The sequence below is a fragment of the Chelonia mydas genome, chromosome 1 (assembly GCF_015237465.2).
Source record: "Chelonia mydas isolate rCheMyd1 chromosome 1, rCheMyd1.pri.v2, whole genome shotgun sequence".
Classification (NCBI taxonomy): Eukaryota; Metazoa; Chordata; order Testudines; family Cheloniidae; genus Chelonia; species Chelonia mydas.
The window spans coordinates 301,272,740-301,416,918 of record NC_057849.1 but is presented as its reverse complement, the minus strand read 5'-3'; the positions used below and the strand labels follow the sequence as shown (position 1 = coordinate 301,416,918).

General features: G+C 42.7%; 1 protein-coding gene and 1 long non-coding RNA gene across 4 annotated transcripts; one reads left to right on the top strand and one right to left on the bottom strand.

The window, feature by feature from the left end:
* Positions 1-26,416: 26,416 nt before the first annotated feature.
* Positions 26,417-143,126, bottom strand: MET (MET proto-oncogene, receptor tyrosine kinase). Of its 3 annotated transcripts, none has more exons than XM_037888911.2 (21): positions 142,921-143,126; positions 112,579-113,793; positions 93,618-93,809; positions 77,990-78,124; positions 76,543-76,716; positions 69,546-69,706; positions 65,853-65,955; positions 65,486-65,622; positions 63,196-63,360; positions 62,672-62,771; positions 52,822-53,040; positions 45,621-45,767; positions 42,554-42,710; positions 41,883-42,023; positions 39,293-39,523; positions 36,707-36,787; positions 35,414-35,595; positions 32,493-32,602; positions 29,969-30,134; positions 28,989-29,125; positions 26,417-28,877 (listed from the first exon to the last, which is right to left on the bottom strand). In XM_037888911.2, exons 2-21 carry the CDS (start codon positions 113,776-113,778, stop codon positions 28,667-28,669), a joined length of 4,149 nt encoding a protein of 1,382 aa, XP_037744839.2. In that variant the 5' UTR covers positions 113,779-113,793; positions 142,921-143,126; the 3' UTR covers positions 26,417-28,666. The 3 variants fall into 3 exon arrangements, with proteins under 3 accessions (XP_037744839.2, XP_037744838.1, XP_043405804.1); XM_037888910.2 differs by lacking the exon at positions 142,921-143,126 and adding an exon at positions 142,123-142,629; XM_043549869.1 differs by lacking the exon at positions 41,883-42,023 and having other exon boundaries at positions 142,921-143,111.
* On the top strand, positions 40,505-42,685 carry LOC122466414. Its single transcript, XR_006291866.1, has 2 exons — positions 40,505-40,799; positions 42,585-42,685. It is a non-coding gene; the product is annotated as an uncharacterized LOC122466414 (long non-coding RNA).
* Positions 143,127-144,179: the final 1,053 nt, after the last annotated feature.

The window sequence follows — 144,179 nt, the reverse complement described above, 5'->3', positions numbered from 1 at the left end:
CCTGACATGCCACTTGAGCCAGCTGTATGACATCCAACTGGTCTGCTTTTGAACTGCGCCCAGAAAACATCGGTACGTGCTCGTGCTTCATACCATCCACTTCCTCACCCTTGTGTCCTGCTCTGACACCAAGTGATGGGACCTCCTGCCACCAGAGGTGGGTAAAGAACCCTGGTGAGCCAGCCTGTATTCCACTCTGGTTCCATGCCCTGGTGGGGATATGAGTTGGCAGTTCTTCCACGGAGCTGTGAGCATGTGTGTGTACCTGGTGCAGTTCATGAAGTCCCCTGACTCATGCCCCTTCTGAGGCAAGAGGGATACCCTGGTACACATCTATGTGGGGTGCATCAGGCGGCAGCCCCTCCTCCCACTCTTCTTCCCTGCATCTCCTGATCTATGCATGCCCCATCCATGGCCCCATATAGTTGCAAGACCTCTTGTCAGCCTCCTCCTGGTGCTGGCCAAGATGGCCATCCACCATACCAGGAGGAAGATGAATGAGAGGCTGCTCTGTTACTGTGGGGCCTATTTCCATTCCCTTGTTTGATCATGTCTCCCCTGGGCCATGTCCACTGACTCCTTAGATACCTTAAGAGGACTGGTGGGCACTGTCTGGGGTTCTCTGCTTGTTGTCCTCTTCTGATTCCCTGATTTTCAATCTTTGACCTCACTCCCATTCCTGTTTTTTCATTTGTTGACTCATGTATTCACTTGTGGCCTGGGCTTAGTAGTTCCTCCCCCTGAGCTAACTGGGTAGGCCTTTAGTTTTGGGCAGGCCTAGACCCGTCCCAGACCCGCAAATAAAAAAGAAAAGGCCAGCTGCAAGAATTGTCCACTCCACAGATGTACCTCAATGGTGCTTCACTTTGATTTGTTTTATAGATTTCATATTGACAGCTCTTTACTGTTTTACTTTAGCAGCTCTAAAAGTATTTCTAGTGATGATTATTTATATCGGGACAGAGTTTTCATTAAGGTTATAATTCATCCTATTGCCAATGGAACAATTAAAAAGAAAAGAAAAGTGATGTTCTTTTTGTTCTGGTAAACTGTGGTGTTGGGATTGTAATCTAAATTTCTCCCTAGCTTCTAAAAGGAATGTAGGGCAATTGACAAAGGTCTCATGCAAACCAAGGGGAAATAAATCTCATTACAGTTCTGCCAAGAACATAGACTTTTGTTAAGGAGGACAGCTCAGAGCAAAAACAACACTAGATTAAAGGTCAAATTGTGTTGGTTTTGCTTCTTTCTCCCTGCTACAAGAATGCACACAGGAACAAGCCTTAAAGCTAGTTCTAGCAGGAATCATTGCAATTTTCCTCTTTGTAACCCTATAATAGCATCTTGTTTGGGCTGACTGAGATAAGAATCCAGGTGCCAAGATTTTCTATTTTGGTGGTATGAGTAGTCGCACCAGAGACTTTCAACAACTCATTGGACTATCAGTCAATATTTTTTTAACTTAAATGTCTTACAAATCTTGAAAAGGAATGATGTTGTAATCCACAATTACTATAAATTAGTTCCTCAATTCTTTATAACCTTTTGATTTGTTTTTTCCTTCTTCTGTGTACTTGTGCTCATCTGAATGCCTGCAGATGATGATGTAGTGACATTCCGAGCTTCAGCACTGAATAAACCTTGTTAAGAGTGATCATTAATCCAGAGTGTATCTCTCTCTCCAACAGAAGTTGGTCCAATAAAAGCTACAGAGCCATAAACAAGCATTTTAGCACCCGGGGTGAGCAAGCATATTTGTGCCCCTTGCAGATGATGCATGGGGGTCATGTAGGGTCATGTGCCCCCCCCACCCTTTCTATTTAGCACAGAGGTTTTCAGACTCTGGGGTGAACCTCCCTAGGGTTATGCACCCCACAGTTTGAAAACCATCGCCTACTCCTGAGGCCATTCTGTGCCAAAAAATTAAAAATTCTGTGCACAATATTTTAAAATTCTGCAATTGTTATTTGTCAAAATTATGTGGAGGCTCCAGCATGGTATTGGGAGAGCACAACCCACTGGCTGCACAGAGATGGGAGATGACTGTGCAACTCCAGCTTGGGACACAGACTCAGCAGTGAGGCGGCACCCAACCCTGACACAGTGCAAGGACTGGGCCTGCCCCGAAACACCCCAGTGCCTTGTCCCTCCATGCCAGGTGCACCAGGTGTGGGCAGGCAGGATCCAAGTGTGGAGGGGCTTAGTGTGGAGGGAACCAGGGGTGGGTTGTGAGGGTTCTGTGTGGGGCAATCTGGGTGTGGGTGGCTCAGAGGGGGGTCTGGATGCACAAGGGCTTGTTGGAGGGTTCTGGGTGCAACAGTAATGGGATTCTACATGGGGGTCCAGGTGAAGGTGCTTGAGGCTCAGTGTGGGGGGGATAGAGCTTGGCAGGGGGTGTCTGGGTGTGGGGGGCTCAGTGAGGGGTCCAGATGTTGGGGGAGTGGGGCTCAGTGGAGGTGGGGATCCAGGTGTGGGTGACTCATTGGGGTAGTCCAGGTACAGGGGGAGTGGGGCTCATTCGGGGGGGGTTCTGAGTGTGTATGGGGGGGTGAGGCTCAGTGGGAGGGTCTTGGTAGGAGGGAGTCTGGATGCATGGGGGTTGGGTGGATGGGGGAGCAGCTCCCTGTACAGGGATCCCTCCCTCTGCAGCTGAGGAGCGATGGGTGCAGGAAGCAGGGGTGGGTAAATTTTCAGAGCTTCCTGCAGCCCGGGGAGAAATCTGGGCGTGGGTCTAACCTGGCCCAGGATGCTGTGCAGAGGAAGAGGAAGTCCCGTCCTCCCCAGCCCAGCCGGGACTAGCAGCTGAGCCCAGCACAGGGAGGAGCCACCAGCCAGGTCTTCTCCAGTCCTGCCTCCTGCCCCACAGTAATTTACCTCTCTGCCAGCTGCCCAGAGCACCCAAAACATACTGCTGGGGAGGGTGCATGGCTGCTCTTGTGGCTTCCCTTTGCTTCCCATCAGAAAGTAATTTTATTATGGGGAAGCAAAGAAATCTGCGGGGGTCATAAATTCTGCACATGCGCAGCAGTGCAGAATTCCCCCAGGAGTAATCACCTGCTGTCAGGAGTCAGGATGTAATGTCAAAACCTACCACTGACCGATTTTGCTACCAGTAGTTACTGACATCCATGGGTGTTCTCTTTTGCTGCCCTGTCACAATTTGTTACCTCTCACCTTTGTCATCCTCTAGTCCAGGAGTAGCCAATTGGTAGCAGATAAGGTAAATTTGTGAACTGCTAGGAGACTTTATGCAAACATATAAGGGGTTCATTTAAACACTCAAAATGTGACACACATATTTTTACATACGCCCCCCAAAACTATTTCACTGAATCAAGTCTCCTGTAGCACCTCGTTACGTTATATCAGATAGAGAGGAGCTGCTGTGTCTAGGCCTTGGGAAGCGCTGTGCCTTTGAGGACACAGCCCAGGGAAGCGCATGCTAAGATGTACTGTCCTGTGGGAGGGGAAATAAAAGAAGCCCCTCTGCTTCCCCACACCCTGTTTTTGCAAGCATCTGGGGTAACTGTTACCCCTTCTGCCCCTCCCTGTGCTGGGGTTTTGCCTTCTGCCACTGTCTGGCAGCACCTCACCCTTGGGGGGGATGTGGGACACTGAGCATCCTGGGCTCCAACCAATGCTGCTGGGCCTGATCCTGCACCACCCCATTTTGGCGCCCTGGCTGGATTTGCGCCCTGGGTGGCTGTCCCTCTCACCCCGTCCGGTTGGAGTCAGTCTGCGGATCTGGGGCTATGAAGGTGGGTGCAGGGCTGGAGCGGGTCTGTAACAGACCTGGAGCAAGGTCAGAGTAGAGCACAGACAAGGCTGGAGAGGGCTGGAACAAGACTCAGGAAAGGCTGGGGCAGGAACAGAACCCAGATCAAGGGCAGGCCGAAAGCCTAGGGCATGTGTGACACTGTGAGGCAGCAGCAGCAGGAGTCCTGGCCAGGTAGTTCTGTTGCACACACTAACTTGCAGCTCAGTGAAATACCTGTGCCTGGGGCTCATCTGACCTGGGCCCTACTCAGGGATAGGCTGTTGCCACATGCCTGAGGGCAGAGTCACTTCAGGCTTTGTTGGTTGAGGTGAGTCACAGCAGCTGAGTGAGCAGCCCTGGGCTGGCTGTGGGTTTGCCTCACGCTTCCTGAAATTACAGTAGTAACCTACGGTGAACATATAGTTCCTGTCCTCAAAAGTGAACAGGTCTGTTCCAACCTTTTCCCAGGGTCAGGCTGGGATTTCATGAGGCTGTACACTCGTCCTTCTGTCCTTGACCACTATTCTCGTTACACACCTCCTGCAGATCCATGTGCACTCTTAATTGGGCATTCGTGCCTGATACAGGCATGCTTGACATGAACCAGGGAGTGAAGAGTGTATCTGTATCATCATGTCATCTCTTAAATCTGCTGGGGTTACTGCCTGGTCCCCTTTAAACAAAACCCCATTTTGCACATACAGTTCATCCCTTACCTGGCAGTAGGGGTAACCTCCAGTTGCACTTGCTCCTTGCGATCTAGCCGTATGAATTGTGTTACTGTCTGTAGCACATCATCCTGTTCAGTATTTTGTTGGATTGCCTGGAGCTTGCCATTGGAGGTGCAAAGGCACTGCAGTATGTTGACAGACTATCTTCTGTTCCACAGAGCCATCTGTGTTTCACTCTGGAAGGGAGGCCCTGCTTGGTGTATCTGCCACCAGTAATGACTTTCCTTGGCAGTGCCACATCCTCACATCAAATCGCTGGAGTCTCAACGATATGCATTGTAGTCAGTTGGGTGCACTCAGCAGTGGCTTCTTCTTGATGCTTTCTAATGATTTGTGATCAGACTGCACGTCCAGCTGGTGCCCAAAGGTGAACAGCTGGAATTGTTCCATCCCAAAGAGCACAAACAGGAGCTCCTTTGTATCTGACCATATCCTCTTCTGTGTCTGCCAGGGCTCTCCTAGCAAATGCTATGGGCAGCAGGCTTTGCATCAGTGCTGCTCCTAGGCCTCCTTCCAAGGCTTCTCCACAGGGTTTCAGTACTTTAGGACTGGTGCCTTCCTGTGATTTTCTTTACTCTTTTAAATACCTGCTCGTGGGTCTATGGCCATTTGCATAGCACATCACTGTGTGTTAACTATCTCAAGGGTTCACAGGCTTCTGATAGGTGTATGGAGAATCTGAAAAGATTGTTGGTCTTCCCTCTAAATTACTGGACTTCCTTCACATCCTTTGGGCTGAACATTTCCTTAATGGCTCTGTGATGGTCCTCACTCAGGGGCTGGTTGGTTGGATAGTGTCATCTAGTGATCATGGATAAGGCCCGTGACCTGCAGGGAGGTTGTTGGTAGGGGAGCTGGGGCCTTCCCACTCCACCGGGCTCCGACCTAGGGCCCTTTGAGGGCTATCAGTGATCTGACAGCCAAGGCTGCTTATGGCTGCCATCCCTGGGCCACTTCCTATCTTCCCTCCTTCCCATCTCTGACGCAATTGTCCCAAAGTCACCATCCAGGTTCAGGCAGTGTGAAGGGTGCCTGCTCACCACAGGACACCTTCTGGTGGCGGCATGCAGCGTGGTAACTCTCTTTCTCAGGTGGCAAGTGCCTCCTTCTGTGGTATGGCCCACGCTCCTGTGCCAGATCAGTCCAAACTGATGGGGTAGTCCAAACAAAAAGTAAAGGGCATTACCACAGTCCAGAGTTCATATGAGGGGGAGAGGGGAATGCTTCCCTCTCTGGCTGTCTCTGTGGTAGGTCCTTCCTTCCCTCAGGGAGGGACCTTTGGGCAGTTGTCTTAGGAAGAAATTCTGCCTTCCCTCCACTCTCCTCTGCTGAAGCTGCAGGTTGCAGGTCTGCTCTCTTCCCTGGTCTATCACCAAATGAGCTGTTCCCCTGCCTTTTAACTCCTGCCCTAGTTGGAGCATATCCTACAGGTATGGCGGGGCGGGGCTGGGCTAGATGGGGCCAAAATAGTTCCTTAGCCCCTTGGTGCCCAATGTGGGATTTGTACACCCCATCACAGGCTCTCAGTTTCTCAGAGTCCATCTGGAGTCTCTCAGAAGCTAACAGATATCCAGTGTAGGGGACTTCAGTTCTCAGCTTCAGCCTGTCTGCATTCAGCCTATTATTTCGCTCCTGGCACCTGCTTAGGAATTGTCACAGCTTGGTGTCATGTTCCTGGATTGCCTCTCCTTTGTCATCTCCTTCTCCTACAATAAGAATGTCATCAGCTACATCAGCCTGAGAGTCCCTCTAGTGCCTGGTTCAGATTACACTGGAACACCTCTGCAGCTGGGTTGATGCCCATAGGCATTCGTACCAGCAGTACCTGCTCATTAAGTTCAATATGCCAGAGCCCATTTTTGACATCACAAACAGTGAATACTTGTGCCCTGGTTAGATCAGGCAGTATGTCCTCAAACTTTGGGAGCAGGTAGTGACTTCTTTTCAGTGCTCTGTTAAATGGATTTGGATCAATGCAGTGTGAAAACAGCAGTGTAGATGAGGAAGGCACTGCTTGGGCACATAGAGAGCCATGTAGGATATATACCAGGGGTGGCCAAACCACAGCTCGTGAGCCGCATGTGGCTCTTTTAGTTACAATGGGGCTTGTGGAGCACCCTCATGTTCCCCCCTGTTCTCCACCTACCAGATTGGGAGGATGGGGGGATAAGCACAGGGCTTCTGCCCTGAGGCAGAGTGGTGAGGCTAGGGGCTTCTGCCAGAGATGATTGGGGCCTGCTGAGCATGGGGGGAACACAATTTAAAGGTTTGGGCCCTCCCAACAGCTTTAGTCAGGCCCCCCCCGGCATGACCCCCTCTTACCCTCAGTGGCCCCACCTCCCTACAACTCCCAGGTGATAGCTCTGCAGGGAGTGGCAGCAGCAAAAGCAGGAGCTCTCCCTGCAGCTCTCAGCTGTTTGTCGCTGCCTCTCCCCATGGCCACAGCTCCCAGCTTGCCAGGTCCAGCAGCTGCCATGCAGGCAGTGGTGAGCTGGAGCCGGTTCGCACCGGTTCGCTAGAACTGGCTGTTAAATTTAGAAGCCCTTTTAGAATCAGTTGTTCCGCAAGGGACAACTGGTTCTAAAAGGGCTTCTAAATTTAACCGGCTCAAAGTGGTACCTTAGGCGCCGACTCCACGGGTGCTCCAGCCCTGGAGCACCCAAGGGGGAAATTTTGTGGGTGCAGAGCACCCACTGGCAGCTCCCTACCCCACCCCCGGCCCCAGCTCACCTCCGCTCCGCCTCCACCTGCTCCCCTGAACGCGCCGCCCTGCTCTGCTTCTCCGCCCCCACAGGCTTCCCACGAATCAGCTGTTCGCGCGGGAAGCCGGGGCAGGCTGAGAAGCAAGCGGCGGCTTCCCACTCAGGCCCAGGGAGGCGGAGGTGAGCTCGGGCGGTGGGGGGGGGGGGTGCGAGGAGGGCTGTCCACGCTGCAGCAGGTAACCCGGGGAGGGAGCGGTGCAGGGGAACCGCTCCCCACCCCAGCTCACCTCCACCACCCTCGGCCTGAGTGTGAAGCCACGGCCTGCTTCTGAGCCCTCCACGGCTTCCCGCCGAACAACTGATTCACAGGAAGCTGGGGGGTGAGGGGGGCGTGGAGAAGCAGAGCGGGGCGGTGCATTCAGGGGAGGAGGCGGAGGCGGAGAGGAGGTGAGCTGGGGCCGGGCGTGGGGTGGGGAGCTGCCGGTGGGTGCTCTGCACCCACCAATTTTCCCCGTGGATGCTCCAGCCCCAGAGCACCCAGGGAGTCGGTGCCTAAGGCACCACTTTTGATGTGATCAGTGGGGGAGCGGCTGCTCCCCCTGACCCCCCCCAGCTATGCTCCCCCGCCCCTAGGAGCCAGAGGGACCTGCTGGATGCTTCCTGGGAGCTGCCCCAGGTAAGCACCTCTGGGACTCCCCACCTCAGCCCCCGGCAGGTGCCTCTGGCTCTTAGGGGTGGGGTGGGCACCTACTACAGTGGCCCACGAGACCCTCCTCCCCGGTTTTGGGGGCAGTCAGGGGACAGGGGAGGGGGGTGGATGGGGCAGGGGTCCTGGGGGGGGCATCAAGGAATGCAGGGGGGGGTTGGATGGGGCAGGAGTCCCGGGGGGTGGGAGTGGGCAACAACCCCCTCGTGGGGTGAGGAGGGAACCCTTTGTTAAGATTTTGGCAGCTCATCACTGCATGCAGGGAGGGGGACTCAGAGGCACCATGTGACCGAGCAGAGCAAGCAAACCCTGTAAAAAATCTGGGGTGGCACGTGACCCCATGTGCCCCCCCACGCATCGCCTCTGGCTTCTGCCTAGCTGGGAAGTGGGTCTCAGGGCTTCAGTTCTGTGGGAAGCACCTGCCGGGGCTCAGGACTTTAGCCCCACTTCTGCTGAAACTCCAAGCCCTGGCAAGTATGCCCCACTCTCGAACTTCTGAAGATTATCGTATGCAGCTCAGAGGGTCAGTAAGTTTGGCCACCCCTGATATATACCTTAAGGTTCTGGAATATCTTTACTCTGCTTGCCTAAACAGTGCTCACCGTCTACATTGCTCGGCGGGTGTGGAGTGTCTGTATTCTATATGCTACCATAAGTGTAGACATAGCCTTAGAGACATAAGGCTTGAGAGACTTGAATTGCAATCTTGCCTAGAGAATAAAATATGAAACCTAAATAATGCACAATTGACTCTTCTTTTTGTCATTTGCTATATACAGCAACATGTTTGTCATTTGAGTCTTACCCTACACTATTGCCTATGGGCGTAAGATTAGTAAAGTCAAGAAGGATTATAAAAAACACTGAAATTTGAATCCTCACAGTAGAAAGGAATCCGAGGCAATTGGCATCAAGATTATAATCTTTCTCTTCCTGTTATAGGATTTACAACCTTTATCTTGGGCTCCTTTTTATGGTACAGTCACTCTAAGTTAACAATAGACAATAAATACATATCTTAGGCTAGTGTGAGGTGCCAAATATAATCTCCATGTTATGCTTCATGAAAACTGCAGAACATCGGGTAAGGGAAGCAAAACTAGTGTCCAGTGTTCTTGAAAGGCAGCATTCTTATAATAGGAGATACCTTGAATTAGTCATTCGAACAATACAGCTTAGATAAAGTATAAAACAAAACAACAACAAAAGACAAGACTGCAGTCCTGAAAACCTGTTATTCATCCATGTAGCCCTTCACATGAGTCAGTCAATGGAACTATGCACATGACTAAATGCAGGATCGGCCCTAACATTTTTATCAACACTCTTTTGGTTTAACCAAAGTTATTGAGCTCAAATTTAGGAGTATCTGGGTGAAATTTAATGGCCTGAGATATACTGGAGTTCAGATTAGATGATCTAATGGTCCCTTTTGACCTTAAACTCTATGAAATCTATAACATTTACTTTATATAAAATAAAATCATTTTATTTAATTACTTAATTTTGTCTAATATAGAATTGGTACATAAAACCCCTATGATACTAGCTAGAGAATAGGATCAAAAGGCAAATCTGTCTAACAGATCCCATTATCCACTGAACCACTAATTAGGAAATGTTGCCTTCCTTTTTCCCTTCCTATTTTTATTCCCCGGGATAGCCTCTCAAAAAAACACAACTCCGTATCATAAGAATCTTAGTGGGACCCCAGTCATAAAACTCTAACTGATAGTACTGCAGTGCAGAATGAATAGTTCCATGTAATATAATTATACTATCTAACATAGACAACAAGGAGTAGTTCAATTTCAGTTTTATGTAAAGATGTAATCCAATTGGCTGAAAAGTTATTGTTAATGTAGAGTTGTTAACTATAGCAGTTAATTCACAGCTGCCGTAATAATCAAATAGACCAGTCGTTATATTCTTATAACAGCTATTAATAATACAAAACCAAAGATTTTGTCAGTCTAGAAGCCATTTATTTTATGTTGGAAGGACTTTGGGACGGGGGGGACTTTAAGGCCACTGAGTCATTTTCGTTTATGTCATTAGCCATTTCTATTTAGTAGTAGGAGCACCATCTGAAATGTAGAATCTCATACACAGAGCTTTGTTTGTTATTATTTAAGAACACGTTGAGGCACTAGATGGCACTGTTGGTTTTAGTGTACCTACTACTTTCTCTGCTAGAAAGAACTAGCCTTTGAAACTTTAATTAGCTTCCTTTGGAAAATAAACATGGTGTTTCAACAGAAGGTCAGTGTACATTGTTCTGGGCTGCTGCTTTTATGTTTATAGTCATGTAATCAATATGTCGGAAGAATAATTAATTTTTAACTTCAGTCCAATTGTAGATCAAATGCCAGTGGAGTCACTGGGTGTAGAAGGTTTAATTTCTTTTGAAGCAAAGACACTGATTAGCTGAAAAAGGAGTTTGCAGTTAGTTGTTAGGGTTACACGAGACCTTGTGCTTTGAAATAGTGGAGCTAACCTTAAACTAACATTATTAAAACAGATTCAGATTAATGATTGGGTGCTGCAAAACTGATAAAGTTACTGTAATACATCTGCTGTAAGTCTCCTTCTCTAATCATATTTTCTGGAACTTTTAAATAGCTTCAGTTCCTTTGACTATCGCGGTCATTATAGTCATAGATGCGGACTCCATGGGTGCTCTGGGGCGGGAAAAATATAGTGGGTGCTCAGCACTCATCAGATACCCACCGATCAGCTGTTTGTCGGGCCCCGCTCATAAGCTGTTGGGCGACACCTGCCAATCTGCTGCTTGGTGGGCCCTGCCAATCAGCTTTTTGGCAGTGGTGAGGAGGTGCTGGGGAAGGGGGTGGAGCGGGGGCAGGAAGAGGCGGAGCGAGGGCAGAGCATGCTTGGGGAAGGGGGTGGGGCCTCAGGGGAGGGGATGGGGCAGGAAGAGGTGGAACAAGGGTGGGGTCTTGGGGGAAGTGGCGGAGTGGGGGCAGGGCCTCAGGGGAGAGTGGGGGCGAGGGGGAGCATCCACCCAGAAAGAAAGTCGGCACTTGTGACTATAGTGATGGAATACCACTAAAATACTATGTCACCCTAACTTAATCAAGCCCCCCCCTTCTCCTTTTTAACCATTCTTTCCCAATACTCTGTCATTCCAGTCCCTATTTTGAGGTATCCTGATTATTCCCTGCTTCCTTCTGTCCCATCTGGCCTCTTGACTTTGTCTTGTCCTTTCTGTTGATCTCCCTTGCTCCTGTTCTCATTCCCATCTCTTGTGTTAAACCCTAACCTCTTCCAGTCCCCTGGCTCCTTTTCTTCAGCATTCAGGCATGCTCTAGCATTTCTCACCATCAAACAAACAAAACTCCAGTAATCCGCAACTCCACTTGTTTATCAAATGACCTTTTCTCCCTTTTCCCCTTCATCGCTAAGATCAATGAAGGGGCCTATGATGGGGTAAAACCCACTGTGGGCTCAAAAAGGGTTAATAGTTAGTTAATGATGGCATAGGTGCAAGAGGTGTACCTAATTAGCCACAGGGCTAAGGAAAAATCAAGTGGTATCTTAACAAACACCTGGGCCAAATAAAAGGGGAGAGAATTCAGTCTGAAGGGAGAAGCCACAGGGAGCAGGCAGACAGGCTGGCTCCTGTGAAGGGCTAAAGAGCCAGAGCCAGTTGGAGGCCTCAGGAAGACTTTGGTTGGGCAGGACAGCGCTTGATGATACCAGAGCCAGGGAAAGGCAGTGGAACGCCAGGAAAGTGCTGAACTCAGACCCCAGAGGACAGGATGATTCCTTGGGACTTTGGACTAAACCTGGACATTGGTTACCCAGGAAAGCATTTGGTTTAGCTGCTTCTCAGCCCAAGGGCTGATTGGCATGAAAAGGTAGACAGCCTGCAACAGTGCCAGCGACAAAAACCCTGCAACATCACACCCTGATGCAACGGGGTGCCCTGGTGGTGAGTAGCTATGTAATACATTATACCAAAAGTGGGATTAACCACTCTCCCCTCTGGGAAAGGAGGAAAGAGAGACAGAGTAAGGGTTTTATTATTATTATTATTGTCAGAGGTAGCCAGCCAAATGGAGAAAAACATCCTCATGTTGGCCGCACAACAGGAGCAGACTCACGTGTTATTATGACTTTCACCAGGACAGCAGAAGCAGCAAGAGGCCCAACGGTTACAGCAAGAACATTTTCTCCCGTGCCTTGAGATATGGGGACCTGACAGATGGGTAGCTCCATGGGAAGAGGACCCTAGTAGGCCAGTCCTGATCCCATCAAAAGTAGGCCCTGGAGATGACATGGAGACATTTTTATATGCTTTCAAATGAGTGGCAGTAGTGTCAGATGGCAGTGGCAGCCCGGGAGGCCCTGTTCCTCTCAGGGGAGGCACAAGCCACTTCCTGTGCTCTTTCAGATGAACAAGCAAAATCATATGTTATCAGAAAGGTGACTAACTGTGTATGGCTACAAACTCTTCTTGAGAGTAGAGCCTTTGCCACGGGGAGGATGTCCCCACATGGTGGCTCAGCACTTACAGAACCTGGCAAAACAGTGGTTGCGTCCATAAATGAACTCATTGGATAAAGTGCTGGATTTTGTAGTCTTAGAACAGTTTTTACAAGTTCTGCCAGTTGCAGACTAAAGTTGGGTCTGAAAGTTTCAACCACAATCCATCAAAGAGGCTGTAGAGAGGACAAAGGCCTATCTAGAAGCCAATGGCATAAAACAGCCTGAGCAATGGCCTAAATTAAGGATATTTTACCAAGGGAGGTAGGATGGAAGAGAACCCCAAACTCCAGATGGTAAGGGAGATGGATGAGGAAAGACACTTCTTCATTTCTAAGTATCAGGGACAAGAGGTGCTAAAAACACCCCAACAGTTCCCACAGACCTGCAAGAGACCATCAGAGGGCAATCAGGAACACTATGTGGTCTGTTTCTGCTGTGGTCAACCTTATCTGCTGCCTTATGGAATACAGCTCTCTGGGGTGCTATTATAGCCAAGTTTGTGGATGGGGAGGCTCCCATAATAGGGGTCAAACCCCACCATATGTAGTACCCACTAGACTATGGGACCGAGTAGCCATGGGCTTGGTGTGACCTAGGAACCTCTCTGTGCCAAGGGGGGCATAAAGTCTTACAGGGATCCCCTGGCCAAGTATATGCACAACAATTCACCAAAGGGTGGCATGTAAGCTCTCTGCCAAGAGCCCATTGGTCATCATAATCATTGCCAAGTGAATGTACGGATACATAATTTCTTACATTTTATCCATATTGAAAGCTATGTTCTTCGTACCTTGAATTTAAAGGTTCTGTTCTGACAGGGGGCAGTAGGCACTTATCTCTCTGTCTGGTCATTGTGTGTCTCACAACCGTATGCCTATTTGCACATGGAACCAGATGCTGATTAAAGTTGCAAAGTCAACAAGAGACAGGGGCCACAGGGGAAAAAAATAGCAGCAGGGTTGACCTGTTTACGAAAAAGAACTGTTCTTATATATCTAAAGGTACCAAAAGATACCCTGGATCTTTCACCTAGGAAGCAAGCTGACAGCATGACTTGTCTCATGAATGTAAATCATAGCCAAGCCTGGCTGAAAAACGCTGGATGGATTTTGAGTGAGCTTTTTTCATTAAGACATGAAAATATCTAGCAAAATGAGTTGAGAGTCTAGAATGCGTGTTATGATTTTACTTTATAAATAATCATTTGTTTCTAGGTTTCAGAGTAGCAGCCATGTTAGTCTGTATCTTCAAAAAGAAAAGGAGTACTTGTGGCACCTCAGAGACTAACAAATTTATTTGAGCATAAGCTTTCGTGAGCTACAGCATGCATCTGATGAAGTGAGCTGTAGCTCACGAAAGCTTATGCTCAAATAAATTTGTAAGTCTCTAAGGTGCCACAAGTACTCCTTTTCTTTTTGCATTTGTTTCTAATATTTCTACTTGGGTCACTTGAATCTCTATACTTGATTGAATAAACTTTCACTTGTTTTCACTATAAACATATTAAATGCTGTGGGTTAAGCAGGGCTGTGATCTGAGGTGTAACAAGTAGGGAACAGCCAGTCTGAGTTGTAACTTTGGGAACAGCCAGTCTGAATACTGTAAGTGTCCAATGGAACAGGGGCTGGACACTGCAGGGAGGGGTCAGGGGTTGGAGTGTGCCTATTGCTAACCTGCAAAGGAACAGCAGAACCTGCATGGGCTGAGATGGGACTGGTTGTGTGGCTCATGGCTGGTGGAGTCAGGGAACTGACGCAGGGCAGCCACAGACAACGCTTCCTCATGCTAAGGGCGTGTGGTAGTGACGTGCCTCACTGCCCTCGGAATCCTGGAGAAGGGTCACACCTGGTCGACTTGGGCTCTGGACAGACATTGGTCTGGGGGCAACAGCCTTCTGTTAATAAAGATGGACAGACACTTGCTGGTACACATTTCTTGTGTGCATGGGAAGAACCATGTTAACCGGAGAGCAGAGACAGATATTGAAGTATGAGGTCAGTGGTGCTGGCTGTGGGTTAGGGTGGCAAGGTAGCTTCTCCGCCCATGATTGTGGGATGAGACGGTTGGAAAACCCCATCTCTGAGGCAACACTCAGTATTTCCTGCATTGCTAGGTGACATGTCAGCCCTGGCCCAGGAACCAGGCACCAGGCTTGGGTTCACTTAGCCCTGCTGAACAGAAGGGAAGTGATCAGAGAGACCTGACTGTCCATGTAGGAGATGTTGAAAGGGCTGAAGAGAAAGCTTTAAAGTATCTTCAAAGCCTGGGGGTGAAACGACAAGAGGTGAGGGCCAGAGATGAGGTAAGTGAAAGCCTCCCAGCAGATTATGTTCGGACCAGAGAAATGGGAACAGAGGTTGCTACAAACCAAGGTGGAATGGGATCATAGAAGTTTATCCATCAACGGAAGCACCAAGACTCAGGAAGTCAGGAACAAGCCTTCATGGGCACTGAAGGGGAAGAAAATTGGGCAGACTTTTGGGAAAAGGATGTTTTCTGTGAGAGGGCAGAGGAGTCTGCACTAACCATAGAACGTGATTCTCAACCTCGGGAGAAATCAGAGAAGGCTGAGGGAAAGGCTCAGGGAACATAGACTGAGAAACTGCAGAAAAGATTGGTGTCTGCCAGTCAGGCCCTACAAAAGATCACACAAGAAAAAGAATGGCTGGAGGAATATAGCAAGACATCCTGGAGGAAAAAGACTTGTGGTTTATGTGGGTGGATGAACTGGAAGCTGGAACTGTGGTTTGGACCACCTGATGAGGTACCTGAAGAGTACCCAGTTGGCAGGGCCAATCAGAAGGAGAGCCAGGAGGGCCATTTGGCCTGGGCCTCAAGCTCAAAGGGGGCCTCAAATTTAGACACTTGTTAATTTTTTGGCATTTGATAAGTTTCGCAGCTTGTTTTTATGCGCATCCCCATCTGACCAAAATGTGACACACTCTCTCAGCTTAGAGCTGCACATTTAAGAAATAAGAGATGTGATTTTGTAAAAGACATTTTTTTGTTAACTGATATAGATTTTGTCATATTAAAGAGTTACAAATATTCATAAATATTAATAAAAATATATCGGTTCTGATGGCACAAGGTTAGACCATGTGTTGTGATTTTTAATTTTTATTATAGCTAGGGGCCTCAAAAGCTGGAAATGGCCTGGGCCTCTCTGCACCCCTGAGAGGGCCTGCCAGTTGGGTACTGTCTGGAGATGGGGGAGTGGGGGAGAGATGTGTGATGGGGTGACGTGCATCATGGGCTAAAAAAGGGTTGAAAGTTAATTATGGAACAGGTGCAATAGGTGTACTAAAATTAGCCACAGGAATTAAGGAAAGATCAGGTGATAATTTAATGGATGCTTGGGCTCTATCAAAGCACTGGAATGCGTTATCTAGGGAGGTGGTGGAATCTCCTTCCTTAGAGGTTTCTAAGGTCAGGCCCGACAAAGCCCTGGCTGGGACGATTTAGTTGGGATTGGTCCTGGTTTGAGCAGGGGGTTGGACTAGATGACCTCCTGAGGTCCCTTCCAACCCTGATATTCTATGAAAGGGGAGAGAATTTAGTTTGAAGGGAGAAACCACAGGGAGGAGACAGGCTTACTTGCTTCTGTGAAAGGCTGAAGAGCCAGAGACTGTTGGAGGCTGTAGATCGCAGGAAGACTTTGGGCATGACAATTCTTGATACCTGAGCTGGGGAAAGGCAGGGGAAGCCCAGGAAAGTGTTCAGCACAGTGCTCAGAGGACAGGATGATTCCTTGGGACTTTGGACTATACCTGGACATTTGTTAGCCTGAAAGGGGTTTCAACTAGCTGCTTCTCAGCTAAAGGGTTGAGTGGTGCACAAAGACAGATGGCCTGCACCACATATGAAAACCCCTGCAACATCACACCCTGACACTGGTGGTGAGTTAACTATGTAACAACGAATGGCCTACTGACTTCTCTTCTAGTTGTCTCAAGATCTTCTCTCCAGTATATTGAAACTACTCATGCTATGGGCTCCAACAATCTATTTACCAAGAATGTATACAAAGTCCTGTTTCCTTGACACAGTAGGAACAAACAATGGGATGCAGTTTCCTTGCTAAGTAATTCAAACCTGTTTCCAACCAGCATTCTATCTAAAAGAATCTCTCTCTCTCTCAAGTTGTTTTCAGTGCCCAATTACCAGTGTTTCTCTCACTGTCTCCTGGCTTTCTCTAGTTGTTTTTCTGCTTCTTTCACACACAGGCACACACAGCTGCTCTGCTTGCAATCAGTTCCCAGGGAAACCCCTCTGATCACATAGCTGAGCTTCTGATCAGCCTTGTACGCAGCCAGTTTCTTGGGCAGTGATGTCTATTGTTTCTGTTATCTTATTCCATAAAGGAGTTTAATTACTTTGTAGAGTTTAAGGCCAGCAGGACCACCAGATCACCTAGTTTGACATTCTGTATTTCACAGGCCATCAACACAACCCAGCACCCACACTCTAAACCCCACAACAGAAATTAGGTCTTTCGTGAGTCAGACAGGCTGGATACCACACCTTGGTTCCCCAAGAACACAGAGCTGATAAGAAATTAGACCAAAGTATTACAGCTCACATGGTATTAGACTTATATGCCATAGGAAGAGAATAGGAGGGACTGAAGCGCACCAGTGCCTAAGCAATGGTGGATTAACCACTGGGCCACCAGCGCCTGTGCCCAGGGACCCCGACCAATTGGAAAAATGGGTGATCCCACGCCCTGACCCCGCTCCCTCTGGCTGCCCAGCACTCCTGCTGGGGAGCAGGATAGGGGTGTGGGGGCTTGCCCCACTCACCCATCTGGCACTCCTGCCAGGGAGTGAGGGAAGCTCCCGTGCCCCGACCCCACTCCCCGGCAGGAGCGCCAGGTGGGCAGGTGGAGCAGGCAAGCCCCCGCAAGGACGGGTGAGCATCCTCTGGTGTGTGTATGGGGGAACAGAGCAGGCTCCAGGAGGGAGCCCACTGCACCTGCTTGCCCAGGCGGTACCCAACTGCCGTAGGAACCCCTTGGTCCAGGTGCAGGACTCAGGCCCATCAGGGGGCTGGCGCGCTGCCCCCCCCCACAGTGTTCTGGTGGAGCTGCAGCAGCCAGTGCATCCTTTCCCGCCCCCACCCCCCCACTCCTAGCCAGGCACAGGTATGGTAACCCCTCTCCAGTGTCAGCCCATTGCATCTTTGTGCTTTGCAGCTGATCCCCCACCACACCAGGCATGGAGGCCGCCTGTCCCTGCTGGGGATCTGCTCCTATTCCGTCCCCTCTCCGCTGAGGGTACGTCCATCACCAGCTGCCCGTGTCACTGCAGGTTCAGCAGGGAGTGGTCCCTGTCAGAGCCTGGCTCCAGCCCTCGTCCGATTGCCAGCCCCAGCAGCTGTGCCCTTAGTAGAAGCTTGGGGAGGACAGTGACCCCCACTCCGCTGGAAAGCCGGGAAGTCAGCACGAGGGGACAAGTTTGGTGATGCAGTCCCTCCCAGGGGGCCAGGCCAGAGCAGGGCTGCTCCCTTCCCTCCCTGCTGGAGAGGCCATCCTTCTCTCTCTCTGCTCACAGGGTTACAAGGCCCCTTCGAGCAGAGCAGTAGCCCCCTGAAACTGAGACACCCCCTCCCCGACACAGCACAGGCTCTGGGCTTGGAAGGGATTCCTTATCCTAAAGACCTCTCCACCTACAAGCTGCGTGCAGGCCATGCTAATATTGTTATGGCTCATGCTCTGACTCTGCTCCCTGGCAGGAGCCCCAGGTGGGTGGAGTGGAGACCCCGCTCCCAGGTAGGAGCGTCAGGCAGGCCGGGGAAGCCCCCACACCCTGACCCCATTTCCCTGGCAGGAGTCTGGGGTGTGTGTGTGTGGGGGGGGTGGTTGAGGGGTGGGAGGGGGACTGTAGGCAGAAGGACTGGGGAGACGCCCCCACTTGCTGTGGTCCAGGGCCCCACAAAACCTTAATCTGCCTCTGTGCCCAAGGCCCCTGCAATGATCAAGTGAGATATACCCATTTAGTTTTTGGGCCGTACCTAGATTATCTTTAATCTCCTTCCCATGCACATTGCACAGTGGCCCAGCCTCATCCTTTCTGAGTCTCTTTTTATTTATATACTATACCTCTTATTTATTTTAATTTCCTTGGCAAGAGCTAATTCTGCTTGACTTTTAGCAATCCTCACTTTATTCCTACATTTTCTAACCTTCGCAGCATTCTTTGCTGATCGGTCCCTTTTTCCATTCTCTGGGGGCTCGCTACTTACTCCTAGTAAGCTTTCTCAGGTGGTTATTTATCCAGGTTGGTCTGGAGCCTTTCCCTACATGGTTTTTTCCCCCTTGCTTGGATGCAAATTTCAGATAGTTTTAGTATAGCTGATTTGAAGAAATTCAAAGCTTCCTCTGCTTTTAAGTCCTTGAGCTTTTCAGTCCAGTTGACTTCTTTAACTAATTTACTTAATTTTCCAAAGTCTGCCATTTTGAACTAATAGACCATAGCTGACAACCTGGTTTTGGTTATCCTTCCATTTAATTTAAACTGGATGAACTTGATCCAAGGTTATTTCCTACTACTGGCTCGTCTATGATGTCCTCACTACTTATCAAAACCAATTCTAAAATTTCATCACCTCTTGCTGGGTTGGTGACAATCTGATGAAGAAAACTGTCATCTGTCACAGCCAGGAATAACTGGGCCCTATCGGTATTAGTAGCATATAGTCTCAAATCTATAGATGGGAAGTTAAAGTCTCCAATTATGACACAATTCCCAGTGGTACTTCTCTCTCTAACAACATTAAAGAAATCTCTATTCATAGCTGGGTCTGATCCTGGGGTGGGGGCCTATAGCAGACTCCTAACGTTAGTGAAATAGAACATCTTTTACCATCCTTCGCTACAGTGATTTTGACCCAAACAGATACTGTTTTGTCCATACTATTGCTTATTTCTTAACAGTTTATTGTATCATTGATGTACATTGTTACTCAACCACCATTTTCTTTCTTTCTTTCTTTCTTTCTTTCTTTTTCTTTCTTTCTTTCTTTCTTTCTTTCTTTCTTTCTTTCTTTCTTTCTTTCTTTCTTTCTTTCTTTCTTTCTTTCTTTCTTTCTTTCTTTCTTTCTTTCTTTCTTAAACAGCACATACCATTCAGTACTTGTATTCCAGTGTGAATGCTATTCCACCATGTTTCTGTAATCCCTATAATATCTGGTTTGACTTCCTGCACCAGTAGTTCCACGTCCTCCGTTTTATTGCCCAGACTCTGCATTCATGTACATTGTTTCCCTTGGACCTCATCCAGTTTTCTAGCTGGGTTAGATGTAGTCCAATCACTAACTGTGACTACTTGTCCAATCAATATTTGTATTTTCTTTCTCCATGCTGTCCATGCTATTACTTCTGAGGTGTTCAATTGTCTCTTACTATAGCTTCATTTAGTTGATTTTACTCCTCCTGTGTATTGATGGCAGGAGTGGAGAGTTCATGAGTCTCTCCCAACCTTCTCCCTTCATCTCCTAGTTTAAAGACCTGATCAATCATGCCAGACTTGATCCCAAAAGATTAGTAGCCCAGGTACTCAAGTGGAGTCTATCAGTTGAGAATGCTTCCCAATGATCGATCATCCCAAACTTTCCTCATGGCACCAATCCTTGAGCCATCCATTGATCTTCATTATCTTATCATGCCTTCACCCTCCTTCTCTAGGGACTGGAAGCATTCTGCTGAAAATCACCCGAGCTTCCACTTCCTTAAGTGCCCACGCACCCAAGCGTAGTCCTCCTTGATCCATTATCTTGACTGAATGGTGGCTAGAATTCCCATCAGCTTCAGAGTGGTCTGTGATTGGCTATATATCAAAGACACACCTGCACATAGCCTGATGCTCTGCTCCTCAAGAAGTTTTATTTGTTTAGATATTGATGGGAATGCTAAAAGCCACTTTACATGCGTTTTGCACCCCTCCTCTGAGTGCCTTTGATGTACATTTAAAAACACCATCACATAGGCATTACAAAACATAATCATCCAATGCAACAGTGCTTCTCCTTCCTACCACCCATCATTTACTTACCATTCATGTGACCAATACGTCTTAAATCAGCATTGCACTTTCCTACCCTCAACCTCCTATGTCCATCACTTCGTGCTCCGACATGTGGAATTTACAATGTATCCAGAAGGTCAAAAGATTGGGGCTAGGAGGGGGAATGGGGAGAGGGGACAAGCATTATTCAGATCTCAGGGAAGCGGAGCATTCCAAAGGAAAGGATCCTTACAGAGAATGTTCCTCCAGCAGATTTTATAGCTGCTGCCATTACTATGGCAGTATGGGACCACTGAGACCTAAACATTAGTGATGGTAAATAAATACATAACAGAAAAAAGCAATAATATTAAACTACAAAAGACGATATCGGGCATCTCAAGCAGTGAAAACCTCTTATCTCATCTTCTTCTGTAATTTCCTGATTGTGGCTGAATGTGTGAACAATGAACAAAGATTCTGTGTCATCATTCAGGCATTTAAAAAAAAGGGGGGCGAGGGGGACTAGTTTTCACTCAGATGAAACAGCTCTACAAACTGAATTCATGCTGAAAAATATCACAGCGATTACACTGCCAGCAAATGCCACATTTTATGAATGAGTCTATTTTATAATATCTCCTTGGCAGAACAAGCACATAAATATTACAGATATTATCTACACTAAGCATTGCATAAAGCATGGACATTTCCTAGTGTATTTTTAACATGGGCCATTAACCCCTAATGGACATTCATTTTTTTTCATGGCATGAAGGTAGTATTATTATTATTTTAATCTCCTTGGGGTTTTATTCTGCAAAATATAGGACCAAATAATCCTCTGCAGAGAGGGATAAAATCCTGTGGATCCCAGCAGGAGAGCCATGGATGGAGAGAGCTGCTTTGGCACAATAACTCCTATGCAGGAGATCTGAGGGATCTGAGCTTATGGAGGGGCAGGACAGGATTAATAATTAATAATTGTGATCCAGAAACCTCCTGGTGCCAACTGGCAGAGGGCACGGGGTAAAGGATCCCCTGGGTGCACCCAGGGTCTCTATGTAAGGTTTCTATTTAAAGCGTGTGTCACACTGGTCATCATGATTAGAGCTCCGTGTCTGATACGGAGATCACCGTTCTGTGACCTCCATGACTTCTGCAGTGGCCCCTGGGACAGTCACACCAGCTGCTGCTCCGGCGGCCCTGGGCAGCGGCCCCCAGCCGGCCAGAGCAGCCCCTGGCAGCTGGTGCTGCTGGCCCCAAGTGCCCCCCCTCAGCAGCACCCCCATTGCCCTCCCCCGGAGCAGCACCAACCCACCGCCTCCAAGATTTAGTCGCAGGTATTTTTAGTAAAAGTCATGGACAGGTCACAGGCCATGAATTTTTGTGTATTGCCTGTGACCTGTCCATGACTTTTACTAAAAGTACCTGTGACTAAATTGTAGCCTTACTCATGATCCTTGTGAAGCGGACGTGCAGATAATGTGTAAGGAGTTACGTATGTCTACCGAAAATTATGTTCTTAAAGTAGGCAAATTAAGACAGGTAACTAGATGAGAAACAGATTCTAGGCAGGAAGGGGTTAGTAAACACTTATCTGCCTGGCAGACCTTCATGTATTGTGTACCTCCGGGCCAACTCAAGCAGCGTAAAAACAATGGCTGTTCTTGGAAAAAGGCTATGTTTGCTGTCTGGGTCAGGTACAGACCTGAGGATTTACAAAGGCAAACGAACCCCAATATCAGTCTCTGAAGCAGGAACCTCCTGGGGTAAGGGACCATGTTCTGTAACTGCATAAGAGAAGTGGAAAGGGGACGAGATTTCATCCTTTGGTGTGGGAAGAGAAGCTGTCACCAGGCTTGATCTTATCAAAGGAGTGTCTCAGCCATCCTGGTTGAGAATGCTAGGAAAAAGACTTGGGATAAGCTAGCCTAACAGAGGAAAGTCTTGTGTGTTACATTTAGGCTATAGAATGAGTGTCATGAGTTTGTTTTATATGTAACTCCTTGTTTTCAGTAGTCTGAGTTAGTATCATTTGCTTTCATAAACTTTATTCTTGTTTTCACTATATCTAAGTGCTGCGTGTTAAGTGCAGTGGTGAGTCTGAGGTGAAACTAGTAAGATGATGAGTGTTATTCCTTTGGGAGTAGAGAAGCTGAGAGTTCTGTGAGCACTCAGTCCAAGAGGGATGCTTGGAGGACTTGGGAGTTGGTGTATGCCTACTGCTAAGTTGGACACAGAGAGAGGCATGGAAGGTAGGGCTTGTGCTGCCAGAGGCTGGTGGAGTCTGGAAGCTGACCCACAGACTTCCTCACGCTAAGGGCAAGTGGTAGTGAGGTGCCTCACAACCCTAGATACCCCTGGGAAGCATCACAATAATGTCCCAGGCTTTGGAAAACCATCTACCAGTTTGCTGGAACTTGATGTGACTTCCATTATGACCAGTTTTGCTGTCAGTGGCTATAGGTTTATAATAACGTACACGTCTATTTACCATTAAGTTCATACAGTCTCCATACTAATATTACAAACTTCCACTCAGCTTTCTTATTTAAATTGTGCTTCAGTTTTAGAGCCATAAGTGCAATGAGCAAGTAGAGACCTCCCTAGCCTGAAGTACTTTTTTGTGGCTTAATAAGCCAGTAAGCCCCCCTGTCAATATGTACAAAGCATTCCTTTTGGCACACGCCCTGCATCCTAAAGTTTTTGGCAGTAGCACTTACTACACCGTAGGGGAGCGTTTTCAAGTCTCATTTATTCTGAGGAGGGGTTCAAATGTACTTGGTAATTAAAACGGGCAAATCTGAATCTCTTGTCAAATTGCCATAATCAGACACGTTAGCTCTACTCTTGGTCTCAAGGAGGCAGAGATTTAGGGTCAAATCTTCCCTATCTAGGTTATGCCACTCATGGAGTTTCCTGTGTATCATTCTGTTGGGAGCTGCCTCCCATCCTGGAATTGATAGGGTGTTCAGACCAAAGAAGACACAGATCCCTCACACATCACTGAAGCCAGATCATGGCACAGTAGCCCAGTGTGCAACAATTTTCCCTGATTCCACATGACCTTTTAGTCCCACAGAGTTTCCCTGAAAGGCTGTGGCAGGGTCAAGGTTTATGCCGCTAAAGAGAAACTTCACAAAACTCCTTCTCTGAGGGTTCACATTTATTTTTATGTTATGTTACATACAAGACCACACAAAGTCCAAATTCCATTCCAGTCTCTTGCCACATTCTCCTCATATAGTTTACATCTTTGAACACCTATGATTTTATCTTTTCCTGATTTACAGAGCTGGGGCCAAATTTCACCCTGAGTTACTCATATGATTTCTGAGGGTAGAATTTGTCATATAGATTAAATCCTTTTGAAGCAGTTTAAAGAGATTCCTCAGCCTTACTAATCCAGGAAACTATAAAAGAAATGCTGGCATACATTCTTACATAAATTAAGTTGTATATGGCAATTAGAGTGATATTATCAGATTAATATTTCAACAATAACAAACCTGCAAGAATACCAGTGGGAGGGAGGGAAATACTAGCGTGCAACACCTACCCAGCTCAGTGTGGTAGTAAAGTATCACTGGTTCCCTTGTTTTAGTAGAAACTTTATTCTATTTTATTAAGTGTCTACTGTAAAATATAAAAGCCGTGTAAAAGGGCTGAGTAAACATTACATTAAAAACATGGGTGAAATCCTGGCACCATTTAAGTCAATGGCAAAACTTCAGTGTGGTCAGGATTTCTCCCCTTGATTTCTAACCTCTTGGCTTTTGTGGGCTTGATTTCTCAAATCTTAGTGTTTTGCTTTCTTGTTAGCTTTTGCACTAATGTACCAGAACAATAGATAGTATTAACTTTAATGGAGCGATGCCAATTTAGGCCAGCTGAAGATCTGCCCCACCATGTTATATGCATTATATAAAGAAAGTTACTAGAGCACATAACCAAGTGTTAGTCTTGTGATTCTGGTGTCCTTTCAGCAGCGCAGCAAACTTCAAGTCTTAACAAATCATGGGAAGGAAGCAGAGGAATGCATTACAAATCTGGTATTTCAGCTACGTACGTCATTCGGCTATACGTTGTAATGCAACAGACTGATGACACTGCAAGTGATTTTTGACTGCAGTAAAATCACCAGGTTCATTGAGAAGTTTTAGATGACTTTTTCTAGCGCAATCCTCAATCCCAACATGTAAGATGTACTAATGGAGAATAATTCACGGATATTAAAAATGGCAACACTATTAGTGTATTGGGCTTATGACACAACAAAAGTGCACTTTCATTCTAAGCCCTTATTTTCAGTAACTTTTTTTTCAAAATTACCTTTGGGGTTGAAGTTGCTCATTCTTGTCCTCAGTCAACAAGTCAGATTTTCTCCAAACAAACTCTTCAGCTATTCCTGAGTTAGAGCACAAAAATGCTGTTTTCAACCAATTAGACATTGATTTTTAACCCCACTTAGTTAACTAAAAAATGGTTTGGATTTCAAACTTAGGCAAATCATCTAGGCCAGGTCTACACTACATAGTTTTGCCAGCATAACTATGCTGGTAAAGGGTGTGGCAAATAAGAGAAACAGCTATGTGGCAAACCCCCATGTAGACACAGCTTATACAGGCAAAAGAGTCTAATATAGCATATGTCCTTTGGAAAGGTGGTTTATGGTTTAACTATACTGGCCAAAGCACTCCTTTGGCCAGTATATGCTGCATCTCCACCAGGGGCTTTGCCAGTGTAGAAATAACAGTATATAGCTGTATCAGCAAAACCTTTGCAGCTGTGATACTCAGAGCTCAGTGGTTCAGGGGCCAAATTAGTGATCAACATTATCACACAACATTATCGTGTGAATTCATTGTTTCATTTACTATTTTATTTATATCTATATATATAGATATATAAAATCTCACAGCAAAATGACTGACCAAGTATTCTACAATTGGTTAACAGTAAAAGCAGCCTAATTAGTTAATAATTAAATCACAGTGTTTTAATATCATGTGCGCAATATAGAATAGACAGGCCAAGGGACCACAGGCACCTCAGACGCTGTTGCGTCTGGTCTACACAACAGAGTGGTTAGAACGCTGGCAGCCACTGGTGCTTTATCCGTACTAGCACTTTCACCACTGCATACGTGAGATCAGATTCAGAATCAATGCCACCGAATTAGTGACTATGGCACTTCCCTGAATATTTGCTGAATATTGCATTCCTGCCCATGCTCCCAGTCACCCTGGAGATTGCTGTAACTGGGAGAAATCTAAGAGGAAAAACACTTTGTTTCTCTGCTTTGTGCATCTGACAACACTTCAGCTGATTCCATCCATCTTAGAGAAGAATTAACTCCCACTCAAATAGCCACCTGGCTTAGAGAGGAGCATGCTAGAAAGTGTAGTGTTAATGTGGCCCTCCCTCTGTTGACACCCTCCTCCCACAGCTCTCATTGACTTGGGATGGAGCGTTTCTGTGGGGAGGAGGAGAAATGCAGCAGGAGAAATCCTCCACCCCCGACCTACAATCATGCCTAATTACCTATGGCACTCCCTGACACCAATTGTCATTGAGACCTGGAGCTTAGAAGGATTCAGGACTAGAGAAATCTAGTTCCATTAAATAGAACAAAAATGTAAAAATGATACAAACCTTGCTCCAGAATGGAAGCTGAGCACCAAATTCCTGCTGTCTGGAAGAGACTAATGGACAGGCTGTGCCACAATTGTCCATTATAGGGAATCTTGTGCCTTACTTTAAAACATCTAGTACTGGCCATTGCCAGGGACCGGATACTGGACTACACGGACCATTGTCTGATCCACTGTGGCAATCCCTATGTTTTTGTGTGTCTAAACTGTTCCCTCCCATCTGCTCCCTCAGTCCAGTTCCACAAGTTTCCGATCCCCCTGCTCATGTTAGTGGAAGGGAATATAAAGGCCTATGTCAGCTTAACAGTCAAATACAAATAGTAGTAACATGAATTATCAGCACACAGAATGTTATGATACTTCATTTTAATAACTTTTATTAGGTCACACCAACAACTATCTCCATAAGTACCATTCAGCTCATTTGCAAATGCATGAATTGACAAACATCAAATCCTTACCAGAATCATATACTCTTACAGGTGTCCCAGACACAACATTAACTATATTAAGCAAAATTCATAAATAGTAAAAATGTTTTTTTTTTTTCACATTGCAGCCTTCCTCAAGCATGGATGTACGGCTTTGGAGTATCCTCCCCAAATCTTTGTGTCAAACTTTCTTAGCCATTGTAATGACCGTAGAGATGATTCTTTTTCCTGCAGTAAAATCTTTTGTCCTTTAGCAGTTTACAGTTAGTAGTGCTCTTAGCACACATGAAATGTTTGCATCTGAAATGAAAGTGGTGGTGTAATACAATACAGTATTATCAGCTTGTAGTTTGCCCACACACTCCACCCTCATTAGAAACCTTTCCGTTGTAACACTCTTCCTCAAGAACAATGAATCTCCCTCATAATCAGGTCCTTTCTAAACACTACCTCACCTTGCACATATTAAAGTGTTTGACTTCCAGCAATGGTTATATTATAGTTAGGGTGGAGTATCAATCAGTCCTTTTCCTCCTTAATATTTACATAGTCATTTTTAACCTCACTACAATGTATGACTCCAACGTTGACATACATTTTCTGAAACATTCACAGTGCAGTATTTTGTGGCCTGACCAAACCTGGTATATGTCATTAAAAATAAACATTTTTTATAAAAATAGAATACTTTAAGTGTTCACACTAACAACCAGTTATATCCTACACCAAACAAGCTATACAGTAATACGCACAGAATTCCACAGGAACAGAAATGACACATGATGCTTGCCCTAAAGCTACAGTACTCTTCCCTACATAACAAAAACTTTAATTAGTATCTCTTTTGAAAATCACTTCTGGTCATGATTTAGGAATATACTGTGTATCATAACTCACTGGGCTGGATTAACTCAAGGAGCAACTATGGGTGATAAAAAATGTTTGTTCTTTTGTTCAATTTTCTTAATCCTTCAGTACTGGCATGCAAAGGATGGCAGCAATCCCACCACACTGCAGCCTTGTTGGCTTTCCTCAGCTGGCTTGTTGGCTTTCCTCAGCTGGCTCAGCATCTCTTCTCAACCCCTTACACACACTATGCTGCAGCTCCTTTGCGTGGCTGGCTGGCAGAGTTGCAGCTACTAAACATGTGGTCATACCAGCTCCTCAGGGTCACTTGGCTCCTCGCACTGTTACTGGTCCACTGTTTACTTGACTCCCTCTCCAAATGGTGCTTCCAAAACTGCTGCATCATAGGCTTTAGCCTACTGGTTAATATGGACTCCTTAAATTTTTACTCTCATGGAACAATTAAAGCACTTTATTGACAGAAGAGAAGCCTCACAATTTTCAGTAAGAAATCTGTACATACAAATTATTTCTCAAAGGAGCGATTGAGTTTTGGAATGATAATGACATTAACATTGAGATAGCTTTTTTCCGGGTGTGTTCCCTTACATTTTGTGTGCAGCATAAATATACTGCTCCTCAAAAGCTGACATACTCATTTTATTTCATGGCATTTTGGAATGTTGACTATCATTTTAGAAACTTGCCATGAGACTGGCTCTAAGGAACCTTATTGATATAATGGGCAAACAAAGAACAAAGGTAGAGTCTACTTTATACAACAGGAGACATTGTACAGTCTTGGAATTCTCATTATCTGGCCTGGTCTTTGTGTGAAAACCGTTACTGCACTGCCCATTGCCCAATAGCACATGCAACAGGAATGGTACATCAAGCTTGAGCGATTGGTACTCTAGCTTTTCCCTTCTTTGCATTAATCATGAGTCTCTGTACATCCCTGCTGCTCACCCCTCATTCTGCTGTACATGCTCTAAACTACAATAAAACCCAGGCTGCAAATGGTGAGCACATTCATTTCACAAATGAATGAGAGCTGGTGGGTATTAGCACTAGATGGTGGTAGATGTAGTCTGGTAAATAGATACAGCCGCCCCAAATATTTGGGATTTACCACTGTAGTGTGTAGAATCCCATAGCTATAAACAACATATCTCATCAACAGTGCAGTTTGGACAACATCAAACATGTGCAACAGTGTTTTCACAAAAACTGGGCAGTGAAAAAGTAGTGGACAAAACATTTACTTTTGTTCATACTACTACTAATGGATTTCTCTCTGGCATTGTATTGTAGACAGACCTGGTCATGTATCCACATCCCTGTCTCTGTTATCTTGTGATGACAAAAGAGAAGGATAGGGAGCAACGCATTTCACATTGACATATGTAGCACTGACATGAACATAATGCTCGCCGATAAAAGTGGAGAAGATTGTTGATATATTAGAAACCAGTTCAGAAAATGCTGGGCGCATTTCAGGTTTTGGATGCCAACACTTTAGCATGACTTCATACCTGCCATTGAAATAAAAAGACAGTAAGTGCTCATCTATGAAATATGTAAAATAAACCCAACAACCCAGAATCAATAACATTTGCAGGATATGTTGCAATCTATTTACTTACAGTGGATCAGGGCAGTATTCCGGTTGCAGTAGCCTTCTTCCTTGTAACAAGTAAACAGTTATATCAAAAGAATTCACGTCTGGGTAGGGCGGTGCTCCTCTTGTCATAAGTTCCCACAACAACACACCAAAGGACCACTAATAAAACAAACCAATAGTAAATCACAGGGGAGAGAAGGTTTTGAACTCCACTTGCAGAATATGGTCTGACAGATTTGATCATATCCAATTTCCCTGTGAAACAAGCTATTTTACTGCATGCAGCCTATAATGCTGCAAAGAACTGAGGAACCACTTAAACTAGAACGAGAGAAACTGAACTAAGTAAGGTGAAATTGGCAGAGCTCCTTTGAGGTCAATTTACAGCAGCTGAGGACTGGGCTAATGCCATATAAATACATACTGGAGAATACAAATGGCTGAAATTCTATACATCAGACTAATCTGAATCTGAATTGAATTTAGGCTAAAATACAAAGTGATGCAGCCAACTAGTGACTTCAGCTACTAACTTTTTTTCTTCATATGTAGCCAGGTAACATTTGGTCGCAATGGTCAAAGTATTTATAAAGCAAATAAAGCCTCTTCAAGAGGTGTTATCTGTTAAGAATGTGAAAGCTAACTTTGTGTTTTCTATAGTTGCAGACCTAGGAACTAATCCTGCTCTCAGTAAATTCAGTGACAGATTTATCCTCCGTTTTACTGGGAGTGTGATTAGGCCTCCATTTCTTTCCTGAGCAGCAACTGACAAAACATGCCAAACTGCTGTCGCTTTGTGATGAGCACAGATATCTCCTGTGCACTTGGATACCACCAATTTCATATTCTTTTGTGAGCTAGAGTAGGATTCCACCCTAGTCTTGGCTTGGACATATAGTCTTAGTGCATTAATCAAATGCCATAAAGATGCCTTTGGTGGTATTTCTAGGGGTGTTTTTAAATGAGGTACATATAAATATACATAAATAGTCTGTACATTACCACATCTGATTTTGTAGTGAACTTCTGAGTTTGCAAACTTTCTAAAGCCATCCATTTCACTGGCAGTTTAGCTCCTGTTTTATTGTGCACACTGTAGTATTCTTTATCATAGACATCTCTAGCAAGACCAAAATCAGCCACCTTGACAGTGAACTTTTCATCCAGCCTATGAAAATGACAAAAATTATTATCTGTAGCTGAGCAGACAGGATTTACAATGACTGTGAATATTCTCTAAATTATAATAAGTGACTTGTGTGTTTGAGACCGTAACTTCTGAAGCCAGCACTCTATCTTGCATCTATTAACTCATGCTAAATTGAAACAAAAGACATGTGATATCCATTTAACAAATTGAATGAACTCAGAAATATTACTGCTATTGCCCTGATCATTCAAATTACAATTCTTTAAAAACAGTTGTATCATAAAAAAGGTCTCTAATACTGCCCTGTACATCCAGACAGTGAATGCTGAATCATTTCTTATATAGTTGCTTCTTCTTCCATCTACCTGGAAATCTACTAGTTTTCATATTGCGATACCACCTTTCCCATTCACTGATAGTTTAGACAAGACAACTCCTCTTTATCACACTAATTGTTCAGATTTGATGATAGTCCATAGCAAAGGCGGTATTAGGTGTACATATTGAAATACACAGAGCTGATCCATTGGTTGGTGTATTTTTGTTATTTAATAGATAAGTAATACTAGATGGAAAAAGGCCCGTAGGGCAAATCCTTCCACCTTCCTTCCTGGCTTTGGAGGGTCCCAGACACAGTATTATTGGTGTGGTTTTATTGGGTGGGAAGGCAGCATTTGGGAGCCCACACAGGAGGTTAATGTTTCCTGTGTGCTGTGAAACCCAGCTCTATGTGGGCTCCCAGGTTATCCATAAAGCAGGGTTTGGGGAAGGATTTGGGGTGAAGGTGGACCCACCAGCTGCTGAGAAGAGTCACTGGCCATTACCCTGTATGAAATGGAGGTGGATGAGTGGCAGTAACTAGTGCAACCTCAAGGCTACAGTAACAGCCATGTTGCATCCGAGGAAGAAGGATGTTTCCACCCAAGCCCCAATAGGACAATCCTGTACCACACCCAGCCACCTGGATGAAGGGAGACATTTTAGCCCTTACACTGTAACTAAAATAAATTTTTGGAGTAAACTTGAGATTGTTTGCCTAAGAAGGAGTCCTATAAGAGGTAACAAAATAGAAGTATGTAAACTAATGCATGTAACAGAGGAAGTTCTGTTCTTTCTTCCTCATAAAGAACAAGGTAAAACTGAACCATGGCAAATTAAAAACTGATCAAAAGAAATTATTTTTCACACAACACATGATTACTTAGACAGTGGAACTCATTGCCACATGATATCATTGAGGGATCTTGCTAGTAAGATTCGAAGAGGGATTGAACATTTATAAGGATAACAAAAACATCCAAAGAATTCTAATAGATAATGCTAAAGAAGGAGTATTGGAAGAGACATTAAACCCCATGCTCAGTGCTTGAACCAATCTCTAATTATTAGTGATTGGGATGAGACCTTCATCGGGCAAATTATCCCATATCTGCCGAAAGTGGGGTTTCTTGCATATTCCTCTGAAGTATCTGGCACCAGAGAGAGAACACTGTACTAGATGGACCACTGGGTCTGATCCAGTCTGGCAATTCCTTTGTTCATAAAAAGCCTGAAAAATATGTAACCCCTCACTCTTCATTACAAATCCCTGGATCTGCAGAGTAACTGAATTAGGAGATGCTTTCCACAGCAGGCACATTTAAAAATATTATATAGCAAGGGTGAATAACCTTTTTGCTACCAGGGCTCCACTTCCTCACATGTACAAAAAGTAAATTCCAATGATTAATACTGTAGCACATTAATTCCTACTGTAGGTGATGAATCAGCATAACATGGGCAAGTACTATATCAGTCATTGTGCGAACTAAGCTGTCTGGTCACCCAGACACTAATAAGATTCTTTGCATAATTTTGTTTCATGCCCTTTTGTGCAGAATCAAGCCAAAATGATGTCAAGTCCGTGCAATGAAAGACCCACTGTCAAGCAGTCTCATTGTTACTGTTTCTTTGTTTTCCCCATTTTGTGTTCCACAAAGTTTCACCACATTTACCTCCTTACTGCCAGGTGAGGCAGCACAGAAAGGCAGTTTATGAGTAGCCTGGGTGAAAGCACAGCGTTAAAAAAGGCAAGCTGAGACAACGCAGTTTAAATTCCCTCAAAGGAGTCCTTTTTAATTCTCTGGCAGCTCAACCTTGAGAGCTGCCATCCTCCCTTTCCTTTTCCTTCTGCCTGCACAAAACGTGCATATGTGTAACTGTAAATCTTTAGCAGGCTAAAGCAGCTCATTTTTATGTGAGCTTAATAGTATCAGTATAACATAAAAAATACATTTCTGCTGCAATATATAGTCCAGGAAGCTTTACATTTACCACAGGGTTACTCTCCCTACAATAATGTGATAATGTGGCATGGAATTAGATTATTGTACTTACATACAATTTCTTGCAGCCAAATCTCTATGGACAAACTTTTTGCTTGCAAGGTATTTCATACCTTTTGCTACTTGAAGGCCAAATCCAATCAAATCTTTAACTGTTGGGTTCTGTAAAACATGGACATTTACAATCGTTAAAAGGATATAGTAAATTATGGGGAGTACTGATTGGGAATGCAGTTGGCCATCTTTTGCTATGACCATAATGTTTTGGGGCTTTGTATCCTGCCTTCAATTTGTATTAAAAACTCCCAGTGAGAGGCAGAAGTTGGCAATGAAACCAGGTACAAGCTTAGATCAGGCTCCAGCTAACAGAAGCTAAACATAACTTTTGTCTTGATAGGAAGACAACATAAGAAGCAGCAAGTAAAACCAACAAAACTTCCAGTCTGTGGATTCATGGAATATATAATATAATGGACCAGAACCCCTGGCCTAGTCAAGCTCAGTGCAGTACCAAGGGGATAGCTTAGGCAAAGGCTGGCAGGGGGCCAGTTTGACCCCCAGTATAATTTCAAGCAGCCTGTAGGCTGTACTAAATTACACCTGGCTGCCATTGTCCCAAGGGATCATCCCAGCAAGTGGAGGTCACCAGAGTGCAGAGGAGTCACACTTGGCCTTACCAGCCTCAATGCTGGGGCTGGGGTCACATGTAGTTACTATGCCAACTCTACACCAGGAATCTCCAGGTAGCAGATTAAATTTGAAGTTCACATCTGTAAGAGAACAGCATTTGGCCCATTCTCTTTACATACTCACTTCCAATTTCACCCGCACAGTCACTACAATCTTTTGTTCCCTGTCACAGTGACTGTATCAATTTACGAATTCTTTTCTGTTTTCTGAACAACAATTATGATTGCAACCTTCAGTGTGGATTAGAACCTCTGTTTTGGGGGCAGGAACCGACTAAGGCTGGGAGACTGAAACAGGTCCATCGACAACTGAATAGGTCAGCCCTGGCAGAACAATGGGGTTGCTCTGACACAACCACTGACTTTTAATGACTCTGCCTCAGCAGTTCCAGTGGGGGTTGAAGCATGGAAAATTCCCACTGGAAGGGCAGAAAGAGAAAAGGCTTCACATGCAGCTTTTAAAATGACATGCTCTCCAAGCAAGGAGAGTCATTCCAACCTGAGAAACATGACATAGCTGAAGGAGTGGGGGCAGTAGGATCTGGCATTTCCCCAATGCCAATGCCAACTGACCAAATCCCAACACCACTCAGGAATGACAAGGACTTGGGATGGAGGGGTGTCTTCAAGATGTTGTTTTGCCTACATTTGCCTACAGGAGTATTGCTTCTGTGCTGAGAGTAAAGTGTGTGTGTTAAAGAAGTTCCTGTGCAAAGCCTGTGTTCCCTACTTTACCTGCCATGTGTTCACAAGGAGTTAAACTATACACCAGCGTGCCCATGGGGGTAGAGCTCTGGGCGGAGTCTGAATAAATGACTGGGAAGGCTTGGGGGTTCAGCACTGGTTTCAGGGCCTAGGGCAGTTGAACTGCAGGGTCCCACATCTCAAGGAGGGTGTCAGATGGGGAGTATGCACTCTGGGAGTGTGCCTTGAAGACCAGGCCTAGCAACAGTGTCTGGACACTGCCCAGACCCTGCAGGCCTCAAAGTATGTGGGATCCAAAGGTTGGGACTGATGCAGCAGACTGGTGACCATCCACTAGGGGGGCTCAGCCAGGACTGTCACAGTTGTTATTTTGAGTCCAGTCTGAACATATTGCCTAGGCAGACCTGATGCCCAAGGCCAGCAATCCAATTTATTCAATCAGAAATTACATAGACTCAGAAGTTTAATACCAATGTGTAAATTCTGTATCTGGCTGCATGACTATTTGTTATACAACTATAACACCCTCCAGGTTTCTATGAGGTTAAGCTTGCTCTGGACAGTTCTTTCTGTGAAACAACACTGTTCCACTGGCTTTTGTTTCTTTATTATAGAAACAGAGCAACCAGACAGTCTCTGCCCCAAAGAGCTTACCATTCTAGGACATCATTTGTTTAACTGAATATGTACTAAGTGAACTGACTATTTACTAACTGTATCTTGCTACACATATACAGCCTCAGTTACCCAAAGGCTCCTTTACACTGCTATAAGTGAGCAAAAATGCGCCAGAGCCGTGTAAAGGAGCCTTAACAGAACGGAGAATCAGGTCCATTATCTTATACTCGGTAAAAGCGCTAAAACACATTCTACTAACTTGTACTCTTAGTGCAAATTTGAGAGACTTGAACTGGTACCAACCATTGCTCTGTTTTCTCATTTCTTAAAAAAAAAATCACAAAGACTTTGTTGTGAGTAAAAAGAAAAGGAGGACTTGTGATACCTTAGAGACTAACAAATTTATTTGAGCATAAGCTTTCATGAGCTACAGCTCTCCGATGAAGTGAGCTGTAGCTCATGAAAGCTTATGCTCAAATAAATTTGTCAGTCTCTAAGGTGCCACAAGTACTCCTTTTCTTTTTGCGGATACAGACTAACATGGCTGCTACTCTGAAATTTGTTGTGAGTGTGGCACTGACAATAGCAGCCAGATACGATTGTCCCTTTACATCAAACACACAGGGCCAGATCTGCAGTGGGTGTAAACTGGCACAGCTCCCTTGAAGTTAATGGAACTGTGCCAATTTACACCACTGGATGGTCTCGCACACCAACTTTAATCTCAGAAACCAAATTTGTTTATAACAAGGGGCTTATGGATGGCAATGGTAAATCTTTATTGTCAATGAGTTTTGGGACTATATTCTGAAAAAGAATATAGCACTCTCAGAACAGTGGTTAATATACAAAAATAATGCCATTTTATAAACAGAATGTAGTGGTCAGATCTGGTAACCTATAATACTGTTATAGGGAGTGCTCAAACGTCACCGTTTAACAGATCTGATAATGTACTTACATGAGTCTCATTCCTAATGAAGTTTCGAAGATCTCCATGTTTCATATACGGAAGCACCACCAAAGGAGACCCCTCACTGGGCAAGCAAATTCCCAGTAGCGACAGGACATTGGAATGAGTGAAATCTTTCATGATGATCCCTTCTTTGAGAAACTGAGCTACTTCTTCCAGGTCTGTAATTCCTGAGAGATACGGCAGTGGGAGTTGGGGTGGGAGGGAGAGAGATCAATTTGCAATACATCTAAGGTGCAATAAATTCTAACTTACCAGAAACTAGAGGGGATAGATATAATTTTGAAAACGGGCCATTTTCTTCCCCTTCCCAAGCAGGGAGGTATAGTTGAAACTATGATCCAAATCTGGTTGTGGAGTTTGACACATGGTTCACATTGAAGTCAGTGGACCTGATTCCATAAAGCAGGGGTTCTCAAACTGGGGGTCGTAACCCCTCCGGGGGTCACGAGGTTATTTCGTGGGGGTCATGAGTTGTCAGCCTCCACCCCCAAACTCTGCTTCGCCTCCAGCATTTATAAGAGTGTTAAATATTTACAAACGTGTTTTTAATTAATAAAGTTGGTCAGGTTTGAGAACCACTGCCATAAAGCATGACTTTACTCATGAACCTGCTCATGAACTACTCATGTGAATAGCTTCACTGAGGTCAAAGTTACCAGCATGTATTGAGTGTTTTCAGGCTTGGGCTCAGTTTGAACTGCATACTAATATTTATATTTAGAGTATAGTCCAATAAGTTTTCAACACTGTCAGGTTCAAAGCAAGCTGTGTTATAGAACATATTCAATAATCCATCATCTGGATATATCGGTCTCTCTCAAATACTTTATTATTTTTTATTCCCCCCTTTTTATAGCCATTTTTTAAAAAAGTAATGCCTGAAGATAAAGCCAGGAATGAATCATTACTATACTATGTACGAACTTCCTTCTGCTGGTTTTCAATTTCATTTATAAAAACCAAACCTAAGCCAAGTTAATGGTGTGCAAAATGCTATTTGCCCTCCCCTAGCTCTTCCCCCTATGTCCGTGTTTGTATTTGGAGAAGATGTGAACGTTCTCCTTGACAAACAAATTTACAGAGCCAAATTTATCCCTTCTGTAGCTGAACTGAAAGCAGTGGAATTACCCCAGGGATGAATTAGGCTAATAGTAGTTGCAGCTGAAGTCAGTCTTTTATAGGTGAAAGTGGAACTCTACAGAGCAATTTGCTATTTTGGGTTACTCTGGCTGCCTTACGAGCTATGATGATATCTCACTATTAAAAAATGTAACTCACTGTTCAAGGACTTCACAGCACAATGAATTTTCCTGCCATCATTATCCAACAATGTCCCATGGTACACACACCCAAAATGCCCTGTGTGAAGAATGAGTAAGGTTAACCTCAATCTCAATAAGTAAGATTAGCTTTATATTACATTTTACTTTACTGACTAGCAATTATGCTATAACATAGTCATAATAGACTCTAATTTCAGACTGTTGCAATGTATACTTTATAACACATTAAGCTGCAAGTACATAAAGCTAAAGCTCTATTTCCAGCATAATTGATATTTCTTGATTTAGATGGAAAGAATAAATAAATGACAAAAGGCTAGCTCCACAACTGCCTAATATTCTTGCAATGACTATTTTAAAAAACCAACATTCCTTCTTTCCCCCCATACTCTGCTATTTGATGTATTCTGGAGGAGGGGACTAAATGGCTCAAGGGAATGATAAAGGGGAACTGAGCATTTCACCTGCAGTTCATGAGTTAAAAATCCAGTCAGTAGGGCACGATCAGAGGTTTCTGTGAAATAAGCTGGGCATCTTGCATCAGGTCAGATTCAAAGCTCTCCAAAGTCAATTGGAGTCTTCCCATTGACATCAATGGGCTTTGGAACATGACCCTAGTTTCCACATGGTGTGTCACCGAAAAATGATAATCACAATTTGCCTTCTTGCTGGCAGTCTCAACAGAGAAATGAATAGGTGTGTAGAGGAGATTGAAATCCTCTCTCATCCCTGGAGAGGGGCCTTTGGGTTAAGGAAGGGGCAGTGTGGAGAAGCACCCCCAGTCACAGCCCATGCTAACCTGCTCTGTGGATCAACAGAGAACTTAGAGCTTCAGGGCTGTGCATTTTCTGAGAACACTTACTTATCACAATTAATAAAAACAGATATTCTGGAGGATCCCAGTCAATGAGGTTGCATGTTCTTAAACAGATCTAACGATAGGGTTTGCCTGCCAACATCATGAATGCACATTCATTGGGCACAAGAGGTAAAAGATCATTTAAAGTTAATATTAACATTTGCAGTCACAGAGCTGAAGCAGTTTTTCAAGCATTAGCACTGCAGAAAATAAGGCTGAGGAATTCTACTTAGGATCCAGAGTCACAAGTTCTGGGCAAATCCAAAGGCGGCTTTAGTCCTGCAAACTGGAATTGGCCAGGAGTCTGTTTTCAAAAGCAACCAAAATTTCCCAATCTTGGAAACTGGGCGCATTTTATGCAAACCCTCAAGTATGGGTCAGTTAAATTTTTCTGGTTTGGGCCCTTTTCTGGTTTTGGCCCCCTTAAAAAAGGGGATGATGGGACATAGTAAATGAAATCAATGACATTTTCTGGCAGTTTTCCAATATTTAAAAAAATGAAGGGAATCTTTTATGTTTGTTTGGGGAAAAATAATGCCCTGCTCTTGCTATAGGAAACATAATCTATAACTAGGGTTGGCAGAATTCAATTTTTTAAAATAATTTCAACAGATATCAATATTTTATTTTTAAGCTTTCTTATTTTTATCAATTTTAATTTTCAGTTGTGGGAAATTATGGGGGCATCAGACAACAATTATTTAATGACAGACCTTGAGATTCAAAAAGTTAAAGCTACACAACCATTAAAACTCACATTGCCAATATCACATGTCAAAATATACAACATAAACATCCATAAATCAAACTCTGTTAAGTTCTCAAGCAGCATTTTTCTTACTTTGCTCATCTGTAAATGTTGATTATTATCAATAGAAATATTGTGAGGTACGGTGAAATCAACATTTACAAATTCAGAACCCAATCCTTCCCACTCTAACTATAATGCACTGAGGGGGATACAGTGCCTGTTTATTTGATTTGTGACTATTTTCCTGCACCATAGAAATTGGACAAATGGTTTACTGCCAAGTTTCCATCATTGTTCACTGGTTTTCTACCCCTCACTTTTTGTGTGTGCAACTGGAGACATTTTATGCCTAATTTTGAGAGGTACTGAAAACCCCAAACTTTCACTTAAGTCACTCAGGTATATTGAAGTGCACAAAATTAGTGAACACCTCTAAATATATTGACCTTGGCATGGGGGTCAGGAAGAATGGGGGACCCTGGTGTGTGGGGGAAAGGAGGAGATGGGGTGGGTCAGGCACACAAAATCTCGGGCATTAAAGGGAAGAACTGGGGCATTGTTATAGGGGGAAGGGAGAATGAGGGGCACACAGAGCCCCTGGCATGGGGGGAAAGGGAGCAATGACGGGAGAGGGACATGGTAAACACAGAGCCCATGCCATGTGGCAGATGGTGGAATGGGGGAGGATGAGACAGAGGCCCTGGCATGGGGGATAATGCAAGGAGTCCATGAAATAGAGGGGGATGGTGGGTAGCACACAGGGAGGTTGGGGTTGGGGTGCATATGGAGGGATGCAAGATGTCCCTGGTACGAGCAATGTGGTCAACCTATAAAAACAACAAAGTGTGCAAGTCTCTAGTTAAATGATTGCAGTATCTTTCAGTGATATGTAAGATGCTGCCTTCAGAAAGGAATATGATGAATGGCTGTGCAAAAATGTTATTTAGCAAGATAAGAGTTGAAATACTTACCTCTTCCTATTATCTCACTAAAATGCACAATCAGGCTGTCAGCACCAATGACTACATGCTGAACTTCTTTGACCAGGTCTGGATTTAAGGCACTGATGTCAATGTGGACATTAGTTTGCAGCAGTGGACTGGCTAAATCCGAGTCCCCACTAGACAGATTGGATGATAGCTCTGTGTGAGGATACTGTACTCGTCTGCATGAGCCATTCTGAGACAAATTTGGAAACTGATCTGCAAGATGAACAGAAATTATTTTAATTCTTTTACGCTTCCTGCTGTGCTCAATGGAAGATCAAGAGGTGTATTTAACTGGTACTTGTACAAAGTCAGTTATAGTCAATCAGTCTAGAAGTTAGCCTGCTTTACAACACACTCCGTCACAAAAGGGAAAAGAAAAATATACATAGCTGCCTTGCCAAAGCTCATGTAAACTTCATCAGCGAAGACAGAAATTCACTCTGGGCCCAACCCAGCTTCTTTTGAAGTTAATGGCAAAACTGCCACTCATGTCAGAGGGAACAGTACCAGGCCCTTTCACTTCTATCCAATGTAAAAAAAAAGAAGTGTGTAGTATATTTAGACTATGTAGCCATAGGAGTACAACTGAAAAAGAACACAGATGCAAGTAGGAAGTAGTAAAGGATGCAAAATACAAAACTTTGGGTTATTGTCAGATTGTAATTTGGTAGGCAACTTTAAATTGCATGACATTTCATTAAATTCCCAAATTGCCAGTGACAAGCTATATTTATCTAATGGTCAATATTCAACCAGGGAAATGCCTAAAGGTGAGTCATATCCTGTAGCTTCCAAAGATAATACAGTTGGTGTAACATGAAAAAAACCAATAATTTGTCAACAGATTTTAAATTACAGCAATTGCAATGTTTCAGTTAAGCATAGTAAACGATTTGGGAATAGGTTAAATCAATATAACATTCACTTTTTTGGTATTGTTTCTTAAACATTTGTATAATAGAATCAAAGAGCCAAATTTTGCTTTCAGTTACATATGAAATGACTCCAGCAGAGTCAATGAGCAGAATTTAGCCCACGGTCAGAGAAAACCCCTAACAGATGAGGCTATTTTATCAGAGAGAAAAAAGGAATTGGACATAGATATGTTACATGAAATTATAAAATGCAGATAGTGCTAAAATTATTCATTAGATTCCAGATACTAACTTCATGCTGTTATGTTTAGAAACACAAATCCCTTGCATTTATGCTGCACAAGGAGGGAATATATCCAATTATCACTACGTAACTGAGGCGAGTCTTTCCAGTTTTGTAAAATAATGTTAATTGCTATTACCAATGTACCTCAAAGTTTTCCAGTGTTCTTTTCATTTTATTCCTTACAGTAACTGATATGCATATCAAAGGCATATTCAATATTAATTTAGTTCTTGTGATTTTCTTGGAATAAGCTGTAGCTTTCTTTTACGTCAAGAAGATGAAGAAGCCTTGTAGGAGAGTATGGCAAACATGTCCTGCACAGAGCGAGGTGAATAACTTATTTTTCAGTTTGCTGATAGTTCAAAAAAAAATTGGGGGAGGGGAAAAATCAGTTTGACGCGAACCAAATTAGAAAATTCTGAAAAATTTCAGAAGTCAAAAAAGTCCACAAAAAATTATTTTCTAGTTGAACAAAGCATTTACTTTGACCCATGATGAACTGTTTGGTGCCATTTCTGGACATTTTTTTAACATAAAAGCAAAGAAAATTAAGGGCTAGCTTCACCAAACAGCTGGAGGTGGAGGTGGTGGTACCTTTAGCCCAGTGGTTAGGGCACTCACCAAGGATGTGGGAGACCCACATTCAGTTCTCCACTCTGCCTGATGTAGACCAGCAATCTGAACTTAGGTCTCCCACATCACAGGAGAGTGCCCTAGTTATTGTGGTCTGGCTTTCTCGATTTCTCCTATATATCTCGCCTGGTGAATGCCCTAACCATCAGGCTAGCCTCCAGCCCAGTGACTTATTCAAGTATTTTGTACAAAGAGGAACAGCTTTGACAGGAGAGACTGAGAAAGACCCACATAAGCAGACTTAATCATACAGCTTGATTTTTGAACCATCAGTTGAGTTGCAGTGTTGGGCAGTTAGAATATACGTCATTTCATTTTTAAGTGAGCATAACTGATGTAGGAGTCATTGAGACACACTTAATGTTACCCTTGCAGGCTCTTTCTGGAGTAGAATTGCACCTTTACCTGGTAGACCTACATAAACATATAAGAGTGAAAAAATCGTAAATCCGCAGCTCCTCATTAAGGTTTGGAATATGGTATTTTTTTCTTTAATTTTTTTACACTGATTTTACAATGTGTTCACTAATCTCATCTCTTTTTGCCACTCAGACTATAGTAAAAATTAAAAAAAACCCCTCAGTTTAACATGGTGAAATACCCCTGAAGTCTACTTTCTATAAAAAACCAGGTGAAGGTCCCTAACAAAAGACAGACAGGTCTGATGAAAAATTGAGCAATAAGATATAGTTCAAAACAGGTGGTCATATGAAGATAGCTGAAAAACAAGAAAGTTAAAATATGACAATGTCTGCTCAGATTAACAACAGAGACGCACCTTCTAGCAACGTTGATCTGTAGTCTACAGAGTCACTAGAAACCATTTCTGTAGTTGGACTTACGCTCCTTGCGCTCACAAGCCTATCCAAATGAGGAGTGTGCACTCTTCCATCATAACGAACTAAATCACTACCCAGATCTGAAAGGGGGTTTGAAAGAAACAGTGTCAAACATTCATGTTTTTGGCTGTGCTGAGAAGGGGGGCCACCAGGGAAATTCAGGGAAATGTGCTGTCCTGAGCCTCAACAAAAGTTAGGGCCGCTTGGGGGCTGCTTTAATTTATACCAGCTGGTTTTCGTCTCCCACAAGGGGACCCCACAACAGTTGAGTATAGATGAAGTACAGTTCACTCCAGCCATGCCCTCTTCCTGCCCCTTATGCCAAGACTGACTTGGGGAGAGGAATGGCTAGGGTTCTGCCCTACTTGAGAGCTCCCCGACCTCAGGGGAATTGTCAGCTGGCCAGATCTGCTCTCTGGCCCTTCACACAACCCTGGCACCAAAAAGGCGTTGAAATGCAACCGAAGATTGGGCCTATATTTTGCAATTTCTACTGGCAGGGTATATGAGAAGGATATTACATTACATGTAGGCAGTGCATAAAATAGTTTAAGCTTTAATAGAACCCACATATTTTTTAAATTACTTCATGAAGTTAGCAATGATGCACCTTTAATTTGTTTTTTCTTCTTCATCCATAGAACACCCCCCAACAACAATAAAAATAACACTGATGTTGAGACAACTCCAGCAATCAGTCCTGTGAAATTCTGATCTTGCAGAATCATCACTTTCCCAATAAGCGTTGAAAAAACTTCTTGCTTCCACTAACAGAAATAAAGAAAAAGATATTGTAATACTGTGAAGATTTAAAATAAAAAATCCACCAAAAATATATAATACATATTAGCACTGAAATAGTGAGTCTGAAATACCCTTTATGGGCTAAATCCTGGCCTGAAAGGCTCCACCATGGAGAGAAGTTTGGAGTAATAAATTTACCCTGGTGGAAATGAAATTGGAATCTGGTCCTCTGTGGTTCATCACATCCTTTCAAGAAGCCAAGTAGCCATCACACCCACAAAATGATATTATACACATGAAACTCAGCATTTGCACACACAGACAATTACTTTGTTCTTTGCATTATGTAGCACATAGGAGCTGCATGCCTGGACCAGAACCCCTTTGTGATAGGCATAGGCGGCAGGTGAATGTCCCCTTTGGGGAGTCTAGCCCCCAGCCCCACCCCTTCTGCCCGAGACCCTGCCCTTGCCTGCTAGAGCCCCAAGCCTCCCCCCTGCAGCTGGAGGAGCCCCGACCCCGCCCTGTGGCTGGAGGAGCCCCAGCCCATCTGTCTCAGCCATGCCGGTGGGCCCAAGCACTGGGCCACCGGTGGGCCTGAGCACTAGGCTGCTGGCTTGTCCGAGCACTGGGCCACTGGCCGGAAAGATCTGCCCTGGGCCGCTGGCCATAGCAGAGCCAGCAGTGGCTTCAGGGGAGAGGGGGAGTGACGGCAGGGCCTTGGGGCAGAGCATAGGTGGAGCCAGAGGCCTGGGTTAGGGGAGACTTAGCCTTCGCTGGCCTACGATACCTGCCGCCCATGGTGATAGGCGCTGCACAAACACAGAACAAAGACGACAGTCCCAGCTCTGAAGTGCTTACAATCTAAATGGCCACTTTGTGTTAATCACCTTTTACTCAAATTGCACTGGCAAAAGTGGGGGTTTATAGGAAAAAACACTGTAACTGATTTTAAAACAGCCCTAGTACATGTCCTTCTGGCTGAAATATGCTGCAGTTCCTGTAGTACAGTTCCCAACGTCATGTGATTCTATCCTTGACAATTTTTAGCTAGTCAACAAGTTTTAAAAAACCAAGCAAACAAACACTGACCAACTACCAGGGCAAAATTATTTTAGGACACATGGCACTATCTCAGTCAACTGGAATGCATTTGGCAATCCTTCGTCTTTCTTGTGTGGAAGTCAGTCCTTTGGGTACTGTAATGAAGGATTAGTCCATCAAAAGTGCAAAATGTCTTCTTTGCTGGGCAGACAGCAATTTCCAAGACTTTTTGCCAGTAAACAAGAACACAACATGATTAACCCCTTCACTACTGACCTCTTTGCTTCCACATGTAGAATGTGCCACACCTGTGGTTGTTAGGAGTCAAAGGGTTAAGGAAATAGGACATAATAGAACTGATTAAATAAGTTACATAACCAACGACATAAATGTAAAAGTGCGTGTGTACTTAATATCATATATACATAGATAAAATATGAGAGACATGGCATTTTCAATCTTCTATGAAAATGTATTTGCCAAAGGGAAAGCATAAGGAGAACATTTGATGTCATAGTTTGCCAGCTCTATATCCAAGAATTAGTGCCTGTGCTTTTACAAAAATTGTCTAATATAATTATTTTATTTGTACTGAGGTAGAGCTTAAGAGGCAAGTCATGGACCAGGACCACATTGTGAAAGGTGCTGTACGAACACACGACAAACAAACAATCCTTACCCCAAAGAGCTTACCATCTAAATCAGTGGTCCCCAAACTGCAGGGCGCACCAAGGAACATTAAGAGGGGTGTGACAGGGCTCGGGCCAGCCCCCACAGAAAGTGTGGAGGGAGCCTCCCAGCTCCACTCCGGCTCCAGCCCCAGCCTCGCCCCCAGCAGAGGCCCTGGTTTGGCTCCTGGCATTGACCGAAGCTTGGTTCTGGCCTTGACCCCTGACTGCGGCCCCCAGCCCTGGCCCCACTCCCGCCTGTGGCTCTCGCTCCCAGCTGTGGCTCTGGGTGTGGTCTCAGCCCTGCTCCTGGCAGGGCACGGACAAATTACATTATGGGTAAGTGGGGACCATGACATAAAAAGTTTGGGGACCACCAAACTAAATGAAAGTCATACTGTAGGTTTCGATCCTATTCACTCTAAAGTCATTGTTGATTTCAGTGGAGCAGGACAAGGCCCATAATGTATAAGCTGCATAGTTTAAAGGAACATCATTTGTGATTTTTGTCTTTTCTCAACAATTTTATCAACAATTTTGAAAGATGCTTGTAATGCCATATGAATCAACACAGGGTCAAATCCTGGCCTTATTTTAATCAATGGCAACACTATCAGTAACTCAGTGGGACCAGGTTTTGGTTCATAGAGGGTGAAGGACCTGGGTTCAAGTACTTGTCCTAAATATCTGGATTTTATCAAACTAATAAAACTGAATTGTTGTAGGTGGAGAACAGGTTATTTCATGCTTTTTCTACACAAAGTGCCTGATCCCATTGACTCCAAGGAAGGCCTGCAGGATCAGGACCAAAACTGTTGCCTCATGGTTTCCACCTGCTTCCCTGTCTATTTGTCCACATCCACCTGTTGTCTCTTGTCTTACAATTTGATTATAAACTCTTTGGCGGCAAGGACCGTTTTTTGTTGTTTGTCTGTACAGCACCTAATACAATGGAGTCCTGGTCCATGACCGGGGCTCCTAAGTGCTACCACAATACAGATAATAATCATGTTTCTCATAAAAGAATTCACATTTTTCTGAAGAAAGCTGGAACTTAGAAATAATAAGACCTACACACACACACACACACACAAAAGGGAAAGTTCATGAACTGAAACCACTACCAACATAAGGATTAGATTTGCATTTTAAGTTTGCAGGCACCATAATTCCAGTGGGATCGTTATTAGCTACATCATATATGGAGCGAGGGTATCCTACCTCTATATTTAGCTCACTGTGCAATTTCAGCAGATCTCTGGGAATCATACAGAAAACTGATTCAGACTGTAAGTAGATGTTCTCACAACTTCTATTTCCAACTTTTAGCACTTCGCCTTTAATAGCTTCTGAATCAATGTAATTTCCCTACAAAAAAATTTTAAAAATATTACATTAACAATCATTTAATATAATTCTTAAGGAGATGCTCTACTATTGACTCAGAAAATGTTATTTTATGGTGGCAAAAGCAACAATTATGAAATCAAACAAAATACTACACAATTGGTCTTCTATGGCCCAGCCAATGTACATGTTTAATTTCTGTTAATGTAAATGGCAATTTGGCAGAAAAACAAAAAGGGAAGTAAAATGTTTAAGGTCAAACTCTGTTCTCAGTTACACTCATGCAACCCACATGATTTCTAAAAATGTAAACATCCAAGGAACATATTCTGCTGTGTTTTTTTACTGTCTCACATTTTTGCATAATTCACATGAGAAAGGAAGCATTATATAGCCCTGTTTACACAAAACTGGCATTCTGTTATCCACTACACTGTAGGCATCTCAAACATTTTGTTTTGCAAATGGCGAGGGGAGATACATTATATTTACAAAGGGAATGAAACTTGAGAGCGAATTGCTCTCATAGAATTGGGCAAATAGTAGGACCATCCTATTTTGGCTGGGACAGACCCCTTTTTAAGTCCTGTCCCGGATGTCCCGACTTTTTTTGGCAAAACTAGGCATTTGCTGATGATCAGTTGGCAAGAGCAAATGGGACAAATGCCTGGTTTTGCCAAAAAAGTAGAGCGCACCTCCCTAGGGAGAGTGCAGAGGAACAGTCGGGGGGTGTGTGGTGACACCAGCGGGCAGGGCTCAGGCTATCAGCCCCAGCCCCAGGTGGCAGGGCTTGGGCGAGCAGTGACGTTCTGGCAGTTCAGGCCAGCCCCATGCAGGGGGAGAGGGCTTGGGCCAGCTCCATGCAGGATGGGTGAGGGCTCGGGCCAGCCTCTTGTGGTATCCTGTTTTCACTTTAGGAAATATGGTCACCCCAGTAAATTGGATAAAAAGAAACATGTTCTACAAGCAAAAGATGAGCATTTACCAGTAAAAATGACAGCATTAAAAGGACCCCATTCTGCACTCCTTAGCCAGGAAAACTGCCCTTGACTATATCCAGACTAAGATGAATAATCATTATTATTGCTACTGGTATCATGTTAGTGCCCAAAGGCCCTGCTCAGGATTAAGGAGGGTGGCCACTCATGCATCCCCAGAATACTGAACATTCGGTACTTCCGGGAATAGCATGGACCTGCCCCCGGCTGTGAGACTCCACCCCGCCAGTGTGACCTTGCACGCACAGTGCGTACATTTAAACTGCCCTGGAGTGAAAACATGGGGCAAAGCTGTGCCCAGTTGATAGATTGGGGATGGGCAGGAGAGTGCTGCAAGGCTAATTAGCCCAGAAGGTAGAAGGGCACAGGAAGAAAGACTGGTAGCATTTTCAGGATCAGAGCCAAGAGAGATCTCTCAGATGGAAGATACCTTGTAAGGAGCTAAGGAGTGTAAGCTATTGTAAATACGGAGTTGTGCAAATTTGTAAGGGTGGTGGGGAGAACACTAAATAAATTGCAAAGGTGTTTGACCAGAAGAAAGCCTCTGAGTGGTTTGTGGCTAGAAAAGAGACAGGATCAGGACTCCGTCCTGTCATAGTCCCCCAGCCATGATAGCAAACATAACCACTGCTGTTTTTGTCTCTGTATCGACAGGGACAAACCATTTAAAAACAGGGCTGTCCAACTTAAACCCTGTCTAGGATTAGTGCCCCCTTGGTGGTGGGCAGCATACAATATTTAAGAAGATACAACTCCTGCCATGAAGACCTTTCAATCTAATTTGAGACAAAACACAAAGAGTAATTTTAACAAACAATCGGAGGGAAGTGGGGCAGGCAGGCTGAGGGTAACAGTAATAAGAACACACTTTCCATTGGCTAGCTATGAATTTATTATTAATTATTATTATTTTTCCCTAAGAAAGGAGCGCTGCAATGAGTTCCATTGCAATGAGTTCCATGGGAGCAGATCCCTGTACCCATGCATAGCAGACCATAATAAATATACGATAGATTTGTAGGATTAAATTCTAAGATCCTTAATCAAGCCTCTTATTCAATGGCAATTCTGCTTAGTTAAGGACCACAGAATGTGTCACATATTTAGGGATAGAAGGGAGTGCCTACTGATTACTACTGGGGTAGGAGAATAAGATTCCCTTTCATATTAGTTCTTTTGTTTTTTTGTTACCCATCCCCACCCTGTTTTTAATAGTTGATGCCTCTTTAAGCCAGACGGGGCAGTTAGTTACTACTTGGAGTAGCCATCACAGACCAACTACATATACCATTTGCTCCCACATCTATGAGTATCTGAAGCATGTTGAAGAGTACTGAAGGATTAGAATGGTCCTACAGATCATAAGTAGGAATAATGGAATGCAATTTAAGAATGGGAGATGCAGGCTTAATGTCAGAATAATTCCGAATGGGAAGATTCTAGACTGTAACAATCTGCTAAAGGACATAGAAGGAGATAGATCAATAGAGTCATTTAAAAATGGACTGGACAAGCTTCTTAATGTAATGGGGACTACAAACTCCATACTACGCATAGACAGAGGCGGGAGGAGAGTCTCTCTGGTTTACAAACAAGCGGCTTGATCACACCCTGACATAGCTGCCAGAACTACCAATCCTGGAGGCAGGCACCCACAACTACAACCAATAGAGAAAACAACACCTACTATAAAGGGGAGAGCACAGAGGAGGAAAGGGGAGGCAGAAAGGCCTGAGCTTGCAAAGGGGTGACAGCTCTACACCAGGCTGCCTCCAAGAAAACAGTCAGGAGACTGAAGGAGACTGCAAGCCCTAAAATTGAAGGGCTGATTGACTTAATTGGATGTGAAGATCCAGGAACTGACCTGATTGAGACCAAGCTCAGAAGGGTCAGTCAGAAGAAGCTGAGACCCCTAAAAAGACCACACCAAGAGGCAGTGACACTTAAGATTACCCCACAGGGAACATCCTACACTGGACTGGGAATGGACAAAGAGGCTTAATAGATCACTTCCATCTTTGATTTCGTGTCAAGTTTGATTGTTTGACATAAAATTGTGATGGTCCCAATATTTTCCATGGCCAGAATGAGTTCTGTTTAAAAATCAAGTCCTGCTATATATAAGTAATACTTGTAGTCTGTCTCTGGTTTGGTATGTGTGTATGAGCTCTGATCAGGCAAAGCCTTGGGCCTGTTGCTCAGTCCCTGCTTAGAAATTGAAGGGAAATGGGGATTGAAGTTGATATAAAACTGCAGTAAGAGCATGAGAGGAATCCGTGTTGGTGGTGAGGACAGTGGACTCAGACAATACTCTGGAATCTGGGGGACTGGCCCTACAGAGATACAACCGGAGTCAATTGAAACTACCTTTGGCCCAGTTCTCTGTCCCATTTACACTGTTAATTGAATTGTCTAGTTCTTTAAGCTGATGGACTCCTGTAGAACAGCTGCTCCAGACAGCGTAGTGCACTTGTGCACAATCTTGTAGGGGCTCAGATGCAGCAGCACTTAATTAAATAGCCTGCCTCTGACTCAGGACAGCACTGATGGGCATTTTCAAGAGAATCTTAAGTAATGATCACATGCAGAGCTAAGACAAGTTAAAGTGTCTCACTGATAATTCTGACCTAGAGCTGCTATGGAGTCGGTTGCAGCTGTTTCTTCTACTTCTGTGTATTTGCCTGTCACTTCCTACATGCTGGGACAAGCTGCTGACCTGATCTGATAGGCTGTTAAAATTCCTTGTTGCCCTGCTTGCCCGGCATGTCCAACCGAGGCTTAAAACAAACATTGGTCTGTACCTATGGCTTCCTTGTGAATGCCACTGGACTGCAGTTATGTACTATGATAATGGATGACAGAAATACCCAAGAATAGACAGACAGATATTGCATTTGGGAGGTTGGAAGATGAAAACATGTATAATTAGCCTATACGTATGATACAGGGCAATTGGTTGAGTAGTGCCATAGAAGGAATTCAACAAAAGGAGCCGGCCATATGGACAAATCATCCATTCCTTGTGCAGTCTGGTGATGTTCACAAGCAAACTTGGACAGGAGGTCATTTTTCATTTACAGCTAGGATGCACTGGGCAGTCAGCAGGCCCAAAGTTCATAAGAACGGGTCACTGACTTCTTTTGGCTGGCAATAAGTAATTACATTTTCTTATCCAGACTGAGTTTTTGGTTGTCCTAGATTGACAGACAATAAGATTTATCCTAACTTGTGTGCTTTGCAAGTTGGCAGGAGATGGGAGCATTTCAGAAGCAGTGTGCTCAGCTCATTGGGTGGGAACTGACCAAGAGAGTGCCTCATGTCACTCTACCATGACCCCTATGAGTAGCACTGATAGACTTCAAAGAGTCATATACCTGGCAGGTTTCAGAGTAACAGCCGTGTTAGTCTGTATTCGCAAAAAGAAAAGGAGTACTTGTGGCACCTTAGAGACTAACCAATTTATCTGAGCATGAGCACGATGTGAGCTGTAGCTCACGAAAGCTCATGCTCAAATAAATTGGTTAGTCTCTAAGGTGCCACAAGTACTCCTTTTCTTTTTGCATATACCTGGCAAAGGAAGATGGCTGTGATGAGGGACCTTGACACAGAGTGTAATATGGAGTTTTGGAAGCCCTCCACTGAAGACAAAAAACATCTGGCACTCCAGGAATACAATGCCCAGATGGACAAAGTCCTAGATAAAGCAATTGAATAAGTATAGTTTTTCTGAGCAATATTTTCTTATAAAACATCTTGTGTTCATCAAGGGAAACCAGAGAGAACCTTTCAGTCAGTATCCAGTCATTTGTTGGAAGCTAAATGTGTCACACTAGATTAATCCGACTGAAAAACTCGTGATAAAAGCTCTCCCCACTTCTAAAACTAATTAAGAAAAAGATAAAAGAACTTTGGTTTGGTAGAACAGTTTGCTCACTGAAGCAAGCTGCCATTTAATTTCATGCTGTGGTTGCTTAATTATTGCTCAAAATAAGACCATGAGGCATGTAAACTTACGTGTGTGTGATTTTATCTGTGTGTCAGGGGCGAGGGGTAAGTGTTGCCAGTACGGCTTATAATGGTCTTTTGGCTCCTGAACATAAATTCTAAAGTCACCTCAGTGTTTAGATGGAAGCATCCCACTATAACTAATTTTATTTGGAGGAAGACGTTAAATTGCCTCCTGCTCATGCTGTATTCTAGGAGACCAGCTTCGACTAACATCATTCTCTAGTTGGTTGCCAGGAAATCATCCGGGCATTGGGCTTCAGAAGGCAGCTGCCTAGGGCACCATGACAAGGTAAACCAACAGAGCTGAAGTGTCATTGCGGTCACCCTCCAATAAGTCAGTCCTAAACCAAACTCCTCAACCATCATGACTGCTTCCAACGAAGCATAAACAGGACACCCTCTTGGAGGAGGAAATGGTAAATATAGTTGTTGGGACTAAGCTAGGTGGGCAGAAGAAAGCATGGAGTGAATGGGGAAGCACCAAATCCCAAATCTTCACCTACAGGAGCAGCCTGTCCCCCACGCAGTGAGTGTGCAAGACCAGGAGTGCAATGGCAATGCTATGTTGCCACTGCATGAAGAAGCTGGATAGAGAGAGAGATTCCATGTTCTCTCTGTACGCTGCATAGCTGAATGCTGTAGAGGGTCTCTCCAGCTGAAGGAGAGAGGATTGTGTGGGCAGGGGTTCCAGGTGAGGCTGATTGGGAAAATGGCAATGAAATGCTCTTTTGTCAGAATTTGCTGATTAGTCAAAATCGAAATGTTTTGTGGACATGGTTGAATTTTGTTGAAGTTCCAATGGAACCCAAGCATGGGTCTGACAGAACCCTGCCTGATTTCCTGGCAGCTTGCTCACCTGATTCCTTGGCAGCCTACTTGCTGGACTGTCGCGGAGTCAGGGACCCCAGGTCTTCCAGGGTTCATGGCACCAGGACAGTCTGGCAGGTGGGCTGCCTCACAGCTCAGCCCAACCTCCCTTTTGTGGAGAATTTTGAAATTTTTGGTTTTCATTCTGAATCACAATGAAACCAGATTTTGCTCTATCGAAATCCTCTGCACAGTGGAATTACCTTTCTTTGCCCAGCTCTAGTTCCAAGCACGCAGCCTGGGCTGTGTCTGCTAGTACACCCACATCCTGCATTAACCCTATATGCTGGGTTGGGACTAAGAATGCCATGCCTCAGTGCACACAGCCTGATTACTCAGAACATGCACTCATTATCAAGTTTGCACCCTTCATAAATTCATAAATTTTAAGGCCATAAGGGACCATTAAGATCATCCTGTTAGACCTCCTGCATCACAGAGGCCATAGAATTTCACCCAGTAATTCCTGCATCCAAGATCTAGAATGCCAGTGCTGCTAAGGCAGTTCCATTTTCCTCCAGAGGAAAGGACACAAAACCATAGAGGAGAAATAGATGAGTCTACAGACCAACCATTTCAAATTCTGAGCTAGACCTTTACTCCTGCTAATTCTTAAGTGTGCAGCTGAAGATTCCCCAAGTGTTCCTGAGCTCATGGTGGGAAGGAGATATTGCTGGAGCATGCTGTGCTCTGGATTATCCATTCTGTTATAACAGCTTGTAGTAGGCTGTTAAAAGCTGGTGCAATTTAGAACAGTCCCGAGGCTGCTCTAACTTGCACTGGGGCTGAATTAGCCCCTGGGTCCCTGGAGGACCAAGAAAGTCACCTTTGCATTCCCACCCGGTGTGCCAAGTGTTCCCCTGGCATATTTGTGAAATCAGCTCTTTATAGTTCATGACAACTGGGACTTCAGAAGAATGTGGTACAAGGAGAAAACAATGCTCTCAAGATATTCCCTGCTGAAAAATTCCCTACATTTTTCTGCAGAGATCCTTTAGATCTTTTCTCCAAACTTTCATTAAACATCAGCCCCCTACTACACATAAGTATTATGACAGATAGTTTGTGTTTTAGTACCTATTTGCTGGTGTAAGCTGCAATATTATTACAGAATATTGTTTATTGAATAGTGTTTCAGTTTATCTGCATAAAGTCTAGTAGATCAAAGCCAATGATTTAAAAGACCATTAAACATTTCTTACCTTAATTTCCAGTATATTATGATTGCCCCTTGAGATCACCACTGGCTTTTCAAAAGGTTTAAATACAGGATTATTCACATAATCAAAATCAAAGTATTGGTTGCTGACTCCATCAAAAATGAAAAACACTTTTGTTGCAAAAGGTAGTTGCGGATTAAAGGATTTCAGTGAAGGAGTTGTGCAACAGATTATCTCTGTGGTAGAACGATGGTTACATGTCTGTAATAAGAAAGGGGTACAGAATAGAGAGATGCATTTAATATACTGGAGGTGCATAAACATTTTCAAATACCATACAAATACTTACATTAAAATATATTCTTCAATTGCCAACTCTTTTCAAATAAAGTTTATAAAAGCTGCAGAGCAGTAGGTATCTTGCTATAAAAAAATCAAATCATGCATCTTATGCAGCATTTTTCTTAGATCTGAGTGATCAGTGCAAAAACTTCACTTTGATAGCATTTGCACACTTTTGAGGAAGTATATTAGCAAACATATTTCCTAGCATCAGTGTGCACATTTTAGGCGAATATTTTGCAGATAATTAATGGAAAGTAAATCTCAAAGCCAAGGATCATCAGTATATTATGTTCTGGCTGCTTTGTTACTGCTCCAGTGACACAACTCAGCCAAAACCCAAAATAACCAGTCTCTGTCAGAGGGCCTCCCATGTGGAGATCTGCTGGAGTGCCTTTATACTGCCAAAGTGACATGAAGTGACCAGCACATGGCTGCCAAAAATGCTATGAGAATCTGTGCCAAAAATTCTCTAATTTTCTTTTAAAATTATATAGTTAAGGCTCCAGTCCTGCAACATACAATGCTCAGGTGGACTAATGTGCCCATGCAGAGCACCACTGCAGTCTGCCCGTGTGTTGTATGCTACAGGATCCGTTTCAACCTGTATTTCCTGACAGCAGCTGAGACAAAATGATCCCAGGATGAGCTTTTGAAGGGCTGTGTCTTTGGTTATACCTTTTAACAAAAATGGCTAGAGAGGATGGTAGAGCTGCAACTGGAGATGGTCAGGAATATTTGACAAAAGCTTTTTTCATCGGAACACGTTGATTCATTGGGAAGGTTTCTCAGGTCTAGGATGGAATTTTCTAGTCAGAAAGAGAAAGAGAGAGCTCCCACCCCATGATAGCTTGCAGGTTCAGAGCAGACTTGATCCTGGGTCTGGATGAGTGCCCTAACAATTGACTTAGTGGCTATTCTGGGGTGGGTCTTTCTCTCAAATATTTTTTGAAAGGTCGCAATTTCTTTCCAATGAGGGATGAAAACAAATTCTGAAATCTCATTTTCCACCCCCACCAATGTCTCTCTTCATCTCCATTCCTCTACTGTGCACCTCAGTTGGGTGTAAACAGGAGTCAGCTAAGCCAAGGGTAGGAAATACATGAATACCAAAAGCACAGCACTTAATATTTATTTCAATATTCACCTTAACAAAATACTTGGTATTTTGCAGTGGCAGTTGCTGCCAAAATAGGTGGCGCTTCCTCTGACACGTTAACCAGATTTTCAAACAAGGACACTGGTGGTGGATGTCACAGGAGGGGGTTTGGTGGAGGATGAAGGAGGTTGATTGGAAAATAGAAAGAAAGGAGCCCTCTCTTCCCCTACTTTGCATCCTCCTCATTTCAGAATGAAAACATAGGGCACATTACAGTATAGGGCAGGGCACAGAGAAAGGAGTATTTGTCTCCGCGGGACTGCTTGCACTCTTGCCTTCCTGCTCCCTACTGTATACCACTGGCTCATCTACATTCACCTTCATTCACCAGTTCCCTCATTCCCAACCCCTACTCCTTCCATTCTCCCACCTCAGCTCTGCCAAACCTTCCCCCTCAATTCCCTCCCAGCAACTGAACTCACTTCTTAGAAATCTTCTCCTTCTCCTTCCCCTAAACGCTCATCCTGGGCAATGCCCGGCTATGCACACAAAACCCCTCCCATCTGATCATGACTCAAAACAACCCCCCATCAGAAAATCCCCTCTATCCCATAGGGTTGCCAACTTTCTAATCCCTGAAAACTGAACACCCTGACCTCCCCTTCCACCGAGGCCCTGTCCCCCCCCCCCCCCATCCCCTGGGACTCACCTGCCACCTGCAGAGCCAGGCTGGGAGGAGCTGATACAGAGCCTGCCCACCTGCCCAATCAGGGCACAACAGAGCACGGCAGGCATCAATCCCCAGAGCGAGGGGCTTGGGTGGGGAAATCAGGGCACAGCAGGGTGGGGGGCTCTGTCCCTGGAACGAGGGGCTGGGCAAATTGGGGCGCAGCAGAGCAGAAGGATCCCCGGAGCAAGGGGCTGGGGAAATTGGGGCACATTGGGGTGGGGGGCAGACAGGTCACCCCCCTCGATGGCACTGGTACCTACTTTGGAGCCCAGTCTGGGAGACAGCCAGTACTCTCCATCAGGCTGGGGGGTGGGAAAAGCAGCACCTGCTAAGCAAAGCCACTTCTCCAGGCTCCAGCAGCCGCTGCTGCTCTTCCCACCCCCACCCCTCAGTAGCCGAGGCCAGTTACTGCAGGTAACTGAACTTTTAGTGTCTGGTCAGATGTGCTAACCAGATCTTGCCAGTTTTCCTTTTTGACCGGACATTCTGGTCGAAAACTGGACACCTGGAAACCCTACTGTCTCACATAGCACCCCCTCAGTTCAGAGCCCTCAGTTTTTGCTTGGCCTAGTCAAGAGGCAGAGGAAGCAAGGAAGGCCTATATCTACAGTAAACATATCTAGGGGGCATAGTGACTATCCCTGAGGCTCTAATATGAGTCTATCCTACAGAAGCCTGTATTCTCTACTTTGAGTCCATTCCCTCTGCTGCCTGCAGCTCATATGCAGATGGGGTTACTTCAGCTCCGCAAGAAGTCCCCCAAAGGTAAGCAAGTGCACTGCACCCTCCAGCACAACAGCCACTTCTTACAGACTATACTTGTCTGTCGCATGGCTGACAGTTGGGACATTAATGATGGTTCTTAGCACTACCAGCTAGGGTGACCAGATGTTCTGATTTTATAGGGAGAGTCCTGTTATTCATGGCTTTGTCTTATATAGGTGCCTATTACCCCCCTACTCCAACTTTTCACACTTGCTATCTGGTCACCCTACAGCTGCCCCTAGTGTTCTGTACTCTAACACCCCCACCCAAATCCTTAGAAAACCAATATACTGTTGAATAACTCTGCATACATAAATAGAGCCAAAATACTCCTTTTTAGTTATATTGGTTCTCATTATAAAATCCAGTCTGAATGTTGCCTTGAAATAATTTCCATTTGTTTCTTTCATACCAAGTTAATGCAGTACAATTTAGCTCTGTATCAAATTAGTATAATAATGGTTAAAGCTATTTACTCACATTAGCTTGGGATTAAATTATTTGTCTCTAGATCAGCACTTTTTCTTATCACCACAGTAATTCATGTTTTCATACCTAAAAGTGTGAAATCTTAGCTCTGCCAACATTTTTCCAAGAATCTGCAAAGGAACACTGGAGTTTTAAATCTGTACTACAAGTTTTACTTAGCTACGGACTATGGGCCCAGTTCTGCTCTCAGTTAAATGGTTGCAGCTCTCACTGAAGATAATGGGAATTGCACCCATGTAACTAAGAGCTATTTGGTTTTATGGACCATACTCTGCCTTCAGATATACCTACACATTCCTGTTGACACCAGCGTGATCTCTGGGGTGCAACAGAAGGTGTAGAATCAGGCACCATAATTTTATAGTACAACTAAACTATGTTCTTTTCTATATTTCAGTTGCATTTGTTACTTGGCTCCCTGGTCACAAGGTGATCTACTGCTGTTGGCATGAAAACTGTATTTTAACCGACAGTATAACACTTATTGAACTTCAGTTCTGCAGTGAAAAGCCCCAATTTCTCTAGTAGTTACAGGTTTCTTTGATTTTTTTAAAGAACTATCCTGGTGTCCTTCTGAAAAACCAACAGGTGGCAGAAATGTCCCAACGAGAGCTGCTCAGAATTTACCAGGATACATTTTAAATTCCCCCTTTTTTTTGACCAGCGTTGGTCCCAGTGTTACTATATTGCCAATTTTCCTGTGCATGGAGATCTGAGTTTTAAATCCTGCTCAGACCCCCTTCTTTCTGGTTTATGGATCAGTCTAAGGCAGAGCAGAATTTCAAAACTAAATTTGTGCCCATGCTGTAGGGAGAAAGGAGATAGCTTTTCTTACTGTTAAGACAATCTGGGATGCTGAAGATTAATGTGAACACACGTAACAGGAACATATTCTAAATGGGTGCTTCTCTCTCTCGTTTATTGCTCTCGTGGGCCTCCCTTCAGATATTTAGGTGTGGGCCTTTCGCCCTGCCATGTCAAGCTCTAACTGAAGGGCCTGCAAAACTCTCATCAACTTCAATGGGAGCAGGAACAGGCCCAAAAGTCAACACCCTGGACTTAACTACATGCAGGTGCCTTCCTCCCTGTTATGTCTTTTCAAATTCAGCTGGCTCGGACCATACAGAGAGTTAATAATTCATAGATTCCAAGGCCAGGAGGGACCATCGTGATCATCTAGTCTGACCTCCTGTATAACACAGGCTGTAGAAGAATTCATAGAGCACATCTTTTAGAAAAACTTCCAATCTTAATTTAAAAATTGTCAGTGATAAAGAATCCACCATGACCCTTGGTAAATTGTTCCGGCGGTTACCATCTCTGTCTGGTCCCCAACAAGTTCAGCTCACTTGTCTTGTGCAATATAACCAAGTTCCTTTGGCCCAATGGAACGTTGTTGTAGGATTCTCTTTTTGACTCAAGTCTATGAACTCAGGTCTAACACACCCTAATATATTAAACTGACTAGTCTAGTATAAATGAATGGTTAAAAATAACTATTAAACAAGGTGGGGTCAAATCCTGAGCTGATGTAAATCGTCACAGCAATTTACTCCAGCTGAGGATGTGCTCTGGTATGTTTACTTCTGAATGCTGAGTGATGGGCCATGTACTGTAGTTCAAGTTTTACTGTGTCTAATGGACCTAGAAGATAATTTGAGTCAATGTGTTAATAACAAATGTATGATGAAAATATAGAATCAAGCTATTTTTTCCTTATTTATGACTATCCTTTTTAAAGATTCCTATAGCATTGTGCTGGTCAGCAAGTCATCACTAAAATACATATGTTTAAACAACCAAATACATCTTAGGTAATCATTATACTTATTTGATTAATGTGAATTCATTACACATCTTATCTACTGTACAGTAGTGATGTCTTTTAAATCAATAGCAGTGGTATTCATAACTTTGTTTGTGGCTATCTGTTGGAATTGGTTCTGAAGCCATCTACTTTATCAGGCCGGTCTCTGAAGGGGATGCTCTCAGAGAATGATAAAAATCTAATAATACTCTTTAGAGGTGATGCAATGTGACTGATTGGTAAGGTCAAGATAAATCTTATTTGCAATGCCCTTTTTGTTACGTGATTTGACATGACATTTTTACCTTGAAATTGGTTTTAGCAATTGAAAAATATGATGGTTTAGTTTTCAAGAAATATTGGATTGAGAATCTATAAGGAAAGAATTATAATTCAATCAATTGCCTACTCAATTAAGATACTGCCTATCAGGCAGCACCTTTAACTTTTATTTAATTAGGTTTTAAAATACATTTACTTTAAAAGCTGAACCTGTGTTCTGCTTATGACTATAATCTGCATCAGAAGAAAATGAGGAAGAAAAGATGCCAAAAATGTGGAGTGTTTCACAAGCATAGAGCAAATAAGTTTACCCAGGGGAGAATAATGACCCTTTGCTTAATGTATTTGACTCACCACTTAAAGATATGTATTTTTGCTTTCATAAAATGTGACTCTTGAGGCAATTAATGAAAGCTTGATTTACAGAATCTAAACTTCAATCCACAGTTTGATTTTTTTCAACAGGATAAAGAGCAGAAATATTTCTCCACATTTAAGGGATCACCCAGCAGCTGACCCAGATACCATGTGATTTGAAACTGTCAGAAGGGGCAGAGAGGAGAACTTCACCTTTGACACAGAGTCTAAAATTTTGGAGTTTTCCAATGATGAATGAAAGATGGATGAGATCTACAGCAATTTGGGAGACTTTTATATTGTCTCTGCTCCCCTAAATATCTGTATCTCAGAGTCCAAAGGGTGATTTCTCAGTAATCTGGTAGACGACAAAATGAGAGGTAGGGATAGGAATTCAATGGCCGGCTTGGGGAGTATAGTCTCCCATCTCAACAGGATTTTCTCTCTTGGTGAGAATGTCAGAGGTAACCTTACTTGGCCTGTTGATCATGAAGATCTGTCACAGAATGCACCAGCCTTTGCAAAGACAGATGCTGCTGTTTAGGCTGCTGCACAAGTGGGTATTAATGATTCAGTGGCATCTGCCCCTATTTCTCTTCTAGTCATCTTATTGGATGAAAATACAGAAAAAGAGTGTCTGTTCCAGACGGTACAAACTCCAAGCTGTCAGATCTCTGTGCCAAACAGTAGACAGAGCTACAGCCTCACCTGATTTTGGGTTCCTGATTCTGAAGGCCAGACCTGGCCTCAATAGAAATTTCAGCTGCTACCAGTTCTACCACTGGCTTAGGGTCTTTAATGGACTCTACATCACTGGAGGATTGGTGTATCTTCAGCACTCCTCCCTTTTGCCCCTCTTGCACAGTCCATATACCAGGAGAGATGCAGGGCCCATGAACATCTGCAGGGAGTTCCCCTCCAACAAGGGAATTCTCTGCTGGGCATTTGTAGCAGGCTTACAGCTGCTGTGTATGACTGAGGTAATCCAGCTAGAGAATCTGACCCTCAATATCTGTTAGAGGCAGGCAAAAGTTCTTCAAGAGAGGAAAAGATGAGCTTCTGTGATTTCCATGGAATAGAATAAACCAGCAAAGTTACCTCCAACATTATCTCATAAAGCTACCCCAGACTCGCATGATCCCAGGCTTTAGGGTTTGATGGGTACTACAAACAGGGATAGATTCAGGATATCCCAAATCTGAGAAAGCTTTTATACTATTCCTTTAATCTCATGGGAGGTGACTGGGAATAGACGAGAGAGAGCAGCATCACAGGGGAGCAATTAAAAGGTTCTCAAGGCTATCCAATGGAAGGGGCTAGATATTGTGGACCCAGTTTTGTAAATGCTTGAAATGAAAAAATAATAATGAGAAAAGAGATGATCTTATGCTGTTACAATGCAAAAGCCACAAAATACCTGGCCTGATAGCAGGACAAATCCATATTGGATCATAGATGTGACAACTGACTATATTTTACAGGCTGTGGAGGTAGAGGAGGTTTTGTCTAAAAATCTAAGTACTTCCTAATTTTGCACCTCAGACACCCTTTATAGAAGAAGTTAAGAGTATGAATATACTGTCCAAATCAATGGATGGGGATGAGGATGGGCCATTCCTCTACAGTAAAAGATTCCCAAATGACCACTTGTTTGCTATTAGGGAATCAATGCAAAGTATAGGCTTTCAAAGAGAAAATATTGACCTCAAATGCTTAGGGGACAGAAGAGATCCATTAACAAGACTTACAGCAGAGGTTAGAGGGACTTCATTTTGCAGGCAGGCACATGAGCTCAAAATTTGTTTCCAGATGGTAAGGCCAGATTATACAAAGCCTTTATATAACCGCACAAGAAAGAAGGAGCCTCTCTCCTCCTTCTATCCTCAGCCTGGGATGGGACGTATGAGAGTTCTTCATCAGGGAATGCAAGGCCTCTGCAGAGCTAGTGCTATTCTTGAAACTAACTAGGGCTGGTCAGAAAATGGAATTTCCATTTGGAAGGAAATTCCAACTTCTCAAAATCTGATTTCCATCTGACTTGGAAGGAAGGGTCAAAATTTCAACATCATAGAACAGAAATGCAGAAAAAATTCAATTTGGAAACATCAGAATGTTTCTTTTCAATAATGCAGAATCATTTTATTACAATAAGGGGAAATGTTTTGTTTTGAAAATGTCAAAGTGTTATAATATTTAATATAAAACAGTAAACACAATATATATATATATAATATTAAAATTAACACTTGAATATAGGAAAGTCTAAGTGAAATAAATCAAAATGATAAAGTTGAAATGAAACACTTTCATGCTATTGAAACAAAATATTCTGACATAAAGAAATGAGAAAACCTAAATGATTCCTGTCAAAAATTTTGTTGTGAAACATTCTGATTTTGAGAAAACTGCATTTTCTGTTGGAAAACTATTCCGCTAATTCTTTTTGACCAGCTCAAACACTGACTTCTTCAAAGGGCTGAGGAGAACAGGCAGAGCAGAGCAAACTCTCTCCAAAGCTGGCTAATTGCTGTGTTCCCTAAAGCTTCAGGCTACCCAGCACCTCTTGCAGCTCCCACTGGGGAAGTCAACTTCTGTGCACACATATTGCCCATCATGGAGCTGTGGCCCTATGTCATATACATGCAGGGCACTTGGATGCTTTGGATCCTAGCTGAGGGAAATGGAAGGAAGAGTAATATCTCCTCCTTCTCTTGACACCATGTTGCTCCTCTGTGAGCGTTCCTCATGGTTAAGGGCAGCAGCCAAGCCCACTTTGCACCACCAACCCCTGCAGGGTCTGAGTGCTGAGTCTGTCAATATTAACTCTCTCTCCCCCCGCACTTCTTCCTTTGCAATGCGGAACCTGCCTTGAGGAATAAATCTGGGGGCAGAGACTGGTGGAGGAATGACTGGCAGTGAAACTCAACAGGAGGTAGGCTGGCAGAGAAGCACAAATACCCAAGGAGCATAGCAACAGGCTCCAATGTTTTATTCTTCTTCAATGACTTAATTTAAAATGTAAAAAAAAAAGTGTGATGTGATTTCTTATTTGTGCTTATCTTTATGTTTGCTTTTTTGAACTGCGCTTTGCAATGTAACTTGCAATTTAATTTGGGTTGAATCATCACTCATGTCTCAAGCACAGATCCAGTCCCACACCATTAAAGTCAAAGGCAGTCTGGCAGTTGGCTTCAACTGGAGCATAATCTGTCCCTATAATTTCTTTAATTATTTACTTTGCACTATTTTATTGCTCTCAAATTGCAAAACTCCTCTATAGCATCCTTTATAAGATATTATTATTATTAGTGCTAAATAGATTTTAAAAATCTAGTTTTCAAATGATCATTGAGCTTTGTTGCATGTAGCAGAATCAATCAGAATTATGTGGATAATGAAATCTGGGTCTGATCCTGTTCCCAACGGAGTCAATGGAAAACCTCCCTGTAACAAGGAGGGGCTTCTCCCGAGCTTCCAAACACTCACTATTATGCTCAGTCTCCTTTCGGAAGGCTCATTTTCTGACCCCAACCAAGTACCATAATAGAAAACAGTCTTTTAACTCACTCCTTTCCCCCTAGCTTCAGGTTCCACTGGTCTCTGGCCCTCCTTCTCCTGGCAGCTTCCCAATTTGAGTCCCCTCTATTTCCTTCCTGGGGCAGTAGTCCCAGGGCTGCTTCCCTGAGCACCTGACCCATTGCTCCAGGGACCCAGACACAGCCTGTCCCACCCATTCTCTTCCCTCTCTCATTTCCTGCCCTCTGGCAGCCCTTTATAGGCCCACTTGTAGCCTAGCCCCCTTGAATTGGCTGGATTGGGCTTACCTGCTCTGACACAGGGGCACTGGGCCCAGTTCTACTCACACGGACCAATTCCCCTCTGACACTTCTGTTGACTCCAAGGGGGGCAGGATCAAGCCCCCAAGGTACAAGGTACAAACAAGCCAGGCTGACCAAAGAGAACAGAGTCATTCAGGTTATGATGATGAGATGATATTTTATCACCCAGGAGGATGACTCACCACAGTGAAGTTCTTTCCTAGCTTAGGTACAGTGATCACCATCTGAGGAAGACACACTGAATTCAAGTTGATTCCCTGAACTGTGATTGTGCTCCCACCACTGGTAAAAATTAAAAATGAATCATTACTATTGTATTTTCTAGAAAAATCCATATAATCAAATATATTTTAGATCAAATTACAGCATGGAAACAAAATTAAAGACATACAAATGGAATAGGAAATACAAGCTGAAATATAGTTTATAGTAGTGATATTTATTTCTGGGAATTAAGTTTCTTTCACACTCATGATAAAAAAACCAAACGAACAGGAACAAAAGAGAAAAAAGAAAAATAATTTACAAAACTGAATAATTGCATTTAATTTCTGATACACCAGAACAAAAAAAGGAAATGTGCATTTCAAAGGAAGATAGAAAAAAGTCCTAAGTATTTGCTAGTGTATTTTACACATTGCTTTCAAAGCACAGCTTAAAAGAGTCTGTCCTTTTCACACTGCTGACTTGAAACACTTTTACTCACCTAAGAAAAGATTTAGCTGGATGAATTTTAATAACAAAAGGGTCTTTCTTGTACATAAAATGACCCTTAGCTTCTCGAGTAGCTAAATCAATCTTCATTTTAACAGGATATTCCGATGGACTTCTTTGTGCAGGTGTGTAACACACTATGGTGCTATCAGATTCACTGAAAGGAAATTACAGAAGAAGAGGGGAACTTGTCTTGCAATAACACAAAACACATAATCTCTTTAAAACACACTCCTAAATTGGGCCCTGAGTTTGCAGGGGGATCCACTAGCACAAATTGCCAGTGGGGTCCAAACAAGCAATTCACATTGCAAGATCAGGGCCTCAAAAGTAAACATGAGATGAGGATGAGACAATAATGCCATTTATGCTAAACTGTCTTTCAAATGTCTTTGTCTTGTCATCCCAGTCCTGCTCTGATGAGAAAAGACTGACATTGTACAATCTCTATAATGATCTTGGCCCTCCAAAAACAGGCTATGTGAAGTTAAACTGGGATTTTGATCTTGGAGAATGTTAGCATTTTAACCCTATTCCAACTACCTTGCATATATATGGCCACACAAGGCCAGATCTTTAGCTGTAGTAAATTGCCATAGCGCCACTGAAGCTGATGGATCTATCCTGATTTACATCAGTGGAAGATCTGGCCCATAGCCTTTAATAATGAGACAAAGGGCTTTTACTGAGTAGGCTTTGAAAGTCACCAAATATTGTACATGTGGAAGTGGCCTAAGATAATTGTTTGTCACCCAGCACAGGTCACAGGGCCTTTCAAAAGGTGAAGGAAGAATGAACAAAGGTCAATACTAAAAAAAAACAAGGACAAAAGACCATATTGTAATCCCATGGTGGCAATTTGGCTGCAGTGGAGGCTATCTCACTTTGTGCTGGGGAGGAGGTGAGAGTCAACTTGTGCCTTTATTTATTCAGTAGTTTGAGAGATCAGTGGATGTAAGGCTCATCACTTTCACTTTCACCAATGAAACTCAGGAGTAACTTAACCAAAATCAGTGGAGTTACACTAGTGTAAAACAAGTACGAGTGTGAGGAGAATCAAACTCATTGCCTTAACAAACTGAAATAGGCTGTTAATGGGCAACAATATTTTCATTATTTTGAAGTGTTTTTCATACTTTCTGCAGTCACATCTGCAGAGGAGGTATGCCATAATTTAGCGTGAGCAATTCTCATAATTTTAAAAAAACATATACGATACAATACTTTGCACCTTAGATCCAATTGCTTCCCTGCAAGGTAAGTATCTCCATTTTACAGATTGGGAAATGGAGTTTCAGAGAATTCAAACAACTTGGTCAAGAACGTACATTAAATCAGTGTCAGAGCCAGGAATGAAATACAGCCCTCCTGACTCTGACACTAACACATAGACCATTGCTCTCTCATGTGTCCCACAAGTGTGAGTTTTTGCCATTAGGTCTCTCCATAACCATGTGGAAAAACTCAATATTTAGACCAATTCTGCCCCAAAGAAAATGGGCACAACTTCCACTACCTTAAGTATACATCACACGCATTTAACCGAGGATAGGACTGGGCACAACGTATGTAACAATAAATGCAACATCAGTGTTTGTACAGTGCCTAGCATAACAGTGTCCTGGTCCATGACTGGAGCTAAGCACTACAATAATACAAATATTATTATTGCAGATGAGCAAAATAGCAAGAACTTCATGACATTTCTCAGCCCAAAACCTATAGCTATTATTATTATTTAATGATTATACGGAGGTAGCATTTAGGATATGTCTACACAGCAAAACAATACCTGCAGCAGCCAGTCTCAGAACCCGGGTTAACTGAGACTTGGTGCAAGGGGAGGCCTTAGAGGCCTCAAGCAGGTCAGGGCCCCACTGTGCTAGATGCTGTACAAACATATAGAAAATACCTCAATGGTCTTAAAGACAAGATATAACAGATCGACCAGAAGAACAAATGGGTTGGCATGGGGGTGGGGCAGACAAAAATAATAGGATGTGTGCCATTCTTAGCCAGTCAGGAGCTATCATCACAACTTGTCATCACCTTTTTACTTCCTCCTGGGCTGTAGTGAAATATACGCACTACAGAAGAGGTGAAATCTTCTCCTGACCTGTAGGGCAAAGGGACTACACCAGAACGGAAAACTAGCACATTCAAATACTCTGCACATATACTACATAGCATTAGGGGATGGATTCATTTACTTTGTATGTCCAAAACATTCAATCAAACCCAATTCATAATACAAAGCAAACACACTCTTGTGAATATAATACCTTTTTAAGGTGCATGGTTTCTCACCAACATAAATCTCTCTGGATTTTCCACTCTTTAAGTATTTCCCTGATAATGTTAATAATGTTCCACCAGACTTGGGACCATAGGCGGGAGAGATACTTGTTATTACAGGATTCTGTAGGGGTAAAAATAATAAAAGGCCTTGTTAAATTGTGCTTCAATATCTTTTAAAAAGGATTTTAGAAGATACAATCATAATATTCTTAGCACTTTAATGAGGCAACAATGACACAAATAGGAACATAGGAATTGCTGTGCTGGGTCAGATCCATGCTCCATCTAATCTCCTGTTTTAATGAATAATTAAATTAATTTTGGCACTACAATTTTAATCAGAGTGCTTACCACATAGGAAAATGTGTTGAAGGGAGATGTGCCATGTCCACTTGAAACACTGCTGGTTATATTAAAACTGGGGTTCTTTGCAGCAGCAACAGTGCATTCTAGCCTTTGAAAAATAAAAAACAAGATGGTTTTTATTTTGTTTTCTGGATTGACTATTTCATATGAAAATGGAGTCACATGAACTCAATAATATAGCATCTATACTAAACAAAAATCATAAATCCATCTGAGTGATGGATACTTTAGAAATAACAATCTAATGAACTGTAGTTCTTTAGTATCACACTAAACTTCACATCACTATAGTGTTTGAATAGCGCCAGGGAAAATTATGTTGATATATCGAATATTATATTTCTGAAAACACTGAGCATGTGACAGAAAGCCAGTGTATCTTATACATGGAAATAGTTACTTTGTTTTAAAAATTTCTCTTTACATCTGAATTTTGTCAGGCAGCAAAAATGTACAACTATTAGCTTCTTTTTTAAATTTAAACTTTACTGAAAAAATAAATTAGAATGTGATGGCAATATGCATCAATAAATTTTATATATATATATATATATATATATATATATATATATATATATATATATAAAATTTATTGATGCATATATATATATAGTCAATTTCTTATATATATAGTCAATTTCTTTTCCTTAAATTGTTTTATTTGCCATGTTAAACTATTCAGGAGAGTTATCATGGCATAGCAGTGACATCTCTATCAGAAAGGAAAGAGCACATCTTTGCGCAGCTTAAGATAGCAACAGTGGCTATACATGGCATTTTCTATCTGGAACTAGATGGGTAGTGATGTATCTAGCAAGACCCTGAGACAGCAGGTTGCTTTCTCAATATATAGGCAGATGTCATCAGCTGAAAGAGAATATTCATAGAATTTGCCAGTTCCTCAAGATGCTAACCAATGTCTCTGTCTTGTCCACAGTGAGCTTAAGACTTTCATCCTGGTGTCTCTGCCAGACATCAGAAAATATGGAAACAGTTTTTTTAGTGTCTGAGGCAGAGGAGATGTACAAAGAGTCATCAGACTATTGGTGACAATAATGCATGTATCCCCTCATCATCTCCCAGGCAGCTTCTCAAATTTGAAAGGGAGAGATGGCAAAACCGAGCCCTATGGGACCTTGACTAAGGTATCATACTTATGAAGAGCAGTTATCCATTACCACCTTCTTGGATCTCACTAACAGAAACAAGCAGAACTTTCCTAAGACCCTTTCACCTTTGTCAGGTCCCACAGATGTGGCAGCACACCTCATGGTCAATCGCAGTAAAGACTACTGAAAAAACTATCAGCCTTAGCTAGGATATCAGACCTCCAACATGGAGGTCCTCAGTGGATTCCCCTTTTCTGAGGAGACTGTTGCCCAAGACTAATGCTGTTTCTATACTACTGTATGGATCTGAAACCTGGGAACTGGAGGAAGCCAGCTGCTGTTGGAGGGCTACAATCCAGCAAGTAGAAAAGGAGTATTTGTGGCACTTTAGAGATGAACAAATTTATTTGAGCATAAGCTTTCGTGAGCTACAGCTCACTTCATCGGATGCATGTAGTGGAAAATACAGCGGGGAGATTTTATATACACAGAGAACATGAAACAAAGGGTGTTACCATACCCACTGTAACAAGAGTGATTAGGTAAGGTGAGCTATTACCAGCAGCAGCAGAAAAAAAAAAAACCCTTTTGTAGTGATAATCAAGGTGGGCCATTTCCAGCAGTTGACAAGAATGTGTGAGGAACAGTGTGTGTGTGTGTGTGTGTGTGTGTGTGTGTGTGTGTGTGTGTAAAAACGTGGGGAAATAGTTTTACTTTGTGTAATGACACATCTACTCCCAGTCTTTATTCAAGCCTAAATTAACTGTATCCAGCTTGCAACTTAATTCCCATTCAGCAGTCTCTCGTTGGAGTCTGTTTTTGAAGTTTTTTTGTTGAAGAATTGCCACTTTTAGGTCTGTAATCGAGTGACCAAAGAGATTGAAGTGTTCTCTGACTGGTTTTTGAATGTTATAATTCTTGACGTCTGATTTGTGTCCATTTATTCTTTTACGTAGAGACTGTCCAGTTTGGCCAATGTACATGGCAGAGGGGCATTGCTGGCACATGATGGCATATATCACATTGGTAGATGCGCAGGTGAACGAGCCTCTGATAGTGTGGCTGATGTGATTAGGCCCTATGATGGTGTCCCCTGAATAGATATGTGGACACAGTTGGCAACGGGCTTTGTTGCAAGGATAGGTTCCTGGGTTAGTGGTTCTGTTGTGTGGTGTGTGGTTGCTGGTGAGTATTTGCTTCAGTCTGGGGGGCTGTCTGTAAGCAAGGACTGGCCTGTCTCCCAAGATCTGTGAGAGGGATGGGTCGTCCTTCAGGATAGGTTGTAGATCCTTGATGATGCGTTGGAGAGATTTTAGTTGGGGGCTGAAGGTGATGGTTAGTGGCGTTCTGTTATTTTCTTTGTTGGGCCTGTCCTGTAGTAGGTAACTTCTGGGTACTCTTCTGGCTCTGTCAATCTGTTTCTTCACTTCAGCAGGTGGGTATTGTAGTTGTAAGAATGCTTGATAGAGATCTTGTAGATGTTTGTCTCTTTCTGAGGGGTTGGAGCAAATGTGGTTGTATCATAGAGCTTGGCTGTAGACAATGGATCATGTGGTGTGGTCTGGATGAAAGCTGGAGGCATGGAGGTAAGCACAGCGGTCAGTAGGTTTCCGGTATAGGGTGGTGTTTATGTGACCACTGCTTATTAGCACCGTAGTGTCCAGGAAATGGATCTCTTGTGTGGACTGGTCCAGGCTGAGGTTGATGGTGGGATGGAAATTGTTGAAATCACGGTGGAATTCCTCAAGGCTTCTTTTCCATGGGTCCAGATGATGAAGATGTCATCAGTGTAGTGCAAGTAGAGTAGGGGCATTAGGGGATGAGAGCTGAGGATGCATTGTTCTAAGTCAGCCATAAAAGTGTTGGTATACTGTGGGGCCATGCGGGTACCCATAGCAGTGCCGCTGATTTGAAGGTATACATTGTCCCCAAATGTGAAATCAAGAATTATAACATTCAAAAACCAGTCGGAGAACACTTCAAACTCTTTGGTCACTCGATTACAGACCTAAAAGTGGCAATTCTTCAACAAAAAAACTTCAAAAACAGACTCCAACGAGAGACTGCTGAATTGGAATTAATTTGCAAACTGGATACAATTAACTTAGGCTTGAATAAAGACTGGGAGTGGCTGTGTCATTACACAAAGTAAAACTATTTCCCCACGTTTATTCCCCCCCCCCCCCCCACACTGTTCCTCACCCGTTCTTGTCAACTGCTGGAAATGGCCCACCTTGATTATCACTACAAAAGGTTTCCCTGCCCCCCCGCACTCCTGCTGGTAATAGCTCACCTTACCTGATCACTCTTGTTACACTGTGTATGGTAACACCCATTGTTTCATGCTCTCTGTGCATATAAAATCTCCCCACTGTATTTTACACTGAATGCATCCGATGAAGTGAGCTGTAGCTCACGAAAGCTTATGCTCAAATAAATGTGTTAGTCTCTAAGGTGCCACAAGTCCTCCTTTTCTTTTTGCGGATACAGACTAACACGGCTGCTACTCTGAATCCAGCAAGTGAAGACTCTAAGGGATTTACTATGCAGGACATTTTAAGTATCTTACTTGTTTTTGTTGCTAACTTTTACTTCCAGAGTACAAGGCTTCCCTCCAATAAGAACTGTTGTATTTTTTAAGTCGAATCTATTATTTTTGCTGAATCCAAAGTCCCAGCCACACACTGTAAGTGTTGTTCCGCCTTCTAACGGAGCGCTCCTTGGGACAATCTATAAGAAAAAAATATACTGTTGTATTAGATTTGCTAGAACTTCAGATGAATTTTACAGAATGTGCAAAGGAGGAGAATAGTTTTATAGAAGCACTTCTTCTGGTAGACGGTATCCTACCATTTATCTTAATTGTTCATCACCTTTCGTTCATCACATTATGGGCTTCCTCAGACAGTAGCAATAAATAACAAAACCTTTGCTAGAAAGCTTTGAGGGATAGTGTTTAGGGGCACTGAACAAGCTGTGCACTGTAATAGCCTTTTTAATCCTCCTGATCTTGTCTTTTACGTCCCATTTCTGGTATGTTAAACATATAATGTATGTATTTTATTACGAGCTGGATGCTGAACAAAAAAAGAGTCCAAAAATGACCATGTAACTTTTTTGTTAGCTTGGTGAAAGGGCAGGTTCATAATGAAGCAGCTTCAAAGACATCTTAATCAGATATTGCTTTGGCAGTTACAAAGTTAATAAGACTTCTACTATTCTTTGACTAAAATCTGTTACATTTGGTTACTTCTAATTCTGAGTTAAAAATAAACTACCTCTCAGCAACATACTGACAATCTAGAAAGGAAATGCTTTTTTTCTGTATATTGTAAATTGTGTTGTAAAATAGAACAATGGTGGGAAAAACATAGGAACACTATAGAAGTTGTACAAACCTCAGTTAAGGTATTCAGCAAAGCACTGCCAATAAAAATCTAAAAGACACGGGGGTTTAGGGTTGATGTGGGCTTTTAACAATACTGCCTAAGTTTGCAAACATTCCAGTCACTACCAGATAATCAACAGACTTAACTTACACTTGTGATCATAGTACTTAAATGTCTTTGGCTTAATGCTCCTAGAGATAGCACATTTGCCCTTAAAATTCAATACAATTGTGCCTTTCATAAATTCTACTTCTGCACTCTCAAGCTGAAAGAAAACTGCTTAAGAACTACGTGGCTATTATTTCATCTAAAATCCAGTAAGACAGACTCATTTCCTTTCAACTCTCCTAGTAGCTATACATGAAGAATCTCACAAATGAAACTGTAGGTAAAAAGCTGTTGAGAAATACTTCACAGGAATTATATCATATATTCTATACAGTGAAATTTACTACTGTCATCAAAAACCAGAAGAAGCTCATTGAAAGCAGTGGGAGTCTTTCCATTGACTTCAACAGGCTTTGGATCAGGCTGTGACTGAGCAAAACACAGGGGACCTATCCAAGGGTTGGGGGAATGGAGTTAGAATAAAACAGAGATGCCCACATAGCCACTCAGCACATTATACTACAGCCAGTATTACACCTTCTACAGTACGGGGCACTAGGCCATTATGAGTTTGTGTTCACTGGTTCTCAGAGTTACATTTTCCTTATTTGTTTTCTGTTTCTAGGTCCCCAAAGTTGAGATAGACTTTGGATCATTGCCCCTGCTCCATGTAACTCAGCGTGCACTCTGCCTTCGGGGTAACACTCACCATGGAGCCCTACTAGGGAATGAAATTGTTTTGTAGGGGTGAGGTAAATCCCATTGTCTGAACAATAATGCACAGGTCCGTACCATTTGAATATCCCTATTTGTAGCCAGTCAGCTATCAAATAAGGAAATTAAAAGCAAACTTCACAAAACTATGCAATATTGTAAGCGAAGGGACTTACCTGACCCCTCTTAAATGGCCTTATTCCTCAAAGGTAGGGTGTGACATCAGTCATATAATGTATGCTGGGGGATGACATGAATCAAGGGATACCAAATCTAGCCATTACATCCTGCAAAACAAGCTTAAAAGGTAAGTTTTAGAAGTGGATATTAAAGGATAAAAAACACTTTCTGATCTTTTGTGTTTTTTATATTGAATAAAAAGGCCTGCAATGAGTTTTAATTCATTTATTTATTTTTATTGTTTGTTTTGTACCTTAAATATATCAAAAGAGTCCAGCCTTGTTTTCCAGACTTTTTCTTGGAGGACTTACAGAAACTGAATTGTAAGCCTTCTGAAGGGTGTTCAACAAACAGGTCTTTTCTGCAACCTCTTCATAGTGCATTTGCATTAATTAGGTGTTAATAAAAGTAAACAAAAAACAAACAGTTCTAAACAGTCTGAAACTCAGGACCTGTCTACCTGTTTTAATTAGAAGAATTTATGGAACGAGTGGAGAACTAGTAGGAGTAAGAAAACATCACAGATAACAGCAATGAAACCCAATTCATGGCTTGATCCAAAGCCCTTTGAAGTCAAAGGCGGTCTATCCATCATCTTTCCTTGGCTTTGGATCAGGCCTTAAATGAGAGCAGAAGTGATTTTTATTCAGAAAGTTTAAAACTCTGTTTTTTTTACTTGGTTTTAACAGCCACCTTGTTTAACTTCAAATGCCCTATAAACTGTTGGAAGAAAAAATGTTAAAGATTCAACAGCTCCATCCCTTCAATTAAGGGACAAGAAAGCTCACAATGCACATCTGAAACTTCGAATGAGTCCTCCTATTAAACAGGGAACAAAAGGCCTGACATTCCTGATATTTCTAAGATAAAAAGCCACCCTGTTTAAAAACAACAACAAAACCTCTCAGGGCTTCTTTATACACAGTAAACAAGCAAGATTGGACACAATCCTATTTTTTTCTCCTGTGCAGTTCACATGCCACAGTGACCTGAATCCCACAAATGGAGCGTTGCAATTTGTTCCATTACCAAGTTATTTCTGATGAGACCCATCCAAGACTCCCAGATTTGATTTAGCACTGTCTGTCCAGGCTGAGAAAACGCACTTATTTATTGGCATAAGCAATAATTGCAAAACATTTCGATAGGTGTACTGTGCCAAACAGTTGAGTGTTCAAAGAAACCCTGTCTGTGAGAACTGGAGTTGTTTGTCTCATCAACAGCTAGCTGTGTTTTTCTATATGGCACGATGGAGGGATTCCGTCTGTTTTTACCATTTAGAGAATGTTTGGAAAGAAGCAGTTTGGAGTGCAAGAACCCCGCTGAGACCTCTCCAGTTGGGAGAATGGTCACTGTGACCCAAAACTCCAAGTAAAGATCTGGGATATTTAAAGCAAGGGGGAAACAACTGGGAGATCTACAAGGCTCCTTTCTTCCTCGCTTACAGGGAGAAAATCACCTAGTAGATTTTTCATGGAATAAAACGCTATGGAATATACTGGGAACGATTTTTTCAGACCTGGATCCAAATCCCACTGACATCAACCATTTACTTCAGTGGGCTTTGGATCAGGCCCTCAAAGCATCTCTTGTGTCTGCTTCAGGTGAAAGATATCATAGAACATATTTAAACCCTCTGCCTCCCTGAAATCTCGCTTACTTTTTGTGGGATTTTAGGATTGAATGTCAAACATCATGCAAAGCAGGCTTCCTCCATTTGTTAGGAACAAAACATGCTTAGCTCTTGTATTTTATGCACATGAGTTTAAAGATAGAACAGAAAAAGATTAATAATCTGTTTAAAATAATTTTTTCAGTAATAATGTTAAATGTCATGGTCAAGCAAAGCAAGAAATTTGCCTTAACAGCTAGCAATCCACAGGGAACTAAGCACTTAGCTGCATTATTTTCCTTCCAAGCCTTCTAGAAACAAGTTTTACAAACTTGTGCATGCTGTAATGCAAACCTTCAGGAGACTCACTTTGAAGATCAATCACTGCCACATAGTCACTGAAATTTAAAATATATATACACACACACATTTGAACACAGGGCACTAAATTATAAATAAGTATGAAAAAACTTATGAGATCTTGCTCTCTTTAAAGTTCTAGGGGTCCAATTGTGCAATCCTCACTTGTACTGAGAAATACTTTATTGAGAGGAATCATTGCATTGAACTTAAAGGGATTACCCTCATGAGTCAGCACTACTCAATATAAGGATTGCAGAACTGGGCTCTACAGGACAGGTTTTAAGAATGGCTCAGTACACTCAACTCTGATTGAAGTCAATGTATGTGCTCAGGATATCTGAAAATCAGTACCTACACACAAAATAAGCTATGTTATATAGCTTTGAACAGTTTGGTATTGTAGAAACATCATATGTATATATTTAATTATGATGCAATGGAGACTCTCTGGGCTTGATTCTCTACTGCCTTGTGTCCAGTGTTATGCACCCATGTACATGTGTGATTCACAAATTCATAGATTTTAAGGCCAGAAGGGTCATTAGATCATCTAGTCTGGACTGTATAACACAGGCCATAGAATGGGGTGGGCAAACTACGGCCCGTTGGCCACATCCAGCCCGCGGGACTGTCCTGCCTGGCCCCTGAGCTCCTGGCCGAGGAGGCTAGCCCCGGCCCCTCCTCCGCTGTTCCCCTTCCCCTGCAATTATGCCGCTGCGCAGGCAGTGTGGCTTGCGCCTTCCCACCTCACAGGCTTTCAAATGAGCCTGTCCTGCTGCTCTGAGCAGCCTGGTAAGGGTAAGGGGACAGGGGGAGGGTAGGAGGTCCCGGGGGGCAGTAAGGGGACAGGGGGTGGTTGGATGGGGTGGAGGTTTGGTGGGGGTGGTCAGGAGCCAGGGAGCGGGGGGGTTGGATAGGGGGTGGGGTCCTGGAGTTCAGGGAGGACCAGGGAGGGTTGGATAAGGGGTGGGGTCCTGGGGGGGCAGTTAGGGATAGGGGTCCTGGAAGGGGGCGGTCAGGGGAGAAGGAGTGGGGGAGGGATGGATGGGTCGGGGGTCCCAGGGGTTTTGTCAGGGGGTGGGGGTGTGGATAGGGGTTGGGGCAGTCAGGGGACAGGAAGCAGGGGGGTTTGGATAGGGTGTGGGGTCCCAGAGGGGCGGTCAGGAGACAAGGAGCAGGGGGGGTTGGATGGGTCGGGGGTTCTGAGGGGGGCAGTCAGGGGGTGGATAGGGGGCAGAGGCCAGGCCGTTTGGGGAGGCACAGCCTTCCCTACCTGGCCCTCTATACCGTTTCGCAACCCCAATGTGGCCCTTGGGCCAAAAAGTTTGCCCACTCCTGCCATAGAATGTTGTGCACTTGTACAAAGTGAGTGTAAAACACTCCCATTCTTATTTTACAGACCTTTGCACAGATGTAAATGACTGCACAAGACAGTGGAGAAGCAGTAACAAAATCATTTTGGTATTCACAATCCTAATATAAAGATAAATAAGACTTTTGTAGGTTTGGTTCCCATTAAAATTTCATTGTTTGTTGATTGGGTTTTGCCTACTTTACCCCCAGAGTGACTTCGTATTTGAAACATAAATGTAGAAAAGAAAAACCACCATTTAAAATGTTTTTTTATAGGTTATTAACAAAACTCAAACTTCTTTCAGCAGCTTTGCTTGGATATTATGTTTAAGCAGTTACAGCATGTGAAATCATCCACCTCTGGGTTTAGTGAAATATTATTTATTTTAAAAAGTGTCTCTCTCTTTGTGCTGAGTCTTTCAAGTTTCTAAGTTTCATCCCTATTTATGAGTTCAGATGTGCAAAAGGAATAAGAATTTAACTCTGTATACATCAGTAAAAATAATGGCTATAAATGCTATAAGAAGGTTTTATGCTTGTTCTCCGCTCCATTTACTAGTGTATTAACTGCTCCATGAAACAAGGCCTTCGTAATTGTGTCACACTTAACACAAAATGACTTGGTTAAATGCACAGTCAGCCAGTACAAATCTTGTCTTAACCATAGCTAAATGAAAACAGCAACGAGCTAGTGGGCTCTTTGATTATCAGTGTAATTTTGCTCTTGTGTACTTTTTAACATTTATGGGGTCTTCTACAACTGAAAGCAGTCTTCAACTGTCCTTTTTCCTACGGACAGAGCCACAGACTCTGCCCTGCCCCAGGGCCATGCATATGACAACCAGGCCTATGGGAATGACACTCAAGAAACTGTCCAGGCTGGGGAGATGTTTGAAAAAGCACCTGGCCTAAAGATGTTCCCTTTCTCTCCCATCAGTGCCACAAACCAAAAAGTGGCAGGGGTGGTGGGAGGGAAGACGAGACAGAGCCATCCATCAAAATATGAGATGGGATGGGGAACTCCTCCACATCATCTCCAGCAGCTGTGAGCAGGAAGCTTCTTCTTACCCATTCTCCCTATGAGGAAGGCTTTGAGAGGTGACTTGCCCTCCTTCTCCGCACCAGGTGAAGGGAATTTCCTTTTTTAAAATCACAAACAGATCAGCTGAAACCCTGTCCCAGTTCCACATTTAAGACAGTAAATGGTAGTTACTGAAGACGAGGGCTTCTTCCACAGACCCCAGCAGAGGGTCAAATCCAGAATGGGAGAGCTGTGGAGCACAGAATGTGGGGTATTTATTTACATGAGGCCAGCAGCCCGTTAAGGGTAATTACACTGAGGGGAAAGTAAAGACAGCGGAAACTTTATTTATCATAATTTAAAAAAAAGAGAAAAAATGTATATTAAAATTGTATCTATTTGGCTGTAGTCCTCTCCCCTCAGCATCCATGTGTAATTTGCGTTCATACACTGTAAGCTCTTTGGGGCAGGGCCATGCCTTCCTATGTGTTTATACAGATGCTAATGCGATGACACCACCAATCCTGATACTGTTGGAATGCAGAACAACAGGAATAAACAGTTACATGAACACAAACTCTCTTCATCACAGACAGCTCTGCTCCTGGTCTTGAAAAGCTCTGAGATTTTTTAAGGGCAAAAGGCAGCTTGCCCTTTTTACTGCCTAGGCCGGCTAGCTGAAAAGCTAGCATCTGCAGACTTCCAGGGCTCAGAAGGCTCAAGAGGCCTGAGGTACATTCTGTTGGACAGGTATGCTTGAAATAGCGTCCTACCTCTGAGATAGCAGTCCTACCTCTGAGATAAATTTTTGGGGAAAAAAATTTACCTCATAAACTCTCGGCAAACATGTCTCCTGGGTCCACATCCTTTTAACACACTCCCAGGACCTCACGCACTGATCACTACACCAGCCACACTGCATGAAAGGAGGTGCTGAAAGACACTGACTGCAGGACTTAAAGTGATCACAGCCTGGTCCATTCAACGGAATCTTGGTTATCTATTGATAAGAGAATTATACACAGATCTTTACAAAAATATCTTAACTAGCAAGGAGAAACTCCTAATTTATGCAAAGTATAATGATGTTACTCTGGTTTCAAATGTGAAAATTACTCCTCTACTGTAGTTTAGTTCAGTAATTAGAAGATCTGACAAGTAATTTAATTGGCACATTCCTAAATTCACTCTTAAACCCTAAAGCCATACTGATAATATCTATAGTCACAATAAACAACTGTTGCTTACAAAGAGGGGTTACCATCTTGTGATTAGAACTTGGACAGAGTATCAGGAGAACACCTGGTTTCTTCTCCCAGCTCTGCATTAACTCACTTGAAATATCAGTCAGTGTAAATCAGTTTACTCATTTGTAAAATGGACATAATACCTACTTCACAGGTATGTTGTGAAGATTACTTGTTATCTGTAACCCATGTTAAGAGCTTTAGAGCAAAGATGCTCTGCAAGTGGTTTTCATTTTATGACTTTAATTAATATACAGTTACTTCACCATATTTCCATGCCACATTTAAGCCTATTTTGATCATACTTTGTTTTAAGGTTACATTTATATCTAATTCTTAAAGGATTAGTAAATGATTAATAGATATTTCAATAAATGGTTAATCAATTCTTATAGATTGTTAGAGAATTCAACAGGTCAAGAGGTTGCCTATAACCATGGCTTATAATCATCTATAATATCTTCTACTGATGTGCTTTCAACCATTTATAACACATAGTACTCATGCCTGTAACATACTTATATCATCTATTAATCAATCATTCATTAACCTTTGACAAACTATTGCTAAATGTAATCTTAATATGAATTGTGACCATGGTTTTAAACACCCACAACTCCCCCCCCCCATTTAAATAGTGTCATAATGTTACAATACCAATCTACAAAGACCAGGAAATTCTAAACACTATTTTTTACTCAAGCCATTGTGTATTTTTCTTTACAAGAGCTTGCATTAAGGACAGGGTGTCAGCCTTAAATTTGCATTTCCTGGCTTTTTGTTGGTTTCTATCACAATTCTCACATTATTTGCACATTTCTCAATGTTAATTTACTTGTTGGTTTAATAGAAAAAAAAAAAGCTTTTGAGGAAACAAACAACATACCCAAGAGACTGGAAAGGATGCAAAGGTTGCATGTTATGAGAACTCAAAATACTGTACTGACTAACCACTCTTATGTAACGCTGATACTATGAATGTAGGTTTACATAATACAAAGCGTGATTAGATTATGAACCACTCACCTTCATTCCGGTGACAACCAGAGTATAGCCATCTGCTACTAATGAATGGTGAATAATAACTTGTGGGGAGACTGGGTGGGAGTCCAGGGGAAAATTCACATGTGGTGGAGTAGCTTCTGAACGGGAAATCACTATCTAAAAAAGAAAAACCCTCAAAATCAATAGGGGCAAAGAGTCCTGTGGCACCTTATAGACTAACAGACGTATTGGAGCATGAGCTTTCGTGGGTGAATACCCACTTTGTCGGATGCAGACTAACACAGATACCCCTCTGAAGCTTAAAATCAATAGGGTACATGTTACTTGTGTGCACATTGAGCAGTGATTCCACATTCCCAATATTTTCTGTCTGATGGTTAGTACTAACCAGCATTGTTGCACTAACCCCTTTGAAATACATTATGAAGCAATAAAGCCACGCTTTATAACATATGCTTTGCTTAAACAGAGCAATCTCATGACTGCCTGAAAGACTTTTATAATATATCACATTTGTAACACTAAGAAGGAATCATCCCTTGCTTCATAATCCTTAAATTTCAGGTGTTTATGAAATAAATTGTAAAAAATTCAGTGTCTATTTAATCAGCCTCCCTGCATTTAAGAGAAAAGTAAAGGAATTTTGCCAACAAGGTCTATTTAAAAGTATATTAAACCAGCGAGTTTGTCCCCTCTCTGTTTTAGAAAGGTAACAATATTTTAATTTGTTTTCCTTTTAATCCTTTGGTTTGAAAATTAAGATTTGCTCTATATATTATATATTTTAAAAAATTTTAAGATCTGTATTGAACATATAATATTGAGAGCCCTCTCAACTTCTAACCTGGGATTTAAATTGGTACGTATTTTACTGCATAAACATATTGCACTTTTAAAAAAAACACATTAAAGTAGCAAAAGAAAAGAAAAAGAAGAGCAAGAATTGTACTATCCTTATTTAACTTTTCTTTATGGTGCCAGAGGTGTGCACAGCACCTTACAGAGAGAATAAGAAAGTCAATGATCTGAGCTCAGGCTCATTTAGTTCAACGAGACTCTATTGGCATGACAAGCTGTAAAAGAATTGCTAAAGTGTAAAAACTATCTGTCAGAGGTAGGTAAGATCCTCCCAGGACAGGGCTACAAGTGTGTTTGAGGTTTGAACCTCATGTTCGTATGCCACTGCTATCCACTCCTGATCTGGTGACAGGCTTCTGCAGCGCAGTGTTATCTCTGCTGTTTGGGTGCATGCTGCTTACTCTGAGTAGAACCACAAGGGATTTCAACAGGTGTTAGGTACCTAGGTGATTTTGAAAATCCCACTAGATGTCTAGCCCCACCTTTACGGGCCTAAACACCTTTGACAATCCAGGTCTATAATTCTGATCCTGTGAAAACATAGGCACATGCTTAACTTTACTACCATGATTAGCCCCACAGATTTCAGTCACTATGTCCGAGAGCAAGGATGTGCAGGACTGGGCCCATAATTATATACGGCATGAGCTGGAAGGTGATAACATCATGCAACAAGGGCAGAGGATCATTTGAACAAAGATTACAAGGGTACTGTTTCCAAAAGTTACACCTCAGGTTATTTATTTATTTATCTGAGGAATTTAGAATATCAGTATTTGATGAAAAAGTGAGACTCACTGGATATCATTATTTAGAGCAGTTTAACAAGCTTTAAAACACCTAATACACAAAATGTTTATTTTGTGACTATAAAATTTTTTTACCTAACTGCTAAGCCAATCCTAAAACAGCTAGGCCATGGGTTTCGAGGATTTCATTGGCCTTCCACACTGCCATGGTCTTTCGGCAAGATGGCCGACTCCAGAACTAGCCTTAGAAATTCCCACTTTGCTGTCATTCAAAACGTCAATAAAATATGTTCCCAGTTAATTCATGGTGATATGTGTTTCACACCCTGCGGATGTTTAGACTCTTGGGTGGAAACAAATAACAGGGAAAGTTTTTCTTTAAGGTAAAGCTATTTTTGTTAAAGAATTGCCATTCAGGTTTGATTCACAGCACAGAAAAATGCAGTTTTTAGAAATCAATAAATTTTGATGGTTTTCTGCGACACAGAGCTATGATCTTTGGCACAATACATTAGGAGATGAGCTCTGTTTTTATACGCAGGACAGAGTGAAAAATGGAATGAACTGCAAAGCTGCATGGAAAAGCTTGATTAATGTTAGTATTATATGAGCAGAGGTAACACCACAGCTGCAAATATCTTTTTAGTTGATCATTAGCCATGTCTCCTCTCAAATACCCACTGCTATAAAATGCTAAGAATTCTTTTCTATCATTAATCCAGGCTTCTTCTTATTGCCAAACATTCTTTCTGATTGAGCAACAATGTTAACCCTTAAATACTTCTGGGTTTCAGCCAAAGAACAATATAAGAAATGATATTATTATTACTGTAAGTAAATATCTGTATTGCGATAGCACTGAGGAGTCTTAGTCATGGACGAGGATCTGTTTGTGCTAGCTACGCACTGTACAAACACAGAACAAAAAGACAGTCCCTGCCTCAAGGGCTTACAATCTACAGGTATGTCTACACTTCAAGCTGAAGGTGTAACTTCCAGTTTGAGGAGACTTACCCATGACAGCTCTGATCAAGCTAGTACGCTAAAATTAGAATGTAGCCGAAGCAGTGCGAGAGGGGCTAGCAGCTCCCAGTATGATCATGCCTGAAACGCTAGGTATGTACTTGGGTGGCTAACCCCTCCCACCACTTGCACTCCCACGAATGCACTTCTAGTGTTAGCATGGTAACTCCATCAGAGCTAGTGCAGGTATGTGTCCTTCAGCTGGAAATTACACCCCAGCTCAAAACGTAGACATAGCCTAAGTAAATTTAATACCCTATTTTTATGGTTCTAGAGAATGTTTGGTCTTTAAAACACTGAACGATTCATCACAGATAAAGTTCACATCAGCTGCTCAGAGCCTGAGTAAAATGGTTTTCTACCTGGTGATGTGATCTGAGGTTGGAGAAATAGAATTTACCCCCCCCCCCCCCGCCCACATCTTGGGACTATGGTGTGAAATACCCATGCAACTGATCTACAGCCAACATAGCTATGCCACCACTGCCTCTAGTGTAAACACAGTACACACAGGAGTTTTTCTGCAGGTGCCTGAATGGCATTAGCTATATCAACAGCAGCACTCTTCCATTGGCATAGCTGCGTCTACACTGGGAATTTTGTTGGCACAGCTGTGTCAGTCAGGGGTGTGTTTTTTTCTCCACTCCTCACCAACGTAGCTATGCTGATGCAACTTTTAAGCGTAGACCAAGCCAGTAATTAAGGTAGCCAAGAGATTCAAAATAAATAAATAAAAATTTGGGGGCCAACGTATCTGTGTAGTTTGTGATCTCACTGGCCAAGCCCATAGAATCAAAGAAATGTAGGTCTGAAAGGGACCTCAAGAGGTCATCTAGTCGAGCTCCCTGTGCTAAGGCAGGACCAAATAAACCTTGACCATCCAGGACAGGCATTTATGCAACCTGTTCTTAAAAACCTCCAGTGATGGGGTTTCCACAGCGTCCCTCGGAAGCTTATTTGAAAGCTTAAAAACCTTTATAGTTAGAAAGTATTTCCTAATATCTAACTTAAAGCTTCCTTACTGCAGATTAAGCCCATTACTTCTTGTCCTACCTTCAGTGGACATGGAGAACGGATCACAATCCTCTTTATAACACCCCTTAACATATCTGAAGACTATCATCAGGTCCCCCCTCATTCTTGTTTTCTCAACACTAAACATGTCCAGGTTTTTTTTTAACCTTTATTCATAGGTAAGGTTTTCTAAACCTTTTATAATGTCTGTTGCTCTCCTTTGGACTCTCTCCACTTTGTCCACATCTTTCCTAAAGTGTGGCACTAGAATTGGATGCAGTACTCCAGCTGAGGCCTTATCAGTGCCAAGTAGAGAGGGATAATTATCTCCCATGTCTTACATGCAACATTCGTGTTAATATACCCCAGAATGATATTAGCCTTTTTTACAACTGCATCACATTGTTAACTCATATTCACTTGTGATCCACTTTAAGGCCCAGATCTTTTTCAGCAGTACAACCACCTAGCCAGTTATTTCCAATTTTGTAGTTGGGGATTTGATTTTTCCTTCTTAAGTGAAGTACTTTGCACTTTATTGAATTTCATCTTGTTGAGTTCAGACCAATTCTTTGTCAAGGTTGTTTTGAATTCTAATTCTGTCCTCCAAAGTTCTTGCAACACCTCCCAACTTGGAGTCATCTGCAAATTTTATAAGCATACTCTCTACTCCATTATCCAAGTCATTAATGAAAATATTTAATAGTACTGTACTGAGGACTGACCCGTGGGAGACAGCACTAGATACAGCCTCCCCATTTGACAGTAAATAATTGATAAGTACTCTTTGAGTACTTTCTTTCACCCAGTTGTGCACCCACCTAATAGCAACTCCTTGGCCTGCCTAAACCTTGTCTTACATAATCCTACAAAGAGAGCACAAGAGAGACAAAAAGAAAAGGAGTACTTGTGGCACCTTAGAGACTAACCAATTTATTTGAGCATAAGCTTATGCTCAAATAAATTGGTTAGTCTCTAAGGTGCCACAAGTACTCCTTTTCTTTTTGTGAATACAGACTAACACAGTTGTTACTCTGAAACAAGAGAGACAGACTCCTAAGGCATGCTCTTCATCATGCAGCTGGGTTGCATGGTATTCCTATGCAGTTATTCAGAACCTATCTTCTCGCTGCTTTGGGACGGGGTGGTGCGGCTGTGGTATGATCCTAGGAAGCGGGGTAGTGGAAGCGAGGATTACTCCCTAAAAATAACAAATTTGATTGTCTATCTCCTGGGGCACATATACCATTTTCATAAGAAATCAAACATTTCTCCAGAGCACACAAAGAGCAGAACACGTGTGCCAGCTGCCCTCCAGAAAAGCAAGTTCATAGACAATAAGCAGTGCAATTCTTGACATTCCTCTCAAGACAAATACAAATATAACATTTTATCCACTCCATCCTTGAGGAATATGGATAATTCACCAGTACGCTGACTGAACTATAGACTTCAATTTACACTGCTAGCTTTGAAGGTGGGTATGTTTTACTTCCAACATCCAAAAAGACACACACAAAAGGAATCATGGGAACTGAAAATATATGTAGTAGCCTTCTAGTACAGCTCAGGGTATTTCAGTGATGCTGACTTTAGAGATGATAGGCTTTGAAGACAGGAGGTCAATAGATTAATTAGTATCTACTTTATACTGGAAATGAATCATCATTTTTATGTCCATGGATATCAGGTGCATTCTTTTAAACTCTATTTCATTATCACAAACCAATCAATGTTCAGTCAGAAGCCTTGACATTTGGTTAATTTATATACAACTTTGCATATTAAGACCATAATAACTTCAGCACAAAAGCATGCATGTAATATATATTTTACTCATTTTGATGATCCTGCTAGTCAGTAGGATTGAGTTACAAATGTTACTGTATGCATGTCAGAATATCTTCTGCAAAAATCAGAGGCTACTTAAAACAAGCCAGTCTCAGTATCATATTGTTAGTTTTCCCTAGATGTCTGGCAGGTGTAGGCCATTATCCAGCAGAGATAGGTTCAGGGTTAATGTTATTATGTAACCCCCAAGCGCCCCAGGATATGCAGCATAGCCTTGTAAAGGGCACACATGTAGCTCTCTGGATGCTGTATATATATCATTGTAATCCATTGAGTATAATGGATCCACTTTGAAGGGCATAAGCTTTTCTACTGGAACTGAACATTAAAACATGTGCTCTCTCAAAACAGTAACTTGGTTCCAGGTGTTAATTTTAAACTTCAGTATAAAGATTTCCTCTCTTTTCCCTTTCTATTTGAGTTTACTTTGGGATTATCTAGGCATGCTCTCTACCACAGAAACAAGAACTACTACTCAAAAACCCATTAAATATTAAAAAGTAAGTTTAAAAATATTAATAACTCTTTACTAATATAGATTATGGCATTTAATTTCATTGGTTTAAAACCAGAGAAAGAAAAGAAGCACTGTGATTGATTACACATTCACATAAATGCATATATGTATGTTTTATATTGCCAACTCTGGAAAGTCAAGTACTCTAGCCACAAAACATGGTATAACAAACAGGTATAATATAGGAAGCAGGCTTTGAGCAGGGGGGTGGGAGGGTTCCATGGCTCCACCGAACTGCCTTAACCCCTTTCTGGAGGGATCACTTCTAGGGATGTCAGCATTGTTCAATTCGGTGTTCATTCATTCCTTGGTCTCTTTGCCAATGCTTCCAACAAAGGTTGCCATTCATACTGGTGGATTTTCTTACGTGTACACCTGACCAGTAGAAAATGAATGGAGACCACCAACTCAAAGGCCACTGATCAGCCAAAAGATGGTAATGATTTCCTGGGACTTTAGATATGCATTGGATTTGAATGACTGACCTAAAGCTGAAAGGCTCTGTACATCATTACTCTGAACCATTGCTGTTTATGAATATATACCATGGGCCTGATCCTTCACCACTGAAGTAATGGCAGTTCTGCCACTGACTTACTTCAATGTAAGCAGATCACAGCTTGTGAGATGCAAAGTGTTGAAGGCCCAATTCTGCTCCCATTGAATTCTGTGGCAATTCTTGACTTCAGTGGATACATGGTCAGGCCCCAAGTGTAATCACTGAGTTAAACACAGTTGTGATTATTTCTATCTAGCTTTCTTCCAAAAGTATCTATCATGCATGTAGGTATCTAAGCACTGAAAACAAGCATACAGTGTCCATAGCAGCTTTCTGCTCCTCAAGTATGGAGAGCAAGACCTGCATGTGCTAGGGGTTTTCATTTGTTTGTTAGTTTTTAACCTGGGGTGGTGTCCTGGGAAAAGGCTTTGTCAAACAAGAGTGCCATATACTTTGAACTGAAAACGAACAGATTTGGGATCAGCATGTGGAAACTCCACCTCTTGTTTGGCTATCAAAAATGTGGAGGAAAATGTATATAAAAAATATTCCTCCTTGCCCAGGGCCCATTATTATTAACTATTTGTATTAAAGTAGTGCAGAGAGGCCCTAGTGAGGGTCAAGGCACCAGTGTGTTTGGTGTGGCATAAACCTATAGGAAGATATGTTCCTTGCCCCAGAGAGCTTACTGTGCAGCCACACTGCTGCTGTTTCTCTGCAGGAAGCAGGCAGGATGCAGAGAGGCTGCACAGTCGGGAGCTCTCCGTTCCCTGAGCACCAGAGGGCAGGGTTCTGCCGTGGTTCTCTCTACAATGCTGTGGAGTGGGGTTTGTCAGCAGGCCAAGGGTCAGTAGATCCATGAATGATATGGCTTCCCTTCCAAAGCCCCATATAGAGGGAAGATAGGGAACTGCAGCTGCTCCTACTGCTCTGAGAGGTTGTATGAATTTTAAGGAGAGGTTTCCCGTCCTGTGCTTCCACATGTAGGGCACCTACATGAAGCTCATTTTCCTGGGCTTCACACCGGTGAGGTAATTTCACTCATAGTGAGCGTGCTAGGTGTGCAATTTCCAAACACTGGGAACCTCATTGTTTCCAAAACAGATTTCGTCAGGCACATCAAAGACATATTCCTCTCACTGACAATTAAGTCCATTACAAATCTGAATATCACAGGGTGGCTGGCCCTCTATGGGAAGATGGGTCCTTCACTTGTGATGGATGAGCTACGTCTCAGCTGAGTCTGATGAGCTAGGGACCAGGTGATTTTAAAAGATAGCAAGCAGCACAGTTGCAGTAGAGACCTGCAATGACCAGGAAAGCTCCTGCAGGAGAACTTGGGGCACAGGGGATGGAATGGGGAGGTGAGGTGGGGTGGGGTGCGGTGGAGAGAGGGGAAGGGGAAAGCACTACAAGAAGTAGAGTGGCTCTGTGGCAGGGTGACTCTCAGGCAAGTGGCTGGTAGAGAGACAATCTGAGGGGAACAGACTGATCCCTGCAGGAGATCCTGGGTTCCAAGAGAAGAGATGACTGATATGCTGAATTTGTCTTATTTAGAGGAAATAAAGCTAAGAGTCCAAACTAGACTCGTGGTAGGGTGTCACTCCTTCCTGGGATAGGGAAACAGGTCAGCAGCCTACACTGAGCATTTAAAAATAAGTCATTTTGACACCCTCCTCCACACCCCCAAAAATCAACAAAATCTCCCATCAGTGAAATGGACTGTTCACACTGAGAGTTCAAAAATGGCCAAACAGAACATTATCGTACTCAAGGGAAAAAAGTTTCCCTTTGGGCTCCAGAAATTTCAGCCCAATTTATTATGGTAACTTTTGTGACAAGCTCTAACTGCCTGAAAATAGAGGCTTATTATTAGGCTTGGGAAGATTAGATTTTTATTGGTAAATGTCAGTAAACATCACCATACACACACAAACTACTCATAATTTACCAATAGTCAAAGAAAGAAAAATGCTGCTTGAGAACTTATTAGAGTTTGATTTAAGGATATTTACACTGCATATTTTGACATGTGATGTTGACATGTTTTAATGGTTATAAACAGTAAATTATTCTCTGAGCCCTGTCCCTACCCCCCCGGCCCATAAAGTCCATCAACTGAAAATTTAAATAGATAAAAATAGGAAAAAAGCCTAAAAATAAACATTTTATCATTTCTATGGATAATATCAAAGAAAATAAAATTCTGCCATGCTTATTTATAATGAAAGAGTCTTTTCAGTCATGAGCCAGATCTACAGGTGGTGAAAGATGGTGTAGCTCTTCTGACTTCAGAGGAGCTATGCTGATTTACACCAGCTAAGAATCTGGCTCCATAACTATAGCATCTCCATTGTGACAGTATCCTACTTTCAAATCAAATAACCACTGTGAAATACCTGATTCACTTTGCACCCAACAGCTGTACTTATGGCCTGTGTTCCCAGCCATACACTCAAAACAAGGACAATAGGAAAGGCAGAAACAGCTGCAACCACTCAGAAGAAAAAAAAAAAAACTGTTAAAAAAAAGCTTGTTGTCAGACTCCCGCTTAGGAAGGAAGTCAAACCATTTTTCTTTGCCTTCTCATGCGTGGCAGCTGTCTTAGAAAAATTATTACTGTTCTGTTTTGTAACAGAAACTCCATAGTATTTAGTAAACTATGAACTCCAAACTACTCATGGCCCAACACAGGTTTAACACTTTTGATGCAATCAAAACATTATCAGTGCATCAATGGGCTGCGACTTCTCTGTTGGAGAACACAGAATTCCCATCCTCCCCAATTACTTGCTTTAAAAGAACTTGTGAATTTTCTGTATCTAGACCATACAGATCAATTTAATGAATCTTAGCTTGGCTGAGTAAAAATGCACAACTTTCTACATTTAATGCAGGAGAATGTGTCTCCTTTTCAACCAGTTCTCAATCCTCAAATAAAATCACAGAAGGTAAAGAATGAGATATCTTTTACTGACTCAATAAAATATGTAAGCTTTTGGGCCACATTCAAATGCATTTGTTAAACAAACAAAATACGACTACATTCTGATACCCTTTCTCTGGTTTAGTACTGTAGCACTTGACTTCAATGGAACCACTCACAAAGTAAGGTACTGTACCTTGTGAGTAAGGGTATCAGATTCTATCCCTAAATAAATACATGCAGCAACCACCACAGTAATTCGGGCCACAAAATCAGTGTGTTAGAGATTACATTTGTTTTGTAGTAGTGTTCTACTACAATTGTATGGAGAGCAGAGGGAAGGTTGATGGAGACAGAACTAGAGAATCAGAGAGAAGAGAGGTGGAGACACAGGGTACGTATGAAGGTGGGAGTGAGCAAGCAGAGGAAATAGTGAAGGGCTGAGAGAGAGAAAGGGAAAGAAAAAAAGAGAATAAGAATAACATGGTTGGTTACCAAGAGACTGATGGAAATGGTTTCAAATGCAGGTACCTAAAGTTAAGCACATCAAGGTTTGATCCAAACTCCCATTGACTTCTATGGTGCACGATCAGAGCCTCCATCCTTGTTAGTGCTGGCCAATGTTTGTCAAATTAGACAAAAATTTTCACTGACATTTCAAAAAGAAATAAAAGCTAAAAAAAAGTTGACAAAAATGTTCACTAATATTTCTCTTGGTTTTTGACCAGCTGCAATATTTAGGCACTCAGATAAACTGGTCCTGATTTTCTGAGGAGCTATGTAGCCACAATTCTTATTGATGTCAGTAGGAACTGTGGCTGCTGAGCAGATCTGAAAGTTAGGCCACCTAGTTAGGTACCTAAATATGAATTTAAGGCCTGGATCCACAAAGAGGCTCTGGTGTTGAAACACCTAACTTTTAGGCATGTAGAAAATTACAATGAAAAATAATGGGAACCACCAAAGCCTGAGTTAAGTGCCTTTATACAATGAATGGGGAGAAACAGGCACCTAAGAATGGGATGCATAAAAACCAGGTCAATAGGCAGGGCATCATTTAAGTTAGCCAGTGGGAGATACCAATGAGAGAGGTATGTCTTAAACCCGACCTCTCTCAGGAAATTAGGCACCTCAATCCATGCTGCAGGGAGGCACTCATCTCTCTTTGTGAGTCAAGATCGACTCTTGGAGTGAGGCTGCCTAGGCACCTCAGCCATTTCTTGTCAGAAACACTGGAGAAGGAGGTACTGGCGCTGCTTCCCTTATTGCCTGTTAGCCCAGCGGCGAGCAACACTCACCCAGAATCTGGGAGACTCAAGTTCAATTTCTCCCCCACTACCAGAGAGAAAGGGTTTGAACAGGGGTCTCCCTCCTCCCAAGAAAGTGCTCGGGCTATTCTGACACAGTGGGGGGTGCTCCCTCAATCTCTCTTGTTCAAGCTGTTCTGCTTTGGATAAGTAATTAAATAGCCATTGGAACAGCAGGATTGGAGCCTGCGTCTACCATGTGAGTGCTCTAACCGCTGGACTACAGAGTCATTCTCACTCTCTCCCCAGTCCAATAACTCTTTAATATTTATCCAAAGTAGAACAGTTTCTACCGGAGAGACTGAGGAAGACCACTTCCCCCCACATCAGAATACCCCATAGACTGGTGGTTAGGGCACTCACCAGAGAGATGAGAGATCCCTCTTCAGTTTGTTTCTCCCCAACATACGGAGGAGGGAACTGAACCTGGGATCTCCCACATCCCAGGTGAGGACTTTAACCACTGGGCTAAAAGTTATAAGGTGGACACCTCCTCATCTCTGGTCTTGAATGGGGCTCCATGCAGGCCTACTAGATAGGGCCCTGCAGGCTAGATAAGCAGGCAAATGCCTAGCTCCTGGTGGTTTGTGGATTGCACTGTGTTTTAGGAAGGAGACTGGTGTTGGGATGCCTAGTGTGAGGCAGCAGTGCACATACCCAGAGGCAGAAACTTAGGCACCGAGGAAACTCTACAGTGAAAATTTAGGCATGTAGCAAGTTTAAGCACGTATAGGATTAGGCAGCAGCCTAGTGGGGTTTAGGTGCCTAAGTCCCTTTATGGATTGGGGCCCAACATTAGGGATCTACATTTGAAATTTTTTGCTTTGACATTAATAGTTGTCTTGAAAATTTATTTGGTTGAAATAGTATATAGGCACATATTTTCAATGCATGGCCTGTGTTTGTGTGCACTCAAAGTGTAGAAATTTTAGACCTTGATCCTGCAGCTGACTGCCCATTAAAGTTAAAGTGGCTCTGCATGATCACAGTCAATTTGCAGGATCAGGGTCCTAATATGCAAAATCTATTAGCTTGACCACAAACAGATTTTGTGCATATAAATTCAATTATTTACATACACAAATGCTAATACACTAAATGAGTGCAAACGACTTGTGAGAGCAAATATGGATGTGTACAAAGACAGGGCAAGTTGAGGCCCATTGCAAATTTAGCCCATCAGGTAGGTATGGTAAATAAAATCACTATTATGAAATGTGGCTTTTCGCTATACAATTTGAATACAATATTTGGAAGGTTGAGTGGCACACTGAATTGTTTCATTTTGAGGTTATCCTGATTTTTAGCAATTACTTCCCAGCAACACTAAAATAAGTGGCCCATATGCTATGAATTTATTTCTATTCATTGCAGATACCAGACAGATTACTATAGAAACTCCATTGCATTTTGCCTTTAGTTGAAAATTTGCTAATCAACACATGTTTGGAAGTAATACCTAGACAACTATTAGTGGAGTTAAAAAAAAAGATATAATTTGCGTGTATTACATTCTGGAAAATACTGTAATTCCTGTATCCTGGAGACATGGTACCTTTTTTCAAGGCAAGAAATATTACATTTGGTTATACAGATGTGCTGTTACCAGTCATTAAAGGTTGTCTGAGTGTTCACTCTGCTGTTGGAGGTACTAGACCCTAAGGCTGTTCAGGATAAAGAAAGGCTTAGAGTGTTATTATAGTATGATCTTCCCGATAACTTCCCCCTGTAACTCAAGCCAATCTAATTCAATGATGTGAATATTTCTGTTAATGGCAATACGCAGCTCACACAATAGCCTTTCTTTTCATCTATGGCTGGCCCTAGAATGAGAAATGTAGACTGGAAGTATTTTAATTGTTATATTTTATTGTTCTGTGAGATGGACAAAATCCTGAATAAAAAGTCTGGTTCAAGACATGAATGCATAATAAAAATATAATAAATAAAAGTACTGCTTTGTATTTTCCTCCAGAGATCACCAAAGGCTTTACCCAAAGCCCATTGAAGTCCCACAATGAACCTTACAAAGAGGTTTCAGAGTAACAGCCGTGTTAGTCTGTATTCGTAAAAAGAAAAGGAGTACTTGTGGCACCTTAGAGACTAACCAGTTTATTTGAGCATGAGCTTTCGTGAGCTACAGCTCACTTCATCGGATGCATAGCATATCGTGGAAACTGCAGAAGACATTATATACACACAGAGACCATGAAACAAAACTTCCTCCCACCTCACTCCCCCGCTGGCAACAGCTTATCTAAAGTGATCATCAAGTAGAGCCATTTCCAGCACAAATCCAGGTTTTCTCACCCTTCCCCCCCCACCCCCCCACACACACATACAAACTCACTCTCCTGCTGGCAACAGCCCATCCCCCTTTGAAACCCCTCTTTATAATGCGCATGATAATCAAGGTGGGTCACCTCCAGCACTAATCCAGGTTTTCTCACCCCCCCCCCCACACCCCCCCCTTTTTTCCAAAAACCACACACACAAACTCATTCTCCTGCTGGCAACAGCTCATCTTACAATGTGCACAGCAATAATCCAAGTTTAACCAGAACGTCTTGGGGGGGGGTTTTGCAGGAAAAAAACAAGGGGAGACAGGCTACCTTGCATAATGACTTAGCCACTCCCAGTCTCTATTCAAGCCCAAATTAATAGTATCCAATTTGCAAATGAATTCCAATTCAGCAGTTTCTCGCTGGAGTCTGGATTTGAAGTTTTTTTGCTTTAAGATAGCGACCCTCATGTCTGTGATTGCGTGACCAGAGAGATTGAAGTGTTCTCCGACTGGTTTATGAATGTTATAATTCTTGACATCTGATTTGTGTCCATTTATTCTTTTACGTAGAGACTGTCCAGTTTGACCAATGTACATGGCAGAGGGGCATTGCTGGCACATGATGGCATATATCACATTGGTGGATGTGCAGGTGAACGAGCCTCTGATAGTGTGGCTGATGTTGTTAGGCCCTGTGATGGTGTCCCCTGAATAGATATGTGGGCACAGTTGGCAACGGGCTTTGTTGCAAGGATAGGTTCCTGGGCTAGTGGTTCTGTTGTGTGGTATGTGGTTGTTGGTGAGTATTCGCTTCAGGTTGGGGGGCTGTCTGTAGGCAAGGACTGGCCTTTCTCCCAAGATTTGTGAGAGTGTTGGGTCATCCTTCAGGATAGGTTGTAGATCCTTAATAATGCGTTGGAGGGATTTTAGTTGGGGGCCGTCACCTTCAGTTGGGGGGGAAAGGGTGAGAAAACCTGGATTTGTGCTGGAAATGGCTCTACTTGATGATCACTTTAGATAAGCTGTTGCCAGCGGTGGAGTGAGGTGGGAGGAAGTTTTGTTTCATGGTCTCTGTGTGTATATAATGTCTTCTGCAGTTTCCACGATATGCTATGCATCCGATGAAGTGAGCTGTAGCTCACGAAAGCTCATGCTCAAATAAACTGGTTAGTCTCTAAGGTGCCACAAGTACTCCTTTTCTTCTTACAAAGAGGGTAGTAAGCATTATTACCCATGCTTATAGATGGGAAAGTGAGGCAGAGAGGTTAAGTTACTTGCTCAGGATTACAGAGTGAGTCAGTGGTTACATTCAGGCCTAGAATTTGGGTCCCCTAGCTTGCAGGACTCTGCTCTAACCACTAGGCATCCCATATTGAAAGCAATCTCCATCCTTAAGGCAGTGAGTTCATCACGGGGACTTCTAGTAAACATTACAGCATAATCACTTCATATTTTGCTAAATTCACATTTGAGATTCACACTGATTTTTTCTAAGGTGTCCCATGTGTCCTTTCCAGTAGGGTGGTGGGATTCCTTCAGCCCCTGAGGGGACGGGACAGCAAGTATGACACGTACCTGGATGTCCTGTAACAATCTGTTAATAATGTATGTGGACTGGCTTTGGCATGGTTTTTTTCTGAACAAATATCTTTGATTAAAATGCTTCCCAATAGGGGGACCATCTGGGTGGGTCAGATGGGAAGGAGAAAATAGCTCAAGATCCATTTCTACTTCCTCTGATCAGCTTCCACTTAAGGATGGAAAGAGAAAATGCCAGAACTATTAGCTCTGATGACTCAGTTCAGTCCCCAGACAGCCTATGGAACTAATTTGACCAGGAGGTGCCAAAGTCCACCAAAAACTGATGAACCCTCCTGGAGCATAAAGAACACTGGCAGGGTTTAAAAGGACATTTTCTCCAGGTTGTAGGGGGCAGGGGGAACCTGACTGAGACACAGGCAACACGGGAATCTGTGGGGGGTGTCGCTAAGCCTGGCCTAGGTTGCATTATTCGTAGAGGCTCTCTCTTGCTTTAACCTCCTTTTTTCCTCTAACGTTTTGTTCTGACTGCTAAATAAGAATACTTTGTTTTAAGAAAGTTATCAGCATTATAATACTGATTACAGGTCCCAGAAGGGAGGAAACTCATGTGCCCAAAACGAAGTTAGTCCTGCAGAGTGTTAAGTGACTAATATAGGTGGAGCAGCCTGACCCTGGTCCCGGTCAAAGAGCGGGAGAATTGCGATATTCCACACAGAAAAAGGTAAGAGCAAGAGGCCTAAGATCCAAGAGGGTGCACTCAGTGAGACCAGAAAGGGGACAAGCTAACCTTACTACCATGGCTACAGGGCTAAAAATAAGAAAGTCATAGAACCCTTGAGTCTTGTGATGAACTCAAAGCTGACTTCCTTCAGAGATGCTGTATCGGGTATTCTGTCTTATGTTTCCTTACAGATGCTTCAATTTATTCAGCTCACCTGATTTTCCATTAATCTGTGACTATATTGTCCCCACTCTTTCCCCAACCCCATTTATCTACAATTGGCTTCTTATGGTTCTAATTCATCTTGCTTACTCTTTGCACTCACGTTAAAGTGTGCTAATGTCACAGTTATATTTACCTGCATGAAGCGGCCCTCAGACGTTCCCAGATTAGCAACAGTAAGATTCCCTTTGGTGAAGACAGATATTGAAGTTAGCAGGACACTGTTGAATCGCCCCATAAACAAGTCAACCCGTTGCAAAGGAGTTGTAACCTCTAGACGATATTCATCATCTTGTGCTCCACAGTACGACGCATTTCTTGAAAATGTCTGTCAGAAAATAAAGTCGATGTGAATAGTGTCTCTTCAGCAGGGCACAGGCAGGAAAAGCTCTTTGTCAGAAGAAAGTCATTTGGCAAGTGGACACAAATGCATTTGATCAGAAGTACTTAGAGGTTTCAAACTGTAATTGTTTCACCAGTTATCACGTTCCAGGGGGAAGATAATGATTTCTTAACATTATGGGAATATTTCCCATTTGTTTTAATATGTTTTGTCTGGATGCCCAGAAGATAATGATAGTTTTTCTATTCAACAAGTAGATATTATGTAAGCATTTACATTAAGATATAGTACAGTATACATAATATATTTTATAGTGCTTTTCATCTGAAGGTCTCAAAAATGCTTTAAACTTAGAGCTGCCCAAATATAGTATATTTTGCAAAAATATACAGAAAAAATTGGGAAGGAATGTTCACAGCATTTTGAAATTTTCAACCCCCCTCCCCCTGATTTTTCCTTCTCTCCCTCCCCATTTTTATCCTTCCCCCCTTTTCAGTGACAAAAAGTAAAAAAAAAAAAAAGGGGGGGGGGGAGGGGGGAGAAGGGCAAGAAAGGAAGTGAGGGAGATAAAATGGGTAAAATCTATGTCCTGATTCTGATTAAAAATAAAACCAGGTCAATATAATTACTTAGGCTGAGATTATTTTGATCATCTACTGCTCATATATTATTCTTTTCAATCTCTTTTTATATTTATCATGAACATTATTAGAATAGGTTTCAGAGTAGCAGCCGTGTTAGTCTGTATTCGCAAAAAGAAAAGGACTCCTTTTCTTTTTATTATTAGAATAGATGCTGCATTTGCAGAGCTTTTAAAAAATTCTCTTCTGATTATTAATGGAGAATACATGGATTTTTCTTTTCATTGGAAAAATTTCTTGAACAATATACTTCAGGTTAATCTTTAGAAAAGAAGATAACGACGCTGTACTGACAATTCAATAGTAATCTATTAACTGATAATTCCATTACTATTGATGCTTCATCTTCCATTTTGGTGAAATAATATAGATAATAAACAGGGATCCCTTAAAAGATCTATAGCCACTTTAAAATTGGAAATAGTCTAGCTATGTTTCTACTGGAACATGTTCTATGACTACATGTACAAAGAAAGCAAAATATCATGGATCTCTCTTTTGAAATCAGTATCGAGCTTGCGTTTTTTTCTTTCAATTTTTATTTATTGATTTTTTTAAAAAAGGAATTTTTGGTGGGGGATATTAAAGTTTGATCCATAATTCTTTGACTTCAATGGCGGTATTTCCATTTACTTCAGTGAAGTCTGGATCAGGCCCTTAAACAGCAAGCCAGAATAAGCTTTTACTACATAACTATTACATAGTTATTCTAATTCTCCTGCTGCAGATGATTTACCTTATATTACTTATGAACAGAATATTATCAAAGAGAAGGCAACCAAATACGGAAATAAATTAGTTCCTTGAGGCTTGTTAGTGCTGGATAAATGGCCAAAGACATTTAAGGCCCTTTTCCAACCTACCCAATGGTTTTATTAATTGTAGTGTTTATGAAGAGACCCCCATTGGCAGCACTAGAAAGTTAAGACTCTCTTAATCCTCGGAACAATTCTAGCATAAACTGTAGCAGTGCCAGCTTCCCCATGCTGCCCAATCAATGTGTTTTAACTGTGACCTGAAGAAACAATCACATATATGGATGATGGAAGGTAGTTCATGCATGTAGAACTGTATTCATCTCTACGGCAATACTGCCAAGAAGGGGTTCCAAATTAGGCCTGGTGTAGGGAATGGGGCATGGGTGGTCATGCCTAATGTTTAGCATCAGCAGCCTGGAACTCCCAGAGCTAGGGTCAGAGCCAGACCCCAAGCCAAAGGTAAGAGCCAGAGTCAGGTGCCAAACTGAAGGTCAGAGCCGGAGTCAAAGCCAGGCGCCAAGCCAGGGGTTGAAGCCGGAGTTAGCATCAGGGGTAAGGTATAGGAGCAGGGACCTGGAGTGAGGCAGGAAATCAAGAACTGGGAAAGACAGGGGTCTGGAATAAGGAGGAACCAAGAACAGTCTGGGAGGCAGGGCTCAGGAGTCAGGGTAGGGCTCAGGACTCAAGTAGGCAGGCTCGATAGCAGCCACTAGCCAAGGACTCCTTTAGTTGCGCAGGCAATTTCTTGTGCCTCTTTCTGACCTAAGTAGAGCTTCCCCGCCAATCAATGGGGCTGGACGTCTTCCCCAGTCAGGAGCTTTGTGGGCCGGGCCCTTTGCAAGTTAGAGCTTCGCTGGCCCCTTTCTCCAGTCATTCAAGTGACCATGGTCTGAGCACTGGCTGGGGACATGTGGGCCCAGGTTCAAGGCTGTTGATTTCTCCCACCTGGTCCAGCACTGATTTTTCAGTGGGACTATTTTTATGTTTGAAGTGCTTTGCTGGATTGGTTTTGGTGCTGACAGTTACTGTGATGTGGACACCTGCCCATAAGAACTGTTTTGGACAATGAGCTCATTTCATATAGGCCACCAAATAATCATCAGAGGGTAATGACTTTAGGTAATTACCACTATGCTCACTTCCTCTAAAACTCATGTTTGATTCATACTTAACAAATTTAGCCCCTCTTCTCTTCTGTCCTCAAAAGCAGGGTTATTTTGCAGTTCTAGTCTGGCCAGTCTAGAAGTGTCTTCAAAACATCTGCACAGAGATGCAATGAGCACAAATAGTTCCACCAGAGCAGGATATACAACTCAACTGTACCCCCTCTGAACATGTATCCATCTCAGCCTCTGTTCCCTTGCTATAATCCCTCCCCATATTGAGAGAGGAACTTTGGACTCCTCTACATCTGTGCTGCTGACCTCCTTTGAAGATTTCCCGTCTGAGGCACAAAATGTACATCAAAACCTCATCTTCTGCAATTTGAACACCCTGCCAGTCCTCAGTAAACATTTTCCAATCCCTTATTAAGAACAAGTGGCCTATATTTTCCCTCCTGCTCCTAACAGATGACACCTTCCTGTATCCTCCTAAAGACAGATATGACTAAACTGACCCTCCTCCCAGATGTCCAAGGACATGTTGAACACAAGGCCTTTCCACAAATCCTGGCTCTGCATGGGATAAACACAAAGCTGCTCTTTGAATGGAGCAGAGAGGCAAAAAGGTCACCCCAAAAACTAGAGCAAGAAGTCGGATGGAAAGTTTTAAATGGTCTCACCCATTTCTCTTAGCTTTTTCTAGGCAACCTAAAGTAAATCACTGTTTGAGCTAACACAAAATACTACTGGGAAAAGGATGTGCTGTTGTTTTAACCCTTTGACCCTGTGAAGCCTGAGTCTCTTCCTGACACAAATACTCTGCCAAGTATTCTGTGGTAATATGGAAAATAACTGATCTCTGGGTTACACATTTACAATATTATGCCAAATCCTAGTGACAAATCATACAAACATTGAAATAACCAGGGACCTTGCTGGTATGAGTTTGAGTTTAGTTACATTGTTTTTTATGCATGACTAGGAGTGCAAGTGGTGTATATGACTCAGAAAGAAAAATGTTAATGTGATAGAGGTGTGCCATTGGAATGTGATGAGGTGTAGTAGGCAAGTGTTGAATTCTGCCCATATCCAGTATGGACATGAGATAATAATCCTATTTGCTCAAAGGGGAGATTGTAACTACTTGGAATTTGCCCTGGATCCAGTCTGCAAAATACATGTTACCAGTTGGTCAAAAAAGTCTCTGAACTAGGCTAACAAGAATTGTCACTGCCTAAAGATTAACTGATGCTTGTACATTCAATTTAGCTGACATAAACTTAAAATGTCTTGACATAAAGTTGCACATTTGAAACCAAATGTCCAAAATGTGATGGCCTCAAAATATTTGCCACCGTCTCTCCTCCAACTACTCCAAAAGTGACTTTTTACAAAGCTACCCAATTAGACAAGTATCATAATTCAAAATATCCAATATAAACCAGACTGAGAGAAATACAGGCTTTATCTAAGGATTTTTACGATGTCTCTGCAATAGCTAATCCCCAGTGGTCTGTACTGGGACCAGTCCTATTCAACATATTCATAAATGATCTGGAAAATGCGGTAAACAGTGAGGGGCAAAATTTGCAAATGATACAAAACTACTCAAGATAGTTAAGTCCGAGGCAGACTGTGAAGAGCTACAAAAGGATCTCGCAACACTGCGTGACAGTAACAAAATGGCAGATGAAATTCAATGTTGATAAATGCAAAGTAATGCACATTCGAAAACATAATCCCAACTATATACATATAAAATGATGGGGTCTAAATTAGCTGTTACCACTCAAGAAAGAGATCTTGGAGTCATTGTGGATAGTTCTCTGAAAACATCCACTCAATGTGCAGTTGCAGTCAAAAAAGCAAACAGAATATTGGATATCATTAAGAAAGGGATACATAATAAGACAGAAAATATCATATTGCCTCTATATAAATCCATGGTACGCCCACATCTTGAATACGGCGTGCAGATGTGGTCGCCCCATCCCAGAAAAGATATATTGGAATTGGAAAAGGTTCCGAAAAGGGCAACAAAAATGATTAGGGGTATGGAACAGCTGCCATATGAGCTGAGATGTGTAAGACTGGGACTTTTCATCTTGGAAAAGAGACGACTAAGGGGGGATATGATTGAGATCTATAAAATCATGACTGATGTGAAGAAAGTAAATAAGGAAGTGTTATTTACTCCTCCTCATTACACAAGAACTAGGGGTCACCAAATGAAATTAATAGGCAGCAGATTTAAAACAAACAAAAGGAAGTATTTTTTCACACAATGCACAATCAAACTGTGGAACTTCTTGCCAGAGGATGTTGTGAAAGCCAAGACTAAAACAGGGTTCAAAAAAGAACTAGATAAATTAATGGAGGATAGGTCCATCAATGGCTATTAGCCAGGATGGGCAGGGATGGTGTCCCTAGCCTCTGTTTGCCAGAAGCTGGGAATGGGCAACAGGGGATGGACACCTGATGATTACCTGTTCTGTTCATTCCCTCTGGGACACCTGGCATTGGCCACTGTTGGAAGACAAGATACTGGGCTAGATGGACCTTTGGTCTGACCCAGTATGGCCGTTCTTATGTTCTTATTATGTTCTAATCTGCAAACATTAATGGTCTCTTCAGGTCTCTGCCTCTGCAGTCCAAAATCCTGCTCCCAAATTAAGTGAGTTCCTCAATCAGAAAAAAGATGTAATATTTAATATCTTCAATGAACTAGAAATGAATTATTAATCATGGCAGAAGCTTTCATGATTCAAGTGAACGGTGAATGTGTAAAAAAAGCACACTTACTTTTCAATACAAAAGTAAAATAATAAATGTGCAGATAGCAGTACTTAGAGGTTTGGGGAATCTGAAACTAACTTGATAGAGAGAAATGGATTAACATTTTTGAAAAGAGGCAAAAAACATAATTAGAACATGGCAGATATGAAGACTTTATATTTCTATGTATTTAACTAAAATTAGTTAAAATTATGAAGTCAAGCAGTTACGTGGCATCTTTGTGCAGTCTGCAGTATGCAGTCTGAGGTCAGCTTCATCAAACACAAATGGTAGTGTAATCTTTAAAGATCTAAAAATAATTAAACATTTGCTTAATTCTTTTTAAGACCCCAGTGCAGGAAAACAGATTCTGTATGTTCCATTTAATTATGTTCCACTGAATGGTCCAATTAAGCACATGCTCAAATGCTTTCTTGACTAGGGATGGACTTAAACATGTGCTCTTCAGGCAGGGACTGCCTTTTGGTTCTCTGTTTGTACAGCCCCTAGCACAATGGGATTCTGGTCTATGACTGAGCCTCCTAGGCACTACAGCAGTGGTTCTCAACCTATTTGCCATTGTGGGTTGTCTATTTATAACATGGGCCACATCCACACAATAGATATACTACCTTTATGGCACTGAGGATGTCACATGGGCTGCAGCTGTGTGCTGATTGGGCTGCAAGTGGTCACAGGCCACAGATTGAGAACCACTCTGCACTACAATAATACAAATAAATAAATAAATGTGCTTAAGCACTTTGCTGAATCAAAGCCTATATTTTTAGCAAAGAAAAGGCAAGGAAACGTTTGCAATATATATCACCACACCTACTGTCCCACAATAACATCTCCACGATCAGGCACTCCCATCCACATAGAGAGTGGGCAGGACTACCAGCATTTAGTGGGTCTGGAGATTTGTCAAAGATGGCATAAATATTCAAAAAATAAGTTTGGTGTAAAGTGCACAGAATAGATAGTCTTAGATATTGGACTGATTTCCTAGCCTATTTGGAAGGGAGAAGGCCAAGGTCTCTGTAGAGACAGCTCTTCAAAATAATGTTTTGTCTCTATGGTTCCAAGGGTCAAGGAATTAGGATTAGCGATAAATAGTATTGTCACCCATAGAACACAATTTTCAAGCGTGTCTGCCCTCATGAAATATGGTTAAGAAAAAGTAGGAAGCTTAGATGTATCAACACAGTCTCAAGAGAAAGAGCAAATAAGGGGAAAATGGGGCAACCCTGGTGGTTCCCCTCTCTAAACAGTCTTGTATATTTTTAATAAAACACAAATACTTTTCTCCCCTATAGTGACTTCCATCTGAGATTTCAAGACAGTATACAAACAATGAATTAGTTTAGTTTCATGACCCTCCAGTGAGTTAGATGAGTACTATTACCCTCCCTGTTTCACAATGAAACAGAGACACAAAGGATGAAAACCTGACCATGTGGACTTCAGAGAGGCCAGGATTTCACCCACAGAGCTAACATCACTTGCCCAATGTCACACTGGAAGTCTGTTGGAAGGCTGGGAACAGAACCCATATCTCCAGTTTCCCGGTCCTGTGCAGAACCCAAAACCCATTACAAAAGTGCCCAAAAGAACTGGACTTTCAGTCACTGCTTGCTTTGGAAAGAATTATTCCTGAGGTTTCACATAACTCATAAATCTCCGCTTCTGTCACATACCAAGCTGTTTAATTCTGGGCTCTAGTAGAGACAACTACATGGTTCTTGCAGTTATAACTCTGCAACCAAAAGAGAAGAGGGGGAAAAACAACAATGTCAAACTTTCCTGTTTCTGACACAATTACAAACCCTATTTGCTTCATCCTTCTCTGGCCTATTTCCTTAACAAAGGACAAGTTGAAGAATCTCCTTTTTCATTTCCCAAGTGCTGTCACGGCACAGCTGGACAAAATGAATAAAATACAAGGAAAAAGGTAAAGCAGACATGTAAATAGATTTCCCCTTTCGTCCCTCAAAGGCAGAAGGGTGAATTTTTTCTGCATGATTAAGTAGTACAGAATGTTTGTGAAACTGGACAAAATGTTATTTAAAATCTTGAAGATTTCCTACCTCTGCGGGTATATAAACTGGCACTCACGGTCTGAATTCCTTTCAAGTTACTCACATGACTAATTCACATGATTTGCCTTGGAAGAAAGCAGATTAGAAGAAAACTCTATAGAACAAACATCTACAGTACAATAGACCAAACTTCAAGAAATAAGTACAGTAAATAAATGAGATATGCAAATTCTGCAGGAACAGAGGCAACTGCAAGGTCCTCTTCTAGAATGTATGCAAATCCTCTCCCAGGGCCACATTTAGATCCAGCACCCAGTCCAAGGAGTTGGGTGAAGCACTTGTGAAATGCACTAGGGAATGAGACAACAGATTTTCCTACCTGTGCCATAGAAGAGTTGCAAAGCCCAACTGCTGATGTAACCTCTGGGGGGAACCTATGCTGACAGGAGGATCCATGAAACACTGGGTTCCCTGATCCTAACCCTGAGGCTACCTCCCTCCATATCAGCCATGGAAAGGACTCATGCTGAGCCATCATTTATGTCATGCCCGGGGCACATGCCCTGTGCAGACCCTCCCACTCATCCAATACTGTAATCAGTCTGGTTCTGCTCCTTAGTAAAACATTGCACAACTTATGCATGTTCCCAGAACAGGCTGGTGTGTTCCCAAGAAAAGCTGCAGCATGTAAATAAGCAGGAAATGCCATACAAACAATATTTGGGTTTTGTTTTTCACTGATCCACAGAGTAAATGCTCATGAAAAGAACAATGTAACTTGTTGGTACCTAAGTTATTGCTGGTGCTAACTTCATGTCCATATCCTCCCATCTGGCTTTCTCAACAAAATATTATGAATAAAGGCACTGATTCACCCCCATTGGTACATTGCACCCTCCTTGCACTGATGAGCTGCTGAGGGAGGTTAAATATCAAGGAGGGCAGGCACTATCCTCCCTGGGTATCCTGGCTTAATAGGGCAGGTTTAATTTGCAGCAGAGACTTCATAGAAGCCTGTCCAGTATAGGCTGTCTGCGGGACTCAGTGAATTAGTACATGACCTAATAATGCTGCCCGGTTTTGGGATAGCACTGGACCACTGCTCATTCCCATTGTAAAGTAGGAGTTGTGGTGTCTTGTGCCATGTAATACCCACCCTCAGCCAGGCAGACTTTTTACCACCAGGCATTTACAGCCAGGGGTGCTGGAACAATTTGTATAGTGGGGGTGCTGCGAGCCATTGAACGAAACGGTAAACCCTGTATACGATGAAAACCACTTCAAGCCAGGGGGTGCTGTCCCATCCCCAGAACCGCTAGTTCCAGCACCTATGCTTAAGGCTCCAATCCAGGACCTGATTGTTCTGCATGTGTCCCCATCATAGGTGAATTCCACCCAGGAAGAATTTATTGGCTGTCTGCTGGGATTAGAGAAATGTCCATTTTCAAAACGGCAATCAAACCACATGGAATATTTTTCTTTGGCTTCAACAAAGCAGCATCGGGACCCACACTTCTTTATCAGGGCTTTGGGTTTTGGAGGCCTGGGTCAAAATTTGAAACGGAGGTTCCCCCCCATCCAAAAAAATTACCATGGAGGTGAAAGAGCTTAAGAAGAGGGGAAAAAAGTGAAGTCAAAGAGGGCCCAAGCTTGTGGAGTTGCTGCCCTCCTTGCGGGGATGGGTGGGGCTCCACCCTGCATGTGGCCAGGAGCACGCTTGTCCCTGAGCTCTGACCCCACTGCTGGTGGGATTGGTATCCCCCAACCTGCTCCTGCCTCTGGGCTCCTGGCCTGGTGTGTATCCTCAGGCCTGGTACAATGATGCCAGTGGTGGCTATGATGGGATCTGAGCTCCACTAGGGCAGGCGAGTCACTCCATGCAATATTGAAGGCAGACACCAATTCTGAGTGGCACTGTGACCCGGTGTGCCAGGCTGGAATCCCACTCACTCTAATTTGGCCCCTCTGTAACGCTGGGGACTCTCTCAAATGGGGGGCCTGAGCAAACTCACCCTTTTGCCTCCTACACCCAGCCCTGCTCCTTGTGACAAATGAAGTGGTGAAACAGAGGAAAAATATGCAGAATGGGACAGATTTTGTTCTCATACACCTGGGCAAATCCACTGGGCTAAATTCATCCCTGGTATAAGCAGATCCATCTTCCACTATCTTTCGACAAGTCAAATCTGAGTTTCTATGAACCAATGAAAGGCACATATATGCCTGAGGAACTATGGAGTTGATCCAGCACTCATTTAAGTCAATGGAAAGAATCCTACAGATTTCAATGTATTGGATTGGACCCTCTGTCCTTTTCAAACATCAAGTTTCTAACAAACTTCAGCTAAAACATTAGCGCTTTTCTTTAAAACATAAAAAAAGGTGCAATTTTTTTAAAGCAGAAAATTGTTCCCACCTCCCACTCCTTTTGTGCTTGAAAATGACTCAAATGTTTTTGATGAAACTTTCAGGGGAAAACTACACTCCCTTTCTGAGAGCAAGCATCACATATTTTGGCTGCAAAGATAAAGCTCTGAGAAAGTTATAAACAACTGAAAATAATCCTTTAGAAAAGAAATGTTTAGGCAACCTTAGCTATAGGTGATGCTACATGTGTTGCCTATAATCACAACTATGCACGCAAAAAGTCACATGGAAATAGCACCTTGTAGCAAAACAAAAAACAGACAAACAAAAAGCTTGGAAGGAAATATTACATTTAACACACACTTTACACTTTAAAGACCTGATCCCAAATCCACTGAAATCAACAGAGAGATTATTTAAATTGATCAGACCCCAAATAAATGGTAGTTCTGTGAAAAAAGTCACCGGTGTACATTTCTCATAGCAATATCATCATTCCAATCAACTCTTAATACTTGTTACTTTGGTCTATTTCACTGCTGAATAACAGAAAAAAAGAGGTGAGACTGATTATTTTACTTAACATAACGAGGTAGAAAAGATGTACATGTTAGTGTAATTAGTTAATACAAATTAAAAACATTGCACATTCTATTGTGAAGATCATTCAAAGAATTATTTGTTTTTGTCATTGACCACCATTGCATTAGTTCTTGTAATCTAGTTAGTGCATTAGCACTAAGTAAATACTATTGATTCAGTCAGATATAATGGACCTATGCAATCTTTGAATTTCGTCCATTTCCTTTATACTAATTTTATGACGTTTCACTCAGTACACAGATTATCATTCTGGAGGTGGTGGTTCATTATTCATTTTTATGAATTAAAAATAAGACACAGAGGATGTTGGTAAAATATCCCAGAGTCACTGAGCTAAATACAGACTTGGTGTCAGCAAGTGCATCTCCCATGGAAGTCCCTAGGACACATTCATTTGTGACTTATGGCTTGTCTGTGAAAGTTATTCCAGAAAAAGGTAGGGTATGAATTTACAATGGAATAGTTATTGTGGAATAATTCCATGTTTAGAGAAGCCCTTAAACAGTGGTGTAAGACAGTGCTACTCAAAGTGGTGGTCCGTGGACCGGTGGTGGTCCGCGAGCCATTGGCTGCCAGTCTGCGCGCACATTGGAAAAAAAAACTGCCGGTCCCCCACATCAGATAGCTTGAGCAGCACTGGTATAAGAGACGAGGGATGAAAGTAGGTCAGAAAATGGGTATGAGTTTCAGGGTAAAGTAGTATAATTTATACCTATTTCCATTCAGTAAGTGTGCAAAAGCAGAATAACATACACACAGAGGAGGCAGAGCACATCCTTCTGTTGGGTGCTTTTTTTTTTTTGGCTGCAATCTCTTCTTCTGCTCCCTCAGTACTTTTCTTGCTACACCCATTAATTCTGCTCACCTGCTGCAAGCCAAATTGCACAGCTTGCATTGCTTTGCCACCTGAATTTGTCTTCTACTAAACCATTTATGTCACTGCTTAAGCCACCAATAAATTTGGCCCATTGTTTGCAGTAATGGTATTCTTTATAAAATACAGGATCTGATTCTGATTTCTCTGAATCAGGTGTAAATCAGGAGTCATGGAGTTACAATGATGTCAGACCTGTGTGAGAGCAGAATCTGTCCCAAAGCATACGTTACACAATTGCTTACTTCTGTGACAAGCCAATGCATTTACTGTGAAGGTGCTGAAGGCAGACCTGGACTAAGGAACTGAGGTTCCTTCGAAGTCTCCTGATGCTGAAGCCCAATTTCCTATTGCTGCTCTAGGGCTGGCAGTTGTGAAAGTGCCAAGGGGTCACCAACTCAGATAAAACTACAAATCAGATTGGACTGGACTGACTGGAAGCGATGCTGAGGATAGCTGAAGCAGGATAGGTACTGAGGGAGTTGAAGTGCCATACATATGTGTTTGCATGATTTAGACTTTCAGTTCAGACGTGACAAAAAGGGGGAACTAGGAGTGGAGGGACATGGGTTATAATACCAACTACCAGAAGGGTGAGATTCTGGAATAGCCTCCCGTTGGGAGCTGTAGGGGCAAACAACAGTTAGTTTTAAGAGAGAGCTGGACAATCATGCGTGCAGTTGTATGACGGGGTTGTTTGTGATGGGAGTGGGCTGGGCTCACTTCCATAAATTATGTTCCTAAAAGCTCATGCTTCAGGGTCTCTGCTGGTCACCTGGGGCCAGGAAGGGATTTTCCCCTCCTCCAGTGTATTCTGGGTGGGTTTTTTTTAAATCACCTTCCTCTATAGTATCAGAAGAGACAGTGTCTATGGCTGGAGACAGTGGATGGGGAGAGCCAGGGCTCTGAGGTGAAAGTGAGCTTTGTCTCTCTCAGGTGGCTAGTTCTTACTCACATGTTCAGGGTCTAACTGATCACCGTATGTGGGGTTGGGAAAGCATTTTCTCCTAGGTCAGATTGGCAGTGACTTTTGGGGGTGAGGTTCATCTTCACCTGCCAGGATTATCTGTATATATTTCACTTAATCATTCCCCTGCCAATGCAGGGTCATTGGGTATTGGTGCACCTTGATCCCTCACATTCTCTTCCTGTGGCATATAATAGTCTAGTCTCCCAGGGGCTGTAATATTTGGGTCTAATTTTGGTTGTTGGGTTTAACATGCGGGTTCTGGGTGGTTTCGGTGATGTATAGGAGGTCAGACTAAATGACCTGGTGGTCTCTTCTGGCCTTAAACTTTATGACTATACTCAATGTGGTTATGCAGTAAGGCAAATGTGTACATTTGGATGATGCAGTGTGTTATTATGTTTGTTCATTTTGTTTCACATAGGTGACATAGCAAAAGCGGGTTTTTAGGAGTGATGTGACTGAGGAGAAGGAGGTGACGTTAGAAACAGACCTAGGGAGAGTGTCCCAGGCATACGGGATGGGATGGAAGGAGGGTCAGAGGCAGGAGTGGGACAATGGATGGCATCATTTGTGGAATGGAGGGGATAGAGGAGGAACTTTGAAGGAGGCCAGGTTGCAGACTAGCTGGGGCTTCAGCCTGATATGAAAAAAACCTGTTATTTTGTTATGTAATTAATGTTCACGTGCTTTAAGAGACATTTAAAGGCATTTTAAAAATCTGAGACATAAAAAAAAAATACCATTTTTCAGTCCACTGGTCAACATCTAGAAACTGTTCATTGAGCTACTAGAAGTTTGGGCTGTGCATTTTCAGAGTATGCAGTACACTCTCTTGCCATATTAGTGACCAATGGGCAGCTTTCTCTTCAATCAAAGGATTTGATTTAAAAGTCTGGAGGTGAGCATTATTAGTTGGCTTTACTGAAAAAGCAGCGCCTTTGCCAGAAGATGACAGGAGAACAAATGTCAGTTTCACAGAACAACCCGACTTTCAGAAAGAAAATTATTAAAAACAAAAAAAAAAATCCTCATCACGCTGAACAACAGAGTAGGAGATACACAGAGACCAGTCCCCAGCAGGGAGCTCAGGAGGAGGGAAATTCAGCAAGGTTCTCTTTGCAGAGCTTTCTCCCCATCAGGGTAGCAAGTGGCAGCCCCAAACTCCATGGAGCCCAGGGATCAGCAGGAGGACATTTCTGCACCACATCTGGGTCTCCAAAAGTCACCTCCTACTTCCTGGCAGTGTGATTCCAATGGAATGATAGGGCTTCTATACCTGGTTCCTTCCCTGGATCTCCCTTTTAATGGAGAATGATCATACAGAGATAATACACCTTTACACTGTATTATCTTTCTGCCGTGAGCTAAGCATGTTTTCCTAGAGGACAATGTACATTTCCCACTGCCCCGTCACATCCTGTTTACGCATCCAACAGATGACCTACCGAGAACCCTCTACAGATGCTGTAAAGGCGAGAGGGGATGCTGCAGCATACGCCAGTACCCTCTATGCATAGATTTAGTGGGTACAATCAGGCCCTTAACTTTTACAGCTTTTTAATTTGGATTACTGTGGTATACCAACCTTAAGGAAGGTTACATGCCTACAGTTCTTTTTAGCATCACGAGCGAGGATCTCAGATGATATTTTTATGTTTTTTAATATATAGCATTTCCAAAAGCATCAACTAATGAAAAAATTAGGATTCTAGTGCCTGATTCTTAGGAGAAATATTTCAGCCCATATTGTTCTCTACTTGTAATAGAAAATCCATTTCCTTTACTGTGCGAGATTGTTTAAATGAGCCCCTCCAAGCCTTTATAATCACAGAGATGTGGGGCTATTTTTAATTCTGCCAAAAATTTGTAATCTAAATGGTGTGGGAGATTACAGGGCCTCTAAAGAGTTATTTGTCTCTGTTTATTTTATTAAATATTACTAGACATACCCTGAGGATGACAGATCAATAAGGGTCTTTGTGGTTTCCTGATGGAAGGTCGCAATTATTTTCTTCCATTATAATATAAACATAACCCAATTTAACTCATCTATCATCTTTGCAACAGTAATAAAGAAACATCACTGCATATTTATTTTACTGTCTTTTTCATTTCACCTTCCTTCAAAATTATTTTTATCTGTTTGTGCTCTTCCTTTGATAGGAGTGGTGACCAGTTTGTCTGGCCACATCCCAGGATATTTGGTGACAAAAAACAGCCTATGGTTTCTCTGTTTGGTTGCAAAGTGCTTTGCCATGCTTTGGATCAAAGACACTGTATGGAGTAACTTTTGGATGTGAAAACTCACAGGAAAAACAAAACAAAAGGAATCCCTGTGCCACAGGAAATCTAGAGCGAATTCTGCTTGCAGTTCCACAGGCACGGCTCCATGGGAATTGGATCCACGTAACTGAGAGCCAAATTGGCTCACAATTGTTTACCACATAAAAAAAATCAATGTGGAAAAACTCTAAATAAAAAAATTCTAAGCTTATTGCTCAGTAAAAATATTACAATGTAGAACACATCTGTACCTGTTGAGCCCAAAACCTGCTCATCTCACCCACCTAAGGAGTCCCACTGAAGTCAAAACTTAGATGGGCACCTTGAGACTATGTGCATAAGTGAGGAAAGGCAAGTAGGATTTGGCTCTTGATCTGAATCTTCATCTATTTTAGTAGCTGAACATGACTAATTTTGAACCAGTGACTAAGGCTCAATCCACTAAAACCGACACCCAGTTTCCACAGCGGGTGTGGGTGAGGAGATGCCAGAGCAATGATTCGAAAACCTCCAGGAGAGATTTTCAACCACTTCACAGCACTCTTCTTGCCCTGGCTTAGGCACTAGAAAACCTTTAGTTTTACTCCACTTTTTTATTTCTGATTCAAAACTGATTCTGATTGCTCTCCTGTTCCCATTTAAATCAATGTCAAAACTGAAGCAGGTCCTCATCTGGTGTTCACTGTCATATTTCCATTGACTTAAATAGGGCTATGACAATTTACACCAGCTGTGGATCTGCCAGCCTGACTTTAATGGGCTGGGTCTTGTATGAGCTTCCCTGAAAGACAGGGAAAACTGGAGCCAGTTTTGATTCATGTTTTGTAAAAACTGACAGGTTTTTATAACCAAAACCAGTTTTGTCAACCAAACTGAGGTGAGTTGAAGCATTTTCATTCAAACACCCAAATTAGGGAAGGAAAGGTAGAGGGAAAGTTTCAGAGAATTTGTTCTCATTTGGGCCCATTTCTCGCTTCAACTGCTTCACACCAAACAACAAAAGCACGAGGAATAGTCATTCAAAGGGTTATCTATTAGCCTAACAGAAACAAAGGCAATGTGTCTTGCAACTCTTTCAGCTAATGTGATTTGTCCTTCACCTATCAGCCTTTGACTGTAAATGATCAAATATTATAGGATTGCCTTGAAAACAATGCCAAAGATGCAGCATTTGGTTTGGATGTTGCTAACATTACACTTTCATTACTGCAGTACTGTTTGAACTCTCTTATTATTTAATCCTGTAGAAGTCAGTATATTTTCTCTTGCATCAGAGGACTGTGGTTTGCATCTCTCATAACATTAAAGAGAGACATCATTTTGGCTAAATTACACAAAATAACATTCTGATTCTGCCAAAATAAGCTATGACAAATTGTCATAGTTTACAGAAAGTTTTATATCAAATGAAAGGTGACCTACAAAAGGGAAAAGTTGGGTTGTGGCATTTTAAACTTCTCTATGACGCACAAAGAACGCCTGAAAAGTGCTTTTGTTTGATGAGTGTTTAAAAGGAAATTTTTTCCCTGTTTGTTTTTTACGTTAGAAATTTACATCCTTCTAGACTGGAAAAATATGTGAAATGGTGACATTACAAGAGTCAAGAAAATGAAAGCTGAGTAATTGACAGGGGAAGAGATTTTCAGTCAGACTGTTTAAAACTCTTTGATTTTTGTTTGTTTTTATAATCTCCTATTGAACTTCAAAAAGAAAAGGCGTACTTGTGGCATCTTAGAGACTAACAAATTAGTCTCTAAGGTGCCACAAGTACTCCTTTTCTTTTTGCGGATACAGACTAACACGGCTGCTACTCTGAAACCTATTGAACTTGAGTGATTAAAGAACACTATGGATAAAGGAAACCATGAGATAAATATTCAAACTCCTAATCTCTTCAATTAAGGTGTTGAAGTTCACAGTAAACATCCCTAAAACCACCCAGAGGTTCTCCAGCAAAATCTGAGATTTGACATTCTTGATATTTCTGAGATTAAAACAAAAAAAAGAAAAAAAAGACCTTTATTTCCCTCCCAAAACCAAACCAAAACCTTTTATGTCTTCTTTATACATCATAATGAAGCAATGAAAGGGCACACTCCCAGTTTTTAAAAATCCTTTGCTAATCACCTACCCCTTCAATCCAGGGCCGAGAAAGCTCACAATAGATATTTAAGCCTTCCAATGAGTTCTCCTCCAAAAAAAGAATGTCAGTCTTGACAGTCTTGATATTTCCATGGTTAAAAAACTATATTCAAGCCTTCTTTATACAAAATAAAGGTGCACAAAAGGCATGGACCCATTTTCCTCCTTTTGAAGCAATCCTTTATCAATGTTATATAGCTGAAGTAAGAGCAGAAATCTGCAATTCTGATGACATTTCTTGGAAACATGCAACTGTAATAAACTCTCTGTAGCCATAATACATTCAGCTCAGATATGCAAAACAGTGGCAGAGCCTAGAAAGCATTTTGAAGCAGGAAAAAAATTCTTAGAATGTGAAAACTCATAGATTATTCCATCAATATATTAAAGGGGCACTTTGCTATGAAAAGACAATCTTATTAAAGAGGTTTGGCTGGGTAACAGAAGAATGAGATAAAAGGATCAAAAGGATCTTAAACCGCCCCCCCTCAAATAAATAATCTGAGAATAAGGAAGAAAACTATTTTCAGAGAATAAAAATGGATACTCAGAGTGAAACACAAAATGAAAAACGAAGAAGAAATATTAAGGTTTGAGAAAAGATGAGGACAAGGCACTAGAAAAAGATAACAGAAGCTACTATATTAAGAATTTTCTAAACTGTATCTATTTTCCTGAAAATTAGGAAGAAAAATAGTAAAATATAGAATGTGACATGTTCACAGTGCCAGCACTAAGTGGCAACTCCAGTATCTCAGCTCAACTCTGGGAACCTCTGGCAAGGAATCTTTCCATGAAGGCTGCAGAATCATAATGGAGCCTATTTACAGATTATTCTAGCCCAATGGCTAGGCGACTCTCCACAGTGGAGCATGCCTCTGCCACAAGGGAAATGCCAGAGGATCTGTGCAGTGATTGATTCGCCGAGTGTGACCTTCGCCCCATCCTGGTGCTGAACGCCTAACATCCGCTGCCATCCGGGAGGGACTGTGTAAAGCCTGTAACAGAATCTCACCCTACCCAGGTCCTTAACAGAATGGGTTACAAACAAATATGTCTACGTTTTAAATATTTTGTTTGTAAAATCCTTCTTGTCCAGTCCTGAATACAGGATTCCATATTTCCGCTGACATCACCACAGACCACTCAATAGAGAGGAAGGAGGGGTTTTTCTTTTGTTTCCTCTTTGTTGTTCTAATTGCTTGGGATGCCACCAGCACCATCAGTGCTCAATGTGTAGTAGATTTGAGAAAGCACAGATGTAAAGATATGGAACCCTTCATTATCTGAATTCAGGTTGCATCTTTTAGTAGACAATATTTACCACAAAAAACTCCTCTTACCCAGATTCCCATTAATCTAATAAACCCTACATTGCACTCAGAAAAAGTGAGCTTCTAGGTTACTTCTTTAGGACCCAATCCTTCACAGAGAAATTTGCAGAGACAAGAGTACATTTGCTTAGTTCTCACTGCAGGACTGGGACTGCATTCGGGTAGGGTGAGATTCAGCACCTCACTCTACAAGAAATCTCACTGATTGGATTAACTAAACTGACTTCAGTGGGACTGCTTGTGTATGAAACATGAGTAAGGGTACCACAATCTGGCCATTAAATGATTTATATTATGAAAGAGATTTCGTTTTCTAAGAAAAAAACCCCAAACCTTTATTTCACCTTTAACATTCTCTGTGAGTTTTAGTTTTAGGGGACTCAATGCACAAGGGGACTGATATTAGTAAACCCCTTTTAATGACAGCAGGAGATATAATTCCCTCATTGTTCCATCTACGGCCTAATGATCCTTAGAAACGAAAGCACACAAAACCAGAAAACAAATTAGTTGTTTTTTAAAAAGAATTTTTTCAGTCCCTTTAATAGTTTATTTTATCTCCTTAAGCCCTTCATTGACTCCTGCAGTCGATTTACAATAATTACTTCTTGCAAAGATTGGCAAACTTGTGCTAATCATTGCTTATTTAAATGGACAACTCAAATAACCTGTAAATGATTAGGGGCCTTAGCCAGCAAAGACTTGCATCTCACTACTGCAATCACTGGGACAATCACACAGTAATGGAGTAGTCAATGTGAGTAAAGGGTGGAAGAATCCAGTACCATATTTATATGACAAAGTAATTTTATATATGTAAAGTATATGACATAAAGTATATGACAAAGTAATTTTCACTTACCCTTTTCAAACAGTATTTGCTATCTTTCCCATAAAAGTGCTGAAGACATTTCATGTTTTGCTTGTTTACAATCTTGTTGAAGAATTCATTGATTGTTCGGACAGAGACTGCACAGACAGCAGATCTGTTTGTTGGTTCCGAAGAGTCCGGCTTGCTTTGTGCAAAAACACCATACAGAATGTCATCGTTCACGCTAAGCCCCATTTCATGGGCCAGAACTGCACCTGGCTTACTGACATATGCAGCCTGCAGAACATTAAATATCTCATTTCGAATTGACCTCTTCCTCCTCTTTTCAGTGAAAATGCACTCAAGAGGCATCTCCATGTAAGAGCGCAACTCGGAATCAAAAGAGCAGAAACGGATGATTCTTGTGTGAAAAGACTGGGAGTCAAGAGATTCACGCTGGACTGTTAGGAAGTAGACAAAGTGGTCATTTTCAAAGGCATGGACATACTTAATGGTATAAGAGTCCCTGAACTGTGGGAGAATGTCCATATAAGAATGATCTGTGAGAAACTCAAAACCATCCTGGGTTTCTTTTAACCTTCTAACCGACACTGAATGTAGTGCATGCTGTGGTTGAAATAAAGACTTCACAGTATTCCCAACAAAAAAGTTTACAAATCTGTCCTTTTCGGTCACCAAAACTTTGGTTCCTAAAGTGCTTACAACACAGTCAGGGCAACTGTCTGACTCGCCATCCCTCTGCTTTGAGTACATGCAGTGCACTTCACTTTCTATGTCGGCAGGGTTGTTGGGGTGAATGATGTGACGTTGACATACACCTCGAGTTACACTACCACAGCTGATGAGCTGATCATCATAGTACGTTTCTAGGAGCAGAGCCATGTTGACATTATCCTTCCAAACACTATTGGATAAATTGTTTCTCTCTTTGCAATCTTCACATGGTGCACAATCAGGATTCTCCAGCACGGGTCCAGTCTTGTACACAGAAATGTTCTGGAGGTTTTCATTTAAGACATAGATCTTGTTGACTGCTCCGATATAGATATGATGCTTATATAAAACTATATTCTGTATTGGCGTTTCTGTGATAAAATGAGGAAGATGATAATTGATGCTCAAATTCATCTCTGACTTTATAGCTGCTTCTTTACATTGTCCACTGGTCCTCTGCACCAAAGAAAACAGGAATACAATAATCCCAGAAGTAAACGCAGCAACAGTCTTCATTGTTATAGATTTAACCTGTCAAAATATATTTAAATAAATAGTGTTTATATTTCATATAGTAAAGCTTCAGTTTATCAATTATCAGAGATCTGCTTCTATGCTGTATGTGTATTAGCCATTCTAATCCAGTTTGAGAACAAGTTGCAGTTTTGCCCTGTGTCCTGTTCTAAACTGTCGCCATTACAATGTCTAATGGGTACCTATCTCAAAACTGCCAGCACAGTTCCCAGCAGCAATGGATTATGATGGATTTTCACCACTGGTGCATTGTGGGGTAGAAGTAGAGAGCTGATAATATCAGCTACTCTAGTTCCATATTGATGCTAAAATAGTTTAGACTGAAATGGCTTAGATCAACCCAATCCTTAAATAGTCTGAAAGAAATTCTCATCAGAGCAGTTCTTGAAACACATATAAAGTGGCTGAAGAACTTTGTGTGGAAGAGAGATGTTCTGCAACACCTAGGGGTTGGAGTGGTTTTTAGTATAGCTGGTCCAAAAAATAAAAAATCACAAAAAATATTGACATTTGTATTTAAGTGGACTCATTTTGTTCTTTGCTCAGTGTTTCACAACATTTTTATCAAAATCATTATTGAAATGGTTAATTAAATTTTTCACTACCAGAAAGCCATTCTGTTTTTCCCTGCAAATTCCATAAAAGGCAAAAAATGTTTTGTCTGAAAAGAATTCAACCAGTTCTAGTTCTTGGAATGGTCATTTTCTCTCATGTAAACAAGGCATTATAATATATCCTTAAAACATTTTATGTATTTTGTGGTTCTTGACATGTGCAAGTTTAATTTTAGGCCCTGTACCACAGTGATAAGTCACTTGGGAGAACCTTCAGAAGATACAGGCAAAGCCCTGTGTTGTAAACAAAGAGATATCAAATGAATTAGAACCATGAAGTGATGAAATCAACAAACCTAGCACATTTCTTTCTTACTTATTTTCCTCATTTATTTTATGTGGCTTTAAAAATCAAAAGCCCATGACTAGTGTGATATTTAAAACCCTCTCATTTGACCAAGTACATGAATTGTGGTTGGCGTGTATTTTGGTCCAGTGTCTACATTAGATCATAAATCATACCAGACATCATTCTCTTAATATCTTGCCACAATTGCTAAGCTCAATTTGGCTTCCTTATGTAGAAAACAATTATACTTTCTAAAAGAAATATGATTACATGCTGTTTAGAAGATTTTATGGAAAAAACGGCTTATAATTTGGCTATAGTTAAACAATTGTTTCTGATAGACAAATGCTCACAAGGACACTGAGTCTCTAGAGACCTAAATACAGACTTGAAAATACAAAATATAATAATCAGGAGTTTTGTACTGACTTTTTTTTTTAAAAAAAAGCAAAATTTTGGTTAAAATGACAGAATTTTACAAGTCAACGAAAATTTTATATAACAAATATATAACTTTTATATTTTCGTTAGACTGGTTTAAACAACACAAATAATTCTGATGTACTCTTTCATATACTTTATTTCAATGTATATTGCATTCTTTCTGCGGCTTACATCATTAGTCTATACACACAGTGTTTGCAAACAAGAGAGTTGTCCCTTGTCCAAAAACCTCTCAACCGTCTGTCAAGAACCATGATCAAGAATGGAGAAAAAAATCAAAGACTATCAGCAACAGTCTCTGAAAAACTGCTAGGAAAGACAATCCACTCATGTGGTAGTGAGTAATGAGAGTATTATTTTTTACGCAACTGGCATTTTCTGCTATTAATTAGCAATACAGTAGCAGAATATTGGGAAGAAAAAGAATTTGATTTGGGGGAAAAAAGAGCAGGGATATTATTATTATAAAATAGTGATAATTTGATTTAATATTTACCTGTAGTATCTACAGAGTGCTGGCTCCTGGCAGAACATATAGGCAGACACGTTCCTTGCCCTAACTAGCTTAAGTTCTAATATTGAACAAGACACAAGAATTGAGAGCTGCAAACAATAGGTTGAGAAACTGAACGGTGGATAGATGAAAGTTACAAAAATAGTCACAAGGTTACTTGATTGCAATACACTCATCTTGTTCCAATGTATTAGACAATACACACAAAACCTTCCCCTCTTCCCCGGTCCCCTAAAATCCTCTACAGAATGCAGATCCCTTACCCAAACCCACCTTCCTGGTCCCTTGGATATCTGAGAGGCGCAGGGAACTCCTGCAGAGATTGTCTTGGGTGTTCAAGACCAAAAGAGCAAAATACCAGCTTTTAATGACACTGGGACCCAGAAGGTGTAAAGACAGGGTGGACTATTCTTTTCCCATGCCACACTGGTGTTCAGGTCCCAGAGGTAAAAGGAAAGCCCAAGCTGGGTCACTGTCCCCACTTCCCTCAGTGTGGCAGCACTAGCTGCTACTAGCAATTATGTAGCTCCTGGCAGGAACTGGTCCTACCCTGGAAAAAGTGTTGCCCAGCTCCCCAGGTTCCTTGTGGTCTTGAAGAGCTGCTAATCACAGGTGCTAACTAATCTCCTTGCTGGAGTTCAAGTCCCAGGCTTGACTCTGCAGTCAAGAGCAAGACAAATTCCTGCTGAAGTTGATTTACAGAATCAGATCCAAGGTGCAGAGCTAAATAGCTCCCTTAATTCAGTGCAGTGCAATGGGGGGCACTAACAATATGTACCACACTCAACTCCATGAGCAAGGAAGGAAAATATGAACAACACATGAGAATCAAACTTCATCCAGGCTTTGCAGTCTGAGCCCTCCCATCATGTCTACACCTTGTCTTCCTTTGTGTTTGTGACATGTGCCAAGAAGTCTCAGATGCCGACTCCTGCAGAGTTCCATCCATACAACCCTCAAGGTCAATACACGTATACAGTTGCAAAAGGAGATGGCTCCCCACAAACCCATACACTATGGAGTTCCTGCTTCACGGTGTCTAAGAATGGGAAGCAGAAGCAAACTGCTGTAGGCTCAACCTTGGTGAGACAGGAATGATTCTGATAGGCAGAGGGACACAGCTTCAGGAAAGGGTGCACGGTTCAGAATGCACCAACTCTTGGAGGTGTATATCTGGCATTTCAACCTTGGGATTATACCATCTCCGTTGCTGCTTTTGGATCTCAAGGAGACACTGATGGCACACAATGTCTCTTTTCACCTAATGTTCGGCCTGGAGACTGTCACTATTCCTCTTTTGCAGACTTCAGCATAGTGAGCCATCTTGTTATATCCTCAAGGCTGCAAAATGCTTTACTTGGCGATATCCTTGAAAAGTACTTGAAAGCGTCAGCTAGTAAAAAATGCAGCAGCTCATCCCTTGAGAGGTGTTAGCACCCCAATTCAACAAAGTACTTAAACATATGCTTAACTTTAATTTGATTTCAATGGGACTTTAGTACATGCTTAGGTGCTTTGCTGAATCAGTGCCATAATACCCAGGCTATGGACTTGTTCCATTTTCTCTTCTTGGTGCAGGTCAAGGTATTAGTTAATACCTTTCTGTTGCTAAGGGAAAAAAACTAATCTGTTAGTTTCTATGCTGTATTTTAGTGACCTCCCTTTGATCAGTTTATCCCCATCTGCATCATCTGTCTAGAGGAGTCTTTTAACTTATTTTGACCTGTGGTGCTTCCTATTAAGCTAATTCTGTGGATGGATTCTGTCTTTTGTGAGTGGATATTTTCAAAGGTCATGTCACAATGCCACCATTTTTCCATCCCTCAGCAGACACTAGCTCATATAACCCATGAGAAATTGGGTTTTGGTCAGTCTGTGGTGCTGGCAGCGTAAGTGCTGTGGTTGATGCTTCCCATACATATTTGGTACTTGGAGTTTGTGTGCTAGTGACTAACATCCATCACTGGGAACTACATAGCTTTTTTCCATTGACAAGCCTCATTCACACTGTGTCATCATTTGTAAAAATACAAGTGCAATACCTTTTCTTGATGGCCATGAGGATGCTGCTTTTATTGCAGTGATATTCCAGACCAACGCTGGTTGCTAGGTAATGTCAAGTCTGCAACATGTGAGGAAGCCAAATGCCGTAGCTGTGCTTGGTCTTATGGCATTAATGTTAACAATTTCTCTTCCTTTTTGGTTTGATCACAGTGCACTTCATGAAACCTCAGAGAGAATGATACTATTTAACCTACAAATCCAGGCTTTTGTATGTTGTTATTTGGCACATCTCAATTTTCCTTGCTTTATTACCTGACAAGAAATGATAGTGGCCTGTTTGTGTCATGACAAGTGATGGATCCCTGAAAAATTGCTCTTTTCTGTTCAATCCCTCTGAAGCAATTGTTCCCGGCCACTGTCAAGATACTGGGCTAAATGGACAATTGGTCTGACCCAGTATGGCCATTCTTATTTTGTTAACGGCAAGTTTACACTAGAAAACACATTCCTAAAATAGGTCCTTTCCAGTGGGATATAGCCGAGCTGTGGTAATTCACACTTCACTAATCTGCAAACTCTATGATTACCACACAAAAATGATGGCTTCTTCCCATTTTTAGGTAAGATTTAATAGCAGAGCACTACAGTTATTAATTATGAGATTGTAGATCTTATTAGTTGTGTCTCAGACACCACTTACTAAGACACCATGATTTCTACAAAATACAGTGCAGAGCAGTTAATAGAGAGCACGTCAAAGTACTGTCATAACTAATCAAATCAAAACTGCACTTGGCAAATAAACTAGAGACATAGAGTCATAGAATTTACAGCCACCAGATCATTCAGTCCAACTCCTTGCACATCAAAGGCCTCCAACACCATCCAGCACCTGCACGCCAACCTGAACAACCAAAATTAGACGAAAGTACTACAAACCCACAGAGATTAGATGATTACGTACCACAGGCAGAGAATTGAAGGGACCCAGGTACACTAGTGCTCGAGGCCTCTGCAATGGCAGAGAAATGATTACGTGAGATATACCCTGGCAAGTGACAAAGAATATTTTGTACTGCAGGGTTCTTGCTTTTTATATTGTTTATTCACTTGGGGAAGGTGCACTGTAACATGTTAACCAGCGGAATGTTAAACATGACTTAGCTCTTAGTGGGCTCATCTTTGCTAACTTCTGTACCTTGAGTTAATTGATTGCCAATTAATTTGAGGTACAAAGTACAGTGAGGACATACGCGGTGTGGATAATCACAGACAGTCAAATTAAGAAATGTGTTAGGTGGTTGTGCTTTCTAACTGATTTCTAACATGACACATTTTTTCAATGTAGACCTACTCTGAGGGCAAATACAGCCCTTCCACCTCAACTGTGGGGCATCAATTAGCAATGGAACTGGTTCTGTGGTAAGGTGGGAGCTGGGTAGGGCAGGTTTGTGTGCACAAGCTCCATACACGGCAGAATAAATGGGGTGATGGAGCAAAGGTGGACTGGGCGGAGGTAAGGCCAAGGCTGGAGGATGGGCATACTAAATGAATCATCCAGTCCTCCTCTGCGGGGTGCATGTGTGTGTGTGTGTGTGTGTGTGTCTCAGGGGGAGTACCTTAGAGAAGTGCAGGTTTACTTCAGTCAATCGGCTGAAGCAGCCTCCCTGGAATGGCTGTGGAACTTCTCCATGAATTTGGGGAAGGGGAAGGAGGAGAATGCTTTCCCCTTTCCCACTGCATAGCTACACAGCTCCCAGCCCAAACTGCTTGAATAAAATGTTATGGCCTGATCCAACTCTCCATTGACTTTAATGGGAGACGGTTTTGGACTTCCTTCCTTACTTGCCAATTTTCAAAATGAAATAGTTTAACGTGTCTGAGTAATTAGTGCAAATTAGTGAGATCCCACTCTTGTCAAATAAATCTTTCTTCATTTATGAAGCAAGTTTAGACTCAAGTAAAGGTAATAACATTAAGATGTATTCTGCCACTGCTGTCTATACTGAGACTGGCATTCGCTTCAGTTTCTGGGTTCTATTTGCTTGTGATTTTTTTCATAAATAACTGATCAGCAGCAAGCAAAACTGGGGTCAAGGTAATGGTATCTGTATATGAGCCTGCTTTTCAGCCAGAAGAAAACCATTAATTAGTTTCTCCCTGCTGGTAGGAGGGGTTTCATTGAAAAGATTTGGGAAGGTTTCATTTGCTGAACCTTGGCCCAACTATTGCTTATATAATTGATGTGCAAGTGTCCAGAACATCTGATAAGCACATTTATTATATACACTGAAAGAAAAGTATAGGGAATCAGTGTCCTGCTTTATGCTAAAAATGAAATTCTAATCTGAACAATACTGACAATATGTGCAATGGCTTTCCAAGAGATGAATTCATTAGCCTGTTGGGCTGATCTGAAAGCTTTTTACTGTATTCATTCTAAAATGAAAATCTAGTACAGTAGAAATCAGATAAATTTATAAACTCAACGCATAAAATATATTAATTAATATGCACAGTCCATTAACAGGTCCAATATATTATTATCATTTACAGTTGTTTACAGTAAAAATAGTTTTCATTGTTTTGACAGGATTATTTTTAACACACACTAGAACACAAAACAATCAATTTATTCTTTGCTAGGGAGAAAAATATTTTTTTTACTTGTTTAACATTAATTTTCTGTAAAGTATATTGCAGTGCAATACAAATCCTGGCATTTCTTTTGAAACCTCCTGTAGTGCTTAACATCCTAAGGACAAGGCAGGTCTTGAGTCTGTGGCACAATTTTTGTTTTTAATTGCTTCTGCTAGTGACAGACTACAATGGCAGTAGAGGTGCTCTCATGATGACAGAGCTGATTGGTACATTCCAAATGAATGGAGCAGATTGATAGTGTTACATTGTTCAAAAAAGGCTAATTTGGAATTCAGCATTTGTTGAGATTCACTGGGACTACTAGCGTGAGGAAGTGCTACTCAGTGTAAGGATTGCAGAGCCAAACCCATAATGAGAGAAGATCAGAAAGATGCTGAAAGTATTGAAAGAATAATTGAAAAACAAGACAAACACACAAGAATGGATAGTCCATATGTTAATCTGTGATACTGCTAACATTTTCAGATGGACTGGGACTTGTCAATACAGTTGTGTTTTCCACCTCCTGACGTACAAGGACATGGCTTTTCTATTTAAAGGTGTTATTAGTTGACAACAGCAGGAAAATAGAAAACAGACTTTGAATAGCATCCGTTTGGAATATACTAGTCAGTATTTGCTGAGGTTCATTATCATAGAATCATAGAACTGGAAGGGACCTCGAGAGGTCCCCTAGCCAAGTCCCCTGCACTCGTGGCAGGACTAAGTCTTACCTAGACCATTCCTGACAGGTGTTTGTCTAACCTGCTCTTAAAAAGCTCCAATGATGGAGATTCCACAACCTCCCTAGGCAATTTATTCCAGTGCTTACCCACACTGACAATTAGGCAATTTTTCCTAAAGTCCAACCTAAACCACCATTGCTGCAATTCAAGCCCATTGCTTCTTAAGAACATAAGAACATAAGAATGGCCATACTGGGTCAGACCAAAGGTCCATCCAGCCCAGTATCCTGTCTGCCAACAGTGGCCAATGCCAGGTGCCCCAAAGGGAGTGAACCTAACAGGTAATGATCAAGTGATCTCTCTCCTGTCATCCATCTCCACCCTCTGACAAACAGAGGCTAGGGACACCATTCCTTACCCATCCTGGCTAATAGCCATTAATGGACTTAACCTCCATGAATTTATCTAGTTCTCTTTTAAACCATGTTATAGTCCTAGCCTTCACAATCTCCCCAGGCAAGGAGTTCCACAGGTTGACTGTGCCCTGTGTGAAGAAGAACTTCCTTTTATTTGTCTGCCCATTAATTTCATTTGGTGGCCCCTACCCTTGTCCTATCCTCAGAGGTTAAGAAAAACAATTCTTCTCCCTCCTCCTTGTAACAACCTTTTATGCAATTGAAAACTGTTATCATGTCCCCTCTCAGTCTTCTCTTCTCTAGACTAAACAACCCCAATTTTTTCAATCTTCCCTCATCGGTCATGTTTTCTAGACCTTTAATCATTTTTGTTGCTCTTCTCTGGACTCTCTCCAATTTGTCCACATCTTTCCTGAAGTGTGGCGCCCAGGACACAATACTCCAGATGAGGCCTAATCAGCAAGAGGTAGATCAAGGCACACAACCTCAAGTAAAGATGTGGGTCCTTTAACATTACTTTTGGTATAAGTAAAAAAAGTCACCCTGGTAGGGAAACATTGTTTTCTGACACTTCACTGTTCCTGACAAATTCTGTCCTTTGGAAGATCTGCTTGCATAAGTGCAAACATGTTGTGGTGGTCTGCACAGAACAGGGGCAGCCTAAGTTCCCTGGTATGCAGTCTTTGCTTTCATGAAGATCCAAGTAGGCAAGCCTGGCTGTAAGTAGAGTTTTATTTCCACGCATTTGACTACCCTGATGTATTACTTCTCCATCTGTGTTCCTGCCATATGCGTAGTTCTTGCATTGAACTAGAAAGCAGGTTTTGTACACCTTTCCATACTTGTAGTAAAGCTAGCAGTTTTACATACTGGGATAATAAACAGAATGGAATGGGTCATAAAATGAAAGGGAAAAGGGCAAATAATAAGTAACCCAGGGCAAGTACAGAGATGGTCAAAATGTTATAATAGCAATTATGAATGATCCTGACGCAGGGCATTTCCTGGGGTTTAGTCATCAGTTAATGATTGTAACTGTACCAGAACCAATAACTCTTCCTAGCCAGTTACTAATTCCTAAAATATGTCCTGCACATCAATGTTTATTGCTCACAGGTAGAATATTATCTGAACATGAAGCCAACATAAAGGATCAAATCTATGTACATAACAACATATATTAAGTGATTTATTAATTTTCTCTGAGGCCTTGTCTACAATAGAGGGAAAAGTCGATCTAAGCTACGCAATTTGAGTTACATGAATGGCATAACTCAAGTCGACATAGCTTAGATCTACTTACCGCGGGGTCCACACTATGCGATGTCAATGGGAGATGTTCTCCAGTCAACTCCCTCTACTCTTCTCAATCCGGTGGCGTACAAGAGTCAACGGGAGACTGATCTGCGGTCAATTTAGTGGGTCTAAGACCCACTAAATCGACCATCAACGTATCGATCGCCACACATCGATCCCCCAATAAGTGTAGACAAGCCCTGAGAGTCCACAGTAGTGTTGGTCAGTTGCTTTTTTTGTCCTAAGGACCGTCTGTGGTCTGTGTCCTCACCCATCTTATTCAATATGTCTATGAGGAGAGTTAGTGTGGAGAACCAGGGCAGGGCAGGCCAGGGCAGTCTACACTACAGGGTAAAGTCAACCTAAGTTACGCAACTTGTACCTTAGGTCAACTTATTGAGGTGTCTACACCGTGCTGGGTTGATGGGAGAAACTCTCCCAACTACTTATCTTATGCTTTTCGTTCCAGCAGAGTACTGGAGTCGATGGGAGAGCGGGTCTTCACTAGACACGCTAAATTGACCCCCCGGTGGATCGATCGCCACAGCGTCAATCCATGCTAAGTGAAGACAAGCCCAAAGAGTCAGGTATTTTCAGTAGGCTGCTGCCATGCTCCTTTATATAACATCTCATCTAGCCCAGACAGGATGATTGACTGCCCTCACTGTCTAGGTGAGATTGGTCCATAGGTAAGACTGAGTTGATTAAGCAGGTTGAACCTTAAAGACTAAGGTGATAATGGTGGGCAGGGGGAAGTAACCAGAGGAAATGGAGAAGCAGCCCCTTTGCTTATCTTACAAACTCCAGGAATCTTGCTCTCCAGCTCCAAAAAGGTCTCCAAAACCAGGCATGTTTTGGCCTAAAGAGTAAGTCTGAACAAATCTGAAATTAAGTGAAAATCATTTTACAAATGACTCTTAGGACCATTGGTTGTGCATTTTAGCCTTCTCAGATATCTAGAACTGGCTGGAGAAATGCTAATGGACCATATTCTGTCAGAGTATGTGGCTCCATTGAAATAAAATGATTTGTGAAATTGGGTTGATTTTGCCAGATTTTTATTTTTGGAAGAAAACCAGGAAAAAAAGAGTTCTGACAATGGTGACATTTTTTAAAATTAAATATTTCAATTTTTCATTTGGATACAACTTTTTGTTTTGAATATTTTTAAATTTTGTATAATACAAAATAAAATTGAAATAAAAAAAATTTTTGTTGAAACAAAACCTTTTGATTGCCCCAACATGATTTTCCCCCCACCCTCCAGAATTTTCCTTCATAAAACTTCAAAATTTTCAGTTTGTTTTCATTCAGAACAAAGCCAAATGCTGAAATTGCTAAATCCTTCAAAAAACAGAACTACGATCTTCTATGCACCGTTGGTTGGTGGTGTATATCCATCATATGTTACCAAAATTAATAATTTGAGTGTCCGGGTAGATTCCCTGTAGCTTTTGGATGATCAAATAGGTGCAATGTTTTTTTCCCATCTGTGTTTAGGCTCAGTGCTTGTGACTTTCTCTTTTGAATGCTAACCTTCACTTTCTCACAACAAGATTAGATTATTAAAATGTACTCTAGACAGGGTCACACCTTAACTCAGTTTAGAAGGTGAGCTACTGCTGACCCATTTGTTAAGCAAAATAGCTCGCTGTGAGAATGACACCAGTGCTTACTGATCTGTTTTGAAAGAGTTTCTGCTATTGGTGATGACTTATACATGCCTAAATTGCCTGGGACTAGCCTATCTGATGGGTCAGCTCTCTTCTGTGCAACATTGTTACAATTAGTGGAGATGGCTGAGCTGGAACTAACTTGGTTCTTGTTGGCAGGATTTTCTCTTGAGGGTCCATCAACTATAGAATTCATTCCCACTTTTATTCTGAAAGCCCCCCAATCTGCTGACTTCAGGACCTGCTAGGGTGACCAGATTGCAAGTGTGAAAAATCGGGACGGGGGTAGGGGATAGTAGGTGCCTATATAAGAAAAAGCCCCAAATATCGGGACGGTCCCTATAAAATCAGGACATCTGGCCACCCTAGGATCGCCTGCAAAGCCCATTTGTTTGGTGCAGACTTTTGGGATGCTGAGCGGTCAGAGTGCAGGGATGGGTTTATTTTCATGCTAAGTGTCTGGCTTTGTGTTGGATGGGATCTGCTGTCATTCTGTTTATGCTTCTCCCTTCATTTTGGATCAGTTTAAAACTCCTATCTGAGTGCCTAGCACTTGGGATAGGTGTCTATTAAATAGTAAAACTGAAATAAACAAAATATTTGCTCCTGATACTGCCTGAGCTGTGAAGAAAGACTTGAAGCCAGACAGTTCCATTAGCTAGATATCTGAAAAGGCTAAAATGCACAACCAATACTCCTAAGGGTCATTTGTAAAATGATTTTCATTTAATTTCAGACTTGTTCAAACTTACTCTTTAGGCCAAAACATGCCTAGTTTTGGAGACCTTTTTGGAGCTGGAAAGCAGGATTCCCGGAGTTTGTAAGATAAGCAAAGAAGCTGCTTCCAGACTTCAGATTATTTATCTTTCACACAAGGGTGACATGAGGATAAGTAAGTTCATGCTTGCAAAATGCTTTGAAAATATAACGTGCTAAGTATTACCACTTACAAGTAAAAACTGGAGAGTAGCCTTGGATCTGATGGCAGAGATTAGCCTTAAGCATAGTTTCTATAAAAAAATATTGCATGTACAATCAATTTTAAAAACTTCAACATCAAGGCCTTGATTTTATCCATTCCCACAATGAACAGGCAGGCCCAGCAGTGTTAGCTGAAGGGCTAATAAACTCTGGCCCTGCTGAACTAAACATTCCAGAGTTGAGGGCTTTCCACCAAAAGCACTCTACTTTCAGCACAGAGCCTGCTTCTCAGTTGCTGGGGCAGAACAAAAGGTATTCTTTCAGGGGGCCAGGACTACCTTACATTGGGCTTGGATTGCACCTATATAGGTGTGTGATGTGTTTCAGTTGCTGTTAGTCTTGATGAGGAGGATATTTTAAATAAATTCATTAATTATGAAGTCTGTTCTCTATTTGGGAGCAATGAACTAACACATGTTAAATCCTGCCACAGATATGCAGGTGGTTATTGACTGACAGAGTCCTACAAACCACAGGGATCTGTACGATTTTGCATTTATATAAACAGATTCCAAAAAGTACGGGTGAGTCCCAAATAAGGGCTTGGAATGGGCTGGTGTGGGACACTACAAGATAACAGCACCAACCCCAGATTGCTAACTTGTGCTCCAGAATCTCAGCTTTCATAAAATAAGGTTGCACCTTCACTTGAAAAAAAAAAGGTTTAACTAACTTGAAAGCAAAATCCTAATGAAGCCAAGGCAGTTTGTAGTTTTCACATGAGTAGGGCAAGACAAATTAGAGACAAAGCTCCCCCTTAGGTTACGTCTACACTTAAAATACTACAGCAGCATAGCTGCAGTTTTGCAGCTGCTGTGTTGTAGTGCTTCAGTGTAGACACTCACTCCAGTGATGGGATGGGTTCTCCCATCTCTGTAGTTAATCCACCTCCCTGAGAGGCTGTAGCTTGGTCGACAGAAGAATTCTAGCATTGTCTGCACCAGAGGTTAGTTCGGCTCAACTATTTCTTTCAGGGGGGTGGATTTTTCATATCCCTGAGTAACGTAGCTATGCTGATGTAAGTTTTCAAGGTAGATCAGCCCTTAGTCTTTAACTTGACCTGCTAACTTGAAAGCAAAATAAAGTGACAGGGGTAAAACTAGCAGATGCTTATTTGGTATATGTGCGTCACTTAGGACTTGATCCTGCAATGTTTACTCCTGTGAGTAATGTTTGCTCAAATAAGTAACACCATTGAATTCAGTGCTTTAATAGCAACCCCTGGTATCAGTCAGTGAACCTTATCATGTAACAAGAGTATTGACTTTTGGATCCCTGACCCAGATCATGTAACTGGAGTCAGGAAATCAAGCTGAAGTTTCTTGCTTGTACTCCTGTGAATCAGACCTTTATCCCAAGTTGGACTCCTTGTGTGACTAAGAATTACTCACTAGAATAAGGGTTCAGAATTGGGCTTTTAACTTGCACAGGATACAGCTGCTAGGGATGGGGGAGTGGCAGGTCTAAGTTACTCTGCACCTGGATATTTGTAGAAAAGCCTGGGTTTGGAAGTGAGTAAACAACATGCCTGTCTGGGCAAGTGATATCCCTTTATTGTGACCGTGCCACCTTTTCCAAGTAACTAAAGGCCCAGTCTTGCAACCCTTACTCAGACAACATTCTCACTGATTCCAGTAAGAGTTTAGCTGAGTAAGGACTGGAAAATTGGGCCCTTAAACATCCTAAGAGGCAGAAGAACTTTTAAGATAACAAAATCTCAATATTTCATCATTTAAAATGAGCAACTCTTAATACATGACAAACAATGAGTTGTGCAGGGCATAAGTCAAAAGGATGATAGGGAGTAAAACAATAAATCTTTAAAAATCTTACATATTGTTTAATGAAGAAATGAACTATAATGAATGAGTGAAAAAACATATTATTTCCCAATAACATTAATTAATGGACATGGGCATTGTCTTTTCAAATATCTTTGAATTCCCAATAAATAAGGCTCTGGGTTTGTCACAGAGGTCACGGATTCCGTGACATTCCGTGACCTCCGTGACTTCTGCAGCGGCTGGTGTGCCTGGCCCGGGGGCCACCTGAGCAGCTCAGGCGGCCACGCAGGTCAGGTGCACCAGCTCTGCTGGGGCAGTACTGGGCCCCTCCTCCCCTCAGCAGCAGGAGTTTGGGTGTGAGGGGGCTCTGGGCTGGGGGGCGGGGCGGTACTTACTTGGGGACGGGGGGAGGCTCCCTGGAAGGGCAACAGCAACTCCCCTCCCTCAGTTCCTAGCTCCACGTGCTGCCTCTGCCCGCAGGCACCACCCCCACAGTTCCCATTTGGCCGCAGTTCCCAGATAATGGGAGCTCCAGAACCGGGGTTTGGGGCAGAGTGGATGCAGCACGTGGAGCTAGGAGCTGGTGCCTGCCCCAGCCCCATCAACCCCCCCCCCGCAGCACCTGCAGCGACCCCCAGGCTGCAACTCCCGCCCTGAGCACCCGTGGCACCCCACAGGCTGTGACTCTTCCCCCCTGCCACCAGCACCTACGGCACCACCCTGGGCCACGCCCCTGCCAGCACCCACAGCACCCCCCCAGGCCGCGCCCCGCTCCCCAGCACCCACCACGCCCCAGGGCCACCCTCCCGAGCTGTCCACCTCCCAAGTTTTAGTCAGGTGTATATAGTAAAAGTCATGGACAGGTCACTGGTTGTGAAGTTTTGTTTACTGCCTGTGACCTGTCCATGACTTTTACTAAAATTACCCGACTAAAACATAGCCTTACCTATAAATACACTGACTTATCAGAGACGTGACTGATTGGTTTTAGCCCCATTAATAATATGCATGCATTTCTCAGTCAATAACTTATGTTCAGAATTGAATTTGAAAAATGCTAAAGATTCACCAATAAGTAGTAGGAAAACAGGTCTCTTATTCTTCAGCTATCTCTTACTGTTTAGTGTTGTTTCCTGAAAGAGGTTTTGTACTGTAGAAACAATTAACTTGTATTAGCTTCTGTTGTAACCAGAAGGACCTTTAAGCCAAACATTGCTCTTAGATAAGCAGGAAGAACTCCCACCAAAGCCAATGGAAGTTGTGTGTGCTTATCTGAAGGCAGTTTGGCCTAACTTATATTTAGTTTGAAAGCAGTGTGGTGTTACTTTCCGAAAAATACATTTTTTGCAAGCATGTTAAGCAAAAAAAATCCTCAGTTTAAAAAAAAAAGAGCTATTTTCTCTGGAAGCAGCAAACATGACACTGAACCACTCACAAGCAGATTTTATCATGACAGCTTAAGGTTTATGAAACAAAATCATGTGATTAATCTTCTAAACACATTCTCAGAAAAACTGAAATGACAGAGATTCACAAGGAATTAGTAGTCCTTCAGACAGATAATGACCCAGCACCATGTTATCACTTTCCCACCCTGAAGAAGAAACAGGGAGTTCAGGCCCACAAAGCAGCTGAACCTCTGAAGAATTTGGATTCACATGTGATATATGGAGATCAATGTGAGGGTTATACACCTCCATGCTGACTTCCAGCTTTCCAGACTCCTCTGAGCATGAAGCCTACAAAACCTACAGAATGGAGGGGAAAACCCAGTAAGTTACTGCCAGTAACTTACCCAAAAAGTTCCAATGGATTGATTGGGGATTGGGGGGTGGGGACATCTTCCTTCTCCTCGCCCTGACACATATCCAGCAATTTGCCACCTCCCGGCACACAAGATCCTGACCCTTATGGAGTAATCCTATAGAGTTTGAGAGACATGAAACCCATGAGGTTCCATGGAATTGAATAGAAAGTGTTAACCATAGTACAGTGTGTGGCGGGGTTGTTTTGTTTTGTTTTCAATCTATAGAACTCTATGGCAAAAAATAATTCGCTATTAAATTCTATAAAGACCACTCAAAGAACCTATCGAAAGGTTCTAATTTAATATTAAATTCTGTAGGATTTTTCCATAAGGGAAGCCTGGTTGGAGACCTCAAAGAGGGACTTTGGCGGGGTCAGGAGAAGGGAGGAGCAATGTTGCAGAGCTGGGCCTCCCCAGGCAAGGAACTGCTTGATCCTTAGACCCTCCACTCACAGAAGTGGAGAGTATAACATAGCTCCAAGAAATATCACTGTACTATGTTTCCCTGCCCATCTTATTTGTAGGGCAAATGCAGGCAACGCCAGGCAAAATGGTCACAGGTAAATTTTTTATTCAGATTTGAAACTGCTTGGTAAACACTAAATACTTAGGGCTGCCAACTTTCTAATTGCTGAAAACCAAATACCCTTCTCCAAGGCCCCGGCCCCCACTCACTCCATCCCCCTCCCTCTGTCGCTCGCTCTCCCCCACTCTTGCTCGGTCGCTCATTTTCACCAGGATGGGGCAGGAGCTTGCGTTGCAGGAGGGGGCTCTGGGCTGGGGAGTGGGGCCGAGGGATTTGGAGTGTAGGAGGGGACTCCGGGCTGAGGCAGGGGATTCGGGTGTGGGAGGGGTGAGGGCTCCGTCTGGGGGTATAGGCTCTGGTGTGGGGCTGGGGATGAGGGGTTTGGGGTGCAGGAGCGGACTCTGGGCTGGGGCCAAGGAGTTGGGGTGTGGGAGGGGTGCGGGCTCTCGGAGGGAGTTTGGATGTGGGAGGGGGCTCAGGGTGGGACAGGGAGTTGGGGCATGGAAGGGGGTTCAGGCTCCAGGTGGTGCTTAACTCAGGTGCCTTCTGGAAGCGGCCAGCATGTCCCTCAAGTTCCTAGGTGCAGGCGTGGCCATAGGGTATCTGTGTGCTGCCACCATCTGCAGGTGCCGCCCCTGCAGCTCCCATTGTCTGTGGTTCCCAGCCAATGGGAGCTGCAGAGCTGGCACTCAGGGTGGGTGCAGTGCACGGAATCCCCTGACCACCCCTCAGCTGGAGGGACATGTCACTGCTTCCGATAGCTGCGCGGAGCCGGGTAGGGATGGGACCTTGCCTGCCCTGCTGCGCTGCCAACCAGGCTTTTAATGACCTGATCAGCAGTGCTGACTGGAGCCGCCAGGGTCCTTTTTGACTGGGTACTTGGTTGAAAACTGGATGCCTGGCAACCCTATAAATACTGGAATTAGAAAAAATGGGATCAAGGTGTAAATGAGGGCTCTAGCCTGCTCTCAGGACACATGCAACACTCCCATTGAAGTTGGTGGGAGTTTTACCTGAGTTTGGAGAGTAGATGGGGTCCTAAATTTGGCAGATGTAGCCCATGTACCGATAAGCTGAGCATGTTGATTTAGTAAACTGGAGCAGTGTGTATGCAAGCAAGGACACATTTTATTCTGATGCAACACTCTGTCCTTGCGCATTTGCCCAAAGGTAGTGGCAGACCACGTTGGCAAGTTTGCCCTCATCAGAAGGGTTAACCAATAATCAAAATAACCATTATGAACAATCAGTTACTATGGGCCACGTTCTGTCCTTAAATTCACATGGGCATTTCCCAGTTACTTCAGTAGGAGCTAAGCACATTTCCAAGGCAAAACCTGGCCTTATAGTCTCTGGTAGTAGGAGGTATATTGGATTTCAAAGTCCGCAATGTTGCAATGAGCTTTAGATAGACCGACTCCTGGGTATCCCAAGCCTGCATGGTATGCAAGTATGCATGATGCCTGTGAAGGGCTCATTAAAAGATCAGGGCCCTATTTTGTAAGCACTAAATGTACATAAACAATATTAATATTTGATTGTATTAGTTTTAAACCACCGTTTTTGGGACATCTGGAAGGATGACACCTATGGCACCACCAAACACAAAGCATTAATTACAAACAATTTTCTTTCAACAAGATACAGAGCTCTGGTTTTTAGGAAAAAATGCAAAGAATCTAAAGATTTTAAACAACGGATTTGCATCATAGTATTATGTGGTATTTAAAATTAAAATCCACTTAGAATTTGCCAGGAAGCCTGAATACTAGTCCAGTAATTCATTTATCATTTTCAATAACATTTTGGAGAGGTAATTAATCGACTTATGACATATATTCAAGTACTGTCACCTTTCACTGTCTTTAATTAAACTCTCCATCTGGTATTTATCATATGTTCTCTTAACTGATTTACAGAAACTAATTTTTTGGGAGGTGGGGGTACAAGTTATATAAAAATATATGTGGTAACTGTGTTTTTCAAAGCAGAGATTCTAGTTCTGCTTCAGAGAAATATCAAGTCTTAAATAGATAGGGGTAAATTCTGCTCTCATCTACACCAGCATAAATCTGGAATAAACTGAAGTCTGTGGTTTTACTCCAGATTTACACCAGTGTGAGTGCAAAAATGTGTTCCTCTAAAAATACAGGATTTTATTACATTTACTGTAAAATCTACAAACAGGCCAAGCCACAAACTTCAGATCCGGGCGGGGGGGGGGGGGGGCGGGTATTTAGATTTAGGCTTTTCCATGTTTTCACCATAAAAATAAGGGCCAGTATCAAAGTTTTGATCCTGATTCATCTCCAAGTATTCCTGCATTTTGGGCCTGTTCTGCCCAATTTGGGATGGGTGGTCAGCCTAACTGTAACAGGTTGTTGTTCTCATTGACCGTTTATTAGACCTGGGCAGAAAATGTTTTGTTTCCATAATCTTTTTTTTGAGAAAACCGCCGTTTTCCATGGAAGCTTCCATTTTGACAACAACAAAAAAAAGAATTTTTTTCTCAACAGAGAAATATTTCAAATGAAAAAATTCATCCAGCTCTGCTATTTATATTGCAGACTGCACCCCCATTGTGCTATGTACTGTACAAACACAGGCAAAGCATTGGGGTGAAATCCAGAGTCCATTAAAGTCAATGGCAAGACTCACACTGACTTCAATGGGGCCAGATTTCACCCATGAGTCCTGTGCCACAAAAGTTACAATTTGAGGGTCAGATTGTGCCTGGCTCCTAACATGGCCACATAGGGCAGTAAGGAGAAGTAAGTTTCTGTGGCCATGTTACAGATCCCTGCATTGTGGGTTTGGGCATGGGAGGGGAAAAGAGCAGTGACTATTCCTCTTGTACTTCTCACTTCAAGTAGGCCCTTCTTCCTCAAGGCACTAGCCAGCAGAACTGAGCTGGTCCAAAAGAGAAGGAACATACAGCTGGTAAAGGGCTACAGTGAATGACTTCTCCACAGGAGCTGTCATAAATATAAAGGGAAGGGTAAACACCTTTAAATCCCTCCTGGCCAGAGGAAAAACCCTTTCACCTGTAAAGGGTTAAGAAGCTAAGATAACCTCGCTGGCACCTGACCAAAATGACCAATGAGGAGACAAGATACTTTCAAAGCTGGAATGGGGGGAAACAAAGGGTCCTGTCTGTCTGTGTGATGCTTTTGCCGGGACCAGAGCAGGAATGCAGGTCAGAACTCCTGTAAAGAGTTAGTAAGCAATCTAGTTAGATATGCGTTAGATTCTGTTTTGTTTAAATGGCTGATAAAATAAGTTGTGCTGAATGGAATGTATATTCCTGTTTTTGTATCTTTTTGTAACTTAAGGTTTTGCCTAGAGGGATTCTCTATGTTTTGGATCTGATTACCCTGTAAGGTATTTACCATCCTGATTTTACAGAGGTGATTCTTTTACTCTTTTTCTTCAATTAATATTCTTCTTTTAAGAACCTGATTGCTCTTCCTTGTTCTTAAGATCCAAGGATTTGGGTCTGTATTCACCTATGCAAATTGGTAAGGATTTTTATCAAGCCTTCCCCAGGAAAGGGGGTGTAGTGCTTGGGGGGATATTTTTTGGGGGAAGGCGTTTCCAAGTGGGCACTTCCCCTGTTCTTTGTGTAACTTTTAACCTAAGCTGGTAAGAATAAGCTTAGGAGGTCTGTCATGCAGGTCCCCACGTCTGTACCCTAGAGTTGAGAGTGGGGAAGGAACCTTGACAGGAGCAAAGTGGTGGGAGCCAGGAAGAAATTGTGACTTCCTCCCGGAGGCTTCTCCTAAGGCAGCACAGCTTTGTTCTGCTGCATACACTGTGCAAAGCTTCAGTCTAGCCCTAGAACAATTGACATATGGGGGAGAGGTGAGGGAAGAGGGATGCATTCAAATGCATACAATGTTAATATATATTTGCAATTTTTAAAATTGTTTTTATGGGTTGGATTAAACCTTGTTGCAACTGGTGGGTGCAACAGCTGTCTTTCATTTAAAGTAGTGGTAAGAAACCATTCAGCTCCTTTATGGAACCAGCTAGCCAGGGGTGAAAGTAACTTAAAGGACTTACCGGTATGCTGGAGTCCTGAGGGGGGCATGGCCTCAACTGGAAGAGGCATGGCCTCAACCATAAGAGGTGGGGCCTTTAAATCAAGATTTAAAGGCCCTGGGGCTCCGGCTGTGACTGGGAGCCCCAGGTCCTTTAAATCACCCCGGAGCTACCAGCTGCAGAGGCAGCTGAGAGCCCCGGAGCATAGGGGAGAATTAAAGGGCCCTGGGCTCCGGCCGCTGTGGTGCTCTGGGCCCTTTAAATCACTGCAGGAGCCCTGCTGCTGCTACCCCGGGGCTCCAGCAGCGGGGCTTGGTGGCGCTTTAAAGGGCCCCGGGCTCCCCACAGTGGCAGGAGCACCGGGCCCTTTAAATCCCCGCCCGAGCCTGGCTGCCAGAGCCCCGGTGTAATGGCAGCAGGGCTCTGGCGGTGATTTAAAGGGCCAGGGGCTCCCGCAGTGGCTAGAGCCCCGGGCTCTTTAAATCAGTGCCAGGGAAGCCGGTCCAGTCTGGCACAGCACGCCGGCTCTTGCCGGTACGCTGTACTGGACCAGACCAGCTTACTTTCACCTCTGCAGCTAGCTGAAACAGCACCAGCCTCCACCCAAAAAAAGGCATATGCAAAGCACATGGAGACAGAGGGGGTTTACTGGGTATTGTTCTACTAACTGGGCATATGTGTGCAAGAGAGAGAGCAGCAAAAAAATCCATCACAGAAGCAGACCAAGAGAAGAAGCAGAAAGCCAAAGACAATACAGCCTGGACAAACACTGGGAGAGTGGCCCTGAGAAAAAAAGCCTAGAGAGAGCTTTTGCAAATGAGCGTTGGCTGAAAGAGGCTTGGAACTGCAAGCAAAGAACTCTATCCTGTTTGATTCCTATTGTGTCCAGGGAAACAGAACTTTGTATATACCTGACTCCAACAATCTCTCCTATTTCTATTAGCCAAGATGGTCAGGGATGCAACTCCTTGTTCTGGGTATCTCTAGCCTTTGATTGCCAGAAGCTGGGAATGGACAACAGGAGATAGATCACTCTGATTGCTTATTCTGTTCATTCCCTCTGAAGCACCTGGCACTGGTATATTGGGCTACATAGACCATTGGTCTGAGCCACTATTGCCATTCTTATGTTCTCCTAACAGAAACAACTTATAGGACCCCAAATTTTGGCAACTGCTTTGGTCAAAAGGAGATAATGCTTTTATACATAAAAGTAAGTGGCAGCTATCCCCATCTGCCTCTCAACTCAGCCAGGATTAAACTGGCTGATTTCTTAGAGGCATCTCAGTGTTAAATAAAGATATAAAAGAATAGAGGGTGATAGCTTATTTATTACCTCTCAAAAGATATGAAGCAGCTGCTGCACATTGGGTAAAATACATATTTAGAGATATTTTACACAGATACATATTTCCCAACATTATGTCTTTATTTATTATAAAGAAAAAATTACAACTAATTATTGACCCACAAAAGCCCTAAGTATCGGAGCCAATGGGGCTCAGTGGTGGAGGGGTTGCCCAAAATTCTCAGCTCTGAATCAGAGATGTTGGACCCAGTCCTGCAAACCACTTCCTAGTGAGCAAAAATGAATGAGTAAAAGTAAAGTTTTAACCTTTCTGCTCTAACAGAGTCAATGAGTCATTAGGGGAGAATTGTGGTAAGGAGAAAGCAGACCAAGACAGACTGTGGACTAGAGCCCTGTGCAGGACTATTTTTTTAATCCTGCTCCTGCCCTGCCCTGCAATACCCACTCCCACCCGCTCCTGCATTGTCATCCCGTTCCCACCTGCAAAAACATTAGATCCCGCAAGAGAGACAGATTCCTCATACACGAAATTCAGACACAATTTTTACCATTAAAAGAATAAAAAATACTTTGGCTCCTGTTATAACAGACATCAAATCTCTTTCTGTCCCTAGCTTAAATTTAAGTATTAAAACCATTATTGTTTTTAAAAAAATAAAAACTTGCTTTACATTGCTAAAATTCTATTTATGACAAACTGACAAGAGATTTGATGTTTTCCCACAAATTAACACAATTGGGGGGGTTTTCGCCCATCAAATCCTGCCGCAACAAAGTACATTTTACCTGCTCCTGCTATTATGGCAGTGGGCAGGATCCTATGTATCATTAGTATTTGTCTTCAGTCAAAAGCTACATGTGTGGGAAATGAGAAACTTACAATGTGTTACTGTATCAATAAAAGATAGCCACATAAATCTGTCTTGATTTACACCTGTGCAATCTTAATAAGTAAGCTCAGTCAGGTTGCAGGAGTGTAACCAAGGGCATAATTTGGCCCCTATACTTTGTCATCAGCTCCAAATGCACAGTTATTTTGTAAAAATAAGTACTATATCCTGTCCAAAAAAGTAAGCTCATGGGATAGCTCGTAACTACCATTTTGGATTACGAAGAAAAGTTTGGTCAACACACAGGGGAAGGTTTAGTTCCAGCAAACACACACAAACAGGAAATCTCTCCACAGTAAGGTGTTTTTCTTTACACAATAGAATTTAAAGATGTGTCATCATGCAGTTTAAAACAAAAATGGCTATTGCTAAGTAAGTTCACCCTTTCCAGTAGGTTATGAGTATACCAGACTTACAGTACATTTCAAAACCTGTTAGAACTTGCATGGATGGCATACAAACACAAACAAATGAAACCTGTCTTAGTCTGTGCATGGTTTTTAATCAGTAAGCATGTCAAGCTTTGGGGGGAAAATCAATTTTCAGAAGGCAAATGGTAACAACTGCAGATTTAATCAAATTGCATCTGCAATCTTTTACTATTCTCTATATGTTTGAAATGAAGTAGCTCTGTGGTAAAAAATTAATTTCAATGAATGTCGTATATTTAGTTATATGACTTATTTTTTTAAATTTATCAAGCTAGATCACTGATCCTTAGCAGAAATTATGCCAGCACATGTCAAAAGAAGTTGGATGCTGTTTAGTAGGAGAAGCATTAATATGAAGGAGCTATAGTAGAGAAGAGTGACTAAGGATATGAATCCTTATTTGTACCTTACCATACAGGAAGAAAAATTATGCAGACATAGCTCATAAGACAAGAATTGCAGCTGTGGCATACACAACAGAATGTCGCTGGGGATCAAATACCACAATGATGGGCATGGTATAAGAAACTGAATAAAATAGTAATTCTTTGAAGGCACAGCATTTAAGTATTTTTCATTTCACATAAGGTTTCATCTGAATTTGATGAATTCCAGGATTGCCTCCCCTACAAAAAAAAATCTATTTCATCTTGATTTCCCTAGGGCTAGTAAGTAGAAGAAGCTGTATCATACAACTGTAAAACACACTTCAAAGACTCTCTGTTGAAGTTCTTCTGCAACTATTATATATTGCAGCAGTTCTCAAACTGTGGGTCAGGACCCCAAAGTGGGTTGGCACCACATTTTAGTGGGGTTGCCAGCGCTGGCTTAGACTTGCTGGGGCCCTGGGCCAAAGCTGAAGCCCGAGCCCCACCACCTGGGGCCAAAGCCTGAGGGCTTCAGCCTTGGGTGACGGGACTTAAGTTACAGGCCCCCTGCCTGGGGCTGAAGCCCTTGGGCTTCAGTTTTGTCCCCCTCCTCCCTGCCTGCACAGGGTGGAGGGGCTCAAGCTTTGGCCCCCCCATCCTGGGCCCTGGGGCTCAGGTGGGCTCAGGCTTCGTTTCCGCCCTCCTGGGATCGTGTAGTAATTTTTGTTGTCAGAGGGGGGTTGCGGTGCAATGAAGTTTGAGAACACCAGATATCGGTATGTTATGAAAACCATTGTTACTGAAATCTTCTAGCAAAATTGTACACCACCTACTCTTCGGAGAACTCTGCGCCAAAAAATTAAAAATTCTGCACACAATATTTTAAAATTCTGCAAAATTCTGCATTTTTTTGGTCAAAATAATGCAATATAATCCAGCTGGCTTCAATTATTTTTGTAATTTATTTAAAACTACAGTACAATGGATGGAAAATGGGAGTGGGGAGCATTGGAGGAAATCACCAAACCCCCTCTGCCTAATAGTAGTGTAGCTAGTATTTGACGGTTTACTTCTAGTTATTAGTCAACAAATATATGCATCCATATGCTTAGTGTTACATCCTAGGCAAATGAAGAGCAAGTGGGGGCTGGGGACTCAAACTCACAATTTATACTGGCTACGGACCATCTCCAAAAAAGATTAATAGCAAACAGTTCATGGAGCACATTTTGATAGGAAATTTTTTCAGCCCAAAAATTTAGACCAGTTCTAATCACTAAAGCACCATAAGCATTTATAAGGCCATACTGTCCTTTACAATACGGCTCCTTTACATCACTCTGGCAATGTAAAAGGAGTGTAAAATGTAGATGTAAAATGTAAAAATGTTTACACCTGTTTTATACTCCTGGGGGAATTCAATAAGAACAATGGGAACAATTCACTAAGCAGGCAGGCTGCTACATTCTCCTCTGCCTGACTGAACAGAGTCTGCCCCGCGTCTCCCTCTTCAGAAACACCCCAAAGCCCTGCCCCTCCATGCCGAGCACACCACAACAGCAGTTGAGAGAGACAGAGTCTCTCTCTCACATGCATGACTACTCAGACCACCACCCGCCCTGAGTGGTGATTTACATCTCTATTGGCTGCTGTGGGTGCCCAAACCGACCTGCTTGCACTGTTGGGAAATGGGCGCATGACCATTCTTGTGGTTTCCCTTTGCTTCCCCGTCAGAAGTCATTTTTCTGCTGGGAAGCAAAGAAATCTGCAGGGGGCATGAATTCTGCGCACATGCAGTGATGCAGAATTCCCCCAGGAGTAACTACCAAGTGCCCCGAATTCTCTTGCTTCAGTTTCATGTCTCAACCCAAATATCTGTGCAAACAGTACCCACCTGATTCAAAGCCCATTGGAGTCAACAGGATAGACTGCAATGGGCTTTGTATCAGGCACTATCTGATCACATCAGGTGGCATAACAATATAATTGTGTAGTTTAAAAACAAAACAAGAAATGGCCCTCGATCTCCTTGAGCAATATTCATCCTTAAAACAACACCTTTTCCCTCACAGACATTACACCCTGGATGAATCTGGCCCAATAACTTTACCTTTTTTTTTTCTCCCATATTTAAAATTGCAGGAAAAATGCTCTATCTTCCTGTACAACATAATAATATTCCTGAAGGCAAATAGCTTGGCAATTTGAGAGATTTGTTAATGTTAAAGGAAACAAGTTAGCACACATACCATGTGTATGAATGCCTTTAGAAATTAGATTGCAACCCTGATTTGATTTCCTAAAAGGTATTTGAAACAAGGAAAGCAACACAAGGTCAGCGATTCTAAGAGTAATGAGAATTTGTGGGATTTCAAACAGCTCTACATAAAACAGGCCTGATGTTCTGGGGAAAAGAGGTCACCTAATTATTCCTTTCTTTAAGGCCCTGTCTACACTACTTTTCCCCTGGGTGAAAATACTGCTTTAAAGACGGTTTCTGCTAAAATGCCTGTGTTAGCTGCTGTGGATGAGGTATAGATTTGTTAAAACCATTGCTAAGATAAATACATTCTTCAGAAAGAAAGCCCAACAAAACAGAACCTGATGGTTTGGCTGCACAGTGGGGGATGGGCAGCCCATGCAGATCAATACTTTACATTGTGGTCAGCTCATCTCCACAGTGGCTCACTCCATAGAAGTACGTGGGAGTGGAGAGGTTTGGGTAGACTAGGGAACTAGAAAGAGCATGGCTAGAATCTGCATACTGTGAATTCAATGGCTACACACTCTATAAAGGAGGCAATCATAAACAAGATGATGCCTCCACTGACTGGTAATGGGCTGTTAAACAGTCGGTCTTTGTTCCAATGCTTTAAATGCAGCCCAAAGAGGTAATGACCATAAGTGTGGGAAACCTGGTCACATGGTTTTCATGTACTAAAGCTAGGGGAGCTGGTTTGCAGACAAGAAACCCATATGTGTTTGTTCAGAGTGACAGGTGGCAAATATCCCTGAGAATTCCCCGCTCTCTTCCCTCCCCGCCAACACACCTTGGAACTGGGATCCTTAAGGCTCCTTGGGGCCAGTGTTTCATGTCTTGGTCCTGGGATCTTCAGAGGATACCAGGTGACTGCTCTTTTATCTCCCCATTTTATCATTGGTATTATTAATATTTATTATGTGTATTACTATTGAGCCCAGAGATCCCAGGCAGGATCCCATTGTGCTAGGTACTGTACAAACATGTGAAGACACTGCATCTGTCCCAATGTGCTCTCTTAAGTGAGTAGAGTTAAGATAGGTTCCTACTACAAAGGGGTGCTGGGTCCTGAGAGAGACCTCAGAATTCCTTGTGTGGACACTGCCCTGGAGTCTGCACTGTAGCTAGGGAAGCCCTGATTTCTGAGGTATCTTTCAGGCATCAGGTTCCCTTGGCTGCTGTGGAGTCAGGCATGTTTACAGCTACACAGCTGCCAGTTGGATGGGGTAAGCTCCAGAATGTCTTTACTCTGATTTGGAGTCCAGCGGATCGAAGAGGCCATCCCCTTTCCCCTCTGAGATAAACAATGTGGAGCAGCCACCTTGAGGATCACAGAAGGATGAGGAAAAGCCACTTGGCCCCCCAACAGCACTGGACAAAGCAGAAGGGGCTTGCAGGTCACCATGCAAGCACCCAGAAGATTACAAATGAAGGAGGGGTCTCAGAGCCAGTAGGGAGGGGGAAAGAGGATGTTAGGGACTTGTAGACTTGGTGAGGTAAGAGGCCAAAATTTGCTAACAATTCTTTATTCATGAACCTCTCAATGAACCTGTGCTAAGTTTTGGGTTTCTAATTGACTTAGGCCTTAATTACTCTGTTTCCCATTGCATTACCATCAACTGTAAGCCATAGACTGGCTTCAGAACGACCTTTGTAAAGAAAGCAACCCTCTAACAAGAACATCTGCAGTTGTGTCTCAAGAGAAACAAGTGTTATGGAATGGTCATAAATTCTGAAAAACACTAAGACAAAAGACAAGACAAAACTTCTGCAACCCTCTGGAAATAGATTTTGATGTGAATTTAAAAACGATTGTTGTACATAACTAATTTGCTGTACTTACCTTTCGTCAAATTATCAATTGTGTACTAAAAGACCTGTATTACAAATTATCTATGGCTACAGAAGGTTTAAGGAGGTAATGGGTGCAAAGGACAATGAGATAGTTAATCTCTCAGGTTATTTTGTTTTTAATGTGTGACTCTTGCAAAACAGCAGTGTTGTGGTCTTTATTGGATAACACACTGTAAATATTAGCTGCAAATATTTAAACAGCTCTTATAGAGAAGTGAGACGTTTTGTACCTTGCCTAAGTATGAGTTTGTGCCTTTTGAATCTCAAAAATGATTCCCACCTAATTCTGCTTGCCAGCAATGCAAAAGGACATTTTGAATGAGATATATCAAAAGCAAATGAATTACCACCACATGCAAAGGTTTTTTGGGAAAACTGAAAACATCCATACATTGCAGCTTCTCAAAGTAAATCCTGTAGATTATAAATGCAACAAATCCCAATGAACTGCACAGATATTAAAGTATTTGTATTATTTAAATATTATTCAACATTTTAGGGGGTGAGGATTAACCTAAATATTTACAGTTTCTAGAACATACATAAATATTTATAAAGAAGAGACCATCTAACTTAATGTTGATATGGGCACAGTACTAAAGTTTCATTACAGAGCGTAAATTATTCCTAATCGTGGACAAATTTAATCTTTAACATAAAAAATCTACAATACAACAGCAAGAAATATTTTAAATACACCAGATCTGTAAAGTACATAATCTGGTAATTTGGAAGATAGTATACTTTAAAAAAACAAACAAAAAAGCATTTAACTTGATGTAAGCCTGACTGACTATGCAACAATTTATCAGTAGCCAAATATTTAAAACACATTTTTTTCTAAAATGAACTTTCAAGTTAAATTTGACAAAACCATCTGAATAACCCAAAACCTTTGACTTCATTTACATTTCTGCACCTCTTATGCCCCAAACAGCACAGCTAATGGTCCATATGATCATTGCAAATAGACAGTCACAAAGAGAAAGTGTAATAGTTGACAAGAAGAATAGTACACAAGATGCATGTTAAAAACAACATATGTACGGTAGGTGGCTGGCTCCTAGGGACTGAAATACAAGCCTAAATATTGTGTTATACAATGTGATGCTTCTTACAACATTTCTGGAGAGAGTGCTTTGTAAGTGTGGCATTTTCTTTCTAATGCCGCTTGGAACAATTACCCTTGTAGTAACTGACTAGGATATCTTAAAAATGAAAAAAGTATATAGATAATCATCTGATGAAGGTTTAGAAGAACTGACATGATTCTGTCAAAATTAGACTCTCTGACGCTCCTCACACAGAGGAGGGTGGTAAAGAGTTTTATTATTACATCTCAAACCCAGGAAGTTTCCAGCTGCTAAAGCAGCGACTGCTGTAAAATAAAACACTAATGCAGAAGACACCAGAGTGGAGTTGACGTTTCCCTTGGTCGGAATTAATCTGACCCCCTTAACTGACTCCCACGCCAGGGCAGTGCAACATACATACAGTACCTGTCTCTGCTAAAGCCAACAACGCGGTATTCCCGCCGGGGTCCGCTCTAGGGGTTTCTAGCCGGACACCAACGCTTCCCGCTACATTCCCAAGCAGCGGGGTCATCTCATGGGGAACGGGTGAGGGCAGAAGCCGCCCGGGAGGCGCAGCGCGAAGGAGGCCAGCAGAGATGCACGTGCACCTGCAGGCAGGGCGAGGCGATCCCCTTTCAGCGCTGGAGGGTGCGGGGGCTGCTCGCGGCTACTGCGCCGCTTGGCCGCTTGCCCGTCGCGGCCGTCAGGCTGAGTCAGATCGCGGTGGTTCCAGAGTGGATGACTGTAAGCGCCGCACACGCACACACTTCATTCACCTTCCCGCCTCTGCCCTCGGCGGAGTCACTCACTCCTGAATCATGCCGGCTCGCTCTCCTTGCGGTCGCCCGGAGAACTCCCCCTGACTCAGCCCCAGGAGCGCGCGGCCCGTCCCACTGCCCCGATCTCTCCCGCCCGCTGTCCCAGCGCTTACTGACAGCTACAAGTGCGCTAACCCCTCCTCCCCGCCCCCCGGCCGCGGGCTCCAGTCCGCGGCCACAGCCAACGGGATCGATTCGGTTTCGCACGAGTTTGGGGCCAGATCCTCCAGTCCTCGCTCAGGCTGAGAACGGCGGGATCGGGCCCCTTCCCCGGCCCCGGGGCACTGAGGCTCCAGCTCGCGGAGCCGGGCGATGGGGGAATCCCCCTCCTGCAACGGGGGGGCTGAGCACTGACCCAGGCGCCGGGGGGCTGGACAGGCCGGTCCCCGGCGCTCTCCGTTTGTACCTTGAGCGGGCGGGGAAGCCGAGGCAGCTGCTCCGCATCTGGGTCCCCGACTCCCGCGCTGCGCTCCCGCCAGCTGGAGGCAACGTCGCTGCTGGGGAGTGGGCGCCGCCCTGCTGCTCCCCAAGGCACCTGGAGGCGCCGGTCACTCTGGCGCTGCGCACTTCCCTCGGCGCCTCTGCCGCTCCTGTGGCGGCTCCCAGCGGTAAATCAGCGGGTGGCCTCGGCTCCCCCGCCCCGCGCGGTCCTGACCTGGCCGTGACTCACCGCCTGCCTCGCAGGGGCCCGGGAGCGCGGAGGAAGCGGCCCTTCCCCCTCTCCCGGGGAGGTGGGGGGGGGGCGGCGCTGCTCACGTGGAGAGCCCCCCGGCCCCACAGCTCCGTCCCCCGCGCCCCAACTTTCCAGGTGAAAAGGGGGAGTTTCCTGCGACGCTCCCCTCAACCAGTTGGGTCAGCAGCCCAGGGACTAAGCCCAGGCGGGCTCCGAGCTGCGGCCGGGGGCCGGGGCCGGCTGCTGAGCGGAGCCGGGGCTGCAGCTCAGCAACGAGCCCGACTCAGCGGGGACAACAAGCGAGGCATTGGCTCGGGGAGCGGGCAATGGGGGTCTGGGAGGGGATCCAAACTTGGCCAGCCCCGCAGAGCCCCAGTGGCCTTTTGGGCCCTGCCACCCATCGCGATTCCCCTCCACCTTTGCCGCTGTTTGCCTCTCCCTCGTTGTGTAACTGCCCCCAAGCAAACTCCGGGGGACCCGGACTTCCCCCGAAGTGCCACGCACCGCCCAGAGTACATTGGAAAGACCGCAACTGCCTCCCCTCTCCGCATCCCTAACCGCCCCAGCCTGCTCCCCGCGGGAGCTGCAGAGCCCCACTGAACTCATTGATCGGGATCCTGCAGGCCCACCGGATCCAGCCCTTAGGTGGTTGGACTTGCCGGATCCAGCCCTTAGGTGGTTCCTCTAAGGCCGGAAGACAAAACGTGTTCAGACAGAGGTGGGCTATTTATGCTGCTTTCAAAAAACATCGGATTTAAAAGCAGATTTTCTCCCCTGTGTTACTACCCGAGAGTATTGGTACCTGAAGAAATATTAACTTCTCATCCAGCAACTCAGTGGCAGTGTCCCGGCCATGCTGCCCAAGCTACAGCACAAACTGGGCTGTCCTGAGAAGGGGAATTGGTCCATAGTCTCTCCACCGGCAGTGTCAGAGGTGGGAATTGTATTGTGAACATCTGTCCTCTAGGAAATGGATTTAAATAATCCCATAT

Coding starts and splice junctions, on each gene's coding strand:
- MET (XM_037888911.2), bottom strand. CDS start 113,778: ATGAAGACTGTTGCTGCGTTTACTTCTGGGATTATTGTATTCCTGTTT. Junction 36,788..39,292: donor TAGTGAGATAATAGGAAGAG/GTAAGTATTTCA, acceptor TTCTTCACACAG/GGCATTTTGGGTGTGTGTAC. Junction 35,596..36,706: donor TGCTGTGAAGTCCTTGAACA/GTGAGTTACATT, acceptor CGTATCTCTCAG/GAATTACAGACCTGGAAGAA.